General features: G+C 45.9%; 1 protein-coding gene across 1 annotated transcript; it reads left to right on the top strand.

Moving 5' to 3' along the window:
* Window positions 1-27,401: 27,401 nt before the first annotated feature.
* Window positions 27,402-128,228, top strand: SLCO3A1 (solute carrier organic anion transporter family member 3A1). The gene is made up of 10 exons (XM_033167098.1): window positions 27,402-27,724; window positions 56,548-57,013; window positions 102,179-102,277; window positions 107,095-107,361; window positions 113,341-113,505; window positions 117,686-117,884; window positions 119,200-119,338; window positions 123,710-123,885; window positions 125,449-125,513; window positions 126,599-128,228. The coding sequence occupies exons 1-10, from the start codon at window positions 27,509-27,511 to the stop codon at window positions 126,976-126,978; spliced, it is 2,172 nt and encodes a 723-aa protein (XP_033022989.1). The 5' UTR covers window positions 27,402-27,508; the 3' UTR covers window positions 126,979-128,228.
* Window positions 128,229-144,179: the final 15,951 nt, after the last annotated feature.

The following is a 144,179-nucleotide window of genomic DNA, read 5'->3' as shown; positions in this document are numbered from 1 at the left end:
GTATTCCAGCTGAGGCGCACTTTTAGCCACCTAAATTAACCTCCATTTGCAGGGCAGATACGGATTTAATTGGGATGGGTGGGTTGCTTCACACATTGCAATTTTCCCACATAAAGATAATCCCTGGGTGAGGGGGAAATACTTCAGCTGAGCTGAAACGACTTAACCAGCGCTGAGCTTGTTTTGAGGGGAGTGTTCTATTTCTTTGAAACTTGCTGGGATCATATTTGGGGATAGGCCAAACTCCGTAGTAGAGCCCCTGTGTTACATACAGAAAGTCCCAGGTTCAATCCAAGGCACCTCAGGGTCAGGCTGGGCATGCCCCCCACCTGAAACCTTGGAGAACTGCTGCCGGTCAGTGTAGACAACACTGAGCTAGATGGTCCGACTCAGTGCCTTGGATGGGTGATGGGAGTTGGTATCCAAAACATCTGGAGGACAACCAATTGTTTTAAAAAATGTCCCCAGTTAATGTATTTGCAGGCCCAGATGCAATGACGGGGTGTGCAGCTGGCAAATTCAAGGAGATAGGTATTGGTTTCAAAACAGGACACAACTTTATTGATTGCAGCTGAAAACAGGTTTGATATAGGCATTGGGCATGGATGCAGTGATCAACCAGCCTGCCTGGGGATGACCAATATTAGGGTCCGCCGATAGTGTGAACTGCATCTGGTGAACCCTGACCTGTCACTGGCAGGGGGCATTGTGGCCCTGAGCCCCGAAGCTAGGTGTGTGAACAGGAAGTACCACCCTCCAGGGGTGCCAATTTGAATAAAATAGGGGGGGCAGGTAAGCTCCATAATCAATTATGAGGTGCAATACACACACGCCATTTGAATAGCAATGCACATCAGCTTGATGGGTCAGCCCCCTTCAGTATTTTATTGGGGAGGCTGAAGGGACCTTGGCCTCTAGGAGTTGGCTCCTATGCCACCAACCCCCCCCCCCACACACACTTAGGAGGATACCCCTATGACATGTGATGGGGGGCACCTTTCCCCACCCACTCTCACTAAAGATGCAGCCCAAGGCCTCTTCCGCCCTAAAGTTGTGACAATTCCTCTGAAGTGGACAAAATGTCCCAGCTCTGTAGGAAATCAGTCTGCAGGAAACTTCCTCCCTGGTCCTGAAAACAGTGACCAACAGATTTCCACAGCAAGGTATTTGAGTAGAATCGACTCATTTCCCTTGAATAATCCTGAAGCCAAAACAAGATAGGCGGGTGGGAAGGAAAGTCTGAAGAAGACTGGGGTGCCTGAAAGCACCACTCACCTCCTTATGTTCCCTCAGAGCAGACTTGAGTCCCACCCTTCAGAAGCCTGGCTTGGATGCCAATTGGCTCCTGGGTCCTTGTGGGTTTTTCCTGGCTCCACCACAACCATGAGAACTGCCAGGAGTGGAGCCCACCCCCAGGCTGTGAACACAACTCCTGGTAAGTGGGGGTGGGGGTGGGAATTGACAACATCTTCTGACTGCGTATTTTAATGATTGTTAGTCATAGTGACCCTCTCTCCTTTTTACGTCTGTGCTGGAGTCTCAGTGCCACTGAATCATCCCATTTATTTTATTCATCTCTAACTGGTGTACAACATAAAAACAATAAACAAAATATTATTATTATTTTTTAAAAAAGACAGAACATAAAAATCAGTAGAAAGGCAGTGTAAAAACTAAGAAAAATGGGAATCTAGGGGATTCAAATAAAAATATGATCTAATGAGTCACAGAAAGCCTGTGAAACTGATAGTTCTTTACAAGACATCTGAAACCATAGAGAGTTGATGCTTCATGTGTGACAGAAGGAAGAGCATTCCATAGGAGAGGTATGATAGTGGAATGCACCCATTTTGGGGTCACTGCCCTATGATGCTCTGTAGGGTGTGGTACCACAAGCAGAATTTAAATGGATGATCTAAGTCAGGCATCTCCAACAGGTAGATCGTGATCTACCGGTAGATCACTGGACGTCTGCGGTAGATCACTGGTAGATCATTGGCTCCCTCCAAAGAAACTGAACAACTGTGGCTCCCCCCCAAAAAGCTCAACATTTTACCTCCTCCCTGAAAAAAACTCAACAACTTTGACCCAAACCCCAAAAAAGGGGGTAGATCACTGCCAGTTTTTAACACTCTGAGTAGATCGTAGTCTCTTGGGAGTTGGCAACCCCTGATCTAAGTGATCTGACAGCAACCTTTGCCAACCCAGATGTTTTGGACTACAACTCCCATCAGCCTCAGCCAGCAAATCTGGGGCTGATGGGAGTTGTAGCCCAAAACGTTTGGAAGGCAATGGGTTAGAAAAGATTGCCTCCTAGGTCTGTCGAGCGGCAAGAGACCTGTGCAAGGTTCATCCATCGTTCTGTGCTGTGCATCTCACGATGATTTATAGGCCTCTCCTTTTCTTAATCTCTGCTAGAATTCAACCTCAGGTGTTTCCTCCAGCCCTACCAAGGAGAAAGGTAATGACTCTGAAGGGAGCCGTTTATCACCTTCCGCTTGCTTAAAGTTTGGCTCCCAAAATAGCACGGAAGGATAAATATGCTTACCAGTCCTCTGACCAACTTATGTATCCCCCCCACCCCCTGTGAGAGGTAGACAAATTATATCTGTAAGTTTATATGTAAAACACAATTTAACACACTAAGTGCTAATTAGTATGATGTATTGGAACATTCCAGAGTGCAAGCTGTGCCCCATATTTTTTCATTTGCCTCAGGAAACCATGGCTATCTCACAGGAACCTAGAAAACTGCCTTATATTGAGCCAGAGCATTGGTCCATCCAGCTCAGCATTGTCTACAGTTGTCCATGCTCTTATGACCTACTGTCTGGGCTACTGTAATGCACTCCACGTGGGGCTGCCCTTGAAGGTGGCCCAGAGGCTGTACTTTGTGTAGAATGCAACCGCTAGGCTGGTAAGGTGAGCAACCTGAAATTGCTGCACTGGTTGTCAATGAGCTATTGGTCCCGATTCAAGGTGTTAGTACTGGCATATAAAGCCCTAAATGACTTGTGGCCCAGATACGTAGCTGTCAACCTTCCTTTTTTTTTTTTTTTGCATTGGGAAACGGCCATAGCTGTCAACTTTCCCTTTTTTTGCAATGGGAAACGGTGCTGAAATAAGGGAATTTCCCGCAAAAAAGACAGAAAGTTGACAGCTATGCCCAGATACCTAAAAGAGTGCTTTGACCAGCATCAACTATCTACAATTTTCAGGAGAGGCCTAGTTGGTTGAGCCACCACTGGGGGCTGCCTGGTTGGCACAGAATTGTGGCAGGTTCTTTTCAGTGACAGTTCCCCATTTTTGGAAAGCAAACATTTGTAGTGAGGTGAGCCTGTCTCTTGTATAATTAAGGATGAATGTAAAAACTTTCCAGTTTACCAAAGCATTTGGTGGTTGAAAGACACTGTTCCTGGCAACTCTGAGATCTCTCGTTGAGAAAATCATTACACTGTTTATAGAGTGTTTTTAATTATTTTTATAATGTTTCTAATAATAATATTTTTTTAATGTGCTTGCTGCCCTGGGCTCTTTGGAGAGGAATTATTATTATTACTCATTTCATTTCTATACTGCTTTATATTTTTAAGGAGGGGGGATATCAAAGCAGTTTACAACTTACATTAAAACAGCAAATAAAACAATCCAGAATAAAACCTTACTGAAAAAAGTTGAATATAAAGTATACATTTAAATACAATTAACATTTGTTCAAACACAACTAACAGGAAACCAAAATATTATCCTTTACAGAGGAGGTCAACCGCAGAATGCACATTTAGCAGAGCAAAGTTAACAAAAAAATTATTTAGATGTCTGGAATCAGACATCATGGAAACCAATGCTAAACATACACTGTATTCTAATAATTTTCCAGAAGTGTTTTTTACATCATGTAAATATGATGCAGAAATTAACAGTTAGGGAAATGTCAGGGAAATGGAATTAACTGTCGCATGAATGGAGCCTGAGTCAGATTGTGATCCATCTAGCTCAGTATTATCTACACAGACGGGCAGTGACTCTCCAGGATTTGAGTCGGAGGACACTGCTGTGTTTAGGCAGTCACAGTTAAGACTCCTGTAACTGATGAGCATAGAATTGTAGAGTTGGAAGTGACACAAGGGGTCATCTAGTCCAACCCTCTGCGGTGAAGGGTCACAGCATACATGGTGGCAATAATAGCAACAACAACACTTGCTGTTTTAGCATAATGGACATTTGTTCCTTAGTTTCACTCTCTTAAGCTCCATTGAAAGGGGGGGAAACAATTCCTGCTGTTGCTTTCTTTGATGTTGTTGTGCTGTCTGATATGCTTAAGCTGTTTTGCTTGCCTCGTTAGAGTGTTCTAAAGCTTTATGCTTTAAAAGGCAAGAGCCAGAGATATCAGGGAGACGAAACTGTATTTGGGGTGACAGGCCAGCGTTAGTATCTCTCTAGTCTCTTGCTAAGCACCAAAGACAACATTTCTCGTAACCTGTGGCGTCTCAAGGGCATTTTCTTTTTGAAAACCTTGTTGGGAAATAAATTCAGGGAAATATTTCCAAAGATATATTTTACCAGTGGAAACCTTGGTTATTTTCCATGAGGTTTTTCCTTCCCAGGAACAGGAAGAGATAAGAGCATAAGAAGAACGTGATGAATCAGGCCCGTGGCTCATCTGATCCAGCATCCTGTTCTCACAGTGGCCAAGCAGATGCCCATTATAAGAAACCCACATGCAGGATCTGAGCACAATAGCATGTTCCTGCCGTTTCCAGCAATTGGTATTCAGAAGCATTGCTGCTTCAAACTGGGGAGGCAGAGCATATCCACTGTGATTAGTAGATGTGGATACTCTTGTCCTCCATGAATTTGTCTAGACACATCAAAGAAGCATATCAGTTAAATGCGGATGGTCTGCTGTTCTTCCCCAGTTTTATGTGGAGATACTTCCATGGTTCTACCTCTATGGTCAGAGGTATTACATCTCTGAATTCCACTTGCTGGGAACTGCCGGTGGGCAGAGTGCTGTTGCGCTCATGTCCAACTTGCAGGCTTCCCACAGGTCAGCCACTGTGAGAACAGGAAGCTGGTCTCAATGGGCCTCTGGCCTGATCTAGCAGCTTATTCTTGTGTCACATCAGGGATCAAAAACTTGGAGCTTCTGCAAGCAAAGCTCTGTCCTTGAGCTATGACCCTTTCCTCCTAGAACATTTAAAAACATTGCAAGCTGCCTTGGATTGGGTCAGACCAGTCCATCTAGCTCAGTATTGTCCATGCCGACATAAAATATGTGGTTTCAACAGGGACCTTGAATCAACCGAAGTAGGCAGTTTCTGGTCCAAGTAGATGGCAGGCAAGATCAGGACCTTGGCCAGCTCCTTGCTCTTGGCTGCTCTTGGCTGAAGCATTCTCCTGCTCAGGAAGCTAGTGCCAACCAAACATAAGTCTGACCAAACCTGAAGTGTAGAAGGCTCTGCCTACCTGGAGGAACTGCCTGGCTAGTTAGGGCCCTTGACTTATTTTGTAGCCCTTGGTTTCTGAAAGGCTGGGGAGACAGAAGTAATGCAGCGGACACATCCTGAGTCAGAGGATTGTGGCAGGCCTGAGTCCTCTGTTCAGAAGAGTCCAGAGTAAGATACTGGTGGTTCTGTTCTGCAGGAAGCACCCTGAACCTTGTCCTTGTCAGAGTCCTCCATGGGGGAGGCTACAACTGTTTGAGTGTGCATGCAAACCCTTGTGTGTGCACACAGGGGGAGTTCTTTAGGCCTTGGGGAATCAAGGGAGTATTAAGCCTATTTGCAAAGATTGAGTTTGCATATGTAGCTGTATTTGATTAGGTAATAGCAAGGATTAGCAGCACTTATAGCACAGAAGTTAATTGTATGCTAACAAGGTAATTAATTGACTGGTGCTTTTGTACCCAGTTTTTGACTTTCCCCCGAATTAAGAGCCAAACTACAAGAGAGCTCCATGACGAAAGGCCCTGTCTCATTTAATTTAACCCGCTGCCTCCAACCTGATACCCTCGAGATGTTTTGGGCTAGCTGGGACTGGTGGGAGTTTGAGTCCAACTGGATGGCACCAGGTGGGGGAAGGCTGTGTTAAGCAAGCACTCAATTTGGATTTGGCCTCTGAGCCTTAGGAGAGGAGCACCCCCCCCCAAATAAACACAATTCTTTTGCCCAGCATGACTTGCCTAAAGCAAGTTGCCCTGTAAAGTCCATACATGCCCTGTTAAAGCTCGCACATACGGACATTTTAAAGCCAAGAGATCTGTTCACGAGTCTTTGTCATCTTGTCTAGTTAGGCTCTAAATATAGTTGCTGTTCAGGGAGGGTGGGGTCAGCCAAAACTCCATGGCTGTCTGGTGCAATTCAACACAGGCATGGTCTGAAGCCCTCCCAAGAGGAAAATAGAAAGGAAAACTGAAAATATTGCTCTGGCTGGGAGGAAAGGAGGAAGGAAACAGAGAAGGTAGAAGGCAGGAATGGGGTAGATCTCTCTCTTCCAAGGAAATAATCTCAGTGAGTTTGTTGACCTGGAAGAGCAGAGACATTTTTTTTCCTTTTGGGAGATAAAGTTCTGTCAGCAGAGCAAATCAATAATAATAATAATAATAATAATAATAATAATAATAATGGCCAGGACCGGGGTCAGGGCGGCTAACATCAAAGTATATGATACATTAAAAACATAAATCAAACAATCGATTAAAATACAGCTTAAAATCTAATTTGGAGCAGAATAAATCAGATGGCAACCCTATAGGGGTTGGGAGCATTGAGTGCTCACCAGGCCCAACTGTTTGTGCTGGTCTTATATAAGCCGGTGGAAAGGGTTGGGGAGGCCACTTACACACAGGGTCTTATTTTTAAAAGGGGGGGGGGTCAGACTGGGCCCTGACCAAAGGCCTGGCGGAACAGCTCTGTCTTGCAGGCTCTGTCAAATTCCACAGAACCCTGGTCTCTTGCAACAAAGCATTCCACCAGGCAGAGGTCAGGGCCAAATACTCTTTGTTTTTATGTTCTTTGGTATTTTACTGCCACAGATCTCCTGGGGGTACTTATTAGGACTGAAAAGCAGGGTGATTATTAAAATTAATCCATTAAAAAGCACACCTTCACATCAAGGATAACTGTGGATGGGGTCCCAAGCTAGTACTAACAGTGGCCAAAACTCTCTGCAGGATTTGGTCATATAGATCAGTCGAACCCACAACCCTGAGATTAAGAGTCTGGCTGAGCTATTTGGGGGCCCACTCTGCCGCAGCGTTCCTTCTGTAAAATGGACTCGCTATGTTCCCAAGGGCAAAGCCAGGAGAGGTTCAGGCAAATAAACGCTGTACTCATCTCACACTGAGACAAAATACTGAAGAAAGCAAAGGCAGGGGGATAAAACAGTCATGCAGCTTGACTGGCTTGTTTGTGTTCTCTTGGGTGGGAAAAGGAAAGTTGGAGATCAGGTGTCTTATGTAATACAAGAAATCCATTCACACAATTAGAGTTTGCTTGCAGCTGTTGTGCTTTTGTGTACAAGTTTTGTTTTGTTTTGTTGCCCTGGGCTTCTCCCCTGAGTTTTCTGAGTTCTAGGTAGCAGACTAAGACCTTTTTGTTTGTCCCAGCTTACTATATTTAATGGATTTAAGCAGTTGGGTGTTTTTTAAGTTTTATTGCTGATTATTGCTTCTACATACTTTTTTAGCACTACTTTTAATGCTCTTATTTTATTTTTAACCATTTTTAACCAGTGGTAAGGTATATTTACCATTTTAAATCAAATAAATGAAAAATGAAGTTTTCAGTAAACTGGATTTGTTTTTAAAAATAATAATAATAATAATAATAATAATAATAATAATAATAATAATAATAATAATAATAATAATAATAAATCCTCTGGTGGCTGAACTTGACACTCACTGATTCTGAGCTCTTTGGAGAGGGTTTTAAATAACTAGCTAATGAAATAAAACAGCATCTGAGCCAATAATGTTGACTTGGCTTCTGCTCCACCCATAGCTTGTGCAAGCTGGTGAATCAAATTGAATGGGCTGTGTGGCTTCCTTCCATCCCCGAGAGCCAAGAAGCTGCAAAAGCTCATGTCACTCACTGCAAGCAGATGAAGCTTGGAGAGAGAATGAGAGGGCAGGCAGGGAATTGTGCTTGCAATGTAGCTGAATATATCTTTATTTGCATCTTTTGGGCAAAAAAGAAAAAGAAAAGAAGGGACAGTGGATAGAATCTAGCTGACACCTCATTTTATTTTCTCCAAATCCTCAGCAATTCCTCCTTCAGCTTGCAATTGCTCCTTCGGCTTGCAAAATTATATTGGCAGAGTTGTTTTGGAAGACTGTCACGCAGGGCAGGGAGTCTTAGTGTGAACATTTGATGGAGAAGCCCAGAAATTATTCTTAAGATTCTCACACTGCGGTCAAGAGAAGGGTTTTTGTGTGTGTGTGTGTGTGTGTGTGTGTGTGTATGTGCGAGTGGGGCAGGGTCCCAGACTGCAGATCACAAGGTCTAGCTGAAATAATTAAAAGCTGGTCACCTGCCTGACATTGTTTGGTTCTGATAGTGCGTTTACAAACAACTACTATGCTATAAGTAAGGCAGTGATAATAGTCAGCATTTACTCAGAATTACGTTTGACTGAGTCATAGAAGAGAAGACTCCCTAGAAAAAACCCTGATGTTGGGAAAGATGGAGGGCACAAGGAGAAGGGGACGACAGAGGATGAGATGGTTGGACAGTGTTCTCGAAGCGACTAGCATGAGTTTGGCCAAACTGCGGCAGGCAGTGAAAGATAGGCATGCCTGGCGTGCTCTGGTCCATGGGGTCACGAAGAGTCGGACACGACTGAACGACTGAACAACAGAATCATATTCACTCATTGAAATCAATGAGCTTAAATTAGCCCCAATGATTTCAATGCATCTATGCTGAGTATGTTTTTGGATGTGTACACACATCATACATTTAAAGCATAATTAATGCACAGGATTTGTCCCCAAAGAATCCTGGTCATTTTACTTGTTAATTGTTTTGGGAATTGCAGCTCTGTGAAAGGTAAACTACAGTCCCCAAGACTTTTGGGGCTAAGTCATGAAATTTAAATTTACAGTGTGTATGCAGCCGTAGTGTTTTAGAAGGTGTATGATCTCATCAATTCCTACCTGGAAATATGATATGACCATCTCCATATTGGGCTGAGATTGCCTACAGAGCTCTGGGTTAAAGGCCAGATTTGAAGCAAGTTGTCTCTCAGAGAACCAATGTGGTTTCCACATTTATAGTTTAGTTTCATAAGTTCCCCCTTACCTGATAGGAAATTCCACTGAATTCGACAGGTCTTGCTTCTAAGCAGCCTTAACCAGGAAATGACAAAGCTCTCTGACGGATCCACTTAGTTCATCTGGCATGGGAGTGTTCCCAGGTTTGCACATAATAAGAAGGAAAAATCTGACCTTTTATTAAAGAGGGAAACAGTAGGGTGTAGTGGTTAGAGTATTAAGTTGAGACAGGAGACACTCAGGTTCAAATTCCTACTCAGCCATGAATCTCAGTGGTATTTAATGGCCACTAGCTATTAATAAAACCACCATTGCCATTTCAGCAAGGTTCAGCATTTCCATTTAGGATATTGTTGGAGCTATAATAGCCTATGAGTGGGAAACCTTTGGCCCTCCTGTTGATTTTGGGCTCCAGCTCCGATTTGCCCAGCAAGCATGGTTAACAGTCAGGGATGATGGGGGTTGTAGTACAACCTAAGAATGCAAGAAGAGTCTGCTGGATCAGGCCAATGGCCCATCTAGTCCAGCATCCTGTTCTCACAGTGGCCAAGCAGATGCCTGTGGGAAGCCCTCATGCAAGACAGGAGCACAAGAGCACTCTCCCCTCTAGTGACTTCCAGAAAATGATATCTGCTGCCTTTGGTGGTGGAAGCAGAGCATAGCATTGTGGCTGGTGGCCACTAATAGCCATATCTTCCATGAATTTGTCTAGCCTTTTAAAAAGCCATCCAAGTTAGTGGCCATCACTGACTCCTATGGGAGGAAGTTGCATGAAGACGTCCTTTCTTTTATCCTTAATCTTCCAACATTCAGCTTCCTTGGATGTCCCGGAGTTCTGGTGTTATAAAAAGAGGGAGAAACACTTTACTCTCTCCACCTTCTCCCCATAGTTTTATAAACTTCCACCATGTCACGTCTCACTCGTGTTTGTGTGTGGAACAAATCAACAAAAATATTGAAGCAGGAGGGAGGGGACATCTGAAGGGCACCAGGTTGGAGAAGCCTGGCTTAGCCATTTGGCAACCCTTCCACCTGGAAATGGATCTTTTTATTAAGGCATTCGGGCCTAGATTCTTCATCCAAGCCAGATGAGCATCCCTCGTGGACCAGGTGTCTGTAACAGCTTCCTGCTCTTTGTAGTATGGCTTTCTTGCTGATCCAGAATAATGCCTCAGATAAACAGTATGATGTTAATGGCTGGGGAGTAATTACGCAGTGTTTGGTCTACAAACAAACCGTGTTTATCGAGGAGCTTTTGCTTGTTTGCCACCAGCTGCAGGGCCAGCCAGCACTGAAAGCTCTCAGCAAACATCCTGCCATTTGTTTTGGGAGGGCCTCAGGTGTGGTGGGTTGGCTAATATGGTGGATTCAAAACTGTGCATCAGATACAGATGGGTATATCTTCCCATTTCTTTCAGTTTCTCATTTTTCCAATCTTATGTTATACACATCCGTGTGTGTGTGTGTGTGTGTGTGTGTGTTTTAAAGTCCTTGTGAAAGCTCACCAGCAGAATTTCTCCTAATATACACATTTTTGAAAAGCACTTTTCCCTGATATGATGTATTTTAATGTTATTTTCACTAATATATGCATTTTAACACACACTTTACATTAGCATATATGCATTTTTGTAAGCAGTCGGTTGGAGGACTGCACTGCAAAATTCAGAGAAGAACAAATTTTGCGGCGAGGGGAGCTGTGTTTTGGTTTGTGTATTGGTTCAAAAAGTGTGGGTCAAGTAGTGTGTCACTAAAAGGTATACAAAATGGAATTTCTCCCCTACCCCTAGAGGTGGCTAATCTGTAGACCTCCGGGTATTGATGGGTCTCAGCAGTGCTTCCCCCCCCCTAAAAAAATGTTTAAGGGTACTCTCATTCTCCTACTCATATTGAAATACTGCCCCTCAATGAGGCCAAACTTAGATTCACAAAATGTTTAGGGGTATGCGTCCCCCTGCATCCCCTCAGAAAAAAGCACTGGGTCTCAGTCAATCAGACTCCAAGATTCTCCATGATGGCACTTCCCACCTTTAGATGGAGCGTCTCGAAAAGGTAAGCAGTAATGACCCAAACAGATGCAAGTTTTCATGACTCTTGGTCCAGGTTCCAGCTTCATATCTCAATGGAAGGAGGACTGAACTGAGGGTGCAGTGATATATCCTGTTCTTAATTTGATCTGGAGGAAAGTGTTTCGCTGTTTAGTGCTACTGCCAATACCACTGCAAGTAAATTTAAGGTCAAGAGGATGACAGGCCAGATTTGGCCTTCAGGCTGGTAGATGACCACCCCTGCTTAATTTAAATGATTTTTAAAATTCCATTTCAGAATCACTTCACATAAAACATCTCAAAGCAATTCTGCAGTAAAAACAACAATTAAAAATGGTTTCCATACATAAGACCAATTCCATATATGCAGAATTAAAAATAATTCCATGTATTACAACAACTAAAACAATTTCACAAATAAAAACCTCCACCCCAAAGGCTTGTAGAAAACGGTAGGTTTTCAACAGGCGCTGAAAAGATGATGGAGACATCTCCTGTTTGGTAAGTAACAGGCTTTGATGCCAAACCCTCCAATTCATAGCTTCCACTAATATGTTTTGATCAATTTCACATTGCAGCATGGGCTTCAGATTGTTTGTTGCCTAAATGGAACTGCTGGCTACACATTTCTCAAAATCAGTCTGTGACGCGGAGTGCTTCTGTTCCCCCCCCCCCCGCCCCCAATAGGTGCTGGAACTCACCATGAAGTCATTACAGTAAATCACTGGGCAGCCTTGAACAGATGCTGGTTTGGCAACAGCTGTGTTCACTGCCCATGAAAATGCTGAAAACTACTGCAAGCTGTCTCCCTAGCTGGTTTGGTGCAGATCTTGGTTCTGGTGCAGATCAAATAAATGTGCCCCCGTCTCTCTCATTGTCTTAGGTTCAGGCGGAGGGCTAGGGCAGCTCGGAAAGTCCCTCGTGCAAATGCACATGTGTGCAATGGTAGAGGCCTGGCTGGAAAGCTTAAGGCCCACCACTGCTACACAGGAGATGGGTTGAAGTAAAGGAAATACAAATTGGCTTCACCCCATAGCTTTACCAATCATGGCTAGGAGCAGCTAGGATCTAGGTGGAGTTATAGATCTAAAAAAATGTGTAGACTTGCGCACACTGGCCAGTTTCCATTTTGACATGAAAATGGATCATTTTGGGCTTCTCAAAAGTACATAAAGGCAAGAACAGGGCGGGGGGAGCATCGGCTTGCAATGGCACCCACCTGAGTGGTGCCAGAACTGTGCTCCGGCATGCTCTGGCAAAGAAAAAGCACTGGTGACACAGCATTTGGAGCAAGGTACCAGGTAGCTTGGCACGAAGGACATTGTGAAGCAAATCTGGGTACACGGAATGCCAAAGGAGGGTTGTTGAAAAGGGAAGCTATAAAATTGGCCAGAACCCATCAAGTTTTCTCATCTGTTTTGGAAGTGCTGCCCATTTGTCTTTTTCTCACAGCTGCATCGTGATATGGGATTTGTAGGATTTTCAGATGTGAAGTGCAGCTGAGATTAAATAAAAAAAAAAACTCCTTGAAGCCACTGTGATTGACTTGCATAGTAGGGAGAATGAAGACACTGTGGATTCCAGTATACTACTCAGCTGTCAGAACCTTTAGATTTGACCCATCATTTTTGTATTTGTGAATGTAGGTGACTACACTGGGTTAACTTGAAAACCTGCCTTTACTGCTAAGAGATGGAATCAGTCACCTTTTAAAAAGAGGTGTGGAGGAAAGAGCTCTTTTTAGGGGGACTGTTGCCTTTGATATTAACTTCAGAAAGGCAGGCAAAAGCTTATCTCTGGCTCCTTGAAAGATTTTTTTGCTAACTGCTTGACAGCGCTGCTCTGTCTTTTTCTCTGTCCTTGCTTCAGCAAGGATAATAACTGTTGTGAGCAGAAGCTCAGACGCAAAAGTGGTGGAAGCGTCATATCGCATTGAATCAGGGGAATAGGTAGGCAGCACTCGTTTCCCCGAGAGGCAGCAGGAACAATGGTGTTGCTCACCCACGTGGGTCACTCCACTGCAAAAACCTTGGGAGTATTTCTAGTTTCCAGCTTTACTAGTTGGAAAGGGACAGATTAACCATCCAGCCCCAACTTTGCTGCCGCTATGCCCCATCCGAGCACCATCTGGGCAGGAAGAGGCTATTGATGGTTAAGCTCTGTCTCCAAGGTTGCAGTCTGTAATGCTTCTGAACACCAGTTGCTTGGGAACCATAGCACAGAGATTGCTCTTGTCCTCAGGTCCTTCATGTGGGTTTCCCATTAGGGGCAGCTGCTTGGCCACTGTGAGAACAGGATGCTGGACTAGATGGGCCACTGGCCTGATCCAGAAGGGCTCTTCTTACCGTATATCCTTATGTTAGGTAAGCTGCAGTGATGCCGGTGCAGAGATGGATGAATCCGTCCATTTCTGTTTCTCTTGGTCTCTCATTTTTCCAGTCTTCAGTTCTCTGAATTTCCACATATGTTTTCACTTTTTAAAGGCCTCACAAAAATTTGCCATCATTTTAGTGAGAATTTCTCCCACATTCCCCATGCAATTTTGCCTGACACACACATTTTTACAAAGCCACGATTCCTGTGTGTGTGTGAATCTGTGCAAATTTTATGCATGCTTTATCCTAGTATATGTGTTCATGTTCACAACATTTGGCTGGAGAAGTGCACTGAAAAATAGGGGAAAGTGTAAATTAAGGAGGATTGGTTCATCTATCATTTTGGAAAGTGCAAATTAGGGGAGATTTACCTTTAAATGTGAACTGAATCGAATTTCTCCCCCATCCCTAGTTGAGGCTCATCAAAACGCCTTCTTCAAAGCTCAAAGTAGAAGCAGCCACCTGTAGTTGTCTTAGCACATACTCCTGCCCTGTGCCCAAGGCAGCTGATGGAGCATTTCGGGATGACCTTCGGAGCTCACCATTTTTGCAGGGCTGTGCTGGGCAGCCCAGGGAACAAACCCCAGCAGGCCATTAATCATGACCAAGAGTGAGATTTGTGATGGTCCGGCTTAATAGCATCCTGGCAGCCCTTCCAAGATTTAAGTCAGCACTTTCTGCTAGCAGAGCCTCTCTCTGGCTGGACAGCGTTTTACTGCATTTTACATTTCACAGCACCAAGAGGGCAATAAATTTTGGGAGCAATAAATGATTAGCTGCTAAAGGTTCTTTCAAGTTTACATTTGCTTTGCAGTAATCACCATTGGGTAACAAGGTGGTTGCATGTTGCTGGTGGCGCCGAACATAATGCTTTGTGAATTACTCGTTTCCTGCTTTTACCATTTTCTTTTACTTTGTGGTGAGGGGTGGAGGGGGGCATGCTCAGGACGTTTCAGAGTTCCTCTACCAAATAAAGTGGGGGAGTTGAATACCAGTGATGTAAAGAACCAGTCTTCTGGGCTTTAATGCATTCCTAATGGTCATTCAGAAATGCAATGCATTCCTGGGACCATTCGGATGGAACGAATATATTTCAGTGGCCATTCTGAGCCCTGGGAGGTCAGGAAGGATCAGGTGGAGCACAGACTCATGACACAAATTTGCACAAAATGTGCACACACATTTATTGACAGGCAGACATTTTAGACAAATTTTCAGAGAGGGAGGAAAACCCCCCACTAAACTGTAATTGAGATGGAGCCAATGTGGTGCCCCCTCTGGATGATGCTGGTCTAGTTTCCCCATCAGTGCTAGCCAATGGTAGATGATGTGGAAGTTGTAGTCTAACAGTGCCTGGAGGGCACCATGATGGTTATCCAGCTGCCCAGGCTAACTCGGCCATGAAGATTTCATAGAACAATAGAAGTGTAGAATTGGAAGGGACCCCAAGGAGTCATCTAGTCCAACCCCCTGCAATGCAGGAATCTAAACAAAAGCATCCATGGCAGATGGCCATCCATTTGTCTCAGGGAAGTGGAGGGGAGTCCCATCAAGACAGGCAAAGGGGGACAGCACAGCAGCTTCCTCCAGCAAAGAGCGATCCAGGCTGACAGAGTATAGCATATATTGGATCTCAGGTGATGCAGGGCCACCTCTATCATTAGGCAGTGTGAGGCAACCAGCACAGGCAGGGGAAAAAATCCACATGAAAAACCTATTATTTTAGTGCCCATTTCTCCTCCTTTTAAAGACTGCAAGGAGCTCTCAGGCCAGGAGGGCAGGTAGGGGAGCAGAATCAATGGACAGGTAAGCCGAGCTAGCTTTTGTAAGCCTCCAGATGATTGTGCTCCTTTGCTGAAACACCATATTCCATAGCTCAGCCATCAGGACCCACTGGGAGCTGTCCAGGGTGCTGATGTGCCTTTCCTTGAAAAGACTCCAGCAACTGCCACCACTTCCCTGGCAAACAGTAAACTCTAGCAGATGAGACAGAAGAGACAATTGGCCCTGGCTTATACAATCACTAGAACTGTGGTAACATTTAAAAAGTCTCTAAGTTTCGCACATTGGACCTAGTTTCCACATGATTCAGTTTGCATGGGGAGACATAGTGGGATCATGCAGGCTGGCTGTGCCCTAACCATTGCATCCTGCAGTGACCCCATGCTGTCTGTGGGTGGGTGGGATCTGGCTGGGGGTGGAAACTACTGAATACATGTAGGCTGTCTCCCCACACCCCCATGGTCTGGAACCCAGGCCAATCTAGCATCTGCCACATGGTTTAATGAACATTGACTGCTGGTGAATCATTGCAAAGACCCAGTTCCGTAATGCTCATTTCTTTTTGGAAGCTTGGAATGAATTCCTCACATCTTTCCTCACCTGTGCCACACACTCTGCCCCCTGCAAATCAAAGGCTGTAGCAAGTGGAATTGACAAAGGGAAATTCTCTCTGCAGGACAAATGCTCATAGGTTCTGAAGCTATGGCTCTATTCATCTACTCACACTTCCATTGTTAAGAATGACCCTCCTTACCACCACCCACCATGATCCCTCTCTGTGTCCTCCCTGGAACTTAATTACATTGACATTCATGTCTTGAAAATGTACTGAAACAGGGAGAGATAAACTACCTCTTCCCAACAATGGCTGTCTGGATAGCTGACACAAAGAATAAATCCTCTGTGCATCTCTCTTCAATGGAATCCATTATCCAGAGTGGGATACACCTCCTCAGTCTTAGAAACTGTTCCTAGGCTTAAGGGCTCCTTTTTTGGACATTGGAATGGAGTGAAAGCTTATGAGGAGCTGGTTCTGTAGGAACTAACTTCTACTGTGTCTGATGCCACTGTTGGAGTAGCTGGGAATGACAAATAGGAAGAGTTCTGATTCACTCAGGTCTTGTTTGAGTTTCCCAGAAGCATCTGGTTGGCGAGAGCCAGTGTGGTATAATGGCTAGAGCAGGCATAGGCAACCTCGGCCCTCCAGATGTTTTGGGACTACAATTCCCATCATCCCTGACCACTGGTCCTGTTAGCTAGGGATCATGGGAGTTGTAGTCCCAAAACATCTGGAGGGCCGAGGTTGCCTATGCCTGGGCTAGAGTGTCGGGCTAGGACCTGGGAGACCACATTTCAAATTCCCACCTGACCATGATACCTTCATTAGCAAATTCAGGATCTCTGTGTTTGCAGGATGTTGGATATAAATAATGAAATACAGCCTTCACCTTCATGCCCCATTGAGCTCCCAGAAGCACCTGACTGGTGCCAGAATCCTGGACCAGATAGCTAAGGTGATCTAGCAAAGCAATTTGTACATCATTTCCTCTATAAAAATAAAAAAATAAAAAAGACTTCCTGGCACAGAAGCAGCTGCTAAAGGAAAAAAACGCATCTAAAATTATGGAAATCAGTCTATCTATATTCATAAACTGGCAGGGTTCAGAGGCACAGATGACAGCCAAACCTCTTTATGGTGTATCATTTTAAGTGCCTCTACCATCCTTTTCAATAATATCTCCAGCACTAGCAAATGAAACGACAACGACACAGAGGCATTCCTCCCCTGCAGTGAAAGGCAATGAGCACTGAGATTGCTCCTTCAATGACTGGATTAGTTCATTAGTCCATGTTTTAGTGATCTCCTAAGTCAACACAGGGTGGCTGAGGGCTTATGGGAGTTGTAGTTCAATTGCTAGAAATATAAAAGCATGTCATTAAAACACATGGTAATGTATTCATCAAAACATTTTAAAAATCAACAATTAAAATGGACAATAACATAAGTATGTTTTAAAAAGCATAAGTATAAATAGGCAGTAAAACCTAAACAGGTGTGCCTCCAAGAGCCGGCGGAATGCCAATACTGATGGGTAGGAATGCGAGGAAGGGATTGGATTCCGTTCACATTTTGGGGGTGAACTTACACAATTTGCACTTTGCAAAACAATAATGAAGCAAAACACAGCCATCCTTTGGAATTCACACTTCTCCAAATTTTGCAGTGCAGCTCTCCAGCCAAGTAATGTGTGCAAAAATGCATTTACTAGGGGAAAGTGTGCTTGGAAGTGCACATACTGAAACTAACATGCATTATATTAGGGGGATTTGCTTTGCAAAAATGTGTGTATTAGGGGAAAATGCATAGAAAAATGTGTATGTGAGAAGAAATTTACACTGAAATGTTAGTGAGTTTTCATGAGGACTTTCCCACATATCTATATATGTATCCACAAACTGATGTGGAAATGTGAAGAACCAAGCTTAAGAATGGAAGAATGAGAAACTGATTCTCCCACCCTCCCATTGATAGGATATCTCTGGATATGGCCAACAATAGCATTCTCAGTGAACTTTGAAAGGCACCCCACTTTACCAGTGTACTTGTAATAGAGGGTTCTGGCCAACTATGTCCTACTCAAAGTAGAACCATTGAAATTAATGGACCAAAGTTCACCACATCCATTTATTTCAGTGGCTCTACTTGGAGCAGCACCTGGTTTTTTCCTCCCACACTTGTTTCTCTGAGTAGACAAATCTTCCTTATTGAAATGGAAGCCTGATTCTTGGCTATTGTTTGTAATGAAAAGCACATTAATCACCCACACCTGACGAGGAGCAGGTAAGAAAATTAAATCTGGATATTCCTTCCATTCCCCCAGGCAATGAATGTTTGAGCAAGTGACACTTCTCATGTATTTAATAACAACAAAGGAAAGAGAGGGCTGGCTCAAGGCACGGTGGTTTTTAAAACAAGCGGTGGGAAATGTAGCCTCTTGACAAGAAATGAGATGTATTGCTTATTACTGCGCAAGCTGGTTCTTCTCAGAGCTGCATGGAGGAGACAGAGTGTTGCATTGCCAGCCTTGAAAGACCTGCTGCAGGTATTTTGCTCTGACAATTGCATCTTTTCCATAACTGCATCTTTTTCCATCACAAACTCTAGATGGGGGAGGGGGAACCAACTTTTTCAGACCAAGGGCCACATTCCCTTCTGTGTAACATTCCAGGGGCCACATGTCAGTGGTGCACAGGGCCAGAGGTAAATGTGGACAGAGCAACAAATAATAGAATCATAGATCCTGAAGTTGAGGCTCCAGTACTTTGGCCACCTCATGAGAAGAGAAGACTCCCTGGAAAAGACCCTGATGTTGGGAAAGATGAAGGGCACAAGGAGAAGGGGACAACAGAGGATGAGATGGTTGAACAGTGTTCTCGAAGCGACTGGCATGAGTTTGGCCAAACTGTGTGAGGCAGTGGAGGATAGGGGTGCCTGGCGTGCTCTGGTCCATGGGGTCACGAAGAGTCGGACACGACTGAACGACTGAACAACAACAACACAATTGCAGAGTTGGAACGGACCGCTAGGATCATCTAGTCCAACTCCTTGCAGTGCAGAAATCTTAACCCATGACCCTAAGATTAAGAGTCTCATGCTCTTCCAGCCGAGAAATGCCAATTTTACCTTTGTGTATTTGTAGTTTTACAAATACCCCCCTTCCTTCTAGACAAGCAAGAAACATTATCAGAATTCAATGACATATTTCACTCACTCAAGAAGAATGTGAGCAATGCAGACTGAAGAGCATCACGGGGGCCAGACTGGGAGACCCTGAGGGCCACATTTGGCCCCCAACCAGGCCAGAGGATTCACACTGCTGTTTGATATAGAAGGTGAGGACGATTGCCTGAATCAAGGAGAGCCAGTTATAGAGGACAGGCAGTTCTCATAGACAGCTAATCTCATATTGACCTAGTTTCATTCTGCGGCCTTCTAGAGCAAATACAATAGCAGCTTCAGGCCAAGAACCCGCACAATTTCTGCCACCCCTTCTCCAGCATGAGGAGGTGCTGACTTTAGAAACACAGTATGAACCTTTGCCTCGATGTGCAGCTGCCCCTTGTGGCAAAATACTGACATTGTGACTTGGAGCATTTCCCAGCCCCCGGCACTTAGGCTCTGCATTGGCTGTATGCATCCAAGTTGCCATTTGGGTCCTCTCATATGGGAAGAGACATAAAAGGCTTCCTGTTTGGGCTGCACGTCAAAATACTTCCTGGCTCAACTCCTCACTCACCTCTGATGGGTGCTTACCATTTGGCTTGTCCCCAACCTCAAAAATCTAAGAGAAGGAAGGCAGTATTATTTTTTTGAAGTATTTTTATTAAAGATTTCTTGATTTACAAAAGTATGTGCAATGTCTCTCTCTCGTATTTTTTACATGTACTGTATCATTTTTACAAACCAGTTACATTTGTTGAGACATTGGGAAGAAAAGGGGGGAAAGAGGTGGACGGAGGTGGGAGGAAGGCAGTTTTGACCCCCCCAAACCTCTTTTAAGTTGGCCAGAAGTTCAACATTCTGAATTTTCAGTGCAGGCCAGAGCACGAAGGGTAAAATGTTTTATTTATTTGTTTGTTAATCTTATTGGACCAAAATGTATATACAACTTGATTGTAAGAAAACCTCTAATTGGTTGACAAATATATAAATGAAAACATTTAAATTAGTTAAATTGGTTAAAAACATTAAAAACAGTTAAAAATGTGCATTTTAAAATATTCAAAAGATGGTTGAAATCAACTGTAGATAAAAAGAAATAAAAGTCATGTAACTTCTGCATGTCTGCACTGCCTAAACAAAAATGTTTTAAGCTGGTGTCGAAAGAGTACTGCTGCCACACTACAAGATTTATTTATTACAAGTACAGAAGGAGTATTATTATGTGGCATCTGAAGCAGTGCCAATTCCACAGATCAATATGGTTGAGCAGGCATTTATGGAGCAAGGTGTTCCCACAAGTAAACTGGACCCAAGCTGTTTCCCCACACAGTTCCTGTTCTAACCTCATGATGCACCCCCCCCCTCAAAAAAAAAAATATCCTCACCCAGGTACTTAGGAGTTGAAGCAAGCTAATTTCCTCTCTTCTTTCTCCCCTCTTCACTTCCATCCCTCCCATCATCCAAAGACATGCTCACAATTGTGTGGAATCCTAAACATTTAATATCCCCCCTGCAAATGGTAATGTCAACACAAGCTTGTGTCCACAGGCTGAAGCTGGGGACCCTCCTGTGGCTGAGAAAAAGTGCCTTACAGCAGCACACAGCGTGTTTCAGAGCCAGGGCTGCTATAGGTTTGGATTTCCACTCCGAAATTCCCCATACGAAACACCTCTCAGCTCATAGCAACCATCCATCTACATAAATCACCCCTGGAAATTCCCTCTGGGTCAACATCCAGAACACTCAATCATAGGCAGAAGTCATTACTGCATCAGTGGTGGATTTATAGGCATGTGCAAGGTGTGCAGAATTAGGGCCTTGTGTAGCTGAGGAGCCCCCAAGATATCAGTACAGTGGTACCTCGGGTTACAGATACTTCAGGTTGCAGACTCCGCTAACCCAGAAATAGTACCTCGGGTTAAGAACCTTGCTTCAGGATGAGAACAGAAATCACATGGTGGTGGCACAGCAGCAGCGGCAGGTCCCATTAGCTAAAGTGGTACCTCAGGTTAAAAACAGTTTCAGGTTAAGAACGGACCACCAGAACGAATTAAGTTCTTAACCAGAGGTACCATTGTATACATTGTTAACTGAGAAAATACCTTTGAAATGTGGCATAATTGAATTCTGGTATTGTCATTCTGGTATCAGTGGCAGGTATTTTAGTTGGTTGTGTTGTTTCTGCTTTTCATTTCTCCTACTCCTTGAGTGGATTAAAGTCTATAAGGGCAACAAGGGCTAAATCCTACCAAGTTAAGCAACTATTATTACTTTTTAAAGTTTTTGGTTTAAAGAGTAGCACAAGGCTCTTTACAACGTGGCTTTTAAACAGCCCTATGCTGCACTTTGAACTCACAACAACTGAGGGTTCAAATCACAGTGTCACTGGACGTCATAGTGACGACTGACAGGTGAGTGGTCTAGCCTTTGGAGTTCCTGGCTGGCAAGACTTTCTCCCTGTTAATTCTAGAGTGCGCACTCTCACTCTCTCCTGCCAGAATTTGCTGACTTCTTTTTATGAAAAGGTCTTTTAATTAAATTCAACATCTCAAGGATGTTTGCATACATACGCACACAAAGTTCAGCTGTGCCAAGCTTAATGAGCCCACTACCTCAATGAAGCTGAAAATTGTGTTCCATTCTTTTAAGTGATGAAGCAATTGAGCTAATCACTCTTTACTGAGCCAAAAAAATCACCTAGGCCTAGCACACTATTGCCAACTGACAGCTGTCATGTCTTAATACACAAATGCCTTGGATACTGACACAGGAAAAGGAACGGGTGAAAGTTAGCAGTGCAATGTCTCAGTTATTTTGTAAGCTAGCTGCAAGTCAGACCCAAAGGAACAGCGTTCTTCAGGCTAGCAAAAGACAGAACATTTGGTGAACTGGCTGTGCTGTTGAGGCTGTCAGTTCAGTCTGCCAAGCAAAGAACAGAAACCAGCCAGTTCACTTAGCCACCCACCCAGCTCTTTCACTCTCATTTTTTGTGGGGGAGGTTCCATGCATTTTCACCATGGCCAGAAATGAATACTGTTGGATTGAGGAATAGAAATGAGCTGTAAAATTAATAAGAGCTTTAGAAGAGCTCGATTGGATCAGGTCTAGTCCGGCACCCTGCTCCCACGGTGTCCAAACAGATGCCTGTGGGAAGCCTGGAAGCAAAACCTTAGTGCAAAAGTGGTCTCCCCTTCTGTGATGCCCTGGTATTCAGTGCAGTGCTGGATTAAACCCTGTGGAGGCCCCTAGGCAGTCAAAATCTCAGCTCCCTCCCCACATTGAACTAAGAAAGCTTGATTGTAATTTTCTTTCAAGATCAAATCAATATTATTTTGATCCGTTGTTGTGCGGCCTCATAGGTTGGTGCCTACTCTGCCTATTTGGCAATCAAGCACTGATTCAAAGGCATATTGCTTCCAACAATAGGCAGGGTTGGCTCACCCAGGGGGCAAGGTGAGGCGACTGCCTCAGGCGGCAGAATCCACCAGGGCAGCAGGTTCCGATTTTGATCTTTCTTCCCTGCTTGTTCCTGGTGTAGATATTCCCCCACCCCCTTCTTCTCTGATGGGGAGGGGGCACCATTTTGGGGGCTGTCTCAGGTGCCAAGATGCCTTGAGGAAGCCCTGGCAACGGGGGGGGGGGGGATAGAATACAGCCATCATTGCTATCGCTAGCCTCATCCTCCAGAAATTTGCCTAATCGTCTTTTAAAGTCATCCAAGTTGGTGGCAATCACTATCTCTGGTGGGAGCAAATTCCAGTTTTCCATGCACTGTGTGAAGAACTTTCCTTTGTCTATCCTGAATTCTCCAAGGTTCAGTTTCATTGGAGAGCCCCAAATTCTAGTATTATTTAAAAAAAAAAACATCCATCTGGTGACATGGATTTAGGACTACTGCATCTTGCTGGGTTGGGTTTGGTGTGCAAAGATCTGTAAGTGCATAGATACCTATTTCTATGCAAAGGGTGGAGCTGGATGACCTTTGGTGTGTCCTTTCTGCTGATATATCATGTTATGAGTGTATTTATGAGTGCGGAGGGGGGAATGTTGTGCGTGACCGGCATATTTATTTCAGCTCATTACCTTCTCACTGGTTCTGGCCTGATCATTTTGCAAAATGTTTAAATGCTGGAAATGGTTTCCTGCAGTGGTAAAGTGCAGCTGCAGAATGGGATCCTGGCCCCATTTGAAATTAATGGGAGCTTTGCAAACAAGAATTCAAGGTGACCATGGACTTTAATGACTATGCACACCTACAATCTAGGACTGAAGGGGCAGGTAACCGATCAGGCTTCCAGGCAAACGTAGTTTATAACGAGGTTCTTTCAGAATTCCAGTTGGTAGTGCTAAAAAATGTACAGTATAAAGCAACCTTCCCCAATTGTGGGTTGGCTTGATAGGATTGGTAGTCTGAAACAACTGGAAGGCGCCAGGTTGGGGAAAGTTGGTTTAAGGCAGTGCTTTTTTCTGGGGTTATGCATACCCCTAAACATTTTGTGAATCTAAATCTGGCCTCATGTCAACTCTGCTGATCCTTGGACGAATTGTTGCTAACTAGTTTACACCTCAAGGCTTACTGCTTGAGTTCTTTGTACATAACAAATGTCGATTGTGTGAGTGAATGGCTCCATTGAAATACATGGAAAAGGTGATTGTAGTGTTGGAAAATATTCAGAAAAGGGGACCCATCCCAAATGATCAAGGGGGTCAATCCATTCCCCTATGAAGAACAATTGCAGTGTTTGGGATCTTTCAGTTTAGAGAAATGGCAAGTAAGAGGTGGCATGGCAGACATTTATAAAATGACACATGGCATGGAGAAAGTGGATAGAGAATTTTGTCGTCGTCGTCCCCCCTCCTTTCTCTTGCAGCACTAGGACTCACAGACGTCCCTTGAAGCAGAATGTTGGAAGATTCAGGACAATAAAAGGAAGGACTTCTTCATGCCACCAGCTTGGTTGGCTTGAAAAGAGGATTAGACCAATTCATGGGCTTCTAGCCATGATGCCTGTGTTCTTCCTTCCTTGTAGGAGACAGCAATGCTTCTGAATACCAGTTGCTGGAAGCTACAGAAGGGGAGAGTGCTCTTGTGCTCAGGTCCCACAAGCATTTGGTTGGCTGCCATGAGAATGGGATACTGGACTAGACGAGTCAATGGTCTGATCCAGAATAGGCTGTTCTTATGTTCTTATGCTGAATTATGTTTTTTATGTTACTGTTCTATGGTGGTATTTTTGTACGCCACTTGGGGAGTGTGTACAGAGAGTGGTTTAGAAATACTTTGAAATAAATGTAGTTAAATAATAATGCTCATGCTGGCCACAAATTCAGTGGCATTGTGAATGACCCCAATGGACAGATGTAAGGCTTTTGTATTCAGGAAGAATTTTCGGACAGTAAGAGCTGTTCAACAGTGGAACAGTCTCCCTCGGGTGGTTATGGACTCTCCTTTTTTCTTCTTTTTCCAGTTTGGATGTTTTATTGTTTGTTTCCCATGTACATACAACATGTAATCATATTCATTTCCATCAATCCAATAAAGATATCAATGCTCACAAAAGATACATACGATTTCAACTATGTGTTTTCTACACAAATCTATGGCTTCCCATCCTCTCCATATTTTCCCTTATAGTAAAGATATTGCAGAATTTCATCCTTACTGTTTTGTAAAAACCATCTTTTCTATATCAGTGCCATTTTCCTTAATATGTATTATTTACAGAAATCCTTCAAAAGCTACTACCGTGTTCAAATTACAGCTATTTTTAAAATATTTCTTGAAATTATCCCATTCTTGAATCAGCTCCAGTCTGGGTTTGTCTCTAATTCTTTCTGAAAGAGAGGCTAATTCCACATATTCTGTCAATTTCAATAACCATTCAGCCCTGGTGGGGAGTTGGTCAGTTTTCCAATACGTCTGGACTCTCCTTCCTTGGAGGTTTTTAAGCAGAGGTTGGATGCCCATTTGTCCTGGATGCTTTATCTGAGATTCCTGCATTGCAGGGGGTTAGATTAGATGACCGTTGGGGTCCCTTCCAACTCCATAATGCTATGATTCTATGATTTGGTGCCTGTGGTTCTCCCCCCTTTCACTTTTACTCTCAGGAAAACCCTGTGAGGTAGTCCAAACAGCATGGCTATTGGATTTCCAGGCAGCTCATGTCCTAAAAAAATATTTTTAAAAAGTAACTTTTGTGAATAAATAATTCCCAAATGTTTAGATCTTTGCACATGCCTGCGTGGTGTGAAGGTGTGTTTGCTCCAGGGGCGATGCACCTTCCATTGGAATGAATTCCCAGGTTAATCTTCACAAGAGCTTGCACTCTAAAAGCACCATCTGGAGGACTAGAGAGTTGGAACAAAACATCCTGTAGAGATGGCTGGCTAATTACAGTTTCTCCTTGAAAATTTCTCTCCTTGTCAATTGGGGAGAGGCCTGAGGAAATCGGAACCGGGCGATCTGCAGGAGGCTGGGATGGAAAGCTTATGGTATGAATAAGCAAATATGCCCACAAATTAGTTGCTCCATGTTGGACAAGTGGCAATTGGTTAGTCTGAGGTTTCTTGGGTGGTACCAAGGGATGCTAGTCTGCAGAGCAAGCCAGGGGCCATCAGTGGCCCACCACTGCCTAGAAGTGGTGAGCAGAACTTTTAGCCCGGGTGTGTTGATGCAGAGCCCTATTAAGTCACAAGGAAGCAAATTATCAGCACAGCTAGACATTTATCATTGTCAGTCACCCTGCCTCAAAAGTGGGCCAGACCTGGTTTGGACCCTTCCTCTCATTTTCCAGGAACAGCGGAGCCTCATCCTGACCTCTACTGTCCAGCCCAGCACTCTCTTCACTTCCTTCTCCATATCTGGTTCCCAAAGTGGTTCTCCTTTTCCATCCTCAGTAACTTGGTGGGGGCCTCGCAGCCTTGCCCAAACCCACAGCCTCACCCGAGCAATTTTGTTGCATGAGGGCAAAGCAGAAGATGGCATCTCACCCGCCCTGTTCCACGTGCAGAAACTGACTGGACTGTCAGAGGAATTCAGGTTCAACAGGGGAGAGAGGACAATGAAGTACAGGGCAGGCAGCAATGGTCACCTACTTGGATGGCTTCAGAAAAAGGACTGGACAAATTCATGGAGGAGAGGGCTACCAATGATTACTAGCCTGCATGGCTATGCTCGGCCTCCATAGTTAGAGTCAGCAATGCTTCTGAATGCCAGTTGCTGGGAATCACTAAAGGGGAGAGGGGTCTTGAGTTCGGGTCCTGTATGCAGGTTTCCCACAGGCATCTGGTTGGCCACTGTGAGAACAGGATGCTGGACTAGATGGGCCTGATCTGGGTGGGCTCTTCTTAGGTTTGTATATCTGGAGCTGCATCCTCCCTCAGCCTAATGACAGAGCTGGACCTGCTCCACCCTCCTGGAAGACTCCAGTGCTAATCAGGGGCCAAAGAGGAAACTCCTTCCCAGAGTGGCAAAACCTTGCCACATAGGAAGCTGCCTAATACTGAGTCAGATACATTGTTCCATCTAGCTCAGTATCATCTACACTGACTGGCAGCAGCTCTCCCAGGTTTCAGGCAGGGGGTCTCTCCCAGCCCTACCTGGAGATACTGGGGGTTAACCCAGCCAGCTTCTGCATGCCAAGCAGATGTTTTACTATTGAGCTAGGGCCCTTGGATAAGCTGCTTCATACCATGGCCCACCTAGTTCAGTGTTGCTTACACTGACTGGCAGCAGCTCTCCAGCGTTTCAGACAGGGGTCTCTCTCAGCCTCTCCTGGAGATGCTGAGAGTTGAACCTGGGACCTTCTGCATGCAAGGCTGTACCATATCCTCCTCCTCCTCCTCCTCCTCCTCCTCCTCCTCCTCCAGAAACAGCGCAGAACCAATATTTCCCGGGGGTGGGGAGGAGAGAAAATACGACGACCTGCCCCGCTTCCTCTTCGGGGCGCGCCATTCTCCCCTCTTGGCTCCAGCCCAGCAAAGGCGCAGGCGGGTTGGGCCAAGCAAGCAGCAGAAACAGCAGCCGCGCTCTGGAGCCGGCGCTGGAGCGGCGGCCGAGAGAGGGAGCGAGAGGGAAGGAAGGAAAGCAGGAGGGAGGGAGCCGAGCGGGCGGAGGAAGGAAGGAGGGAGCGGGCCGGCCATGGCAGCGGTGCGAGCAGCAGCGGCGGCGGCGGCAGAAGGAGCCCGCAGGAGGCGAGGCAGGCGCGGGCAGCCGTCGTTGCGCGCCTGATTGGCCCCCGGAGCCGCCGCCTCCGCTGCTCCCGGGTGGCCGGTGGGGACGCGGAGAGGGCCAAGGAGGAGGATGCAGGGCAAGAAGCCCCGCGGCTCCTCGGGAGAAGGAGGAAGCGGCGGCGGCGGGAGCAACAGCAGCGGGGACGGCGGGGAGCTGCAAGGGGACGAGTCGCAGCGCGCCAAGAAGAGGAAAAAGAAGAGCTCCCCGTGCGTCTCCAACATCCAGATCTTCCTGGTCTCCGAGTGCGCGCTCATGTTGGCGCAGGGCACGGTGGGCGCCTACCTGGTGAGCCAGCGGGGCCGGGGAGCGGGGGGAGCCGGAGAGGGGGTGCGGAAAGTGCGCAGGAGGAAAGTGGGTGCCGCCTTCTTTTGGAGAGGAAGAGAGAGGAATCGGGCATGCGGGTGGCATCTTTAGCCCCTCTCCGCTGTAGCGTCAGCCAAGGCTGCGGACGATATTGGGGGTCTGGGGGCGAGAGGGATAGGGACCCTCGCTCTATCTCTCTCATTCCGACCTCCCCCCCCCTCATTCCGGGTCCCGTGCCAGATTCAGTAGGATGGAAGGTGATGCGAGGAGGGGCGTGTTTGGTGCAGGTGGCTTGATGGACAGCCAGCAGCCTCGGTTCCCTCCTGGTGTCCAGGCAAGCTGTCCGCGGCGGCTTCCTCCGGGCATCCTGAGCCTTGCCGCTGAGCTTCGGTTGGGATGAGAGGGAGAGGGGGAAGCGTGGCCTCCCCTGCCTGCAATTAATGGGCGATTCACACACACACACACACACAAACACACACACACAGAGAGAGAGAGAGAGAGAGAGAGAGAGAGAGAGAGAGAGCTGCATCGGGAGCGCCTTCAGTAACTGGCCCTGGCCGCGGTAGTTCCTCCGGAGTAATCCTGTGTGGGGTAGAAAGAATCCCATATTTGCATAGGTGGTATGCAATATTCTCTTCCTAGAGATGCTGTGGCTGAGGGGTCCACTGGGGATATACATTCCTAATGCTAATAATTGTAATCATCAACTTGAATTAAGCAGAGGCCATTGTGGGTCAACCCCTCTGTGACCTGATTAACTCTACCCGCTCTGGTCTGACAGACAGAAGCTGAACCAACGGAGGCAGTGATATCTGTGTATCTAGCTGGCATGGTGATTGTCAGCCAGGAAGCCCCTGGGTCAAATGTCCCTTTGGCTAGGAATGCACTCTGCTGCTTTATGATGGCTGTGGCCTCCCCCTTGCCAATTCATAAAGGGGGCAGTTATTATTCTAGCCCGCCTTACAAGGCTGGCAAAAAGGTATCCCAGTTAAGGTACATTCGGACATTTAGCCACAGTTGGGTATGATTAAACCCTACTCCCCCATCCACATGCATGCTGCGAAATGAGGCCTAAGAGCACAAAAACTGCATTTGCTTAAGCCACTTTACCCTTTTCTCCTCTCAGTTGTACATTCTAAGTGTGGGTTACCAGCTGACCAGAAGGGGGGAAAGATCCTTAACTGTGCCTTGTAATCTGCAGTGATCAGCAGCTTGAAGTGCTTCAAGACCATGGAAACGAGCATTTTCACACCAGAGTGCTGTTTAAAGGCACAAGGACTGGTCAAATAAAGACAGTAAAAACTGGCAACCCTAATTGTAAGCTTTGTGGGGCTTGGCTTTTTCCTGATCATCCTGTTGACTGATGTAATTGTAGCTGTGAATAATAATAATAATAATTTAATGTACAGCTATATACTGTAGCCTATCATGTGAATATAATTGTCTCCATCCTGCACCTTTTGCTGGCAATGGGAAAAGGTTATCAGGAGTTGCTAGCAGCAATGGCTATATGCCAAGGACCCTGCAGCATCTGGCCAGAGGCCTTTCTAGTCTAGCATCATGTTCTCATAGCAGCCAACCAAATTCCCAAAAGGGCAGCCCACAAGCAGGACCAAAGCACAGCAGTGCTTTCTCCCCATTTGTGATTCCCAACAACTGGCAATCAGAGGCACACTGCCTCCTACAGTGGAGGCAGAAAATGTGTCAGGGGTGAACCTTGCTAATATGCTGTCCTATGCAAGGCTAACATATGATGCCCTCCCCACAGCCCTCAAGGTGCTGGTTTAAGCCCGGTAACAAGTGCTGGACTTTGGGAAGGAGGTGTGAGGCTCTGGCAGAGTTCTAGAGCCCTCCCACCTCCTCCCCAAAGTCCGCTAAGTGCTTGCCCAGCTTTGGGAAGGAGGGAGGAGAACTCTAGGACCCTGCCAGAGCCCTCATACTTCCTTCCCAGAGCCAGGCAAGTGTTCACTGGGCTTTGAGAAGGTGCCCACCTTGGTTGAGCACTCAGTGGAAGCAAATCAGTGGCACTGTCCTAACGCCACCTCTGGACTGCTGCAGACACTTGAACATTTCTCTGATGAAAATAGGGACATCCTATTTAATAACAACAACAACGTTTGCACCCCAGCCACTCTTGGTGGCTTCCAACATATATAAAAACTTCCCTAGGCAGGGCAGCTTTCAGATATCTTCTAAAGGTTGTATAGCTACTTATCTCCTTGGCTCAGGGGGTCACATAACTCCACACCCTCCAACATTTCTCTGATGACAATATGGACACCCTAAGGAAAAGCAGGACATTCCTGGACGGTTTCTGTAAATCTGGGACTGTCCCTGGAAAATAGGGACACTTGGGGGTGTTGCATTCAGGTCATGCTTGGGGGGTTCCCATTGGGCCATTTGGTTGCCACTGTGAGAACAGGGTGCTGGGCTAGATGGGCCTTTGGCTTGACCCAGCTAGATTCGTCTTACGTTCTTCTCTGATGAGCCAGTGCAGTTCTATTTAGGGCCTGCATTCAGCCATGAGCTTCTCACCTGAGTCCTTGCCCTGAAGGTGAAAGGGAAACAGGGAGTAGCAAAAGTGGAGAAAGGTTTCTGCAGTCACCTGGCTTGCATATCTCCAGTGCAGACCACCTTGCAAGCAGGGGGTGGCTATTAGCAAGCTTGGTTTTCTCATTAAGTGACTCAGCATTTGCTCTGGGGTTGCCTGCTGTCTTTCCCTTTGTATGATGGGGAGAGAACAAGCACAGCTTTTGGATGGCGGGGGGGTGGTGGGGTGGGGTGGGAGATAAAAGGTTGCATTTGGAATCTGAGAGCGCAAGGCAAGTGGGTTTGATCTGGGGACCAGCTGTCCTGCTCTGAGATCAGATGTCAGGGTACCTGAGCCAAGGAAAGCAAATCGGAAGAAGGAAGAATGGGATGCCGTCTCACTGTTCCTCCTCTCACTCTGTTTCACCTTGCTGGATCTGAGTGACAGTGTGTCATTCACAAGCACGGGGTGCGTCTCATGCCTGGGTTGTCCTGTGTTTGCCGTTGGCTAGTTCTGCCCAATGGGTTTTGTGTGGAGAGGCAGCAAACTCCCTCGGTTGGCTCTGGTGAACAGATGGAAACAGAAAGAGCGGAAAGAGTTTGAGATGTGTGCTGTGAAATGCAGGCCTGCGCTGGGTGTTTCAATGTGGCCTTGCATGGAGGCAATATTTTATCTGGACGTGCCAATAGCTGCAGAGAAATGAAATTCAGGTGCAAGCGCATTGAGGGAAATGCGCCATTGTGAGCTGGCTTGACCATTCTGCTCAAAATGCTGTGGGTTGTAAAAATGTTAGTAAATAGTAAAAGGTTCTGGTCCAACTGAGGAACTGTGCTTCGAGCCTTCCCACTCTGCAGTTCTTTCGCTCCCTTAATTGGGCTTTTTACGCACCCCCTAATTCAGATTGCTATTTTGGCAGCTAATGTGGAAATCCAAGTTGTTCCATTGCTTTAGAATAGTGTGGGTGGGATTGCTGTTTCCTTGTTATAAAGTGTGTGTGTGTGTGTGTGTGTGAGAGAGAGAGAGAGAGAGAGAGAGAGACTCTGTTCTCTAATTGAAATTGAGAATATCAATAGCAGGAGTTGTACCTCTTCTTTGATCTTGCCGTCAATGCCGTCGATTGAACCCATGAGTCCCTGGCCCACCCCCAGTCCAGAGCTTCAGAGAAGCTGTGTTTTCGCTTAACACTCAGCTGCGACCACCTTTACCTTGAGTGATTGAAATGCTGTTTGAGCATTCTGTGATATCACAGCAGCACAGACAAGCAACAGCAAAGCCTCAGAGCCTGAGCCTCAGAGCTTGCTTGGAAGGCCTACTTGGACACTGCATGATATAACCCTTCATTTAAAGCATTTGTATTCCGTCATGCCCCACGTTGGCTGAAATATTCCTGCATTGCGGGGGGTTGGACTCGATGACCCTCGTGAGCCTTTCCAGCTCTACAATTCTATGATCCACGCCCAAGGAAGTTTGTTCCAAAAACATTAAAATCTACCCACCCTCCTTGCCCAGGACAATATGTGGAGGCTGGTTGTCGAATTACCACTTATGTAGAGTCTATTTTACTCCGGATGGGCTGTACAGGAAAGTAAAATAGGCAGATGGGGGCCTGTTTTTGCACCTTGCTTTTCAAATATCTGTAGATCCCATGTTCAGTTCTCTGCATCTCTAAGATTAGGCTAGGAATGTCCCCTGCCTGAAACCACTGCTGCCAGTCCGCGTAGGCAAGACTGATGGTGGTTTGACTCAGTATGTGACTGTTTCCTGTGCTCTTGTCTCCCATTTCAGCAATCCCTTTTCAGGTAGCAGGACAGGAGATTACACACACACACACCACCTTAAACCTGTACACTGCAACACAGTGTGGCTGCCCTGGAGAGCAATCTGCCCCACATCTGTTCCACCTCCCCCACCCCACCCCGAACATTGAACAAAGCAAGACAGGCAATGTGCCTCCAGTGCTTTGCTAGTTTCCCCACCCATGAATGCAGCAGCCAATGAAAGTTGTAGGAGGGTGGAGAAATGCACAGTAAAAGGACATTGTGCCTTTTGTTTTATTCACTATTGCAGGGGAGGGAGGAGGTGATGTTTGGAGCTGCTGGCTTTGGTGGGGCTCAGCTATGTTCTTCTGGCACTCTGGCCAAAGGATCTTGGAGAAGTGCTATCAGCCATGGTAGGGACTGCTGGGTTCACCTTTTACAAGGCACCCCTGGCGTGCAAAGTGTGGCACAGAACGGATTCAGGATTGGAGGGTGATACGGGGTGGCATTCAGTGCCAGTCCTCCTCAGAGTAGACCCACTGATGTTAATGGACATTATTAAGTCTACATTCAGACATTGAGGGTTTTCACATTTGGTTTTACTGGTTATAATGCTGACTCTTCCTTGCTGTGTTATGAAGTGGTGACTTCTTGATTGACAACTCCTGGATTGATTTGACAGTCAATCCCTCTTCCTAGGGAACTCTAGGGAATTGTAGCTCTGTGGTGAGAACAGAGGTCCTCCTAACAGTTCTCATCGCCCTTAACAAACTACAGAATTCTTTAGTGGGAGCCATGATAGTAGCTTTCTTATCTAAATGCACTGAAGTTAATGGTGTAATTAATTACATTGGTGGATAGTGGAGATAAATAATGTAGGTTTTAGCAGAACTCAAACTGTGGCAGAATGGAAACAGTGCTGATTGCAATGAAGGCCCCAGCTGAACTAACATTTTAAAGCAGGGTCATACCACTTTAATGGTCATGGCTTGTCCCAAAGAATCCTGGGAACTGTAGTTTGTTTGGGGCGCTGAGAATTTTTAAAGGATATCTTTCTTCTTTTCCCAGCGCTACAATTCCTAGAGTAGTTTAACAATCAATCCCACTTCCCAGGGAACCCTGGGAACTGTAGCTCTGTGAGGGGAATTGGGGTCTCCTAGGAACTCTCAGCATACTAAACAAACTACAGTTCCCAGGATTCTTTGGGGGAAATCGATTAGGAAATTTGGTAGGATGCAGCTTTACATGGATAGTGCAGATGGGTGGGGCCAAGAGTCCCATCGGTTTCTCTATCATCTCTTGCCTCTGGTGCCCCCTGCCACTGCCACGCCACCTTGGAAGGTTGCCCATGCCACCCCCACTTGAAAAATGTTCCTCACCCCAGTTTATAGAAACCCTTTCCTGTTTTCTTGCTGTCAAGAAGCTATAAATAACATTTTATTGCCTCCCTCCAACAAGAACAGAACAGCAACAGGAACCTCCTGGCTGCACCCAGAGAGAAAGCCTACTAGCGACTAAACTATATAATGTGGCCAGATATGCTTATCTCTGCATCTGTTTAAAGCAGGGGTCAGCAAACTTTTCCAGCAAGGGGTTGGTCCACTGTCCCTCAGACCTTGTGGGGGGCCGGACTATATATATATATATTTTGGGGGGAGAACGAATTTCTATGCCCCACAAATAACCCAGAGATGCATTTTCAATAAAAGGACATATTCTACTCAAGTAAAAACATGCTGATTCCCGGACTGCCTGCGGGCCAGATTTAAAAGGTGATTGGGCCAGATCCGGCCCCCAGGCCTTAGTTTGCCTTAGTTTGCCTACCCATGCTTGCAACCTTTTTCCAGTTGTTTTTGTGGACCCCTTGAAAACTGTGAGGGGGGCTTTTCAGACCTAAACATTCCTCCCCTCCCCCCAGCTGTGTCAAAACCACCACCGTATTATGAAAGCCACAAACCCAGAATTAGGCCACTGACAAAAAAGCAGTTGAAACTGGAAGGTTTCTAGAGAAAAATGAGTAGGCTGAATCAGCGCCATATTGTCATTATTACAACTGATTTATTAATCTCCTCCTAAACTGCTGTTTCAGTGTGATTTGCATGTAAGATAATTAACAACAGATAAAACACAAAAGCCGAAAGTACGTGTAAAACAAGACTTAAAATCCTAAAAGCGGACTTCCATGGAAAAGACCCATTTATCTGCTGGGAAAGCTTTTCAGAACAAAAATGTCTTGGACCGTTTCCAGAAAGTGCAACAGTGGGTACCTGTCAAATCTCAACAGGACTGCTTTTCCACAGAACAGAGTCAGCCACACTAAAAGCCCTGTTCTTCTGTGTTATTGTGGAGAGGGCTTCTGAGATCTTTGGAATTTGCAGGAGAAGCTCTCCCACAGACAGCGGCAGACGGTGAATAAGGGATAAGGCTGTTTCTCAAGTTACCTGTTCCTGAGGTGTATGGGTACTTAATATGTTAGTACCAGTACCAACAGTATTATGAAAATTGTTGGTCCCAAGCCAAATTACCTCAATAGCCATTATCAGAAGAAGAAGAAGAAGAACGATTCCAGTGAGGCCCAAGTACATATATTTACGATTGTTCTACGGCAGGCATAGGCAAACTCTGGCCCTCCAGAGGTTTGGGACTACAATTCCCATCATCCCTAGCTAACAGGACTAGTGGTCAGGGGTGATGGGAATTGTAGTCCCAAACATCTGGAGGGCTGGAGTTTTCCTATGCCTGTTCTACAGCCTTTCTTTAGACCACCAGAATGGAGCTCAAGGGCCAGCAGTGATCAATAGACCACACTTTTGTTACTAGGTCAGGGTTTATAGACCTTTTTAATCAACCCAGAAACCAAATGGAGGTTGTTTTTTTGCTTTTCGTTTGGCCCAGGAGGAGAGACAAACTCTAAACTCCTCGTGTTTTATTATTCTTGGATATCCATATAATACATGGTACTTTCATCTTAACACTAGCAATGCAGCGTTGTATGGAAAATGATATAAAATTACCGGTACTTTACCGATCCTGAAACATGTTGCTTGGTCATGTGCAACCACAGGAATTTTTCTTATGTGTATGTGCATGCGCATGCAAAGTAGATACTCCAAACAAACAAACAAACAAACAAACAAACTTAACCGAAAGCTTGGAACGGGCAGGTTTCTCCCCCGCCCCCTTACCACCCCCCAAAGCCAAAAAGTTACAAAGAAATACAAATAAAAAGAAAAATAACTGAATATATAAATCACAAAGAATACAGATAAAAGTGAAGAAATATCAAATAAAAAGAAAAAATCACAGATCACACCAACCTTCCCCCACCCCCTTCCCACCAACCACCTTGCCATATACTTATACGTGTGTCTCTTGGAAACATATCCCATTTCCTTTTCCTCAAAATCTGTTCTATTTGGTTTCTCTTCTTCTTGTCGTTTAAACCACTAATGTTCCAAGAAATGATTTTCAAATCCATCGGAATTTATTTTCCTTTATTTCTTTACAATAATTTAAGTCTAAAAGAAGAAGGAGGGAAAGAAAAAAAGAAAAGAAAAAGAAAAGGGGAAGAAGAATAAAAAAGAAGTAGCAAGAGAGAGAGAGAAAAGGGAGGGGGGTCGATGTTCAGTCTGATTTGTATAGTGCTCTTCCAAAAAAATCTCAAGTTTATAAGGTCGATTCTTCCACCTCTTCCTTCTCCTGGGGAATGGGCAGGTTTCTTGCAAAACAAATGAGGAGAATAGTGCCTGAAATATTGTGCCTCGCATCTGAAGTTCTACAAACACTAGAAACATAACTATTTCTCTATCTCTCTCTTTATTACAGGTAGGTAGCCGTGTTGGTCTGCCATCAAAACAAAATAAAACAAAACATTCCTTTCAGTAGCACCTTAGAGACCAACTAAGTTTGTTCTCGGTATGAGCTTTCATGTGCATGCACACTTCTTCAGATACACTTCTCTTTTTATTGAAAGCTGGGAATCTGGGCATTGGGGTTCATTTGGGGCACGGGGAGTTGTTGCCTTGCTGACCCTGTGGGCAATCATGTGGTTGGTTGGTTGGTTGGTTGGTTGGTCAGACCAGTGAATGGGCCCAGAACGTATCCACAGCTGGGTGTGGACGCCAGGGATGTGGTCCAGCCCAGGTGATGGTGAGTCCAAGGAGCAACCGTTCTCAGAGTTCTCGGGGAAGAAGGGTCGATTCTTCAACTGCTCTGGGAATGGTAGCTCTGCGAGGGAGATAGGGGACCAGCTAAGTATAATCATAATGATGATGATGATGATGAGAATGAGAATGAGAATGCTCATCTGTTGCAGAAGGGGGGGGATCTGTCAAGGATTCTTAAACTGTGATTCCTCCATTGCAGCAGGTTGGACCAGATGATCCTTAGAGGGCCTTTCATCTCTACAATTCTATGTCTCTCAGCACCCTTAACAAACTATGGTTTCCTGATTTTGGGCAGGATGGTGGTGGCAGCCATGACCGTTAAATTGGTACCTGCAGATGCCACCTCTATGAGATCTTACCTGACGTAGAACGAAAAGTAACTAATTATGAAACTGGATGACATAAGGCATAGGTGATGTAATTTCTAGGGATTATTTTAAATGGGTTTACGAAAAGCATAGTGAAAAATGTACCGTAATCCCACTTACTGGGAAAGAAAGTCATTATAAAATGCTGTACTATATAGATGGCATTTGATGCCTACCAGGTTAAAAATAATTTATAATCTTCAGCATGATATATGTGAGGAACCCAGGAACGGACGTAATGAATACATTCTAGAACTGCACCCAAGTAAGGCCTTTTTGACAAGAGATTATAAATATAAGAGGCATGGTTGGATGTAATGTAGTTTTAAATCAGAAACAAATCCTCCTTTGTAGTTTCCAAAGAATTGCTAATAAGGGGGAATTAGAGCTTGCTATGGCATTATTAATAGCTGTGAGTAATTTGAAAATCTCCCAATGGGACAAATGCAATGCAACGATGTACCAAAATCCCAAAATAAAGGTGTAAAATAAAGGCTGACAATAAATATATTGAGCGGTGGAGTTACTTCATAAACTACTGGAACTCAAAAAGTTTCATGTTAGTGTTCAACCATAGGTTTTGTTTCCTTTAGAACCATTGTTGTTCTTGTTCAGTCGTTCCGTCGTGTCCGGCTCTTTGTGACCCCATGGACCAGAGCACGCCAGGCACCCCTATCCTCCACTGCCTCCCGCAGTTTGGCCAAACTCATACCAGTCACTTCGAGAACACTGTCCAACCATCTCATCCTCTGTCGTCCCCTTCTCCTTGTGCCCTCCATCTTTCCCAACATCAGGGTCTTTTCCAGGGAGTCTTCTCTTCTCATGAGGTGGCCAAATTACTGGAGCCTCAACTTCAGGATCTGTCCTTCCAGTGAGCACTCAGGGCTGATTTCTTTAAGGATGGATAAGTTTGATCTTTTTGCAGTCCATGGGACTCTCAAGAGTCTCCTCCAGCACCATAATTCAAAAGCATCAATTCTTCGGCGATTAGCCTTCTTTATGGTCCAGCTCTCACTTCCATACATTACTACTGGGAAAACCATAGCTTTAACTATACGGACCTTTGTCGGCAAGGTGATGTCTCTGCTTTTTAAGATGCTGTCTAGGTTTGTCACTGCTTTCCTCCCAAGAAACAGGCGTCTTTTAATTTTGTGACTGCTGTCACCATCTGCAGTGATCATGGAGCCAAAGAATGTAAAATCTCTCACTGCCTCCATTTCTTCCCCTTCTATTTGCCAGGAGGTGATGGGACCAGTGGCCATGATCTTAGTTTTTTTTGATGTTGAGCTTCAGACCATATTTTACACTCTCCTCTTTCACCCTCATTAAAAGGTTCTTTAATTCCTCCTCACTTTCTGCCATCAAGGTTGTGTCATCAGCATATCTGAGGTTGTTGATATTTCTTCCGGCAATCTTAATTCCAGCTTGGCATTCATCCAGTCCAGCCTTTCGCGTGATGAATTCTGCATGTAAGTTAAATAAGCAGGGAGACAATACACAGCCTTGTCACACTCCTTTCCCAATTTTGAACCAATCAGTTGTTCCATATCCAGTTCTAACTGTAGCTTCTTGTCCCACATAGAGATTTCTCAGGAGACAAATGAGGTGATCTGGGACTCCCATTTCTTTAAGAACTTGACATAGTTTGCTGTGGTCAACACAGTCAAATGCTTTTGCGTAGTCAATGAAGCAGAAGTACCGGTAGATGTTTTTCTGGAACTCTCTAGCTTTCTCCATAATCCAGCGCATGTTTGCAATTTGGTCTCTGGTTCCTCTGCCCCTTCGAAATCCAGCTTGCACTTCTGGGAGTTCTCGGTCCACATACTGCTTAAGCCTGCCTTGTAGAATTTTAAGCATAACCTTGCTAGCGTGTGAAATGAGCGCAGTTGTGCGGTAGTTGGAGCATTGTTTGGCACTGCCCTTCTTTGGGATTGGGATGTAGACTGATCTTCTCCAGTCCTCTGGCCACTGCTGAGTTTTCCAAACTTGCTGGCATATTGAGTGTAGCACCTTAACAGCATCATCCTTTAAAATTTTAAATAACTCAGCTGGAATATCATCACTTCCACTGGCCTTGTTGTTAGCAAGGCTTTCTAAGGCCCATTTGACTTCACTCTCCAGGATGTCTTTCTCAAGGTCAGCAACCATACATTTAAGTTAATTTGAGATGATTTGAAGTTGTTTTCCCCTTTTCTTTTCCTTGCCAAAGGCTAATATTAGTTGCTGATATACAGATGTTTCCTTTGTTATTTAGAATAATATTTAATAATGTGGAAATATAGGGAAATATTGAATCATTGCCATCCATGTATCTAATGGGGATATTTTCTTTCTTTGAAACAACAACACTTCAGTAAACAGGTGCTATGTGCTTTAATCGGGTTTTGGGCTTATTGTTGATTATAATCATTTTTTATTGTTTTTACTGATAATTTAATTGTTTTTCTCTCCCTTTGTAAGCTGCTTAGGGTTTTTTTTTTTTTTTACAATCAAACAGCATATAAATTTTATGAAATAAAATAAATAAATAAATACAGAGGGTGGATTTAACCCCGAATACCCCTATCACGGTGCATATTAGAGCACTGACATGGTGTTCAACTAAGTTTTAATGAGATCAGCAAAACTTACTGGAACAATAAGAAACCAAGAAGAAATGAATTTCATTAAGGAATGGGGGAAATTTGTGGGATATTCGAAAAGTTTTTTTGTATACGTTTAAGTTCATTAGCAGGATTAATGTAACAGGATTAGCAAGTAATTAAGGGTAATGCTAAAGAAAAATCAGGGAGTAACTAATAAATGGAATAATGTAGGAAATGCAGTATTAAAAATTAACATTATAAGGAAACCGCAAAAGGGGTGGAGGGAAGTCATAACATATATGTTTATAGGGGAAGCTATTGGATTTGTATTTCTGTAAAAAATAATAATCCAAAATTGAAAAATAAAATTTCTATATAAACAAGAGCAGACATACTGAACTTAATGGAGTTAACATAGTCAGGTTCATTCATTTCAGTGGCTCAAAGTAAAATTTAGCTTATACCCCCTTGGTCTTTAACTGTTGGGTCCTGATTCAAACATATGGCAAAAAAATAAGTAAAATGTGCCCACAAATGCATGTTAAAGGCAAATCCCAGGTGTGAAAATGTAGATAGTGTTACTATGAAATTAAGAGACCTAAGCTAGCCATGGCCATTGATTTCTATTTCAGTTATTCACCTGAGTAAAACACAGGTCAATGAATGGCTTTCAGTGCATGTCCATTCCTGGATGTAACCAAAAATAGCTAGACAAGATGAGGGTGTGAGAGACGGCTGTAGGCGTGATTTGGTAACAGCGGAGGGAGAGGCAGGATGTGGCTGCAAAGGTTTCCTGAATGAAGGCATTATCATTATCACAGGCCCTCCAGGGACAGCCCTGGATTTACTGAAGTAAATCCCAGTTTCTGATTGGATCCCGGAATGTCCCGCTTTCCCTTAGGACGTTCCTATTTTCATCGGAGAAACGTTGGTGGTTATGGAATTACGCGACCCCTGAGCCAAGGAGATAAGTAACTACAGTCACTTACAGTTACGGACACTTCAGGTTGCGTGTTTTTGGGTTGCGCACCACGCCGAACACAAAAGTACTGAAACGGGTTACTTCCGGGTTTCGGTGCTCGCGCATGCACATAAGCACTAAATTGCACTTTGCGCATGCACAAAAGCCCCGAATCGCGACTCACGTGTGCGCAAATGTGACGCTGCAGGTTGCGAATGCACCTCCCGCACGGATCATGTTCGCAACCTGAGCATCCACTGTATTCAACTTTTAGAAGACATCCCAAAGCAGCCCTGTATAGGTAAGGTTTAATTTTTTTTAAAAAAAATATTTTATATGTTGGAAGCTGCCCAGAGTGGCTGGGGGAACCCAGTCAGATGGGTGGGGTATAATTAATAAAAATGTTGTTGTTTTCATTGTTGTTGAATAGGATGTCCCTATTTTCATTGGAGAAATGTTGGAGGGTAAATTCAATTATGAATCACTTCCCATGGTGCAGCTCAAACTGATTTACAATATAATGACACACGTGTGTGTGTGTGTGTGTGTGTGATTAGAAAAACAACAGCTATAAATGTTGAAACGCTTCAAACAACAACGCATACATAAAGTCAGGTCAGAACCAGGACACACATCAACTGGGATAAATATTTTAGGAAGGCGTGTTGAAAGGGTTTAGCAGGTACCAGAAAGCCTGCAAAGCAGGCGCCTGTCTGATATGCAGTGGGAGGGAGTTCCAAAGGGCAAGTGCTGCCACACTAAATGTAGCTTGCCAAAAGGATGTCCTTTCTTTATGCTGTGTTGGAACATATGGTAACATTCAGTCCATAATGAGCAGCCAGTTGCACGTCTCAACAGGCTGGTCGGGTGATGTAAATGCAGAGTGCTTTAAGAGCTAGCCAGACTTCATCATGCCACTGCTGCCATTTGACACCACCCTCTTCCCTTCTGCAAAACCTATTATTAGGATTATACTGAGCCAGCCAAAACAAGCCCTTGGGTGGGGCTCGGGGCAACCAGCAAGTATACCTAAGGAATTTATCAGTGAGACCAACTTTGCTGACTCCTTTGTGGGATTTCCTTCAAGCTCAAGTTTATGCTACCCACAATGCTGTTACAGAAGAGAAGCACTAAGATGTTTAAAGCCACACGTTTCTCTTTTATCCCAAAGGCCAACTTCAGTTTTGTGCTGCTTAAGTGGCATTTTTTTTAAAATTATTTGCCATTTATAAATCACTTTTAGAAATGTTCTACAATGCCAGCTTCAACCATCCTTGAAACAGGTCAGTTGCAATTTATCACATAACCCACAGAAACATTTTTAGGTTGCCAGGAAGCCAACGGTTACGCCCTTCCCCATTTTTCATTTCTGCAGATTTAGCTTAAACGTTTTAAAAATTGATATCCTGTGGCCGATCATCTGTTGCTGGAGCCTTCTCCCTGAGCCACTGAATGAGTTGCTGGGATGTTATGGAATAGTTGCAGACATTCTAACTGCTTGCTGGAGAAAGTGTCAGCACTGGATTGCACCAGAACAGCCTCTCTAGCTGGCTGGGCATTTCTGACAGTAACACAGACCTGTTTGATTCCAGCCTTCGTATGCTACTAAGGCAATGTGATTCAGCCACGGAGAAACCATTTTCAAGTGGCTATCAATCTGCGTTGGTAATGTGTCATTTGGTCCATCACCAAAGCGACCAGTCTGCAAAGTCCATTATCTAAGCCAGGGATGGGGAACCTGTGGCCTGGCAGATGTTGCTAGATTACAGTCCCCATCATCTGATTGGCCAGCAACATCTGGAGGGCCAGGGGTTCCTCATCCCTCATTGAATGACCAGTAGTTTCTCTTGGTGCATTGTGGTTAGAACAGTGGTTCTCAAATTATAGTCTGGGGAACCCTGACATTGCTTTTTTTGCTCATTAGGATCATAGGAGTGGACTAGTTTTTCAGAAAGGCACCAGCCACCATTCCTTGCAGTATGCAACCAAAAAGGAAAACTCAAACTATGTCCTGGGAGGACAAGACCCCATAGGCCTGCCCTATGTGCAACATGTTCTTTTGTGCACCAGCATCCTCTGCAATGTCCAAAGGATTTCATGGGAGGGGATACATAGAAAGCTATGTTATTCTAGGTCCATTGATTTGCCTGTCTGGTCCAGTATTGTCTCCTCTGACTACTAGTGACTCTCCAGGGTATCAGGCAAAGAGAGGTCCTATCCACCGCCTTCAACCTGATCCTTTATAATAGGAAATGCCAAATAATGAAACTGGATCATTCTGCATTCAGAGCGGTGCTCTGTTAAAATTGAGCGACAGTCTCAGACTTTGTAAGAACATAAGAAGAGCCTGCTGGATCAGGCCCATGACCCATCTAGTCCAGCGTGCTGTTTTCACAGTGGCCACCCAGATGCCTGTTGGAATCCTGCTGGACCCAAGCACAAGAACCCTCCTGTGGTTTCCATTAACTGGTATTCAGAAGAATTAATGCATCTGGCTATGAAATCAGAGCACAGCCATTATGGCAAGCAGCCATTGGAAGCCTTCTCCGTGGTTTTGCCCAACCCTCTATGAAAGCCATTCCATCTGGTGGCCATCACTAAGTCCCATGAGAGTGAGTTCCATAGTTTAATTATGTGTTGCATGAAAAGGTCCTTTCTTTTGTCTGTCCTGAATATCTCAACATTCAGCTGAATACCCATGAGCTCTAGTCTTCTGAGAGAGGGAGAAAACCCTTTTTCTATACCCACTTCCTCCCACATCATACCCTTCAGCATTTCTCTGATGAAAACAGGGACATCCTAAGCAAAAAAAAAGGACATTCTGGGCAGTGGCGCAGCTAGCCGCTCGGGTGCCTGGGGCGGCGCATGTGCCTTGCAGCCGGGGGTGGGACAAGCTGCCCATGGGGGACGGGCGAGCCAAGGCAGGGCGCACTGCGTGGAGTCTCTCTACAGCCACCCCCTCAGCTGTAGGGCGGCTGAGGCGGTGGGCAGACGCAAGCCCTGTGCTGCTCGAAAAAGCAGCGTGGAGCTTGCAGGCAGTCCACCCCCCCCCCTCAGGAGAGACGCGTGGCTCAGGCACACTGCAGGCCCCGCAGTGTGGCACCCAGTGCCCCCTGCCTCACCCAGCTACGCCTCTGGATTAGGCAGATTCATGGAGGAGAGGGCTGTCGAAGGCTACTAGCCATAAAGGCTGTGCTCTGCCTGCAAAGCTGGAGGCGGCAATGCTTCTGGCCCCTCAGTGATGTCACCCGGGGCGGTCCGGACCCACCGGACCCCCCTTCCTACGCCACTGATTCTGGGATCAAATCAGAAGCCGAGACGGCTTCTGTGAAGCCGGGACTGTCCCTGGAAAACAGGGACACTTGGAGGGTCTGCATGCATAGTTTAATAGACTTCGATCATGTCCCCTCTTACTTGCCTTTTCTGTAAACCAGAGTCCCAAATGCTGCCGCCTTTCTTCATAGCTGGGTGGCTCAACCCCTTGGCCCGTCTGGTTGTCCTTTTCTTCCAGGGTTGTCTACACTGACTGGCAGCAGCTGTCTGAAGATTCCAAGTGGAGCCTTTCTCCACTTGCCAGGGACCATGCCTGGCTGCTTTGGCATTCCAAGCACGTTTCCTTAGCAGATATAACCATTAATTTATTCATTAGGATAACTTATAGCCAGCCTTTCCAGAAAACACAATAGTGCTCAGAGCGGATAACAGCTCCAACACCCCCCCTCCAAAAGAACAACCCAGTAGAACAACAATTAAAAAGCAAAAAACGCAAAGCAGAAGCAGGACAGACGATTAAATCATCAGAGCTGGTTCAAAATATAAATGAAAATGCAAGCATGTGGGAAAATGGGCTGAGGGTTTGGAAACAGTTGTGGGTAGAATAATTCTGCCTTGCCTTGCTGGCTTTGGAAGAGGAGAGGTGTGCGGCTGGCAGAGAAGGGACATTCCTCTTGGGACCCCCTGAGATACTCACCAAAACTACCTGCAGCCTGGAACTGGTTGGGTGCAGCACAGCTGATGGAGGTCCGAAAGGGACACAGCAGCAAGAAGCCTGAGAAAGCTCCACACACACAATCCCGGGCACAAGCCTAGAGGGAGAGACTAAGGTGATGTCAATTTGTTTCAGAAACTCTTATATTCATGAGATTTTGGGGGGCATGATCTGTGAGATTGTTTGGCCCCAGGGAGAGAGCCGGGGGTGGGGGTGGGGGTGGCATTGTGGCTGAGAGCCAGGAGGCTGAGCGACATTGAGTAGGGAAGCATGTCAGTCAGAGGAAGGAATTATAATCGTATTCGTTAGCAATTCGTATTACGGTATTACTAATTACCGTAATAACTAATGTGTGCTGTATGCAGGTTAAATTTCTTTCTAGATTATTTATTTGTTTCATGATATGTATATACTGCTTGATTATTTTATTTTTTTAAAAAAACCCACACACTCTCAAAGTGGTTTACAAAAAGAAAACAATGAAGCTATCATATATATGTGTGTGTGTGTGTGTGTGTGTGTACACACACACACACACACACACACACTTTCTCATTTCTCATCTTTTCTCTCATTTCTCTCTTAATTATTTTTTATTAGATATTTTCTTGTGTCACAAAACAAACAACTAAACAAGTAAAAGCACATATAGCCTCTCCTTTTTCTATTCATAGAGTCGTTTTCACAGCTCGTTTATGTTCGGTATGAGACACTATTGTCATAGACATTATGCAGTTGGTGGGAGAGAGGAGGGAGGCAGAGAGACGGGGGGGGGCAATATTCTTTCCTTCTATTGCATAGTGTTTGTGTAGGATTTTGTGTCGGCATCACGTGGGTAGGTCCTTTATTTATATATTTATTTTTATTGGCAATTTGTGGCACCTGCCACAGTGCCGGTGATATATAAACAGCCTTTATTTATTCAAAGCATGCGCCTACATCCCTGTGGGCGCCCCCCCCCCGGCACAACCTCCAAAATAAAATATCCCTGGTAATGTGTTCCAGAACATTCGCCAAGATGGCACAGCAAAGGGGGCTCTTCTGCAGCCTCACAGGGGTTCTCAGCTGCCATTTGACACGTATGGAGTTGGCTGTGCCGCCTGCACTTCCCTATGTCCACATCCAGCTTCCACTTTGCATAGCTTTTATGCAAATGCAAACCCACGCTGCTTGCTCAGAGGCGGCTGCATGCACCCTGCTATTTTCATGTTCTCATAATGCTCTGTTTGTGTTCTTGTTTGGATCCTGTCTAATTATCCCATAAGCACTTAGAAAATAGAAATTAGGGTGGACTGAAATGGCACCGGCAAAGTCCCCACTGAGCTTGGGAGTTTCACCCTGTCGGGTTTAGTCCGAGCTCGATTCCCTTCACCAGTGGTCAACTTCCCAGCAGACTTGTCAATACTGGCTTTCCCTGGTCACCTCTGGCGAGGAAGAAGGCCCTCCAAGTGATCAGGCTGGGAGGCCTGATAAAGCATGGTTCTTTTAGGCTTCGGCTGTCTAAGACTGCACTCCTAACCCTTCTTACCTGGAAGCAACCCCCACAGAATTGTGTTGGGTTTACTTCTGAGTAGGCATGGTTAGGATTGCACTGTAAATCAGTGTATTGAGGGCAGGTAGGTGAGAGACCTGGTGGGTTTGTAACTCTTCTGGAATTTATATATTTATGTAATTTATTATTTATTATTGCTTTTAGGCAATTATATATAATAGAATATATAATTTCTACTCTATTCTATTCTATTCTATTCTATTCTATTCTATTCCTTCTTAGGTTACAGCACAGCGAAACCCAGAGCTGTTTTTAAAATATACGGAAACCATACATGATCAATATGATTTAGGCTGTTTTCCTATTGTGTACTGCTTTGAAAGTAGGGCCTTAAGCAGCATTATGAAAATTAGAAATTACATAAAGAAATGAGATGAATACAGGAAGAACAGTTGAGGGGAATGTCTTTAAAAGTCTGGGTGACTCATCAGAATTCTCCTTCACCCGGTGCTAAAAAGGCAACAGGGACAGCAATAGTTGAACTTCTCTGGGCTGAGTTACAGAGGTGGGGTGCCAAAGCAGAAAAGGCCCCGCCCTGAATTTGCTCTCACTTGAGATGGTGCTAGGACCTGCAAAAAGGCATTAGAAAAAAAGGAGAGGGACAAGTGTTATTGCTTCTAGGCACATCTGGTGTCTTTTTAATATTAAAATAATGGTTACGAGCTATGGGGACATAGGCTGCTTTTTGGTCTCCCTGGACACCTCCTAATTGATGTTGGGGATGCATACATAGAAAATAGCAAATCCATATCCAGGTGCATGGACTTTTCATCCTCAACCTTCTCCCTGCAACTACGGGATGAGAAAACTGGTCTACCTTCCAAGGCTGTTGTAGGATTTCTTGGGCACATGTTGAGCACTTGAACTGCAGGTGCTGAGTATTCTTCTTATGAGTCCTGTCAGACAATTAGTGGCATTTCAGTTGGTTAGTCCCCGTTTAACCATTAATCAATTTATCCTTCAATTTTTTAATTTTTTTTTTTTTTTAACTGGTCAATTTGCAAATAGCCAAATCCTCAGTGATGTTGGCGTCATGAGAGGTTTGGTGGAGCAGACCAAGCCAGAAAGCTTGGTTTTGAAAAGGAGATGAAACTATGCCCTGAAATTGGATTTCTCTTCTCTGCTTGCCCCCCCCACCCCACATTTCAATCTTATAAAGCCCCCATCCTTCTTAGGAGAGTGTTACATACCTCTTTCCTTCTGTCTATCAGAGAATGTTTGTGCTTAATAATAATAATAATAATAATAATAATAATAATAATAATTCCCACCCTGAAGCTGATATTGTGATTTATCTTGAAACAGAATTATTCTTTTTGCAGCAAGAAGCAAAGCTCTCAGGTCTGACGGCTTCCAGGGTTGCTTTTTTCATTTATTTATTTTTTTGCAGAGCAAAGAGCCTGATTTAATTTTCTCTCCTCGGTCTTTAGCCTTCGAGAGTGCCAGAGAGCTCCAGTTCAGGCTGACCTAGTTGCAAGGACCCAACATCTGCCAGAGTCAGGGGGTGCTTCAGATAAAAGACTGTCCATCTGGGGGATGTGTGGCTGAAGAAAGCAGTTCCATGCCTGCTTTGGGCTGGCTGTTTAAACAGAGGCCTTTGGAGAAGTTGATTAATGCTCACCAGTCCTGGCTCTGAATGCGGCTGGCTGGGTGAACATAGGAAATTGCGTGAATCAGACCACTGCCACACTTAGCTCAGTATTGTTCCCACTGACTGTCAGCAGCTGTCCAGAGTTTAAGACAGGGATTCCTTCTTAGCCCTACCTAGAGATGCTGAGGACTGGACCTGGGGTCACCTACATACACAGACATTCCCTTGGGTAAAGAGAGCTCGTGGTGGGAAGGAGACTGGGAAAGGGAAGAGCTGTGGTGGCAAGGAAAAAGCATACTAATTGGGAAAGTGAGAGGGAGCTGGGACAGTTCGGGTTGAAAAACAAGGCCATCTCTGTCCTCAGATTCGCAATCTAGAAGACACAGCATAAAAGGAAGAAGGGAGGAAGAGGGAGGAAGAAAAAAGCAAGCTCATTCCCCAAGTTCTTAAAGTTAGTGTTCTTATAACAACTAGCTGGGATGGAAAAGGCTTAGGTAGCCTGATGAAATTGCTACTTCTCAGAGACAGTTGAAGGAGCAGAAAGGTAAGATCCTGATGGCACAGTCCTGCTTCCCATTTCTCTCTCTCTCTCTCTCTCTCTCTCTCTCTCTCTCTCATCCTGGTGGAATGGTTGCAGCTACTGTAGATGACAGTTGAAGGAAAGCCAAAGGCAGCAGAGCCAATGAAACAGCCTCGCTTGCCTTCTCTCCTGCTGCAGCCTGATGAAATTGCATCTGTCTATTTGTCGATTATATCCAGCTTCACCCCCTTCCCATATTTTGTGTGTGTGTGTGTGTGTGTGTGTTGTCATGCCTGTTTCTCTCAGGTTTAGTTCACACACTGTGTGCCCATCACACAGGATCCATGTCAGGTGTCAGTTGGGCAGATCAAGACTCTGTGCTGTACTGAGAAAACCCAGAAAGAAAGTGCTTTTACACTTTCTGCCTTCCGTACATTTAATTTGTGAGATTTCAGCTTGCCAGCCTTCAGCCACGTAAGGTTGAAATCTCACAAATGGAATGTGTGTAAGATCCGAGTGTACTGCATTTCCATCTCTGACATTCAGCCTTCTCCTCTCAATACAAGCTGCAACATCTTAAAACACCCAGGAGAAATGCTGATGGGGAAGCTGTGCTAGTCAGTTACAGCAAACGCACAATCCCTTGTGATACTCTGAAGCAGTAACAGATTTACTGTGGCAAAAGCTTTTGTGGACCAAAGCCGACTGTGTCATATGCTCAGGGTGTTATTCTCTGTTGGCAGATACTGGGTTTGCTTGCTTGGCTTGGGATTTCATGTAGGTGATCCTCCTGGCTCTCCAGAAAGAACTAAACATGTGTAAAGAATCCTAGGCAGAGCTGGCAATAATCGATCAAGTCGTTGCATTTTATTTTATTTTTAAGATTGCAAGAATTGTATGCCTCTCTGGCCTGTATTAGACTAGTGTCATCTTAGACCCTGCACCTAATTCAAAAGATCCAGTGGAGTTAAAGTATTTCTAGTTCGAATACTATAACTTGAGGACATCCAGTGTCGCTGAATGTTGGATAAAGGAAAGCCCTCCTTCGTTCTGTGCATAGTTAAACTATGGAACTCGCTTCTGCAGGAGTCAGTGATGACCGCCAACCTAGATGGCTTTAAAAGAGGATTAGCCATATTCACAGAGCTGAGGGCTATCAATGGCTGCTAGACATGAGGGTTGTTGTATTCTGCCTCCACTTTTGGAGGCATTATACATCTGAATACCAGTTGCTGGAAGCCACAGGAGGGGAGCATGCTGTTGTGCTTGGTTCCTTTTTTTTTTGCTTCCCATTGGGGTGTCTGGTTGGCCAGTGAGAGAACAGGAGGCTGGATAAGATGGGCCTTGTGCCTTGCCCCATAGTGCCCTTCTTACATTGGTTAGTATATTAAAACCATCTATGTTCCTTAAAGGTAAAGGGACCCCTGACCATTAGGTCCAGTCGTGAACGACTCTGGGGTTGCAGCGCTCATCTCGCTTTACTGGCCGAGGGAGCCGGCGTACAGCTTCCGGGTCATGTGGCCAGCAGGACTAAGCCGCTTCTGGTGAAACCAGAGCAGCACACGGAAACGCCGTTTACCTTCCTGCCGGAGCGGTACCTATTTATCTACTTGCGCTTTGACGTGCTTTCGAACTGCTAGGTTGGCAGGAGCTGGGACCAAGCAACGTCATGGGGATTCAAACCGCCAACCTACTGATCAGCAAGCCCTAGGCTCTGTGGTTTAACCCACAGCGCCACCCGTGTTCCTTACTTAGGCTTTTAAAAACTGTGTCAGGTGGGTTAATGAATTCCAATTCATCTGCTTCTCAATAAGATGAAGCTTTTGTTCTTACCACCTACATCTCTGTGTGCCTGTGAGATGTGTGGGAGGGAGATTACTTGTGTTTTTAACAGCTTGGCAGGTAAGTCTCTCTCTCTCTCTCTCTCTCTCTCTCTCTCTCTCTCTCTCACACACACACACACACACACACACACACAGAGAGAGAGAGAGAGAGAGAGAGAGAGAGAGAGAACTTATATAATGCTTGTAAGTACAAAACTTGGTTCCCAGGAGTTTGAATTCCCAGCATCCTAGGGAGCAAAGGCTCATCTTCAGGAAATATGGAGCAAGTGAGAATGAACTTTTCTTACATCTAGCAATTAAAATGTGTCGGAAGCACTCCGGATGCAAATTGGTGTTGTTTGTTAGTTCCAAAATGGAACCTTAATTTGCCGGGGGATTTATTTTACAAATTATTCGGAATAGAGGAGACTGATCAGGCATCCTGGGGCAGCAACAGCCTCCTTTCCATGTTGCTGCCTCGTTGCAGCTGAGCCCTTCCTTCCTTGCCCGCGTTGTTTATATTTGGTTTTTTTATATATTAAGGGCATTGTTAACCTGCCCTTCATTAATTGATCCCCAGGCTGGGTTACACCATCATTTTAAAACAATTTAAAATGACAATTGAGACGGTAATCTAGACAAAACAAGGGGCACTCCTGATATAAATTGAATACAGAAGACCAAACTCCAGCACAGGAATTGCAGCCACTGCAGGCAAACTTCCCTACAGACCCTCTCGGGTGCTCAGATTGGCAGAGGGGACCCTCAGACGTTCTGAGGTAGCAACGGCCCAGGAGAAGGCATACTCTGTAGCAGGCTCTAAGTTGTTGGATTCCCTCCCAACGGCAGTGGGCCTGGCACCTCAAGGACCACCTCTCCCTATATGAACTGACCCATACTCTGTGATCATCATCTGAGGTCTTTCTTTGGGTGCCTCCCCCACGAGAGGTCTGCAGGGTGGCCACATGGGAACAGGTCTTTTTGGTGGTGGCTCCCCATTTGCGGAATGTTCTGCCCAGGGAGGCTCACCTGGCACCTTCATTACATATATTTAGGTGTCAGGCAAAAACATTTCTCTTCAACCAGGCATTTGGCTGATTAACATTCTATGGCCTTTTAAATGTGTGTGTGTGGGGGGGGGGTTACTGTGTTGCTTTTACTTTATTATGTAATTTGTGTTTTCATTTTGTATTTTTACGTTGTGAACCACCCTGTGATCTTCAGATGAAGGGAAGTACACAAATTTAATTGATGATGATGATGATGATGAGGAGGAGGATATAGCTTTTGCCTTAAGCTGAAGATGTACCTCTTTACCCTGGCGCTGGACATTCGAGAGAGAAAGAGATTTTAGAACGCACTCTGTTTTGTATTTTGGTTTAAACGTTTTCAAATGCTGTATTTCATATTGCCACGACCCACTCCTGGGGAAGGGTGGGTCATAAATCTAATGATAAATCTCATTAATTAATAATAAATTACTAATCACCCAGGTTTTAAATGCCACTGAAACATCAGCCTTATCTGTGCCAGGCATGCTTCCAGGAGCAGGCCACTTCATAGTTGTGGTGCCACCACTGAAAAGGCCCTGTCCCGTGTCCCCATCCAACAAACTGATTGGACCTTTGTGAGGCACCCTAGATCAGCCTTTGCCAACCATGTGGCAAACCCTCCTCATTTAATCCCCCAACAATTCTGTGAGGTAAATTAGGTTAAGAAGGCAATAACTGGCCTAAGGTCATTTAATGAGCTTTGTGGGCAAGTGAGGATTTGAACCCCTCTCTCCTGGGTCCTAGTCCAACACTCTTAACCACTGTACCACACTGGCTCTCTGCAAATCTGTCAGCTAAGAGTCTGGAGTCTTTCATAGCTTCCCACTTTTCCTGTCTCTTACTTGGTAAATCCCATTTTTATGTGACAGGCGGATATTGTGGGTGGATGCTGAGGTCAGCAGCTTTTCACCCATCAGGCTTTTTCTGTGGGGATGATGATGAGCACAGTTATCTTTTGACATTGGAAGTCAGTGTTTGTGACAGTAGCAGGGAATATCTTGTAGTTTCCTTTAACTGGACTAGGGCAAGCTTTGCAAAACAATAAATGAAAATTGTTCCCTACTGTATGTTTTTTCCCCAAAAAAATAGCTGTGATGTTTGGATTCAGAGGTGCCTTCTTTTCCTTTTCTGTAAGGAGTTGCATTACAAAACAAACAGTATTTCTGACGTTAGACCTTCTCTGAGAAATGTTTGTTTTTCCAATTATTTTCAACCCTTTTGCACTGCTTTCTGAACTGTATTGCTGCACATCTGTCCTTGCTTGCATCTCAGGAAATGCTGCCAGCAAAAACTTGACCTGCTGTGCATGGATCTGAGGGCCATTGAACCTCAGGGCTTATTCACACTTCCATTTGCCCCACTGCTTCCCCCCCCCCCAAGAAAACCTGTGATTTGGTGCTGAATCAGAACAAATTGCCATCAGGTTTTCCCATGGATTGCGATCTGTTCCAATTTAGCTCCAAAGAGCAGGTTTCCTGGGGGAAAGCAGAGGGGTAAGGGCAAAACCGCTGGAACTCTTGCCTGCAAAGCGTGGGACAAGTGGGAAACTGCTCAGCCCCTTGCTTTCTAGGCACTGAACAAGCAGACGTGTGGATGAACCCTCGCAGTAGATTCTCCTTGTACGTCCCTCCCTTTGCCCAACGTGCAAGCCATCCCTCCTTCACTCACTCGCAGAAGAAACCGCAAGGCTCTTTGTGTATGAGGTGTTATTATTGATGTTCTCTACTTGCCAAGAAGTGTCTCCAAGGAGATATGGAGCAAAGACAAATTCAGGAGTAGGTTTTGTCATGTAAGACAATCCTAGGTGTGCCAAAGTACTAGGAAGGCATTCTGCAGTGATGCTTTCAAGTATGGCTTCTCTGTATTCTTAAATGTTTCACAGAAGGAAGACATTCAAGGCTATCTCTATCTATCTATCTATCTATCTATCTATCTATCTATCTATCTATCATCTATCTAATACATTTGTGTGTGTGTTGGAGAACTCTGTTAGAAAAATCAGATGATTGAAAATTCTGGAGGATGACTGTGTTTCCATTTAATTCATTTTTACAGGAATTAGGTGCAGCCACATTAAAATGTGAACAAGACAAACGTCTTCTTGTTCCCTACGTCAAATGCACGGCAAGAGTTCTTGCTCACATGCTTCTTATTCTGCACTGCCTGCTGTTTTAAATGGAAACCGTAGTGGCAGAAACACTACTATTACACTAGTGAAAAATGGCTAAGCATTACACCGAACCTCATCATTTTACAGTGAGGGGTGTATTAGGACTGAACTGTATTAGGAAACCACAAACGGGTCAGAATTGGCAGGTCCCTTTTTGTCAAGTTCATCTGAAGGAAGGTTTTAATTGCTGCCAAACTGCTGGAATTGAGAGGTCTCCTCTTTCAGGCCCACTGGGAGAATATCTGCTTTGTATGCAGGAGGTCCCAGTTTACATCCATGGCATCTCCAATTAGGAGATAACCCTGCAAAATCCTGGGGAGCTATTGCCAGTCAGTGTAGACAATACTGAACCAGATAGACCAGTATTCTGACTTGGTCTAAGGTAGTTCTGTATGGTGCTATGAGAGCTTTACAGCTAACATCCCTGAAATCTTCTAAGGACCTTGAGGGGTCCTAATAGCTTTTACCCTGCTTTGCATACAAGAGGTTCCAGGTTAAATCCCTGGCTCATCCAAGTCGACTTACCCTCCAGGAACTTGATGTACACTAGTGGCATGCGGTGAAATTTTTCATAGGGGAACAGATGTGCCGCAAAGAAGTTCCGAAACACAACATTGTGGAAGCAGGCACATTTCACCAAGTTGCGCTGGCCTTGGCACAGTCTTGCGGCCTGGCTGCACATGCACAGATGCATTCTCTAAGCAGGGAAATGTTTCTTTAACTTGAGTCCCTCTCCATACTTTCTAACAAAAGTATAGACACACGGTATGGTCTTTCTGGTCACCTCACACTTGACTTGAATGCTTGAAACTGCACGCTTTTAGTTGCTGCAGGGGAAAAACAAACAAACCTGTGCTGTGTTGTCTTCAGAACAAAAGGAGACACGTTAGACGCAAAGCACCAAACACCACGTGTAGTTACTTTGTCCAACGGACTATTCCTGTTCCTCGGCTCCAGCCGCTCCCGCTGATGACTCATCAGTCGTAAGTGGAAGCCAAAGAAGGGCTGCACAAAATACATTTGCACGCAGGGAATGAACCAAGGAAACATCTCTCGAACAGAGTATTTATCACGTCAGAGCGATAAATATTGTGATGTAAACATGAATGTATATGAATGAGTTGGATACACTTTAATACCCTAATTTACCAGGAACATTTAGGGGACTAGCCTAGTTCCCCCAAGTCCACTGACTGCATGCCGGGAGACTGAGCTAGATGGACCAAGACTCTCACGGTTTCCTATGTTCCTGTGTCTTGCCCGTGGCTCAGTGGTGGTGTTATGTATTGAAGTTCTCACCCTAGGCCACTAGGGGTGTTTGTATATAGTTCATTCTGCTGCAGTTTTCACTCAGGTCTGCACATGCAAATGAGGGATTGAAAGTGACGTTCAGGGATTGGGTAACTACAGAAAGTTGTTACTGTTGCTTTGTAGCTGAGTTCTATATAAGCAGGCTGCTGAGCCCTTCAGCTCACTTCTGTTCCAGCCTGAGAATAAACAAGAGCTGCTTGGAAATCACTGTGTCGTCTGCTGTGTCCACCCACTACTTAACAGGTGGCACCCCTGCTTGGCACGTAGAAGGCCTCAGGTTCCACCCTCAGCACCTCCAGTTAAAAGAAATAAGGAGCTGGTGCTTATAAAGGCCTCTCTTTCCCTATGACCTTGGAGACCCACAGCTGGTCAGAGAAGACAGTGCTGAACAAGATGTAGAAATTATTTACATATACACCTCATTGTTTTAATTTTTTTTATATGCAAAAGCTTTAGCTCTTTATATATGCAAATGTTGTAGCGGCCACCTAGGCTCCTTTGGGAGGGAGGGATATAAACAAACATCTGCTTCTTTGGGTGTATGCTTTCATTGGATTGTAAATCACTCTGGGGCGGCTAGTGGGAAGCGATTCACAAAGAAATATAGAGTTGCTTATTTTAGTTACTTTGAGGCAAGAGTAGCCAGGGTGGCACCCAGGTGATGTTCTGGACTGCTGTTCCTGTTGGACCAAACTAATGTGGCCAATTGTCAGGGATGATGGGAATTGCACACGACAACATCTGTATGTCACTACATTGGCTTTGTCTGGCTTCAGGAATACAAGAAATTGCTTTCCCCCCTTACTTTTTCCATACTAAGTAATACAGACGAGTCCAGTAATACTTATTCTCTCTTCTGCCCAGTGATCTTTTAATGTCCTCTCAGCATTCCAATGTTCACTGAGGGCATATCTAAGAGGACAGAGGCTGCCAGAATCTCTTAGAATCCAGCTACAGAGAACATCATCTGCTTTTTGAGGAGGTTCTGATTGCCTCCGGACCTAACTATTTTTTGCCTTTCTCCTAAGGCTGTCCTTTTTAGTTTTTAAGGTCTTTACTACTTGGGGTGTGTGTGTGTGTGTGTGTTTAAGTCTTTGGTGTGGATGTTTTTAAAGGCTTGCTGCAGAATATACATTTCTCTCCAGAACAGTTTCTGCGTCTGCTCCTTTCAGGAGGAACAATTTTCTGTGTGCCTATTAATCTAATAAAGCTGCTTATCCGCTGTCGGCAAGAGGAGAAAGTTCTGCAACAGAATATGGTGGGTCAGGTGTTAAGTAAGCTGACCCCGAAACAGCATTCCCTCAGCCGTTTACTCCATTTTCCTCATGTTTCCTTGTCGGTTTCTGCATTATATTTGAGCTTCCACATGCCATAAAAGCCACTTCCAGAAAACCAATGGAGTGTTGTGCATTTTTAGCACTCATTTCCATTTTATTTGATTCCAGAAAAAAAAAACCCCTGTTTGCAGCCCCCTTACCCAGGAAAATCACAGAAGTGACAAAATTCAGAGCACTATAACAGCATACAGTTCTTTTCTGCCATTTTCATGGGGAAATCACAGGGGAACGGAAACATGCATGTGCGGAAAGTGTGAGGGAGCTACTACTACTGTTACTGTTGTTGTTGTTGTTGTTGTTGTTGTTATATTATTATTATTATTATATTATAGAGCCAGTGTGGTGTGGTGGTTAAGAGCGGTAGACTCGTAATCAGGTGAACCGGGTTCGCGTCTCCGCTCCTCCACATGCAGCTGCTGGGTGACCTTGGGCTAGTCACGCTTCTTTGAAGTCTCTCAGCCCCACTCACCTCACAGAGTGTTTGTTGTGGGGGAGGAAGGGAAAGGAGAATGTTACCCGCTTTGAGACTCCTTCGGGTAGTGAAAAGCAGGATATGAAATCCAAACTCTTCTTCTTCTTATGCCCCAGCCACTCTGGGTGGTTTCCAACACATATAAAAACATAATAAAATACCAGACATAAAAAGCTTCCTGATACAGCATTGCCTTCAGATGTTTTCTAAAAGTTGTATGGTTATTTATCTCCTTGACATCCGGTGGGAGGGAGTTCCACAGGGTGGGTGCCAGTATTGAGAAGGCCCTCTGCCTGGTTCCCTGCAACCTCACTTCTCGCAGTGATGGAACCACCAGAAGACCATCGGAGCTGGACCTCCAGTGTCCAGGCTGAACGATGGGATGGTTATGCTCCTTCAGGTATACAGGGCCGAGGCCGTTTAGGGCTTTAAAGGTCAGCACCAACACATTGTCCAACATTGTTTGTTGTTTGTTGTTATGTCACACCAGGCCCATTCATGTGAATGAAAATATGAGTAAAAAAACCCAACACCTTTCCATATTTGAACAGGTACTGCAATGCGAAAGGGACGTTAGAAAATAGGACACAAGCACACTAAAACTCATTCTCTTTCCTCACAGGTGAGTGTGTTGACCACCTTGGAGCGGAGATTCAACCTGCAGAGTGCCGACGTGGGTGTGATTGCCAGCAGCTTTGAGATTGGGAACTTGGCTCTCATCCTGTTTGTCAGCTATTTTGGTGCCCGGGGCCACCGGCCTCGCTTGATAGGATGCGGAGGGATCGTCATGGCTCTCGGGGCTCTCCTCTCAGCGCTGCCTGAATTCCTGACCCATCAGTACGAATACGAATCCGGGGAGATTCGGTGGGGCGCAGAAGGGAGGGATGTTTGCGTGGTCAATGGCTCTGCCAGCGATGAGGGACCAGACCCGGAGCTTATCTGCAGGAACAGAACTGCCACCAACATGATGTATTTGCTTCTCATTGGAGCTCAAGTCCTCCTAGGGATTGGGGCCACCCCTGTACAGCCTTTAGGAGTTTCCTACATCGATGACCACGTGAGAAGGAAAGACTCTTCCCTGTATATAGGTAAGTGATGGAGTTTTCCAGAGTATCGTTTTTGGCTGTTTCTTGTCCTCTTACTAACTTTGTTCTGGGTAGATTTGGAATGGTGTCTTCTTGCTTCTGAATTCTTGTTTATTGGGTGGGAATCCCCATCATCATTATATTATTACTAGCTGAATGCAGCCCGTTAAATTAACGGGCACTAGAACATATATTGCCTTTCTCGGGGTGGGTGCCATCGTCGTCCCCCCTGCGCAGCCTCCTCCTCCCTGGCGCTTGAAGTTGCCCGGGTTGGAGAAGTAATCCCACAGCCGGGGGAGCTCCCAGCCGCTCTCCAGCAGCTCCATGTGCAGCTCCAGCGCTGTCAGCACGAACTGGTCGCGCAGCAGCTGAGGCGCCAGGGAGTCCACGGGGACCCGAGGGCAGCTCCTCGGACTGCAGGGAGGAAGGAGGCGGCAAGGGCAGAGGAGGAGTGGCAGCAGTGGCGGCGAAGAGCAGGCCGATGAAGGCAGCGGGAGCAGCATCAGCCCTTGCTGCCTCCCTCCCCCCTGCAGGCCGAGGAGAAGCCGCGGTGTCGAGGTTACCAGGCAGCGGTTGCCGAAGCGCTCTAAGGGGAGCGGCCTGCTGGCCTTCTTCTCTCGCGGCTTCTCGCCCACGGCCTCCTTGGGGGAAAGAAGGCAAAGCCGGGAGATCGGCTGATGCGCCGCGCCAGGAGGAGGCAGAGGCGGCAGAGGATCCTGGGCGGGCCCGTGGTGGCGGGAAAGGCCTCCTGGGGCAGGTAAAGAGCTTCTCGAGCTCCTCCGGGGATGGAGAGGCGGCGGAGCCAAGCGGGGCAGCCGGGCTTCCCTCCCTCCCCTTCCCCATCTCGGAAACACGGAGCAGCCACGGTGTTGAGGCCGGGCAACTTAGCCCAGCGGCTTTTGCCTACAATCTCAGAACTGAGAAGGTGTAAACGCGGCCTATCACGTAACGCGGGATTGTGTCTCTGCGCTCCAATCCCTGTGTCCGTGGGGCACATGCGCAGTAGCGCAAACCCAGAGACACACGGAATGGACGCAGAGACACTTGGGTTTTATATATAGAGAGATTTGATGGACATCCAATGAAGCTTAATGTTGGAGGATTGAGGATCAATAAAAGAATGAACTTCTTCACACTGCGCATAAAATATGGACCTCGCTCCCACCGAAGGCAGTGAAGGCCACCAACTTGGATGGTTTTAAAAGAGGGTTGAACAGATTTGTGGAGGAGGCTATCTATGGGGACTAGCCATGGTGGCCATGCTCTGCCTCCATGGTTGGAGGCAGTAATGCTTCTGGGTTCCAGTTGCTGGAAGCTACAGGAGGAGGAGGTGCTCTTGTGCATGGGCCCTTCTTACAGGTTTCCCACAGGTAACTGGGTGGCCACCATGAGAATGGGGTTCTGGGCCAGGGCCCCCTGATGCAACAGGGCTATTCTTACATTCTTAAGAATAAACCTCTACAGAACCTTCTTCTTTCCTGATGACTAGTTTAGGTCTCCGTTTTCTTTCTTCCTTTTATAAATTTATTTATTTGGTTTTTCAGATTAAAATTTTACAGTCCACATATTCAGCATACAACATAGAAACAAGATTCCAAAGAAACTCCTGGGCTCCCTTTTGGTGGGTCCTATTGTTAATCATTTCCTCCTGCATCTTTTCTAACAATCCAAATCTTTTCTCTCTCCATTGTATCCAAAATTCACCATTAAACTACAAGTGATATATTCCAATCCTACTAACGATTTTAAGTGTTTACAGTGGTCTTTAAGATAAATTATTAATTTCCCCCATTCCTTATTAAAATTTTGGTCTTCCTGGTTTCTGATTCTTCCGGTCATTTTTTAGCCATTTTGGCATAATCCATCAACTTGATCTGCCGGTCTTCTCTGGTAGGGACTTTATCTTCTTTCCATCTCTGGGCCAATAACATCTGCGCAGCCGTGGTCACATACATAAATTGTCTTCTCTTAGGTCTCCATTTTCATTCACCTCCCCCAGGAAATAGTTGCCATTCCTACTGAAGAAACGTGTGTGCTTGTTGCTCAAAAAATTAGTTATTTTGGAACACAACGCCAAAATATTTATGATGGGGAAAATAATGGCATCTTGAAACCACATGGATTTTGTGGATAACCATGGTGGTTGGGTGTAGGGGCAGATTAGGGCCGTGCAATGGGTGTTGAGCCATGAAGCTGCTGTCTCAAAGCCCAGAAAGCGAAGCGCTGGACTTTGAGAAGGAGGCATGAGGTTCTGTCAGGGTCCTAGAGTCCTCCCTTCCATTCCTAAAGTCTAGTTAGTACTTTCCCAGCTTTGGGAAGGAGGTGGGACGGTTCTAGGACCCAGACAGGACTCTCGTATCTCTTTCCCAAAGCTGGGTGCCTCCTTACTTGCCTTTGGAAAGGCATTGAGAGGATGGCAGGGAAAATTTTGGCCTTGCACAGGCTACCCTAGGACCCAAGTCCACCACTGGTGGATAGGGAAGTTAAGGGTGTGGCAGAGAAAAAACGATTATGAATAGCTCCTCTTGCCTTGTCTATTTGATTTTTTTTTTGTAATTAGAATGGCAGAAAAGAGATAACCATTCTATTTATTCATGGTTGTTGGCATTAGAGAAAGCTGATGATCTGTTAATAATCCTTTTGGGCTGACAAGTGTAATGAGAGAGTGGTTAATTAGGAAGATATTCTCCTAATGTTTTCTGCAAGTGAAATCTCTAAAGCACCCTTAACTCTTTATGGATCCTTTTTTATTGACTTCAAAGTTACCAATTATGGCTTTCTTATCTAGGCAGTAAGGTTCCCTCCTCCCACTTTTCATTGCCTTAAGTCAGTTGCTGGAATATTCAGATTTAGTTTCTGCCTAGTGGGAAGTGATATGTTTTCCATATGCCCTTGGGATCACAGGCCAAGACTTGTAAGTTGTTCTTGTGTAAAATAACCGAGGAAGACACCGACACTTTTCACAGACGCTTGTACCGATGTCATTCAAAAGATTCAGAAGACCAACTGGACATCATAAGAGGTCAACAATGATTTACAAGGAGCTAAGATAGGGAAGGTTGCTTTGCCTGGCATCTTTCATCAAACTGAGGAATAGGTGGCTGCCTACCTTTAGCGATGAGAAAATCCATCAATTTCAGTTTCCCTGTTCCTCATGTTTCCAATCTTAACTTTTAGACCACATTTTCACATGTTTGTTTTCAGAAGTCCTCATAAAAAATTGCATTTTAGCATAAATTTATCCAAATATACACATTTTATGCAATAGCCACATATTTTGCAAAGTGATCTCCCCTACTATAACATTTTTTCCCTATGTTATTTTCAATATACACATTTCTTTGGACACTTTACCCCAGCATGTGCATTTTCGTACACATGGCTTGAGAACAGCATTGCAAAATTTGGAGGATTTCAAAAGATGGCCGTGCTTTGGTTTCCGTATGGTTTCAGAAAGTGCAAATTCGGTAGGTTTCATTCTCAATGCAAACTGAGTCTGATTTCTCCCTTATCCCTCCTTACAGTACACCACATTGCTGCCCCAAAGCCACCAGTAATGGACAGCAGAAGGGATAAGCCACCTTCACTAAGGGCTGAGCTGGAAAACAGGTGTATGAAACCCTGAACTGCACTAATGGATGCATACCTGTTAGAAGACACCTGTGGGAAGGTGGTCAGGGCTGGGGGGTCATAGGGTGGAGTGGGCATCTTGAAGGCTGGGCTGCCCTTCCCAGTCACTTTGGAAAACAAAGAAGAAGAATCCTTTATGATGGTGTTCAGCCTTAAACTTTTCCATCAATGGTGGCTGGGGGCCCATTTGGGATTTGTGGGGCAGAAAGCAAGGGAGCCCAGCAGAAGCTGGAGCCAGAGTCGATAGCAGGCACAGTCAGCCAACTTATTCATTCATTCATTCATTCATTCATTCATTCATTTTCTCAGTTAAATCTATATCTAGATCCCACCTTTCCTCCCAAAGGAGCCTAGGGTAGCACATACTTCTGTGATGGAAACAACAACACACAATTAAGAATAAATGTTATCCCCTAGAGCATTGTGGATCCAGGAAAAGGGTTCCCACTGTCATTTTCATTTTGTGGGAAATGCTTCCTTTCTCACCACTGGCCAAAGTTGAACTGGAGCAGTGGATTTTTTTCTTGGGATCTGTCTTCCTTACTCAAAGGCCTCACATAAACCCAGCCTGGCCCTTCATTGTGCAGTCAGCATACACAGCCCTGCCCTTTTCTCCCTTGATCTCCATCATGACTGACTGCCAGGAAGGGAAGCCTCTGTCAACTAGTCCTCCTGGTAGCTATGATACCTCTTGTTCCAAAACACAATTTGCTCAGATGATGACTTGGCAACCCTTGGATTGTTCCCCTATTTCTGCCTTTTAACTTTCTGCACTGCAATCTCACCGTAGGTGAAATATCAGAGACAGAATGCCTCTATTGGCTGGCCTTTGTGGTCCCTCTTATTTGTTTTAATTATTTGACAAAATTTATTATACCACTTGATCATTTACAAAAAAAAAAAAAAAGATCCCAGCACCCTCAAAGCTGTTTACAAGAAGACTGAAGCAATGAAATTATCGGGGAGTGAGGGGAACCATTAAAAACAAGTATTTTAAAGGATTCAAAGCATAATTAGGATCAGCAATAAGCTAAAACCAGATTAAGACACATGTCAGTATCCTGCATGTCTGAATAGGCTTGACTGAAGAAAAAAGTGGAACAGGCTGCTTCAGAAGGTGGTGGATTGTCCTTCATTGGAGGGTTTTAAATATAGACTAGATGACCAGGGATTCTTGAGCTGTGATACCTGCATTGCAGAGGGCTGGACCCATGGGGGCCCATTCCAACTCTGCAATTCACTGGTGCCTATCTGATAGGTAAGGAAAAGGAGTTCCAGCACAGAAAAGTGCCACAACTCCAAAGGCCTAGTTCCTACATTGTGTGGAACAGACCTCCTGATGAGACGGTGTCTTCAGGAGGCCCTCTCCTACAGAGCGCCAGGGATGTGTGCAGTGTATAAGGGTGAGATTATCTTTTTGGTCAGGGCTCAGGAACGGCCTGGCAGACCCTTCCCCACATTCCATGCCCATTTGCCCACACCCCACACCTATTGCCATATGTGATGTCAAGCAGAAACACGGGTGGGTCAGAAAACAGGACTGAGCTCCCTGTGCATCGCCTTCATCAGTTCCATCCTATATGATTCCTGGAGTCTGACTAAGGTCTCCATGGGGAACTCACTGGCACATTGACACCTGCAGGGAACAGGACTTTCACATCACCTTGTTCCTTCTTTCTAATGTATATTTTGTTCCAGGGCTTTCCTGTTTTGCATTGGATGAATCAAGTGGGGGGAGGGGGGCAACATATCCTTGCCTCCTAAACGAAGTTCAGGGCTCCAGCCATTCTCTCCATTGATTTTTGGCATCTGGGACACAGAACATAGATGGAGGTCATGTTTGCTGAATGAAGAGCTTTATTTCAGAATGCTTCCCTTGCTCACAGTTGTGCACAGACTGGAGTTCTTGCTTCCAGAATTCCCAGAGCATTCTGGAATCCTGGTCTGGGTCAAGGGATGGATCTGCTCAGATATTACAGCCCTCCGGGGACAAACAGAAGAAGACACCTTCACCCCCATATGGTCCCCCTTCATCGCACAAACAGCCCAACAAAACAATGACAAAAATCTACCGACAGCATACAAATCAATATGGCTAACCTGATCCAAAACACCCACCCACCCCACTCACACAGGAAACCAAAGACCACCACAGCCAACCACAAATGAACAATCAAACCCTACGCCAATCGCAACCTCTCACCGCCAAAGAAACACAAGCAAACAACAGAGAACCAACACAAGCGACGTTGATACCAAATCCTACATATATTAAGGAAAATAGAAATATCATCTCCCCACCCCACCCTCCCACCCATCCCACCCACTTCCTTCCCCCCCTCTCCCTAATGTCTCAACAACTAAAATTGATCTGTAAAAATGTTTTATGGAAAAATATGAGAGACATTACACACACTTTGTAAACCAAGAAAATCTTCAATAAAAAAAAGATATTACAGCCCTCCAAGCAGGATATACCTGTCCCCCCCCCCCAATTGTCACAATGTTCCAAGGCTACGGTGCATGCTCAATCCTCATTGGACTGTGGAGTTTTGGGGGGGGGCAGGGGTATTTGGCTACCACTTTTTTTAAAAAAATTGTACTTCTGAAAACTTTGGGTTCCCTTGGGCATGCAGATACCTCCCGCTTGTTCCTCCTTGGCCCCATTTTTGTGGCAGTCCTGTCAGCACTCGCCACCTGAGTTTGGTATTAGAAGGATTGATGCCAGGCCCTGTAGAAAGCTCTGTATTACGTGCTGTAAATGTTGTGAGACAGCCACAGGAGAGTGTTGCTGTAGCAACTGTTTATAGGAATAGCAGGAAGGAAGGGTGGGGGAGTGCTTTGGAGTCAAACCAAATCCAAATCCCCCCCCCCGCCCTCTCCGAGCTCAGAAGAGGATGTTCAAACTGCCAGCACATTCAGCTTTTTGCAGGCGCCATCCTTTCCAGCTGGTGATGGGCACTGCATCTTCCTTAGCACCAAACGAAAACAAAAGGCTTGAAACCAAAGATTTGACTGCTTGTTTCAAACCAGTATGTGATTCCTCAGCCCTCTGCAGCTCCCAGCTTCCTGGCACTTCTCGTGGATCATTTTGTCTCTTGTCAAGGTGGCTCATAAGAGCACAAGAATAGCCTGTTGGGTCCAGGCCAATAGACCATCTAGCCCAGCATTCTGTTCTCACCAGTGGCAAAGGAAGGCTCCGCGGTACCCGGGGCGGCAAAGGAAACGCCCCGCCCCCGGGGCATCTCCGGGAGTGCCGCCGCCGCTTCTGCAGCCCCCTTTTAAGCTGAAGAGCCCCCTTTTAAGCTCTGCGGCTCAAAAGGAGGCCGTGAAAGCGGCGGTCCGACGACAGAGTGCGCCTGCACGAAATGTCGCGCAGGCGCACTCTGTTGTCAGGCCGTGCGCTGCCGCTCCCAGGGTGACGGAGGGAGCGGCAGCGCGTGGGAATGGTGGGAGGGGCTGCTGCTTGTCACCCCCGCCCTCCCCTGTCACCCGGGGCGTACCGCCCCCACCGCCCCCCCCTAGCGACGCCCCTGGTTCTCACAGCAGCCAACCAGATGCCCCAAGCAGGACAAAGCACAAGTGCCCTCTCCCCTCCTGTGGTTTCCAGGAACTGGTATTTGGAAGCACTGCTGCCTCCAGCTGTAGAGGCACAGCGCAGCCATTGTGGCTAGTAGCATAGCCCTCAATGCAGGTCATCAAAGCCCTGTGTTTATTTATTTACATTGCACAATTCATATGCAGCTTGATTGTAAAAGAAAAGAAAAGAAAGCCCTCAAAGCAGTTTACAGAAAGAATAAGGCAATAAAATTATCAGTAAGAAGAACAACTAAAACATCGGAAAAATAATAATTAAAATCAACAATAAGGTAAAAAGCAGATTGCCACACATGTCAGCATTCTCTACCTGTCTTGATAGGCTTCTCTAAACCAAAGTATTTTTTAGCAGGTGACGAAATGAGTACAGTGAAGGCACCTGCCTGGTGTCAATGAGCAGGGAGTTCCAAAGTCCGTGCTGCCACACTTAAAAGACCAAGGTCTCCCGAGTGCAGAATGGGTATTGTGTGGCACTTGTGACAGTGACAGTTCCTTAGACTGAAGTGGTCAAGCTGGCGAATATGGGGTGCGGCGATCTTGCAGGTAAACTGGTCCCCAGTTGGTAAGGGCTTTATGTACCAACATTAGCCCAGTAGCCACTGGGCAACCAGTGCTGATCTCCAAGTATGGGTGGTATATGCCGGCAAGACCTTATTCCTGTCAGCAGTCATGCTGCAGCATCCTGCAATAACTGCAGCTTCTGGATCAAGTTCAAGGGGAGCGCCATGCAGAGTGCATTGCAGGAATCCGGTCTTGACATAAGCGATGCATGAATTGTGGCCAAGCTCTTCTTGGTAATGCCAGGTTGATGGTTTGTAGCCCTTCCTTTTAATTTCCTGTGTTGATCTGGGGGGCTGTCGACACAACAGATACCGCAGTGTGAAAGGAACATTAGAAAACAGGACAGAAACATTACACAATATTCCCCACATCTGAACGCCCCCTTGGTTGGTTGCAGCCTTATCTACTTTTCATGGAAAGTACTCAACAACATTTTTTACTAATCCCAGGCAAGAGTCATTTAGTAAAGTCTTATAGCTTCCATTCCCTGCCTACCGCATGCCCCTACAAAGGGATGTAATAGTGAGAAATGAATGAGTTATTTATACTAGCCACCCAGGAACTGTTCCCAGAAGTGCCATATATATTCTTAACAGCAGGCGTTCTGTCCATCTCAGACCGATTCCTCTTAAGATTAAATGGCAAAAAATCTACAAGGATGTTGTGGTATCAGCCGCATCGTCATTAATCCAGGGAAAACCTGAAGCCTTTTAAATCATTGCCCTTCCTCCGGAGTCATTGTTTCCTAATATCCGTTCCCTAGTAGACCAGGCTCAGGTTGCCCACACCCCTGTTTGCGGCAGCATCAACCCAGAAAATTTAATGAAAACATAAATATTGTTGCAGTTCACTTAGAGTCATGGCCGTAATCAATTAATGGAAACACCTTCTATGCTTTGCGGGGGCACTTAAGCGGTTGTATTTATTAAATTACAAAGGTGGGGGGGGAGAGAAAAACGTTCACTGCAGCATCGTCGCTGTAGGTCTCTGGCATATCACGGCAATTGCTCCACTTCGTGTCATTTTGCTAATAGCTATCGGAGGTCTGAATGCAATGGGCAAGTCAGGGAAGCAAATGAGAGCAATATAGTCAGATCAGCTGCCTGGTTTGCATGAGATTGGTTGAAACCAGCTGGTCGTAACAGTTACTGACTAGTCAAATAGACTGCATCACGAGAGGCTGCTGAAAGCTTCGCCCTTTCCAGAATGCAGCACGTCTGTGTGCTTAATTTCGCAGGACCATCAGAAGCAGTCTTATATTTATTTTCAAAGTGGTATAGCTACGATCTAAAGTACTAGGCACGTATTGTCTGCTTGGTGCCAAAGTGCAAAGTGTCTTGTAGGAGGCATGCAAAAGTCCTGCCCTTCTCTGTATCTTCTCCTTTTCTGGGTTCTGTTCATCCCAGGAAGAGAGGAAAGGAGCACTGGATGCGGGGAGCGGGGTTGTTGGTTTGTGGCTCCCACTTCCTATTTTTATTATGCATTTTGTGTTTTTATCTTGTGTTTTTATGTTGTGAACCACCCTGAGATCTACGGATGAAGGAGAGTATATGAATACTGGTCTGTCTAGATCAGCATTGTCTACACTGACTGCCTGTTGCACTCCAGGGTTTTGGAGGGCAGGGGGGGGGGCGATCTCTCTCTCCTATCCCTACCTGGAGATGCCACCAGGGATTGAATCCTGAGACCTGCATGCAAAGCAGATGCTCTACCCCTGAGCTGTGGCCTTCTCCATTTTTGTATGATGTTTGCACACCACTGACAGGTCATTCAGTTGCTTTTGTCCTCTATGACTAAGGGAAGAAAAGGGCTTTTAAAGGTTTCCTTTGGGGGGGGGGAAAGGTTCATTACAGCAGAGGAAAATGTGGAAGACATTTCAGGTGGCATGGAAACAGAATAAGCAGGCATTACAGAATAAATTACAGAGACTGGAACCTCAGAGCTATACAGTAAAGGCTTTTTTCCCCATTGGACGAAAGGGAGGTGTTGCTCCACCTACCTTTGCTTCTGGCCCTGCCCACCAGTTGCATCCGGCCCCCAGAAAGATGCCTGCAAAGGAATCTGGCCCTCTGGCTCCAAATGGTCCCCCACCCCTGAGGTAGATGTACAGGTAGCAGAAGTGGTGGCAGAGTCTGCCCCAAAGTAGGGAAGGGTAGACTTTATGTTTGTAGAATCAGCATTTTCTGTTTGTTTGCTCGAACCCTGAAATCCATTAACCGTTCTCTCAGCTTTTCCTCCAGCCTTTGAAGGCCTCTGCCCTCCCCACACCCCACCCCACTGCCCCAGCAGTAATAATAGCAGGGGAAGAAGTGGGTGTTGCAAGATATTTTCAAGGCCTGTCGGGGAAGATTATTCCGGCTGCCCTCAGCCAAATGAGCAAGACGGAGCTCTGAAGAATTCAGCGATGCCCTTTTCACCTTCCACGGAGAGCTGAGCAATATGCTGAGTGATGCAGGACATAATGTTAGCAGAAAACCACTGCCTTAATCACTAAGTAGCTCGTGCGGCTGGATTATGATTGAATTTGGGGCTCTTCCAGGCTCTAGCTAGTTTCGGGTAGGATTCAATGCCAGCAGATTCAGGGAGCTTGATGCAGTCAGTCCCTCTTCCCAGGGAATTATGGGAATTGTTACTCTGGGGGGGGAATAATGGCCCCCCAGCAACTCTCAGCACCCTTAACAAACTACCACAATTCTTTGAGGGAAGCCATGACTTTAACACAGTATCCTAGTTCCTTAAATGTATGGTGTGGATGTTGCCCAAAAGTGTTATTTGTTCACAGCATAGGGCCATTGGTTGGTCTAGCTCAGTAGTGTCTACACTGACTGGCAGCAGCTCTCTGGGCTGTCCAGCAGGGAGTCCTTCCCAGCCTTAACCGGAGATGCTGGGGATTGAATTTGGGACCTTTTGCACGCAATGCATTTAACTTGGCATTGTCTATAATGACTGTCACTTCAGACAAGAGAAATTGGGGGTTGAACCCAGGAACTTCTGTATGCAACACAGATGCTGTGGCACTGAGCAGCACCCTTTCTCCTTCTTTCCCTTGGAAATTACCTTGCAGCCCAATAATGGGACGCATGAGTTGGCTGTCCTCCCCATTTTCAACAACAACTTCCTGTCCTAAATACAGCCTGTTGCTTCTCCTCTGTTCATGTCCGATGCTGAATAAAGGGCAGGTTCCAGCAGTGGCTATGTTCTTCGCCAGAGCGGTGCATGCTCTGGTTATCTCCCGCTTGGAGTACTGCAATGCGCTGTATGTGGCACTACCTTTGAAGGCGACTGAGAAACTAAAACTAATCCAGAATGCGGCAGCTAGACTGGTGACCGGGAGCGGCCACTGGGACCATATGACACCAGTCCTAAAGGATCTACAGTGGCTCTGAGTACATCTCCGAGCACAATGCAAAGTGTTGGTGTTTACCATGGGTAGGCAAACTAAGGGCCAGGGGCCAGATCCATCCCAATCACCTTCTAAATCCGGCCCATGGATGGTCCGGGAATTTTACATTAGTAAAATGTGTCCTTTTATTTAAAATGCATCTCTGGGTTATTTGTGGGGCATAGGAATTGGTTCTTAAAAAAAAAAAAATAGTCCATCCTCCACAAGGTGTGACGGACAGTGGACCAGTCCCCTACTGAAAAAGTTTGCTGACCCCCTGGTGTTGACTTTTAAGGCCCTAAATGGTTTTCCCAGTAGTAATGTACGGAAGTGAGAGCTGGACCATAAAGAAGGCTGATCCCCGAAGAATTGATGCTTCTGAATTATGGTGCTGGAGGAGACTCTTGAGAGTCCCATGGACTGCAAGAAGATCAAACCTATCCATTCTTAAAGAAATCAGCCCTGAGTGCTCACTAGAAGGACAGATCCTGAAGTTGAGGCTCCAGTACTTTGGCCACCTCATGAGAAGAGAAGACTCCCTAGAAAAGACCCTGATGTTGGGAAAGATGGAGGGCACAAGGAGAAGGGGACAACAGAGGATGAGATGGTTGGACAGTGTTCTCGAAGCGACTGGCATGAGTTCGGCCAAACTGCGAGGGGCAGTGAAGGATAGGTGTGCCTGGCATGCTCTGGTCCATGGGGTAACGAAGAGTCGGACACGACTGAACGACTGAACAACAACAAAAATGGCCTTAGCCCTGTATACCTGAAGGAGTATCTCCACCCCCATTGTTCAGCCCAGACATTGAAATCCAGCTTTGAGGGCCTTCTGGCAGTTCCATCACTGCAAGATGTAAGGTTGCAGGAAACCAGGCAGACAGAGGGCCTTCTCAGTAGTGGCACACACTCCCATCAGATGTCAAGGAGACAAACAACTATCTGACTTTCAGAAGACACCTGAAGGCAGCCCTGTATAGGGAAGTTTTAAATGTTTTATGTTTTATTGTGTTTTTATATTTTGCTGGAAGCCACCCAAGGTGGCTGGGGCAACCCAGTCAGATGGAATAATAATGATAATAATAATAATAATAATAATAATAATAATAATAATAATAATAATAATAATAATAATAATGTTTTTACTTGAAAATGAGCTAAGCTTTCTCCATAACAGAAAGATTTCCAGGCAAAGTTACATTGAATCTCATGGACAAAGAACACATTAATTATATCCTGAGCAGGGGGGGGGGTGCACAAAGTCTTATCAGATTTCCAGATAACACTAACGAGAAATCCGTTAGCTTTCATGGTGCCGCAAGAAATTCTCTCCCTTTCTGTGTGTTTGTTTTATGAAACTCACAGGGCTACCGCCTTTGGATCTGTCAGAGGGATGTTGGGTCTGGCCTGCTTAGATAACCAATATTTTACTACATGTAATCAAGGAGTGCTTTGTAGAAACTTTTGTAGCTCGTTCATAAAGAGCTTGTTGTCACAGCATCTGGTTGCAGACGTAGCAACCCTTTTCACTGTCCTTTGTTCCAGAACAATGGGCTTCTTATCCATTCTCTCTCTCTCTCTCTCTCTCTCTCTCTCTCTCTCTCTCTCACACACACACACACACACACCCTCCCACCTGCAAGATCTTGTGGCCCTGGCGATTAATAGGATTGTGCTAAGCCTCACCCCAACGTATCTGCTTGGCTGCCTTCCATAGGCCTTGTAACACCACTGGACTTCTGTTACGACCTTTCCCCTGTTGGATGCCAGCTTGAAGGGTGCCAAATCGAACAAACATACCCCCTGGTACAGATGCCAAATCCATACTCAAGACTGTGTGCATTTAAAGTACATCGCTTCCCCCAAATCAGAGCCACTGCTTTAAACGTGGGGGAGATGGGATCTTAGAAGCACCATGCTAGCTGTTCCTGGTTGACCCATGATGCCAACCTAGGCATCTTGGATTGGCTGGGTGCAGAGGGGTGGTGGGAGGCACCAGCTGGGGAACCCCCAGGGGAAGAAGGCTCAGAGCCAGGGGATTGGTGGCGGGGCGACCATGAGTGGTTAGAGGGGGAGGCGGTGTCAGAAACAGGATTTAGTGAGCAGGAGGAGTCTGTGACTGAGTGCAGTTCAGACTCCGAGGCTGGAACAGAGGCAGGAAGGGGGCGGGGATCAAGAAGCTGCTGAAGAATCCAGGGAGTCTCCCCCTCCTGCTGCATCCAGCTCCCCTCCCTCCTAGTCTCAGAAAACGCACAGAGAAATGAAAAGAGCAGAACAGAGATTGGTTGTGCACAGATGCAGTTTGAGACTGGGGAGGGGGGCGACCCTGGACAGGAGGAGCCTTAGAGAGCTGAGGGAAGGCAGGCACCTTCAGTCCTCACAACTGAAGACCTCCTAGGAAGGGTTGCTGAGCCCACTAGACCTGAGTTACATTTTTGTTTCCTTAAATAGAGTTGACTTCACTGGCATTAGTGACTTATTCATTTAGTGCTGACTCCACACTAGGTGGACTTTGGTTCTGATCTAATAGGGTTCTTCTAATTTTTTTAAATGATATCTGTATATTTGACACCTTGTGATGCTTGATCTCTGTGTTTTGATGTCCGTCTGACAGGCTATAATTTCTGATGACATTCGAAGGCTGTGGGTCTCCCCCGCCCCTCCACTGGGTTTTCTTTCTTTCTTGATTCATAAGCTTATGACTTCTACTTTTCTCCATTTAAAAACATACCCAGAGCAGTGATAAGCACAGCAGGGACATGAATGATTAATATTAATGTGGATTTTTTGGGGGGGGAAGGGGGAAGTTATTTAACATAGAAAGTTAATGCAAACAAGCCTCATTTTATGCTTGTGACTGCTATTTGTAATTAGTGTGTGTTGCAATTACCCTGCAATCAAGACCACCTGGATCTTATTAGCAGTTGGCTAACTACACGCAGGCTTGTTATTTAATCAGTCTAGGCATCAAAAGAATAAAAACAGTAGGCAGAGGACTCCAAAGAGAGTTATGAGTTTGTGGTTGAGCAATGTGGGAAGTTGATGGACTCTGGGGACCAGGCACTGGTAGAGCACATGCTTGCCCTGCACAAGGTCACAGGTTTGCTCCTTGACATCTCCACTTGCTGGGTGAGATAGCAGGTTCCTCTGCCAGAGATCCTTGAGGGCTCACAAGCAGATGGAGACGTTGGCACTGGGTGAGTGGTTTGGCTCAGTATAGTTTTGGCTGCACCTCTTCGCCCACTGGTGGAGGAAGAGGGGGGTGGGGGAGCGCACCGCCCCCATCACTTTGATCCTGGTGGAGTGCCATCGTGGCTGCCCCCTCACACTGGGCACCACGCCCCCGCAGGTGGTGCTCCACAGCGCTGCGGGTGGCGCACCACACCACTGGGACGCGTGCCAGCCACGCCCCTGCCTGCTCTCCGCCTCCAGTGCCAGAGCATGAAGCTCCGCCACTGTCTGTGCCACGAGCGCAGAAAACCTGCAGAATGAGGTATCGGGGCGAGGCAGGCATATAGGATGACTCTGCAGGAATGTAGAATGTGATTTTTTAAACTTCACATATTGTAGGCTTCTGGTCCTGAATGTACATTGGCAATATCTGGCGGTGACTCCGAAGCCAAAGGGGGGTATGTATGATTTGTGGCAGTGGGGGCCTCACTGCCCTGCTTGTGCCCAGTTTGACAAATTGCAGAATAAATCCTGCAAAATGAGAGGGGTTTTGCTTAGGAATATGCTTAGTTTGCATAATGCAAGGATGTTGAACCTCCAAACCAGCTTCTGGATGTAGCCCTCCGGGGCTCTCTACCTGGCCCTTGGAACTCTCCCCAGGCCGCCGCCACCTCCCCACTGGTCTGCCTTCACACCTCCAAGCTTTTCTTCTTCTTCTTCTTCTTTTTTTGCCTCGGTACAATTCATCCTTGAACTGTGATGGTGCTTCTTCCTTATTGGAGGGATGATGGAGGCAGATCAGTGCAGGTGTGCACAAAGGCAAATGTCACCATTGTCTGTGGCTCCAGCCATCACTGCCATGTGGCCCTTGGATGGTCCCTCACTCCTGGACCAATGTGTATAAGTTGCATAATTCTGATTGTTTTGCTGAGGATTTCATTTAAAAAAAATTAGCATGGCATCCACACAGCTCTGAATATGAAGCAGCTTCATGATGACGACAGTTACATATGCTTCAGGTTACATACGCTTCAGGTTACAAACTCCGCTAACCCAGAAATAATGCTTCAGGTTAAGAACAGCGGGAGGTCCCATTAGCTAAAGTGGTGCTTCAGGTTAAGAACAGTTTCAGGTTAAGAACGGACCTCCGGAATGAATTAAGTACTTAACCAGAGGTACCACTGTATATGATATCATACCCCCAACATTTCTCTGATGAAAATAGCAATGTCCTGACAGGGTTGTGCTTGCCATTCTGTTCAGCTTCCAACACACACACACACACACACACACACACACACACACGGGCTGCCTTCAGATATCTTTTAAAGGTTGTACTTATCTCCTTTGCTTGGAAGTCGCATAACTTCATACCATCCAACATTTCTCTGATGGAAATAGGGACGCCCTAAGGGAAAGCTGTTCCAGATCAAATAAGAAACTGGGACAGCTTCTGTAAATCCAAGACTGTCCTGGAAAATAGAGACACTTAGAGGGTCTGAAAGCAGCTTCATATATGATATGATTCCCCATGTACCCAGAAAACCACCTAACACTGAGTTGGTCCATTGGTCCTCAGTACCAGCTACCCTGGGTGGCAGCAGCAATTCAGGGTTTCAGGCAGGGGGTCTCTCCCAGTCCTTTCTGGAGATGCTCCCTGAAATGACACCTGGGCTCTTCTCCATGCCATGCAGATGCTTTGCCACAGAACTATGACCCTTATCCGCTTATCTATTGGTAGAAGAGGGCGACTGTATGCACAATAACCCCATTCACATCATTCTTCATTGGGAGAGGTGCACAAATGCCTCCCCTCTGTTTCAGTGCAAAACAAGAGACAGGGGCCTTAGATTTTTTTTATTTTTTATTTTTAAATCTCCTACACTGCCTTCTACGGAAAGTCCCGAGCTTGTGCAGAACACTTTTTAAAAGAAAGTGTATATACCCACCGCTTTGCGTGCAAAATTAAATAAACCGATAAACTAGGGCAGAGTTATAATCGCCAGTCGAATTTGAGTGCCGCCCAAAGCCTGGGAGTAAGAGCCTGTACTATTAAAATAATTTAAATTGTAACTGCAGCTCCACGCAGCTTTTAAAATGTTGTATGCTTCAGGAAAGCTCTTGATAAAGGACAGTGAGTGCCTTCGTTCATTTGGAGTAAGTGCTAAATAGAGGAGGCTTGCAAGGGTGCCTCTTGAAAGAGATTTCCCCTTTTTGAAACCCCTCCAGCTGTTTTGGGCTATGACTCCACTCTCCGCCCCTGCCCCCCAGCCAGCAGGACAGTGGTGATGGGAGTTGCAGTGCAATTGTAACTGGAGAACAGGCTGTGAAATGCTGCAGGAATGGAATGCTCTGCAGTCACAGTAGATAGTACTAAACTAGATCCTATTTTCTGACTTGATACAAGGCAGTTTTAGCTCAAGGGCAAAGCTTTCTGCTTTGCATGCATAAGGTCCCAGGTTCAATCCCAGCAGCCTCTTCAGGCAGGGCTGGGAGAGATCCCTCTGCCTGAAACCCTGGAGCAGGCATAGGCAAACTCTGCCCTCCAGATATTTTGGGACTACAACTCCCATCATCCCTGACCACTGGTCCTGTTCGCTAGGGATGATGGGAGTTGTAGTCCCAAAATGTCTGGAGGGCCAAGTTTGCCTATGCCTGTCCTGGAGAGCTGCTGCCAGTCAGTGTAGACTGTGGTGAGCTACATGGACCGATGCTCTGAGGAATGCACAGGATTGGTCCGAAGGTGAAGGGGCAGCATCCTATTGAGCAGACGTTTTGGCCTGTCTACCAAGGCCAGCCAGAATATGAGGAACAACACCCCCCCCCATAGATGCTACAGTGCCCTAAGGGTGATCATGAACCTGGTTCTCCACAAGTTACCTAAAAGCTTGGGACAGACCTGCCTGATGTTTTCAGAGCACAGCTCCAGCCAAACCCAGAGGAGATGGGCCATCTTTTCTCTTCTGCGTCAAGGTGAAAATCCTTCTCAGATTAAAATTTAAGCATTAATACTCCTGCCAGGTAATTAGGGAAAAATCTGAGCCATGCTTATAAAATGGGGACGTATATTAATAGCATTCATGCCATCTCAGAGGAAGAGGGAGTGAAAGCCAGCCTTCCGTTCTCGATGTGCCTTCCTTTCCCAAAGTTTCAGGGCCACCTTGCCTCTTGTGAGACCTTCAGGTGGAGGAGCTCATGTCCATGGTGGGCAGGCTGCAGAAGCAAAAGTGGCCAGAGCAGCAGTTGTGACTGTTACCGGTACCTTTGTACAAAAGTCACACCACACCTCTCTGTTCTCCATCTAGACAAGCAAGGGACATTATCGCGGCTCAAGGAGGCCTGCCAGCCAAACAGTAGAACTCAAAAGGGTCATGGACTCACAATGTCCAGTGAGAGGTGTGGCCTGGGCAGGGGAGAGTCCAGAGGGGCCAGACAGAGATGCCTGGAGGACCAGATTCTCCAGGTTTAGTTACAAGTAGGTAGCTGTGTTGGTCGGCCATAGTCGAAACAAAATTTAAAAAATCCTTCCAGTAGCATCTTAGAGACCAACTAAGTTTGTTATTGGTATGAGCTTGGCATGAGCTTTCATGTGCATGCGCACTTCTTCAGATACGAAGATCTGAAGATCTGAAAAAGTGTCCATGCACACAAAAACTCATACCAATAACAAACTTAGTTGGTCTCTAAGGTGCTACTGGAAGGATTTTTTTTTTGTTCAGATTCTCCAGGGTTTCATCCAGAAGATGTTGGGACCTTCTGCATAGCTCTGCAAAGAACATCTCCAAAAGAACATCAGAAGTTACCGTGCATTGAATGGGAACGTTGGGCACCATCTACCCTGACTGGGAGTGGCTGTCCAGGGAGTGTTCCCAGTCCTACCTGTAAATGCCAGAGATTGAACCTGGGGCCCTCTGTGTGTGCAGCAGGTGCCCTGCCACTGGGCTGAGGACCTTCCCTGAAGGTGAGGACCATGACATACAAACAGGATGGGAGTCATGGAATGTGGCATCCATACTTTGTTTTCTGGTATCTCTTTAATGGCTGCTGCAGCCATTAAAACCTGCAGAAGACCAAAGGAGAGGCTGACTCCTCTCCTGATCTAACCTATTTACAAGTCTGACTACAGTCAATGTGGCTATTTTATTTTAAAATCAATGCACTGTCAAGGCAGCAAAGCCTGTTGAGCATTTCATCTGTGTTTTTTTAATACAGGGTTGGTTTTTGGTTTTTTTAAAGGAATCAATGCTGAGATCCAGCTCAGCAGCGGAAACCTCATGCAATTATTGAGTGCAGAGGTGCTCATTGTCATGTTATTGATTCCTTTTCATTCACTAGCCTGAGCCCGCTTCCTGGGCAGCTGAGTCAGCTTCACAAAGTGTCGAGGAGTGAGGAAGAGAGCCTTTTGCAGAGATTGGGTATGTGGGCAATTTCATCATTGGAACTGAAACCGGGATGATTTAGGCTGCGTTCCAGTGGCAGTTTATTCCCTTTCCTTGATGTTTCTCTAACTGGTGATTTCTGCTTTAGTTTTTAGCTGTCACATGTCATAAAAGCCACTTCCGGATAAGAAACAGAATATAGTTCATGCTCATTTCTGTGTTATTTGATTCCAGAAAATAAAATAAAATTGCAGCCCACTTAACCTGGAAAATGCTGGAAGTGAAGTGATGGGCTCTGGGACAGCATATCGCCAAATAGTTGTTTCCTGCTGGTATCGTGAGAGAACAGAAGCGAGCATGGGCAGAATAATAGTGATTTTGTCCAATGACATTTGTTGTTGTGGCACACTACACCACACATGATAGTATATGGGTGAAAAAGCCACAGGTCCGCAATGCAACAGGTATTGCAGTGTGAAAGGGACAATAGAAAAATGGGACCTAAGTGCTCACATCATAATCAGGGAAACAAATGTGATATTCCCTATGTCCAAAAGCACCCCATTTTTATGATTTTCAGTTAAATACATTTCAATAGTTTTACAATCATTCTAACATTTCAAAACTCAATTTCCTTCCTCCTCTTTCTGTGGTTCCTTAAATTTATTTATTTTTTTGCATTGCCTTCATATTCTAAATTAACTTAACTTATTCTTTTATTGATCTACTTTAAATGCAGGGTGAGTCTTTTAAAAGAGACCTCGTGGAACATGTGTACTCTGTATCCACGGGGCCTCTTTTAAAGGACTCACCCTGTATATGCTCTTATGAAACTGCAGGTTATTACAACAATCCTGCCAATGTCCTTGTCTGTTTACAGTTTGTTTGTAAATATTCAATAAACCATTTCCATTCTTTTATAAAAAGTTTGTTATCTTGGTTTCTTATTTTCCCAGTAAGTTTTGCCATTTCTGCATATTCCATAAGTTTTTGTATCCATTCTTCTTTTGTTGGGACTTCTTTCCATTTTGGGGCAAATGCACCCCAAATCTAAGTACCTTCCTAATTCCAGCCTCTTCGTTACATGTCTACCAATCTTACATATGATTTTATCATGTATGTTTGTTGTTGTTGTTGTTGTTTTAAAAAAAAGTTTGTGGGTTTTATGTATATTTTGATAATTATATAGGACTATTGTTTGGAGGCTTGACCCACTGAAATTGATTGACCCAAATTAGGCACATCCATTGAAAGGTCTCCTCTGAATATGACTAGTGTTGGATATAAGCTATTGCATTTACTGCTGTAAAGTCTGCTTTTAATTGCTGCTTGCTTATTTATTTGATTCCATTTTCTCAATTGCTTCCCATAAAATATCTCAAAGCAATTTCGCCGAAAAAAAAATACCAGCAGTAATATAGAAAACCGTTCCATCCGCGCAATTAAAAAGTAAAAAGTAGCATGTTCCTAGTCCTCATGACTGGGAAAGTATCATTGAACGTGTAGACAATCCCTGCTGTGGGCAAAATGCAGGGCTTGAGTCACCGTAACAGTTCCTTGGAATGTCCATATTTGCAATTCCCAGCAACTAGTATTCAGAAGCATACTTTGACCCCTGGAAGGGTTCTGAGAAGGAAATGTGGTCCTTTAGACTGATAAAGGTTCCCCACCCCCTAGGCTGAATTTAAATGGTAGAGGAACTCCTTTACTTGTAGAAAATCCAAGGGTCAATATCTAGCATCTCCAGGTAGAGCTGGTCAAGACCTCCATTCTGGAACCCTAAAGAGCTGCTGCCAGTCAGTGTGGGCCAGAAGTAAACAGCATGGAGCTCTCTATATGTTCTGGACTCCCACTCCTATCAGCCCTAGACATCATGGCCATGGACCAAGGGTGAGGTGAGAGGTAGTCCACAATATCTGGAGAGCACTAGGTTGGCTACTCCTGGTGCAGGCATGTACTGTACTGAGCTAGACGAACCAATGGCTCTGCTCATCTATAAAGCAGTTTCCCATCTTCCTTTGAATGGTTCTAAAAGAGGATTGGACAAATTCATTGAGGATGAAGGTATCAGTGGTCACTAGCCATGAAGTCAATGTTCCTGCTTTCACAGTTGGAGGCAGTAATGCTTCTTGAATACTAGTTGCTGGAAATCACAGATGGAGAGAGTGCTCTTGCATTCAAGATTTTGCTAGTGGGCTGCTCATTGGTGGATTTGGTTGGCCACAGTGAAAACAGGGCTCTTTTTAGGTTTGGCTGTAATATCTCTCTGTCTCTCTCGGTCTGTGGGTCAAGCTAAGCAATCAATGATAGAAGCATATTCTGGAGCAGCTGAGATCTTCTCAGAGATGTGTGGTCCTGGAGTCCCGTTTGAGAGAATATTTGTTGGAAGCTGTGTGTTTCGAGTACAGGACTTACTGCTCCATGGAAGCCTTTCCGGAGCTGGTTTTTCTCCTCTGTTTTGTTTGGAGCCGCAGAAATAGACTCCTGAAAAATTGAACAATCTTAATTGCATTTTGCACTACACATTATTTCCCGGAGGGGAACATTCCACTTCAGAAGAAGCTCACTTCATTTGCACTCCCAGCCTGCTTCTCAGTCACTCTCCCAGCCAAGACAGGACTGAAGCAGCATTTCAGTTTATCTGCACCTGCCTTTGCCAACCCAACGGCCTTCAGAGATATTGGACTGCAACTCCCATGCAAGATGACAGGAGTTGTAGTCCTAAGCATCTGGAGGGCAGCAGGCTGGCAAAGACTGACCTACATACCAAGCTCTGTGGGCACTCTGCGTTGGAGAAGTTACTCACAGGTCAAGGCTAACAAGCAATCCTTGCAGCCTGTCTTAATTTCAGCTGAACTCTCTCTTCTGCCTGCTTTTCCACCTTTAGCCTGATCAGCTGCTTGGCTGCTGCTAATTCCAGTTCAGTCATGTGTTGGCCTTTGGGAAACAATGTCAGACTTGCCTTACTAGGTCAGGTGAAGGAGGTCCCTCTAGTCCTGCATGGTAGCTCCAGCAATATACCTGGCTCCAGGAGTCAGAACCATCAGGTGCCTGTTTGGGACCTTCAGGGGCCCACTGATGAAGCTGGGAGGTTCCTTCTCCCTGCTGCCATTGGCCCTGCAGACCCTTTCTGAGCATCACACACTCTGGCCTCTGCCATTGGCCACATGACCTCTGGCCACTTGGAGGCTGTCTCATGGAAGAACATCATGGCAAAGGAGAGACCGGCCTGGCTCCATTCATCAGCCAGTGAAGGAGCACCTTCTCCAGTGCTCTCTTTCCTCTGCTCTCCCCAGTCATCTTTCCTTTTGTACTGTGCTTATTAGATTTCAGGTAGGGGTGGTCTTACCTTTCATTGGAAATGCAGCATTCAGAAACTTTTGGCAGTTTGTGAGTGTTAAATGATAACTTTCTGTTTCTCCCGTACAAACACCTGTACACTCAGGAACACAGTGAGGCAAATGGGTCCGTCTGTCTATTTTTTCCCTCTCTCCTAGCCCATTGAAATAAAGAATAAGCCCACTGCAGCCCAATCATTTCTGTGCAGTGTCGTCGTCTGCTGCTGCTATGAGGTTCCAATTAAAATGAGCAGGAGATGGATGGCTAAAACTCAGTGTGAATCACCTTTAGAAAGTGCCATTGATAACTGTTTCCTTTTAAGTGCTTTCAGTATAAAAAAGTAAGCCCCTGGAATATAGAGCATTGCATGTAGTTAGGGGTGTATGAGAGAGAGCAAGAGAGAAAATAAGATAGGGAATATGTTCTGTGCAAGGAAATGGATGTGATTTTCCATCATAGGCCCAGCTTTTTGTGTGACCTTTCAAAGGCATACATTTAGAGCATGTGTGCAAGTGTTTTGCATGAATTCTTCTTGCCATCTTAATAAGAATATTTGCTTTAAAGAGGTAAAGAATTTCACCTCCTGCGTCTCTGCTGAAAGGACTTTCAAGGTGACTTGCAGCTGAAAAACATATGCATGAGACAATCACAGCTGCAAAATAGCAAAAGGATCCTATTATATCTGTCAGGGGTGGTTAGTTTCATAAATGTAGGAACTTGGAAGGTGTTTTGCTTGTATGTGCAGTTTTAATCTTATATAATCCCAGACTTCTAGTTTGGAACAATTATTTGCTAACAAAATATATTTTGGGAGGTAAGGAATCTTCACCTGGGTCAAATCAACCAGCAGTTCATAGAATCATTCAACGTCTCTTTCAATGATGCCTCATGGAATCTTCTGTCCACATTACCCTGCACAGCTTCTGCTAAAAAAGTTCCATGGGAAGTTTTGTCCTAGGGTTGCCATATTTCAAAAAGTGAAAATCTAGACACAAAAGTTTTTGAGCTTTTCTTTTTTTTTTTTTTTTTTTGAAGAATCGCAAAAAAAGAAGAAGACATTTTGGAGCCATTTTTAAGGGAAATCTGCAAAAGTGACACTGCCGACATGGATTGCCATACATCTGGATCTTCCTAGGCACTGCTTCTGACTGCAATATTCTGGGCATGTCAGGGAAATTCCAGATGTGTGGCAACCTTATTTTATCCTCATCCTCCCCCCAGATACTGCCATATGGTTGAAGCCAATCCTTGTTGTTGAGGGTGACTCCAGAACTGGGGCTGAAGATCAGGCTTTATAATCCTTTCATTTGTGTTCCACATCTCTGCTTGTTTGCCTTGACCCCCAAGAACTGAACACGAACCACTGATAACTTGCTCACCTTCAACCCACCTAGAGTTCCATGTCTTGGTTTAAAGCTGGATTGTGATAGAATCTCAGGACATGGAAAATGACAAACCTTTTGGGAGGTTGGTGGGATGGGGACAGGGAAATGGAACAGAGTATCCTGGAAGGGAGCGTGGCTAACTTGACTTCTGAAGAGGATCTTTCCACATTGCAATATTTTGTTGGAGGTTCTTGTAGTTGATTGCCCATGTCGGGCTCTTGAGTGCCTACCAGCTCCCTCACCTGTTTGGAGAGCCAGTGTGGTGTAGTGGTTAAAGTGTTGCACTAGGTCCTGGGAGACCAGGGTTCAAATCCCCACTTACAATGCAATACAAATTTAATAGCAAAAGAGCCTGCTGGATCAGGCCAATGACCCATCTGGTCTAGCATCCTGTTTTCACAGTGGCAGACCAGATGCCTGCGGGACACTGGCAAGCAGGATTTGTGTGCAAGAGCCCTCTTCCATCCTTTGATTACCAGCAAACTAGTTTTCAAAGGCATTGCTGCTTCTATCTGTGGAGGCAGAGCATAGCCACCATGGCTAGAAGCCTTCAATGGTCCCCTCCTCCATTAATTTCAGCTCCCTTGTTGGGTTGGGGCTCCTGTTCCCCTAAGAGAAACTGCAAGATCCGCAGACTTTTGGAATGGTGCCGATAGGAAAGGAAGTGTCCTTGAGATCACGAAGCGTGTTGCATTGGTGCCAGACAGATTTCAGCTTTGCACTTCTCCCAAAAAACAAATGCCAAGCTGCTCGTGCCCTCCTTTGTCCACCGATGAAAGGCTTTCTGTCATCAGCTTAGGAGTTCAACATCGGCTCCTTGTGCACAGCTGAGATGCTCAGTGGGAAGCTTTCCTCTTTTCTGTTGCCAGCCGTTTCCCTGCTGTGATCTGGTTAACGGTATTCAATCTACTTTGCAAGGCTGCCGGCAAGGGATCTGGGGACTTCGAACTTATTTTGGATGCCCAGTTAAAGTTGCCAGATATTGAAAAAAGATTGAGAGACCTCTAGAAATGTCAGCTACATATTTGGGGGGATGTCGGGCTTGGTCAACAGTCCCTCAGTGAGCCCCTACACACACACACACACACACACACACACACTTGAACAAGTCCACCTCTTTACCACTCCTTGCCACTGTCTATCCATAAAATCTTTTTTATGCATTCATATTGATTTGGGCTCTTGATGGTATCAAGTAGGTTGTATGTGATCCTGCATTCAATGCTCTTTGCACCTGCAACATTTCAGGAAGAATATATTACTTTTTCATAATTTTTATCAAATTTTCTGTTTTACATTTTAGAATATCCATTTAAACATCCATAAAATATCAATGGCTTCCCTTCTTCTCTTTCCATGGTTCATTTTGCATAACATAAATCCCTGCATATTTGATATAAACTAACCATTCAGTATTCCATTATTACATCCACCAAAACTTTTTTACACTGTTGAATTTATCTTAATGCTGCCCACGTTTTCAAATATACACAATTTCCCCCCATATATCCAATAAACATTTTCCAGTCTTCTTTAAACATGTGTTTTTCTTTTTCTCTTATTCTATATATTACGTCCACAAGCTGCTCATATTCCATCAGTTTAAGTGGCCATTCTTCTTTAGTTGGGACTTTGCTCATTTTCCAGGAAAAATATATTATTTAGTTTCCAATCAGTACCTGTTCCATAGCTTCCAGCTGAAATTCTTTTCAGTTTTTCTGGAGGCTTGAGAGCCTTTGGCCTTTAGCCACCCCCATTACAGGCCTCATTTTTTTTTTTAGAGCTTAGATACTTCCACATGAGAGGTCTGATTTAGAATTGATCCAGGAAGCTCAGGTGATTTCCTTCTTGGACCAATAAGGAATTGCGCATCCTGAGTCCCAAGTCCGCAGCTCTTCAGTTGCCTGCCAGCTATCAGTATTTTGCAAGAAGGATTCAGTCAAATACAGAAATCTAGGTTTGCACAAATTGACCTTTTGCACTTAGGAAAGCAATGGGGAAATGCAAAGAAACATGTGGCATGAACAAGTGATTAACATGAGGACAGGTATGCAGCCTGAAAGCAAATTAGAATGAATCATCACTGCAAGAATACAGACCTTCCAAGTGTTCCTATTTTCCAGGGACAGTCCCAGAATTACAGAAGCTGTCCCGGTTTCTGATTTGATCCTGGAATGTCCCATTTTTCCTTAGGACATCCCTGTTTTCATTGGAGAAATGTTGGACGGTATGGAGTTATGTGATCCCCAAGCCCAGGAGATAAGTAACTATACAACCTTTAGAATACATCTGAAGGCAGCCCTGCATAGGGAAGTTTTTAAATGTTTAATGCTTTACAGTGGTACCTTGGTTCTCGAACAGCTTAGCTGTCGAACAAATCGGCTCCCAAACACTGAAAACCCGGAAGTAAGTGTTCTGGTTTTTGAACATTTTTCAGAAGCCGAATGTCCGATGCGGCTTCCACTTGAGTGCAGGAAACTCCTGCAGCCAATCAGGAGCTGCGCCTTGCTTTTCAAATGGTTTTCGGACTCAAACGGACTTCCAGAACAGATTAAGTTTGAGAACCAAGGTATCACTGTATTATGTTTTTATATATATTGGAAGCCACCCAGAGTGGCAGAGACAACCCTGTCAGATAGGTGAGTTATAAACATTATTATTATTATTATTATTATTACTATTATTATTATTGACATTCCTATTTTCATCAGAGAAATGTTGGAGGGTTTGAAATAACTGTCCCATAAACAAATCCAAATGAATGCTCAGTAAAAACCAGATGTAATCTAACTCTACACAAGCTTTGCAAATTAGGAAGATCCCACGGTGCAAACATGAAATCTTCTCCAGAGTTGCTTCTGAGCCTCAGGGCCCATTTGCCAGGGTCATGAGCATGAACAGATTGAGTGGCCCACCAAAAGGGCCATTTCAAATGGTGACAGTCCTCCATAGAGATGTGTGTGTGTGTGTGTGTGTGTGTGTGTGTGTGGATGTTTGAAAAAGTCCGATGGCCTTATATTCCAAACTTCAGGGTTGTTGAAGGGAAAGGAACTTTTAATCCTATGTGTAAAATTGCATCCTGAGCAAATGGCAAAATGTCTCTAGAGACGGAGTTCCCAAAAGAACATTTATCTCAGTGGTGCAGCTGGGTTAATTTTAGACCTTGGACTTAATGGCTTCATTTCGGTGGGGGGTGGCAGGGGAGAGGGTGCTGCCATTTGAGACAGTTGTGTGTATTGCTCCAGTGGTGAAGCAGACAACGAATATTTCATCTTCTCACTGCCCTGAAACCCCACTACCGAACTGCTGTTCCATGGCTTGCAATGACTTGCTACATTCCTTATTTGATTGAGAAGTAACCAGGCGAAAAGTACTTTACCAACCCTGATAGGATAGGGTAGGATAGGATAGGATAGGATAGGATAGGATAGGATAGGAAAGGAAAGGAAGTATTCCGAGCATGTGCAGTTTCTCATTTTAAAAACTCAGACAATAATACCATCATGACTACAGGAATCGAATAGTGTTTGCTTTGGCTGTCCTGATGTGAAACGCTTAGGACTGGGGATGAAGGAAAAAAATGATTAAGTTCATATTTAAAGCCAAATTCAAACATGCACATTCTGAGGCAAGATGTGAACCAAAACCGCTATCCCTTGAAATTCTCACTTTTCCGAATTTTGCAATGCAGTTGGTATTAGGAAGGTGCCTTTTGTGTACTGTTCTCAATGCCTGCTAAAAACTTATTCCTTTAGGGAAGCCTATCCAGACCTGTAGTTTTATTGTGTATATTTGTTTCTTGAGCATCTATATCTTGATACTTTTGCTATTATCCGTCTTTAAAGTCTGTTCTTACTGCTTTATAAAATGAGTATTTTATACCACTGAGTGTTTTTGAATGGAGAGGTATATACATTGATGGGGGAGAAGGTTATCAATGGCTTCTAGCCCTGATGGCTTTGTTCCGTCCCCACAGTCAAAGGCAGTAAATTCTCCTGAATAGCAGTTGCTGAAAGTCACAGGAGCAGAGAATGTTCTTGTGCTTGAATCCTGCTTGCAGGTTTTCCACAAGCAATCAGCTTGGCCCCTGTGAGAACAGGATGCTTGATCCTGTCGATCCTGCTCTTGTGTTCTCAAATCTTATGAAATAAATGAAATAGATAAAAATGTAGCATGTATGTGGCCATCCAACCCATATACAGTCATACCTTGGAAGTAGAACGGAATCCGTTCCAGCAGTCCGTTCGACTTCCAAAATGTTTGAAACCAAAGCACGGCTTCTGATTGGCTGCAGGAAGCTCCTGCAGCCAATCAGAAGCCGTGGAAGCCCCATCGGACATTTGAGTTCCAAAAATAGTTCGCAAACCAGAACAGTCACTTCTGGGTTTGCAGCATTCGGGAGCCCAAACATTTGAGAACTAAGCTGTTTGAAAACCAAGGGCTCTCTCTCTCTCTCTGTGTGTGTGTGTGTGTGTGTGTGTGTGTGAGTGAGAGAGAGAGAGAGAGAGAGGATGCTGAGACCATCTTTAGCTCTGGTGGACTCTGGTTTGCATCCCAGGTGCTGATCTGAGACTTGTTTGCCAGCGTCCCCATCATCTTATGTCCTCTAAATGGTCATCTGGGTGCCTCTGGACCATAGCCAGTATTCGAAATTCGCCAGGTGGATTTTGCACCTGGCTATCGGCCACTTGCCATCAAATGAAGATGTCTGGGTATCTGGATGGCACCTGATGTCGTCACCATCCGGAGGTACATGCCTGGGGATCATTGGATCTTGCCTGTTTTACAGTTTTCCTCTACAGTCACAGCGAGATAGGAGACCTTGCTTTGCCACTTATGCAAAGCTCATTTCTTCTCTGGGGCGAAAGAAGAATGCTTAACTTTTCCATGATTGGGGTGAACAATTAGCAGAAGCCAACCAAAGGGAAAACCTTCTCCATGTTTGCTTTATCATGCAGGAAGGTTGAGTGGGGAATGGATCACTGCCTTGAACATCTCCCCTTTCAGGAACTCTGGTTTCTATCCAAACTATGACAAGCAAAGCAGCTGTTCCTTGCTTGTCAAGTTCAAATCTGTAGACTTTATAAATAGAAGCAGGCAGTGTTTCTCTTTGACATCTAACGGTTGGAATCTCAGCCGTGGAAACGTCCCAGTTGCTGGAGTGATGGAGGTCAGCATACCGGTTTGGATGCTTCACTGAGCAGTTCGCATCCTGACATCGAGGCGTGCATCAGTAAACTGCAAATTGGATGATACCTTGGGACCTTGGATGGGTTAGTCCCATGGCAGGTGGCATCGTAAATTTGCTCCCTTCAAGTCCCCAGCTAGAAACTGATATGGGAAATGTGAGAATTGTAAATGCTGTGAGGAGTTGGGTAGTTTGCAGTTCTGAAATGCTTTAAATATGAAGGTTACTGACCCTCTAACTGCTAAGTAGTACTGCTTCAATGCTAAGTAATTTGGCTTTAACTGACTCTCTAACCCTAACAAAATAGAAAATTCTTTCCAGTAGCACCTTAGAGACCAACTGAGTTTGTTCTTGGTATGAGCTTTCGTGTACTGGAAAGAATTTTCTATTTTGTTTCGACTATGGCAGACCAACACGGCTACCCACCTGTATCTCTAACCCTAGTACCTGATTTTAGTATCCTTGTTTATCCCGGTGAAGAATTCTGGAGATCTCCAAAGCTTGTGCTCCGTTTCTGAAATGTTTGGGTTGGTCCTAAGAAAAGGTTCCACCCAACTGTAGATTTATTTGGGGTTTTTTTCCGGAGGGGCTAACTCATCTGCTTCCTTCTTTTTCTTTCTGTGACGTTGCACACATGAACGCCATGCATTTAAAGCACTATGGTATCGCTTTAAACAGTCATGGCTTTCCCCAAAGAATTCTGGGAGCTGTAGTCTGTTAAGGGTGCTGGGAGCTGTCAGAAGACCAACACACACACCACTGCCACCACCGCCACCACCACCGCCACCACCACATCCCCTTCATAGTGCTGCAATTTCAGAGTGGTTTAACACTCAATCTCTCTTCCTGGGGAACCCTGGGAAATGTAGCTCTGGGAAGGGAAGCACCAGAGTTCCCAGAATTCTTTGGGAGAAACCATGACTGTTTAAAGTGGCACCATAGTGCTTTAAATGTGTATTCATCTTCAATAGTCCACTGTCTCCATGATACCCTGGCCAGCTTCACTACTAGGGATGTACAAAACCTCACAGGTAATTCCCCCCTTACTCCTCCTGATCCATATTGCAAAGGAAAAGACGGGAGATAGGGAAGGAAGAGAGATTTATTGCCTTTGCTGGAGATGAGCATGGACTGCTCTTTCCTACCCAGGGAAGAAGTGTTCCTTTCCCTTTTATTAGGTTTTATTTATAGACCCCAAAACAAAAGCAAATTATTGAAGTATTAAAGTGAAAGAGAAGTGATAAATACTACCACTGGCCACATAACACATGGTTCTTGGGCTTAATGCAATACAAAGCTTTCCTGATTCGCCTCTGCAGCCTTAGGGATATTTGGATTCCTCTTAAAAGAATTCCATGCAGCGGGGTGTCTTCAAAAAGTCCCAACTGTACCACGGAGGGCTAGGGAGGTGGGAGGGTGGGGAATATGGGGTGTTGCTTTTCTGCTATTATGCCTTATTTGTTGTTTTCATTTTTAGCTTTGTAAAGTTATATGAAATCCAATAAAGAAAAAAGAAAAAGTCCCTTGGATTATATCTGCCTTGGATCAATGTGTTGTTTTTAATGACTCGTACCATCCCCAGTTTGGCTGTTGTATCCGGCGGGGATAAGAGGATTTCATGTTATCTGCTCACCTGCGAAATTCTTAACACCTTTGACATGGAGAGTAGGGATGATTTCTCATGCATTTAGAAGGGTAAATAAATATGGTTCCATATTGTTAGGCCAGGTGCATATCTAGAAGGGTTCCTGGCAGTAGACGGTGTTGAAATCCACTGATACAGTTCATGAAAGCAAATAAGAGTGAGGGAAGGTTGTTTTTCCGCCCATCTGACTCCCTCTCTCATTCATACCAATTCCAGGCTATTGCAACTTGAAAAGCCATCAGCAAAACAGAACAGGTTCTTGAAATTTGAGGGGAAAGAAGCATATATAAAGCGGGAAGGGTTGTGGCTCAAGGATAATGTGCCTGCTTTGCATTCTGAAAGTCCCAGGTTCAATCCCCAGCATTATTAATATAATGATTATTATTTCTTTACAGCATTTTCAGCCCTCTCTTCAGCCAAAAAGGCTCCCATACAGTCCCTGCCTATAGGCTTAAAAAATCATGACACACAAGGGGAAAGGAATGGGGGGAAGAGGGGGGAAGCATACTTTGGGGGCCAATTCTTAAACGGTGGTTCTTACAATGATCATAGAAACAGCTCAGGGGCACGAGGTGCCCCATGAAGCTGGTCTTTTAGCCCCACTTCTCATCTTCCCCACTGAGGAAGCCTGATAGAATGGTTATCTGCAAACCTGGAGAGCCAATCCAATTTGGTGTAGAGCAGGGTGCATGGGGAGGAAGCCGGTGGCCATTCAGAGGTTTTTGGACTCTGGATCCCATCACCCCTGACTGTTGGCCATGCTGCATGGGGCTGATGGGAGTTGGAGTCCAATAGCATCTGGAAGACCACAGGTTAATCACCCCTGAGCGAGATGGGTCAATGGTCATTCTTCTTAGTATGGCAGCTTCTTATGTTTCCAGTCCTTCCTTGGGAGTTTATTAGGGGGTCCTCGGTGTAGGGACCAGTAACGATGAATGCCCTTTGATAAAAGGCAGTTGGCACAACCATTCCTGAAATGTGAAGTCACACAAGACTACTGGGTGGAAGATTCAGGACAGACAAAGGAAAGTACCTATTCAGTGCACAGTTGAACTGTAGGATTCGGTCCCTCAAGAGACTGTGACAGCCACTGACTTGGATGGCTTCAAAAGAGAATTAGACAAATTCATGGGGGAGAAAGCTATCAGCCGCAGGAGGGGAGACTGATATTTTGCTCAGCTCCTGCTTGCAGGCTTCCCGTTGTGGCAATGTGAGAACAGGATACTCCCCTAGATGGGGCCCCCTTTGGCCTGACCCATTGGGGCTCTTCTTATGGTCTTATGCATATGCTCTAGGCTCGATAATTCTGTTTACATTAGGCAACAATAACTCTGTTGTTGAGGCTCAACATCTCTGGACAGAAAACTCCTACCCAAAACTGAGAACCACTATCAGTTAGTGAGCTGGATGGATCAGTGGTCCAGTTCAGTATAAGGCAGTTTCCTATTTAAAGCAGCCCATGGGGACTAGGATCTTATTTTGATTTTAGGGAAAGTGCCATAGTGCAGGAATAAACCACCAGTTATGCATGAAAATGGTCCCAGGTTCAGTCCCTGGCATCTCTAGGTAGGGCTAGGAAAGACGACCTGTCTGAAACCCCCAAGAGCAGCTGCCAACCCGTGTTGACAATGCTGAGCTAGTTAGACCATTGGTGTAGCTCGGGATAAGGCAGCCACCTCTGTTCCTGCTGTGCCGCCTTATGCTGTTGGAGGATTTTGCTGGTCTTTGTTGTGTAAAAATGATGCTGTGGTATGTTTTGCAGACAGAGCCATCATGAGGGAAAGGGAGGGGAGAAATCAAAGTATATTGTTTCTGACATTATTTGCTTTTCCCCGGCAGTTCTCAGCTTTTGACATTTCTCTGGTCCTCCTTGTTTTCTCATCATCCACTGACCCGGAGTTTCATAGCTGCGCAGCTCAAAGGCTGTCATTAACTTCAAATTTTGTGGTCAGTTGAGTTATCATTCTGGCTGTAGGTCACTTAATCAAGTGTGTTCAGCCTGCCCCACTCCTAAGCCTCCTTCCTCTCTTATAAACCCATTACAGGCAGAGTCTTGTGCAGGTGAAATCATGAATAATATTTGGAGAAACATCAGCAAGACCTTAATTAGGAAAATGACTAGAGTGTGCAAGAGGAAAATGTCACCTTTCTGCAACTTTTATGCCTCCTCTATTATTTTATGTATTTCTTACATATATTTATATCTCAGCTTTCCTCCAAGGAGCTTAAATTCTTCCCCTGCAATTTGTCCTCACAGCAACTGTGTGAAGTAGGTTAGGCTAAGAGACTGTGATTGGCCTGTGAGTTTTATGGCTGTGTGGGGATTTGAACCCTGGACTTACAGCCTGGTCCAACACTCAAACCACTGCATCACTCTTAACTGGCTCGCTGTCTTTGCCCTATCAGGAGTAGAGGGCATTTGAAGTGTGCTTGAATTTGTATTTGTATTTGAATTTGTATTTGAATTTGAATTTGAAGGGAGCTTGGATGAGCCTTTGGCCTGAACCAGAAGCCAGACTCTTCTCAAGGCATAAGAAGGGGGGAGGCCTGGAAAAAACCTGCAGTTCAGTTCAGATGCTAGTTAAGGAAGGAGGCAGAGGTTAGTGACAGAGCCCATACTCTGCAGGCATAAGATTTGCAGCATTTCCAGGTCAAGCTGGGGGTGGGGGTGGGGGAGAGGGAGAGGAAACCTTGGACAGCACTTGCTCTGCATACTCAAGAATGCCCCGAGTTCAAGTCCCAGCACCTCCAGGTAGGCAGAATATATCCCTGCCCTGCACTGAAGATTTGTGTCACTAAATTGAACCTTCAAAGGGAGCCCCTTCTTCTGTTCCAAAAAATGCAAAATTCGTCGCAGCATTTTCTTGAGTAGCCCAAGGGTGCCGCGACCTCCCAAAGGTCACTTGGCCTATTTGAAAGCAAAGCCGGGAGACAGATGGTGGAAAGTAAACATTCCTCCGGCCCCAGTAGGAGGTGGGGAGGAAGGCTGAGCAAATAAGTGGTTGGAGAACCCTTTGGTCTTCTGGGTGCTTGTTGCATCCCTGCGAGACAGTTGCCGCAGCAACTGCAGGGTGTTAAATCGCCAGAGTATCATAGCAATCGTTGACTTCCCCAAGCATGTTTGCAACTATTGTTCCATGACATTTCGGAGCAGCATCCCACCAGCTGCTTTGTCGTTTTAGAAATCAGCAGGCTGTCGGCTCAGCTCAAATGTTCTGCCTTCCAGGAGAGCCCTTGCCACGGAACACACCTGCCCTGGGAACCCAAACGCTGCAGGAAAGGCAACACGGAGAGTTCTATAGCTCCTTCAAGAGCAACAATATTTCTATGGCACATAAAACATCTGTGGACCAGAGTCCGGTTGCATCTGATGAATGAAGTTCTATCCTCCCTTTGGGAATATACAGACACTAGAGTGCAGGGTGGTGGCGAAGTATACCGTGGAGTCAAATTGCAACGAATTGCAAAAATGAAACTATACCCTGTGATAATTCAGATGAAATTTAGATGTAAGGTATTGCAGCACAGTGACCATTCACAAATGTTTTTGTGATCTTGGCATTGTCTACGTGCTACAGAAGATTCTGGGGGTGGGCAGAAGGGAGATCGGTATCTGCAGGTAGATTTCAAGACAATTTTCAGTCGATAGGCAGAGTTTTGGGGTTTTTTTCTAAATTAGTTTGCTGAAATGAAGAAAGCTTGTGCTTTGTGGAACCAGGAATGGATTTGTGTGTGCGAGGGCTCTATGAGATCGGTTCTGAGCCTAAAAACAATTTTCCTGGCTGAGTATCTGCTCAGAGGCACCCTGAGCCTTAATGCTAAGTGTAGCCATTTTGATCTGGCTCTGGTTGGTGGATCCATCAAGCCTGAAATCTGCTGACCTCTGTCCTAAGGCACACTCAATTCATGGCGGTTTCTGGCCAGTGTTGGGCCCCACTGTCACTCGATGTAAACAGAATGTGGGACCTAGAGCATGGCTAGAAGAACTTGAGACTAGGCCTCCTGGATCAGCTCAGCAGCCCATGTAATCCAGCATCCTATTCTCACAGAAGCCAACCAGATGCCTGCAAGCTGGACCTGATAGCCACCTCCAAGAGTTTGTCTCTGCCTCTTTTAAAACCATCCAAATTGGTGGCCGTCACTGCCTTTTGTGGAAGTGAACTCCATAGTTTAACTGCACTGTGTGAAGACAGTAATCCCTTTGGTTGGTCCTGAAACTTCCACTCATGTGACTGCACATTTCGGCAATGGTGTGCCAAAGTGCATTCTGCCGTGCAGAGGAAAAACAGAGATAGAAAGAGAAAGTGTGAAACCCAGGCTCCTTCTGGCCTGACTATTATAGGCAGCATGACCTTGACAGAAGGGATAACAGAACCAGTTTAAACTAGCTGTACTCAGCTTCTCAGAAGGAATAACCCAAACAGTCATGAACATCCTGCCTGCTTCTTTTTCACACAGAAGAAGCTTCCAGAACCCTATTGAATTAATTAAAATAGGAAAGATCTCTGCACATCAGATCATTACTTTCTTTACTAAGAAATGCAAACTGACACATTGATCATTACCAACCTGTACATTCAGGAACCTCTAATAAGCTTCCAAATCCAAACTCTTCTTCCAAGGATGGCAACATAGGAAGATGCCCTAATATCAATGATAAGCATCTAACTCAGGGATGCTTAAGATACTGTTGGACTCCAGCTCCCATCAGCCACAGCCAGCATGCCCAATAGCTAGGGGAGATGGGATACGGAGTCCAACAACATTTGGATGTCCACAGGCATTTCTCCACTAAATAGGTTTGGCTTTCCAGGTTTCAGGCAAGGGGGTCTCTCACAGCCCTACATGGAGATGCCTGAGTTTGAACCTGGGACCTTCTGTATGCAAAGCAGATGCTCTACCAGTGAGCTACAGCCTTTCCTTGAGCAACAGAAAGGAAGCTGCCTTATGGAGGAGGAGAAGGGAGGGGTAAGATGTTTCTAAAGCTTGAGAAAACAGAATACTGCTGGGCTACCCATTCACATGTGGAGCTACACTGTTACAGACTATTTAAGAGATAATTGCTGGAATGCCGAAGGCTGATTATTATTATTATTATTATTATTATTATTATTATTATTATTATTATTATTTTATTTGTATCCTGCCCTCCCCTGCTGAGGCCGGGCTCAGAGCGACTAACATCATAAAAAAAACACAATAAGCATAAAAACAGACATCAATTAATTAAAATACATCTTAAAATTAATTCAGACAAGTTAAAATCCAGGCAGATGGCAATTATCAGGGTGGAATTGAGAGTGGTTAAGGCTACCTATTGAAATTCCAGCGGTGGTGAGATTTGAACTGGCAGCTTCCGACATCACAACCTCATTCTCTTTGATGCTGCATGACACCAGCAGAGCCAATGTGCTCCTCGTGAGTTTCCATAGGAAGGTTCGGGGAGGGAGAGCTCACAAACTGCTTTTGCGTTTGATTACGGTAATCTGAGACAGATGAAAGTGTTGGCCTGAGCTAATTGGCCCTTTCCCCCCATTTAATCCCGGCACATTGCAGGCTCTCGAAGGCAGATGGTTTTGCTCTTTCCCCTCCTGTGCATGTGATGAGCGACTCCTTTGCTTGTGCTTTGTGGAGCCCGCAGCAAATTACTTTTAGAGCTTCAGAATTCCCTCCAGAGAGAAACACGAGAGCATTTGCACAAAGGTCTCCTGAGTTACTTAATGGATTGCATGAAGTGCTATTAAGCACCACAAAAGAGTTGAATCGGAGCTCAAAGTCAGTTTGTGTGGAAGCGAAGGGCTCACACGCTTCCCTGGACACTTCACCCATGCTTCATCCTCCCATCCCTTTTCCTCCGGAGCAGTGAATGCTGCCGGTTTATCCTTCATAGATATTGCAGTGAGAGTTGCAACAGTGATGGTTGGTGCCAATTGGGACTATTGTTTATTGGGACATAAGGCAGGGAGGGCAACAGTAGGTGGCGCCAGAGACAACGGCAAGCAGTTCCATCTAATCCTCGTTTTAGAATCATAGAATCATAGAGTTGGAAGAGACCACAAGGGCCATCCAGTACAACCCCCTGCCAAGCAGGAAACACCATCATCCTCCCTGCTGAGTTTTGCAAGGGCAACACTTGAGATGAAGGAGGAGGCAGCTGACAGCCACCCTCTGGACTGCTTATAAATAAGAACACAAGCAGGTGGGTGCTAGATGTGGACAGACTGAGGTTCATGGGCCAGTGCTGCATTTACCTGAATGGACCAGCCTCTCTACTGATCTTTATTTACAACCAGACAGAGGTGACAGCTCAATGGTAGAGCCTCTGCTTTGCATGCAGAAGGTTCCAGCTTCAGTCCCAGGTAGGGCTAGGAATATCGCCAGTCAGTGAAGCCTAGTAGATGCTTAACTTGTGGCCACCCAGATGTTGTTGGATTCCTGTTCCCATCAGCCCCAGCCAGCATGGCCAATGGTTAGGATGATGGGAGTGTGAGTCCAACAACATAGGAAGGGTGCTATGGGTTCCCCATTCCTGATGGAGGAGGCAATCATGGGAAGAAGAAGTGAAGAACATAGGAGCCTGCCCATCTAGTCCAGCATCCGGTTCTCACGGTGGCCAACCAGATGCCTCGAGGAAACCTGCAAGCAGGACCTGAGCCGCAAGAGTACTGTCCCCTGCTGTAATTTCCAGAAACCGGTATTCCCTCTGACTACAGAAGCAGAGCATAGCCACAATAGCTACTAGGCCATGGATAGCCTTATCTTCCATGAATCCATCCAGCCTTTCCTTACATCTACCCAAGTTGGTGGCCATCATTGTGTCCTGTGGCAGTGAGTTCCGTGGATCTGTGTGAGCTTCCTAGAGGCATCTGCCTGACTGCAGCAGGGCTAGAAAAGAGAGTGCTGGCCTGGATGGACCTTTGGTTTTCCGACCCAGCAAAGTAGTCCTTCTCATTCTCATGAGCTTGGGTTTGGGGCTGGCCCCAAAGATAACACAACCTGTATTGGCACAACACCTGTAGTACCTGAAATCTTCTTTTTATCTTGCGCTTGCTGCAGTTGCAACAAGCTGGTGCGCGATTGCGGGGGGGGGCTTCCTTTCCCCGCCCCTCCAGAGCAGGCCTGGCGCTTTGCCCAAGTAATTAAGTTGACGGGAAGGAGCAACGCGTGCTCTGCTTCTGCCACGCAGCCGCCTATTGTCTGTGTGACAATGGAGCATCTCAGGACCTGTGGGTTAATTATCATCTTTTCCGGGACCTAAATAATGGATAATGGTGCTCAGGGCTTTGGCGTGTTAGCCTGTAATCAGTTTATTAGGAGGCAGATGAAGACGGCACAGCGGGATGGTATTATTCCCGGTGAAGGCCCTGGAAATTAAATTGCACGGCATTTATGCATGATTTGCCAGTACAACAATCTCTTAAAATCCTGCCCTTTTTGCCCATTTGTTTGTCTCTTTTTTTCCCTTTTTTTAAAGATTATTTTAAAGCTGCTTGCTAAGAGAAAAGATAATTGGAAGGCACTGGCAGCTATGTTTTAGCAGCCAGCATGCCTGAAACATGTTGCCATATAAATAGCTGTCAAATTCTCCCTCTATTTATTTGGGTAGCTCGCTTTACTTTTTTATTCCACCTTTGGTTCCCAGTCTGGAGGCCCGAGGGAGCAAATAATGGCAATATTTATATAAATAAAAGAGAGGAGGATAGAAGAGAACACAGTGCCTTTTCTTTTCTTTTCCCATAAGAATTTATTGGATTTTAACAAAAATAACAAATACAAAATACAAACTACAAAATAAACAAGACACTACATCAAAAAACCATAACAAACAAACACTTAATCCCCTATTCTTATCTTATTCATAACATTGTGAACACAGTGCCTTTTCAACTCACACTGGAAATACTGGATTTTATTAAATGCTCACCAACAGCAACATCCTTTCGCAGTAAATGGAACAACAGCGGGAAACCAGCGTGAATTTGTCCCATTATATAGCTGTACCTTTCAAATGTCCAGAAGAACAAGAAAATGTTTGGATGCTTCTTAAAACCTTCCATAGAACTAGGGATGGGGGAGAATTTCGATTCAGTTCACATTTAAAGGTGAATCTGCCTAAAGCATGCCACTTTCTTTATGCTCTCATTGCCTTTTCTCTAAATTGTAAAGTCCCAAACACTACAACCTTTCTTTATGGGGGATTTGCTCCATCCCCTTGATTATTTTGGTTGCCCAAAACCTTTCCTGACTCTACAATTTGAAGCTCGAAAAGGGCTGTTAACCTCCAAGCTTCTCAGGGTGAAACATAGGAATCTACTGTCAAGGACCTTGCTGAGGAGGGTGGCACTGAGGAAGAATGGTGGGAGCCACCCCCTCCCCCTGATCCTGAATCTTCCCAGGAGCAGGAGGACAGTATAGATTTGGAAGAGTGGTTTGCAGAGGGGCATAGTTCAGAAGGCAGAAGCTGGGAAATATCTGATGGGAAACAGCTAGGAGAAGAAACACTGGAAGAGAGAGGGTTAACAGATTCACAGTTGTTGGACAGCATTCTTCCAATCTCCCCAAAGTCCCGAAGAGTTCAGAAAGTCTCAGAACAGAAAGCACAGAGGTTACAAGATCAGATTACAAGAGTAGGAGTGACGCAGATTAATAGGGACAGAAGGGGGTGTGATCCTTAATTGGGAGCACCACCATTTCTAAGAGATGTGTTCTTTGTTCTCTCACTGTGATTATTAAAGTTTCTAACTGCTAAGACGTTCCTTTCTTTGATCTTCTTATCTACTGCCACAGGGGGAGGAAGCCAATTCCCCTAAGCCTGACATCTACTTTGGTTTCCAACCGTCTTGGCCCCATGGGCATATTCGGGGCCTCTCCAGATATCCAATTATTTATCATCATCATCATCATCATGCATTCATGATGATTTGCTATCAGGATGGTCACATGAGTTCCTGCTTTCATTACTGCTTGTTCCTGAGAAAGGTTTGCTTCATTTCACTCAGCAAAGGCTGCCATCAGCTTCCAGCATCATACCATTTGCACTGGGTGGGGCTGATAGACATTGCGATCCAAAACATCTGGAGCACACAGGTTTGGTAAGGGCTGGGCGGCCGCCTTGATCAGTACACCCGATTTTGCATCCAGTTTTTGGTTGTTGTTGCTGTGAAAACATGGCAGAAGCAAAAAAAAAAAAAACCAAGTCCTGCCAAGGCAGAGGCTGCTCTTGATTTATTCGCCTTCTCGACGTAGCCATGAGAGTAAAGGGAATGTTAAAGTAACCCTGACAGATGTTTAAAAAGCCTGCAGCTGTTAATTAATGAGAGGCAATGCCAGGATGACTTGCTTTAATGTTCTCCTTTTATTCTGGTGGGGATCAAAGCAGTTCCAGCCAGGCGCTTGTACCAAGTGGGGTGATGGAGTCTGACAGCGCCAGCATCCTGGCAGGGCGGGGGGGGGGAGCAGAGAGATAAGAGTCAGGGAGTCAGGGAGGAGGAAGGGAAGGTTTTTTATTTAATTTTTTAAATAACAATGTTTTTGTAATCGCCGCAGCAGCGCACCCATGAATAATGGAGAGCAGGTTTCACCTGGCAAGTGAGGTTTTGCAGCAGACGGGAAACGCTTCAGCCAGCCAGGAGGCAGGGGCTGTGTGTACCTTTTCGTATTAGATTTCTCTGTCAGGCTTACTAAAAGCCACCCACCCACATGCCTGGAGCGACTCAGACTTTCCTCCAGACAGTAGGAAAGACTCTCCTCTTGAACCCTGGAGGGCTGCTTCCCAAAATCAGTGTAGACCACAGAGTCTCAAACTGTGGACCGTGTAGTTTTTTCAGAAAGGTTGCGAAGCAATCAAGAAAATGCATCTGTGGCCTTGTCCTTGTACATCATGACTAACAGCTGCCTATGGGAACAAAAGAACATTGAAATTCTGCCTTATCCTGAGTCAGACCACTGGTTCATCCAGAGCAGAATTGCCTACACTGACTGGCAGCAGCTTTCCAGGGCTTCAGACAGGGGTCTCTTTCAGTCCTGCCTTGAGATGCTGAGAATTGAAACCTGGTACCTTCTGCATGCAAAGACTTGCTGGTGCTCTCTTGAGTTGAAATGCAGGGCCAGGTTTACAGCCCTGCTAATATCTGCCCTGTTAGTTACTGCCTCTCTGTTCTCACTAGAGATTTAAAAGGCCTTTGGTTGGCCATGGGTCATTAGCTAACTCCCTGTTGCCTCGGCTAAAGGTTTCTTTTTTAGAAATGAATTATGTATACTGTTGAATTGTCGCTGAGCTCGCATATACGTAATCCATTCAAAGCACACAGCTTCCCTCGAGGAATCCTGAGAACTGTAGTTTGTTAAGGGTGACAGGAACTGTCACTCTGTGGAGGGGAACTACATTTCCCATGGTTATTTGTGCTGGAGCAGACTCTTGAGAGTCCCATGGACTGCAAGAAGATCAAACCTATCCATTCTTAAAGAAATCAGCCCTGAGTGCTCACTAGAAGGACAGATCCTGAAGTTGAGGCTCCAGTACTTTGGCCACCTCATGAGAAGAGAAGACTCCCTGGAAAAGACCCTGATGTTGGGAAAGATGGAGGGCACAAGGAGAAGGGGACGACAGAGGATGAGATGGTTGGACAGTGTTCTCAAAGCTACTAACATGAGTTTGGCCAAACTGCGAGAGGTAGTGAAGGATAGGCGTGCCTGGCGTGCTCTGGTCCATGGGGTCACGAAGAGTCGGACACAACTGAATGACTGAACAACAACAACAACAACAACATGTGCTTTGAAAGGACGGTGTGTGTGCAATCTCAGCAGGAGAGCACACTTTGAAGGCAGAGGGCCCCAGGTCCAACTCCTGGCATCTGTTAAAATGACTTTGGAATGACCCTGGGAGATACCAGCCAATGCAATGGGGTGTGCATGAGATACAGCTGTAGTGGTCTGAGGTTGCAGTGGCTCAAAGACCATTCTCCTCACCCTCAGCCAATCAGAGCAAAAGGAGGTGAGTCAGCCATTGAGGATTGGCTGCTACTCTCACTCTGGAGAAGGTAGTAAGGAAGAACAGTGAGGAGGAATTGTTCTGTATGCTCCAAAGCTAAGCATTAAACCACTTCTCACTGGAGCACCGCAAATAATTTACCTACACCTGTGCACCGAAAATAGTAGCTCTAACTGAAAGGCAACACATGGAGATTGGCACTGATCATTGCCATGCGCGCATAATTATTATTAGTGTATAATTAACAGGTTATTGTGTGATAATTGTTATTTTATTATCTTAAATGTGGGCCTGGCTATGAGGGGTGTGGCTGTGACTACCATGAAGGGATCTTGAATTTGCCACTACGCTATTAGTGTGTGTTCACAGAACAGGCAAATTCATGTGTTCAGGGAGATTTGAGGTTTGTCTTGCTCAGCAGCCAACATCCCTTCCATTGGCCTGTGTGGTGTAGTGGTTAAGAGCGGTAGACTCGTAATCTGGGGAACCGGGTTCGTGTCTCCACTCCTCCAAATGCAGCTGCTGGCTGACCTTGGGCTGGTCACACTTCTTTGAAGTCTCTCAGCCCCACTTACCTGTTTGTTGTGGGGGAGGAAGGGAAAGGAGAATGTTAGCTGCTTTGAGACTCCTTCGGGTAGTGAAAAGCGGGATATCAAATCCAAACTCTTCTTCTTCTGATCGAGTAGCACCCTTTTTACATTCTTAGGGGAGGAAGAAAGCTTGCACTCCACATGCAGAGAACAGGTCTAGGGTGTGACAAAGGAGCGGTGGACTCAGTGATGTAGTGTGGGGGGGGGGGTTGCGGGGGCAGTTGCCCCAGGTACAAAGTTGTTAGGGGTGCAAAATTTCAACACTTGGTGCTGCCTCAGTACAGTTGCACGCTTCCGTTGCATTGAAAACGGCTTTGAAGGTGACCCGGAAACTGCAATTAATCCAGAATGCGGCAGCTAGACTGGTGACTGGGAGTGGCCGCCGGGACCACATAACACCGGTCCTGAGAGATCTACATTGGCTACGTTTCCGAGCACAATTCAAAGTGTTGGTGCTGACCTTTAAAGCTCTAAACGGCCACGGTCCTGTATACCTGAAGGAGCGTCTCCACCCCCATCATTCAGCCTGGACACTGAGATCCAGTGCTGAGGGCCTTCTGGTGGTTCCCTCACTGCGAGAAGCAAAGCTACAGGGAACCAGGCAGAGGGCCTTCTTAGTAGTGGCGCCCGCCCTGTGGAACGCCCTCCCATCGCAGGTCAAGGAGATAAACAACTACCTGACATTCAGAAAATACCTGAAGGCAGCCCTTTTCAGGGAAGTTTTTAATGTGTGATATTTTTGTATCTGGTTTTTGTTGGAAGCCGCCCAGAGTGGCTGGGGAAATCCAGCCAGATGGGCGGGGTACAAATTATTATTATTATTATTATTATTATTATTATTATTATTATTATTATTATTATTATTATTATTATTATTCTCCATGCGAACCAGGAAGTGACCTCTCCAGGCAACTTTTCTTTTCTTATGTCTGCGGCTGTGGTCTCCTGGGTGACACGGATGCCGTTAGGCAGTCGAACGTTCGCACGTGCTCTGTCCATTTTCCTCTCTCCCACCCCACTCCAAGCCGCACATGTAGGCACCTCGGTTAAATATATCCCAGTAATCCCTCCATGGGGGAGACACGCCCCTTTACTATCAGCCAGCCACAGCGGGGAAATGTGGGGCAAGCAGGATTTTGAGATTAACGTGGGCTCTAAAGAGGCAGCCGGTCGTGTTGGCTGGACGAAGGCAATCACATTTTTTTTCTGAGGCTGAAAAAGCAGTCTGCAGGAGGAACAATCTGCAGAAACCAGCTTCTGTTCTGGTTAAACAGGTTTGCATACCCTCCAACATTTCTCCAATGAAAATAGGGACATCCTAAGGGAAAGTGAGACATTCCAGGATCAAATCAGAAACCAGGAGGGCTTGTCCCTGGAAAATAGGGACACTTGGAGGGGCTGGGTTTGTAAGGTTTGGGTATTGTGTCCAAAAACTGCAAAATCTGTTTGCGTCGAGGTAGCAAAGAACCTGCTGCTTCAGAAGAGGCTCTCAAACCACTTTCGACATTCTGCTATCTGTCTTTAACCTTATGGTGCCCCCCAAACAGGGGCAAAATTAGGCTTTTTTCACCCAGGTCAAAGACCCAGTTTGGCGCACACACACATACAGACTCGGAGCTTCAATGGTGCTCCACTGGACACGCGGGGCAAATAACCTGGCAAGCCCCCCACCCCATTAGGTGGTTATTAAGCGATTTATCCTGATTGGTTTGCACGAAGTTTGCAGAGAGGTTCGAGGATGCCGGCTATTTGTTGAGAGTTCGCCTTGACTCATTCTTCAAGGAGTTGCATCGAGAAGTGTTGTCTGCCACTTTTCCTGTGCAGTTTTCTGTCATATGCCTTACACACACACACACACACACAAAATCTCCAATTGAACGGTTGGGGTGGTGGGGTGGCGGGGCAGTGGAGTTGTCGTTCCAGAGCTCCCAATCCGCTGCACAAGCTGGATTTAGCGGTATGGGACTGAACCCTGAAATGGCAACAATTTACAAGTACCCCCAGAGGCCTTGCAGAAAGGACTCTGATGTGCCCATCCTTAGATATGGGCATCCCAGATTGCACCGGGGCTGGTTGATGGTCGCCGTGGCATCTTTTCCAACCCTCTTATTTTGTAAATACTTTTTACAGTCAACTTATGGCTGGCTGGGCATTTGCAAGGTTACAGGTGCTCGTTTTATTATTTTTCTTTCGAAAAGGTATTGTTCTGTTGTACAAAATGGTGCTTATTCCCAAGTAAATGTATTCGGCATCAAGCAGCAGAAACAAATTTTATTCTTGCAATTGTGGTGGTGCTTAGATTTAAGTGAGTTTAAAATGCTAAACGACATGGGCTCAGAGTATTTAACCCGTGCTGGAAAACTGTCTTTTGTTTAGTTAATATCCTTTCTCTTTTTAAAAAAAAAATGAAAAGAAATCCTCTGTCTTCTTTCCATGCTTAGTGCTTTAGCATACAGCATACTCTAGTGGTGAAATCTCAGACTGGAGGAAGCGAGAAATAAAAGAGAAAAAAAGCCCCAGTAATCTCTCAGATGTTTAGACTCCTGGGACTGTCGAGTTTAGGCTGGTCACGTACAAACTTAGCTTTTGGTTCAGTTTCTGGAGGGCAATCTTTGCAGTTCTGTTAGCAGACTTGTCAGAAGGGAAAGTGCCTCGAGGCATTTTTTTATCGGAAGGAGAACAAAGAGAACCTGTCTGACTTCAACCAGAAGTCGGGGATTTAGTCCCGCTAGCCCCATGCTGTGGATGGCACTTCAACAGACATGGAGGATCCTGGGAATTGTAGTTTGCTAAGGGTGCTGTGAATTGTAGCTCTCTCAGCTCAGCACCCCATAGCAAACTGCAGTTCCCAGGATGATTTGAAAGTGGTCACGACTGTGAAAGTGGCATAAGACTGTTTTGCTTAGTTATTATTTATTGCAAATAATTGCATCCCATCTTTTTCTCCAAGGAGCTTCAGGTGGCATGCATGGGTCTCCACCATTCTCATTAAATCCCTACAACAACCCTGTGAGATAGGGCAAGCTGAAAGGCAGTGACTAGTGGAACAGACTCCCCTACCTAAGAAAAACATCAAGTCAGGAGAAGGCTTGGCATAGATCTCTTCTCCCATGACCTGCTAGCTTTCTGTATGAAGGGAATGCTTTGGTTTGGAGGAAACTTCAATCACCAGACAACTTTTCTTCCCTTACTGCTCCCCAGCGGCAACTCAGAGTGCTACAACCCATCCACGTATCGAGCACCTCACTGAGGACTAGATCCTTGTTCCAGTACGCACCTCTCACTGTGTTGTTGTTTTTCTGTGTTCCCTACAGGGATCTTGTTTACAATGCTTGTGTTCGGACCAGCCTGTGGATTTATCTTGGGTTCCTTCTGTACCAAAATCTATGTGGATGCCGTCTTCATCGACACAAGTAAGGAGGCACTTAGTTACAGGTGATGGGTCTGTGCCTGGCAGGGTGGGCGGGGGACCACTTGAATTTCGGAAGGTGTAGCTGGTTTGCATAATTGCAAAAAAAAAAAAAAACTTGCAAGCATTTTAGGCACATTGAGCAAGGATTATAGCTCAGGATGGCTCAAAAGTTTTGCATGCAGAAGGTTCAATCCCCAGCATCTCCAGGTGGGGCTGGAAATCCTGCCTGAAATCCTGGAGAGCTGCTTCCAGTCAGTGTAAGAAATACTGGGTTAGATGAAGCAATGGTTTGACTCCATATGTTGGGGAAGGGCCATTGCTCAGTGGTAGAGCATCTGCTTTGCATGCAGAAGGTCCCGGGTTCAACCAGAGGTGGACCTCTGACAGCATCTCCAGGAAGGGCTAGGAGAGAGCCCTGCCTGAAATGCTGGAGATCCACTGCCACTCAATGTAGGCAACAGCAGGTTGGGCAGACAAGGGTTTGACCTGGCAAAAGTCAGCTTTTTACCTAAAGCATGTACTCAACCACTGAGCTGTGCTTTCCCCCTGAAAATAACTTAAGACCCCAGTCCCCATTCCCCGGCAGAGGGGGAAAAGTGTTGATTTATTTATTTTATAATAATTTTATTAGTTTTCCAATTATAATCCAATGATAGCCTCATTATAACAATGCCAGTTTAAAATACCATTACTAATATCAATCATTCAAATACCAAATTATATAATTTAGATAAGGTGCCCCCCCACGTGCCAGAATTGATGATTTTGCTGATTTTCTTTATTTCTGCGTTCCAAAATCTTACCGACATTCCAGTCATAATAATAATCCCTTATACAACAGCTGCAATATTTATAACTTCTATTCGTGTTGACACATTAAATAATTTATAAGACTACAAGTGAAGATCTCGTACTATATCATTGCTCTTCCTGTGTGTGACATTTATTCTGCCCGTATCGTTTCTTCCTGTCCTTGTAAATTGTTATGTCTATCTTTTGCTACTATCCGTCATATCTTGAGCGGAGCTGATATCCCAATGTGTTCCAAAAATTTATCCCTCACTCAGTCCCGTGCTTCTTTGTTTTCAACTTTTACAATAGCTGCAAAACTCGCAGTGTTGATTTAAGCCAGAGCATAGGAAACTGCACAATAGCATTGGTTCATTTCAGGTCAAGGGAAGTATTGGGCTATTCTGTATTCTGCCTTGGTCAGACCCCACCTGGAGTCCTGTGTCCAGTTTTGGGTGCCACAATTTAAGGAGGGTATTGACAAGCTGGAACATGTGCAGAGGAGGGAGTTGGATATGTTTAGCCTGGATAAGAGGAGACTGAGAGAAAATATGATAGCCATCTTCAACTGTCACATGGAGGATGGAACAAGCTTGTTTTCTCCTGCTCTGGAGGCGAGGAACCGAACCAACTTATTCAAATGAAGAAAAAAGAGATTGCAAGAAACCACCAGGAAGAGCTTTCTGACATTAAGAGCTGTTCCAACAGTGAAACAAAGTCCTGCGAGAGGTTGTGGACTCTCCTTCCTCGGAGGCTTTTAAGCAGAGGTTGGATGGTCACCTGTCATGGATGCTTTAGGTGAGATTCCCGCATCACAAGGGGTTGAACTAGATGGCCCTTGGGGTCCTTTCCAACTCTACAGTTCCATCATTCTTCAGGGTTTCAAGCGGGAGTTTTTCCAAGCCCTACCTGGAGATGTTGAGCATTGACCCTGGGGCCTTCTGCACGCCAAACAGATGCTCTTCCACTGAGTAATAAGATGCTCTCACATGTGGATAGACCACAACTCCCCTCAGACAGAATGGCCGCTGGACAAAGATAATGGATGGTGACAACAAAAACTGGAACGCACTACATTCGCTACCCTCCCAGACTGGGAGTAAGAGGCTAAGGAGGGCTGTCAAGAAGCAGTGGCAAAGGAAGGCTCTCCGGTACCCGGTGCGGGGTGTCAAGGGGCAGGGCAAACCGCCTGGCAGCGCATGCGCGGTGCTGATACGGGTGACACATGCACGGCACCAATACCAACTGCGCTACTTGAGCACCCATATGGACAGCACTCAAGCGGCGCCCATAACGATGGCGCACACATGCCCTCAGCCGCCCTACAGTGAGTGTAGCCCTCGGCCAACCGCCATTTTGTCACCCCCACTCAGGGTGACACCCGGGGCGCACCACCCCTGCCCCCCCTTCCTACACCCCTGTCAAGAAGACCTCCCTCCTCCTCTAAGAGAGGAGTTGGCTGTGGGAATAGGGGCACAGCCTCACTTCTGGCTGCCAGCCGTGAGGACTATGCTCTGTAACGTTTCTGAATCCCAGTTGGTGGGAACCTCAGGAGGGGAGAGGGCTCTTGTGCTGAGGTCCCGCTTTCAGGTTTTCCTTTTGGGGCATCTGGTTGGCCACTGTGAGAACAGGATGCTGGGTTTAGATGGGCTATTCCCTGATCCTGCAGGGCTCTTCTTACATTCTCACAGTGCAGTTCTGGGAGGCTTGCCAAAAATAAAATGAAAAATGAAAAATATCAATTGCTTTTGCTGCTTATTCTGGAGCAGCTGATGCAGCTGCGAACAACTTGCAATTTATTTTTCTTTTTGTAAAGGAGACCGCTGTGGCCAGCAGAGGGAGCTATAAAGTAACTGTTTCTCCATCCCCACCTGGTTCCCTCATCCTTTCATCCTTCCTTGCCTCGCTTTAAATGGCATTTCTGAAGCTTCCATAGATGTCTAGACACACCCCAGCTTGCTGTGACCGTAACAACCATAAACCCCACCCCTTGTGCCTGGAATTTGTTTTCTTTTTTTAAAAACTCCAATGTGATTGCAAATGTATTAGCAATATATATTGCTAATCACATTAATGGAAGGTGTAGTTAGCACTCCACTACTACCACCACGTGTAAGTTTTCTTACTGGTTTAACAGCTGGTGTAGCACAAAGGCTAAGACAAGAGAAGAGGGCCACATTCCTTCATGGGGAACCATCTGGGGGCCACAGGCCAGAGGTGCGCTGGGCCAAAGGCAAAAGTGGGAAAAGCAATGAATAAAGGCTACATTCCAGCCACACAAAAGACAGCGGTTATACACCCTCATGCCCAGAAGCATTGCCACAATTCACAGACACATTCCAGTTGCGTTTCAAATTGTAAGCTCCTTGCAGCAAGGACCTGCCTCCTCGTTTTCCCCTCTGATCTTTGTTTTATCTTGCGCCACCGGGGCACTCGGCACTTTGCCAGTAGGGAAGCCCTCGGCTCGAGTCATTCTTTCCTCTTGGAGTAGCAGAATTATAATACTGGCCTACTTTACAAGGTCATTGTAAAGACTGCAGCATATGCAGCTTAAGACTTCAGGGTGCTACTCAGATGTGGCCATATCATTTCTGTCCTCAAGTTGTGGTGTACAATTCTAGGCTCCTAGAAACATAGGAAGGTGACTTCTCTTGATTCAGACCACTGGTTCATCTAGCTCAGTACTGTCTGCACTGCTTGGCAGTGGCTCTCCAGATTTTCAGACCCAGAGTCTCTTTCAGCCCCACCTGGAGATGCTGGGGATTGAAATTGGGGCCTTCCGCATGCAAAACATGTCATAATAAGATACCAGTCCTCAGGGCTCTGAAGAATCATAGAATCAGGGAATTGTAGAGCTGGAAGGGACCCTGAGGATCATCTAGTCCAACCCCCTGCAATGCAGGAATATGCAGCTGCTCTTTACGAGGACTGAACCTGCAATCTTGGCGTTTTTAGTACCATGCTATAACCGGCTGAGCTATTGGAAGAAAAAACTGATTAACACAGGGGCGTAGGAAGCTGCCTTATACCTAGTCAGACCATTGGTTCATTAGCTCACTGTTTCCCAAACTTGGGTCTCCAGCTGTCTTCGGACTACAATTCCCATCATCCCTGCTCTTGCTAGCTACGGATAATGGGAGTTGTAGTCCAAAACAGCTGGAGACCCAATATTCCTCAATATTGTCTATAGAGATTGGCAGTGTCTGCCCTGGGCTTCAAGCAGGGAATATTCCAAACGCTACCTATAGAATTATAGAACTGTAGAGTTGGAAGGGACCCCAAGGGTCATCTAGTCCAACCGCCTGCAATGCAGGAATCTCATTTTTTTTTTAAAAAAAAAATATTTTATTGGTTTTTACAACAACAAAAAATCAAAATAATAAAGAGAAAAAACTTTTACCATATCCATATTTGAGATCCTCTGAACCTCACGACTTCCCTGTCCCCTGCATGGGTCCTTAAAATAATTTTTCGAAAACTACGTATCATCACGTTCTCCACAGTTTTCATCTCTCTAAACTAGCCATATTTATCGTTTCTTTACAAGTCATTTTTAAAGTCCAGCTAATGTTTTTATTTGTTTACAGTGGTCTCTGAAGTAAATTATAAACTTCCCCCATTCTTTCTTAAAGTCATTATCTTCTTGATTCCTGAGTCTCCTGGTCAGTGTCCAGCAGTTTGGCTTGCCATTCTTCCTGTTCGTTCTTTCCATCTTTGGGCTAGTAGCATCCTTGCAGCTGTTGTCGCATACATAAACAGTTTTTTTGGTCTTTTGGGTGCAGGAATCTCAATTAAAGCATCCATGCCAGGTGGCCATCTGCAGGTGCCAAAGACTTAGCCTGAGACCACCTGCATGCAGAGCAGGTGTTTTTTCCACTGAGTGTGGTCTGGTGCTCCATGAGTGCTGGCTGAGGTTTGGGGTAGCCCCAGGTAGACCACCCCATGACACACCCCTTCAGTCCCTGGTGGGGTTTCCTTATTATCTCCCATCATGATCCTCAACAGCCTTGTCTTTCTGTCCCTTTGCAGGTAAGCTGGACATCACCCCCGATGACCCCAGGTGGATTGGCGCATGGTGGGCGGGCTTCTTGCTCTGCGGTGCCTTACTTTTCTTCTCGTCTCTCCCGATGTTTGGATTCCCACAGTCCCTGACCCGCCGGCCGGAGCTCTTGGCAGAGGTCGAGCAGGCCATGCTGCCAGACAGGGACTACGAGAGGCCAAAGCCCAGCAACGGGGTCCTACCGCGAAACACCTTGGAAGCCCCAGATGACGTCTCCTGCTTCCAGCAGCTGAGAGGTGACACTATCCCCTCGTAGCTCGCTTGGCGTCTGCGGGAGGCGACAGCTCAATGACTGGTTAGACTGGTCAGGGGTCCTGAGGGCCGCATTCCTTCATGGGAGCCACATGGCCATTGTGCGTGGGGCCAAAGGCCAGTGGGTGGAGGCATCAATGCAGATTTTACATTTAAGCAGTAAGCTAGTTTCTGCATGCCCTTCTCTGACCTCTCTATCCAGGAAAGCAAGGGCAGGATCGAGAGGTCAGGAGGGCTGCGTTTGCCCTCCAAGCCGGTGGTTCCCCACTCCTGAATTTGAGCCACTGCCTCCTGTGGGAGTGAGTTCCATAGTTTAACAATGTGCTGCGTGAAGTCCTTTGTTGCATCTTTCTTGAATCAGCAGGCAAACACTGAGCATTTTGGCCGCTGAATCTCCATTCCACATCCTCCAATGCACTAGGGACACGGGTGGTGCTGTGGTCTAAACCACTAAGCCTCTTGGGCTTGCTGATCAGAAGGTCGGCGGTTCCAATCCCTGCGACAGAATGAGCTCCCATTGCTGTGCCCCAGCTCCTGCCAACCTAGCAGTTCAAAAGCACACCAGTGCAAGTAGATAAATAGGTATTGCTGTGGTGGGAAGGTAAACGGCGTTTCCGTGCGCTCTGGTTTCCGTCATGGTGTTCCACTGCGCCAGAAGCGGTTTAGTCATGCTTGCCACATGACCTGGAAAGTTGTCTGTGGACAAATGACTGAAAAGCAAGATGAGTGCTACACCCCATAGTCGCTTTTGACAGGACTTAAGCACCCAGAGGTTCTTTACCTTTCTTACCTTACTGCACTAGAGGGCAGGAGACTAGCTCAGAAGGAAGAGACACAAAGCAGGAGGCAGTGATGCACACCAACTAGGATGGCCTTCAAAGAGGGTTGGACAAATTCGTGGAGGAGAAGGCTGTGTTCAACCTCCACTGTTGGAGACAGCAGTGCTTCTGAATACCAGTGGGGAGATTTGCTGATGCCCCCGGGTCCTACTTGGGGGCTTCCTAGAGGCATCTGGATAGCCACCTTGAGAACAGGATGCTGGAATAGACGGACTCCTGATGTGATGCAGCAGCAAAGCTCTCAGCTCTGCCCAGTTACCACCCCTCAATATCTGCCACCTGAGTCACCTGTCTCACTCTGCTTCATGGTAGAGCCAGCCATGACTGCAGGTTTAAGTGGACTATTGTGTGGTACAGCAGGGCTTTTTTTAAAAAAAAATGGAGCTCGGCTAACCCCTGCTCTGATTGAAGACTGAGATTCCCTAGAGGAATCCAGACTTCCTTTTGCCCTGCTTTTTAGAGGCACAAATCCACACTTTAAAAGTCCATGCCTGTCTGTTGTCATTGTTTTTGTCCTGGCACTTTCCGTGTGACAACCCACATTTCACTGCTGAATTGGAGCAAATGGCAATCCACTGAAAATCCATTTGCTGCAATTCAGTGGTAGGACATGGGTTTCCTTGGGGAAAGTGCTGTGACCAAAAAAAGAGGGGGGGGGGCTGTAAGCTTGCAAACATTATGAGCTTTGCTGAAAGAGACAGTGAGCTGAAGAACCATAAAGAAATACCAGGAATGCATATCAAAGCATTGTGAGGCCAGCTCAAAGCGTGAGGGGGTTCTAGGAGACCCCCTCCTCTGCTGGTGGGACCTGCTGGAGAACCAGAGATGAGCAGTCACTGCAACACCTGCACCCTGAGCAGCCCCAGGGGGCCGAGCCTGCCCTCCAGGTTAATTCCCAGCAATGCCCTGATATAGTGTTGCTTGGGGTGTGGGTGACACTGTGGTCTGAACCACTGTGCCTCTTGGGCTCGCCGATCGAAAGGTCGGCAGTTCAAATCCCCATGATGGGGTGAGCTCCCGTTGCTCAGTCCCAGCTCCTGCCAACCAACCTAGCAGTTCGAAAACATGCCAGTGCAAGTAGGTAAATAGGTACCGCTGCAGTGGGAAGGTAAACAGGGTTTCCGTGCGCTCTAGTTTCTGTCATGGTGTCCCGTTGTGCCAGGAGCAGTTTAGTCATGCTGGCCACATGACCCAGAAAGCTGTCTGTGGACAAACACCGGCTCCCTTGGCCTGAAAGATGAGCACCACAACCCCATAGTTGCCTTTGACTGAACTTAACCGTCCAGGGGTCCTTTACCTTTATTTTTACACCATGTTAATTCCTAGCAATACCCTGATATAGTGTTGCTTGGAGTGTTGTGGGGGCCCTGAATGACAGAGCCAGGCCAGGAAAGAAAAGACATTTTGGGGGAGGGGATGGCATGAATTTTGGGCCCTATCGATGCCTGGGGGTCCCAGCAAGTGCCCTCTGTTGCCAGGTGCCAGTGTTGGCCCTGCCGGGTGTAATGAGATGGGTGGAGGAGAATAGTCGGCTTTGAGCTTCCAAAGTGAAATGTGAGGGTGGATGAGCAGCTGCAGTGAGGTTAGTGTAAGATCTGTGATGGGGCAAAAAAAAAGATTCCTTTGAAGCACAGATGCAGATGGAGAAATCAAAGGAAAAGCCTGCTCCTTGATGTTGGGCTTATCTTGATGACAGAACAGCCAGTGTCTTCCATTCCCCCCCTCCAAAAAAAATGGTTGGCTAGAACTAGACAAGCAAAAGCCCTCTGGTGATGTCTTGCTGGGCTGCACCATTTCTAACGACAGGGAGGGTCAAATTCTGAATGTTTCTCTGCATTAAAATCTAGTGTCTATACATCCTAAACCAGTGTGGTGGTATGGGGCAGGTGAGTCCAAAAACCTTCCTTGCCAGGGGGCTGTTTTGTCCATAGTCACGTCTTGCCACCAGTTCTTGCTCCTGCATTATAAAACTTTGAGCATCTAAAGGAAGAGACGGCAGTCAACCCAGGGGGATATGACAATTGTTTTTCAGACAGAAAGAAGCAGAAAGCAGAGTGAGAGGGGATGGGATTTGCAACACAGAGACAGGCCCTGCTGAGGCTTCAACTGCACTTCAGAGAGATAATTTTTCAAACGTCCTGATTTTTCACATGTAGGACTCACAGAGGAGTTAGTTGCCAGATATCAAGGCAAGGCGTGGTTCTTCGCAGAACCTCGGCACACTCCATCTTGCTCAAGCGGGGTTATCTCTGGAATAATTAAAATACTCACCCAAGCAGAACAGGCTCTGCCTGATTCATTAGCTTAAGAAATGCTTTGCAACCCAAGTCTTTCTCTCCTTCTTAGAAACAAAGAGAAACTCCTGCATGAGCTTTGCTGGGGAAGAGTTGGGGCTTAAAGAAGGTTAATTGAAAATGAAAGTGGAGATTTCACATACGCACATAAGCAGAAAGGAGTAATACCGGATGCAACTCTTGACATATTCAACAAAGGGATGACTGGATCTGTCAAATTCAGTTTCTCTTTTTTTCAGTCTTCGTTTCAGGTCTCTACATTTCCAGATCCAGATATCTATTGAATGAAAATAACTGGGTACTGAACAAAAGGTGCAAAAGAAAAACTTACACCCCAGTTAACAGTGGCCCATTAAAGTACACTTCCAGCAGAGTTAAAGATTAAACGCAACAGAAAAACTGACTTGGCTAAAGCAGGCACCAGGAATAAAGAAAAAAGGCGTTTCTGAACTAGAGTTTAATTTACGTAAACAAAGTAAGAACTCTCTGTTAGTTTCTAGCCTTCTTCCAGAGACTCCGTTAAACTAAATACAAATACACTTTATCAAAAAAACTCTCACTCCCAGTCTCCAACATTCCTCACAACTCCCAAAGCTAGGAGCACTAAACGCTTTGCAACAGAGCCTTATATACACAGAGTAACACCCACCCTTCAGCCAATTAAGAACAAAACACCGGCACCTGTATCTTCTATTTCTTAAACAGACAGTACTGACATCAGACCGGCTCAGGTATAATTTTAAACCCAACAATATCACCCAGCCCTACTGTTTGCCTCTACTTAGTTCCATCCTTATTTCAGTCGTCATAATATATCAGTATATCATGATGCTTAGCTGGTAATGTATTGTGATGTTGAAAATCAGATATTGCCCAGCCCTAATGCCAGCCAGTATTAACTGTGGATTCACCCTTTCTGGGGGAAATCCGGTAAGTCTTAGCCTGCCAGTTTGCCCTGACATAGCTCAGTTGGCAGAGCATGATACTCTTAATCTCAGGTTCATGGGTTCGAGCCCCATGTTGGGCGAAAGATTTCTGCACTGCATGGGATGGGACCAGATGATCTTCATGGTCCCTTCCAACTCTATAATTTTGTGATTTTGCATGGCCACCCCCCCCCCCAACTATGTCCACCTGTCAGTCAGCTGACATAACTGGCAAGAGTTCATTTCGCAGCTGGCTGGGCCTACCAGTTCCACACAGAGAGTTCAGTCCTGCTTCATGGGTGCATTACCTGAGGGGTGTGTGCCGACAGAGGAGACCTCTCCCTGCCACCCCTGTGGTTCAACTCACCTGTCATCATGGCATCAGAAGAGTGACAAGTGAGTTGCCCTGCCCACATGTCAGAGTTGACCCATAGAATGAAGTAAGGAATAAAGATCAGACCCACTGGGCCAGACCTCTGCAGCACACACACACACACACAAAACCTGTTACCAGCAACTCATTGGGGTACCTCACTTAATTTCTTAGAAATAAGCCCCAGTTTTGAAGCATCAAGAGATAACCCTGTTTGCCTCCATTGGATAGATGACCTGTCACTGATTTTTAGAGCAATGTTTCCCAGGCTTGGGTCTCCAGCTGTTTTTGGACTACAACTCCCATCATCCCTGGCTAGCAGGACCAATGGTCAGGGATGATGGGAGTTGTTGTCCAAAAACACCTGGAGACCCAAGCCTGGGAAACATTGCTTTAGAGAAAGGCAAGTACCCCTTATCCAGAAACCCAGTAGTTAGTGCAACATTTGGGGCAGAACCAAAGCGTCAAATCTAAACACCCAGAAGTTTAGTGCTGCTCATACAGTAATCAAAAGTGATTTCCTGTGTAATATGCTCTTTAGCCCCTAGATGGCCCTGTGAACCTCAAAGCAGTCCAGGTATGGCTGGATGGCTTAGGGAACTCATGTCTGCTTGTATATATTTTTCTGTTGAACATCCCCAAAGGGGCTAGACAAGCGAACGCTGCATGAAGCCATTAGGCTAAATCAATACAAAGTCATAAGAATAAAGATGAGAATCTTACAAAGAATCTGATTCAAAGGCGGAATAAAGAATGTACAGAATGGGAAATGCCTCGACTTTAGAAAAGGTGCTCTGTGGCAAGCCAAGCCATTGCCTGATTGTGGAGGGAGGAAGCAGACATCATGGGTTCCTGCTTTGCGGAAGTCTGAGCTACTGGTTCTTGGAGTCATAGTTTTAAAACAAAGGAAACATAGTACACCCCACAAGTCTGAAGACTGTCCAACCCTGGCCTTGAGTGCATTTCCATAAGAGCATAGGAACACCAGAAGACCTCCTTGTCATCTAGTCCAGCATCCTGTTCTCAAACTGGCCACCCAAATGCTAACGGGAAACCTGCAAGGAGGACCCAAGCACAAGAGCATGCTCCCCATCTGCAGTTTCCAGCCACATGTATTCAGAAGCATGACCACCTCTGACCATGGACAGAGGATGTTAACTATAGATAGACCTGCGGCTTGGGAAAGCCAACCTCAAGTGCCGAGGCTCAGTCATGTGGATCTAGCAGCATAAGACCCATGCGACTGAGCCCTGCCAATGTGGTTGGGTCATATGGAGTGTCCTCCCAGCCACATGGGAGCTGCTTACAGGCAACCAGCTGCCACACAGCTGGGGAAATGTCTTTAGGCAGCCTTCCCTAACCTGGCATCCTCTAAACGTTTTGGACCACAACTCCAATTATCTCCGTTCAGCAAGGTCATTGTGAGCCAAGATGCCTAGAAGCTGGGGAAGACCTTCTTGAGGGCATCTGGGGAAGCTCAGAAGGTAGCCCCCTTTCTGAAGACCCCTTTCCTCTCTTTTCTCTTCTTCAGTGATCCCTAAAGTAACCAAGCACTTGCTCTCCAATCCGGTCTTCACCTGCATTGTCCTTGCGGCGTGCATGGAGATCGCGGTGGTTGCTGGCTTTGCGGCTTTCCTGGGGAAATACCTGGAGCAGCAATTCAATCTCACAACATCGTCCGCCAACCAGTTATTGGGTGAGTAGCCAGAGCAGGCCATCGGTTGGGCCATAGTTCTTTTCGGGGTATATTATGGGGTGCCAGATGCTGTGCTGCTTACACCCATGCCCACATAAACCTGTTCCTTGCCTTTGCCATCCCAGGCTTGCAGCAAAAGCTTGGCAGCTCACAAGTCATGCAGAAACAGTCCCATGGCCTTCATAGATGGTTGGTGCTCGCATAACCCTTTTCACTCTGGTATGAATACAGTGGTACCCTGGTTCTCAAATTTACCGTAATCTGTTCCAGAAGTCTGTTCCAAAACCAAAGCATTCCAAAACCAAGGCATGCTTTCCCATAGAAAGTAATGCAAAACAGATTAATCCATTCCAAGCTCTTAAAAACAACCCCTAAAATAGCAATTTAACATGAATTTTACTGACGAGACCTTTGATCCATAAAATGAAAGCAATAATCAATGTACTGTACTATAAAATGAACAAGACAGCATTGTATATGATAAAAATTAAAATTATTTTTTTTCTTACCTGCACTGATGATAGTCATTGTTTGGATGGGGGGCTTTTATCCATTTCCTCAGTCACACAGTCATTCCATCAGTAGCTGAACTGGGTTCCACACAGTCACAAAAACAAATTACGGTAACAGAAAAAGCCTCAGAAACAAAAACTCAAAATAAATAGCAAAAACAAAAGCACCAAACTTAATCCATTCTGGCAGTGGCGTAGGAAGGACGGGGTGTAGGGGGGTGCCCCGGGTTCCAGGGGAGGGGGGTGACACTCCCCGGCCCCTCCTGCCACCCCTCTGCCGCCCAGCACCTGTCCGTGCTTCTTTATGGACGGATGTGGCAGCCCCACAAGCCGCCACTCGCTCACCCGCTCGCCGCAGGAGCAGCAGTGCCGGCACGGATGCACCGAGTCAGCGCTGCTGTTCCCGCAGCGACCAAGCGAGCCGGCAAGCAAGCGGCGGGTCGTGGGGCTGCCCCGTCTGTAAAGCAGCACAGACAGGGCAGCCCCACGACCCGCCGCTCACTCGCCGGCTCACCACGGGAGCTGCAGCACTGGCCGGGATGCACTACGCATACCTGGAAATTCCGGGCATGTGCAGTGCAGACGTGCATCATGATGTCACGACGCACACACATGTCATGACGCCCCGCCCCCAGGGGGGTGGTGAAGAGGCTTCCTCCACCACTGCATTCTGGAAGTCTGTTTGACTTCAGAAATGTTCAAAATGATTGGTGGAGGCACCCCAGAAACAATAGCTGACAGCCACATCGGACGTTCGGCTTCCAAAAAACATTCAAAAACCAGTATACTTACATCCGGGTTTTTCGTCATTTGGGAGCCAAGGCATTTGAGTACCAAGGTGTTTGAAAACCAAGGTACCACTATACTCAAGTTTGGAACGTAGGTGGCTCTCTCTGAGTCAAGAGTTCAACTGCGGCTGCCTGGTTGGTATTGACCCATGACAGGGCCTTTTCAGTGGTGGTTCCCCACTTGTGGAATGCCCTCCCTTGCACGGGCAGAGGGAGTCATGTGCCAGGGGTGCGGTGTGCACCAGGTGTCAGTCATGACAGCAGGTGACATCCTCGCACCACCACCACCCACTCACTGCGTGGGCAGCGGGCTACTAGGGACGATGCTGCTGCATGCGGCTAGAGGCGCCCCCTCCCCAACACTCGTCATGTGGGTGGCTAGCGGCACCCCTCTCAACGTTCACCATGTGGACGGCTAGCCCCGCCCCTGCAGACCAGCTAGCCCCACCCTTGCACCGCTCCGGGTGCCGGGGCAGGTAGCTCCACCCCTGGTGAGGTGCACCTGTCTCCCTCATTGCTGACTTTGAGGAAGAATGGGGAGGGGGGTTCCTGTCATTTGATGGCTAGAAAACACTGACAATTTCTCACCGTTTAAGAATATGTTTTTAACTGTTTTGGAATATTTTTAACAACTTTTTAAAAATGCTCTTAAAAAGAAGTAGTTTTATTATTGATGTGTTTGGCACTCTGGGCTCCTTCAGGAGAAAGAATGGAGTATAAATTGAATGAATAGGTAAATAAACAAAACAGCTGTCCCTTCAAATATACTCCAAACAAACAGCCCTGCGAGGAAGGCTATGCTTAGGGACTGCCCCCATTTCATCCCATCAGCTTTTTGGCTGAGCTGGGATTTGAAGCAGTCCCACCCCATCTTTTCCAAAACATTCTTCCACACCAGCTCTCATAGTAAGCTATGCTTTCTGTGTTCCTTTTTATTCATATGCAAATACATACACAGATTAAATTAATTGACCCAAACTCATGCCATTTATCAACTCGGGTTTCTTTAATCAGGTGCTAGCCTTTCAATTCTGTGCCAAAGGGACCCAAGCTCTGAAACAAGAAATTGTCAAAGCCCGAGACCTGCATAAATTAAGCACATGAGACCAAACGGCGAGGTTGCTCTCACTTTGCTTAATGTACCCTGCAATTTTTAATATATTTGTTTCTCCACAATTCATCCACACTCTTAGCCTTGGAAATGCTGTTCAGCAACCCATCTGACTACAGATGTTTCAGCAAGTCTTGCTGCCAGTTTTTCAAGCATATCTCTGAAAACTGTAAGGTCCGGGATCTTGCTGTTTTTTTTAAAAAAAAAAGACAACCAAGGATCTCACAAAACTGACCTCTGAGTTCTGCATTTTGCAACTTTTCGGCACTTTCATGGAATTGTGCCATTCCCCACAATGTGAAAACCGAGGAAAACCAGTTCCCTGCAACCTTCAATAGTTATGAACACATTCAGTTTGCAGAGAGCCAGTGTGTTGTAGTGGTTAGAGTGTCAGACCAGAACCTGGGAGACCAGGGTTCAAATCCCTATTCAGACTAATCTACCTCACAGGTTTGTTGTGAGCATAAAATTGAAGGAGGGGGAGAACCATGTATGTCACCTTGAGCAACTTGGAGGAAAGCCAGGATAGAAATGTCATAATAATAATAATTGGGGCGGGGGGGGGGGAATTCTCAAGGTTTTGAAAGCTGCGAAGGATCCCACACGAAAGCCATTCCACCCTCTCAGTTGCTGTAATGCCACTCAGCATTGCCCACATAATCTCAGTCCTATCATCCAATCCTTAAGGCAGGGGCCAGCAAACATTTTCTTCAGGGAGCCGGTCCACTGCCCCTCAGACCTTGTGGGGGGCCGGACTATATTTTGAAAAATATAAATACCCTCACAGCTGCCTCCGGACCTGGAAGAGGAACGCACTCTGTTGACGAGCAGCAGCCACTCCATCGGCCCGTCCTTGTGGAGCTCCCAGGTGGTGTGCACCACATGCTGTGGCCTGTCGGCAGGCGCGCCAAGCTCTGGCTGAAGCCCCGCGACGCTCCCGTCACACTGCCCATGGCACCGCCCACCTGCTGGCCTCTCCATCCATGGCCATGCCGGGTTTACCTCAGTCACAGGCGGCATGGCTTTGGATTGGCTGCAGGAACTCCCACCCAGAAGCCATGCCAGCATTGCAGAAGTCAGCCCCCGTGCGGCGAGGTGTCCGCAGCACGCGGGGACTGACCGGGTGGGCGGCAGGGTCCGTGGGCTGGATTTACGAGCCTAGGGGGCCACATCCTGGGCCTTAGTTTGCTGGGCCTTAGTTTGCTGACCCCTGCCTTAAGGTCTAGAAACTTGGGGTTTTTTATTTTCTAAAGAACTTAAAATTATATTTATTTCCCTACATTTCTGACCCACCTTCTTCTCCAAGGAACTCATGGTTTCCACCTTCCCCATTTAACCCCCACAAGTCTGACACTCTAACCACTACACCACATTGTCTCTCTAATAATATAAAGTATATATATATATATATATAAATACAGTGGTACCTTGCTTGTTGAACTTAATCTGTGCCAGGAGTCCATTCGACTCCCGGAATGGTTCGAAAACCAAGGCACGGCAGGAGCTTCCTGCAGCCAGTCGGAAGCCGCATTGGATGTTTGGCTTCCCAAAAAGTTCGCAAACTGGAACACTCACTTCCAGGTTTGCGGCATTCGGGAGCTGATTTGTTCGACAACTAAGCCATTCGACAACCAAGGTAGCACCGTAAGTGCTTTTAAATTTTTTTTAAGGGTTCCTAATGTTTCAGGAAGTGGGTTTTCCACACCTGCGTGCACAAGGACTGAGGCAAATTGAAATGGAAGCTATGAACCCCTTTGCTCTTTGTGCAGGCATGACAGCTATTCCCTGTGCGTGTCTGGGCATCTTCCTGGGAGGCCTCTTAGTCAAGAAGCTGAGCCTGTCTGCTCTCGGAGCCATCCGTATGGCTATGCTGGTCAACCTGGTGTCCACAGGCTGCTACGTCTCATTCCTGTTCCTGGGTTGTGACACAGGACCGGTGGCCGGGGTCACTGTTCCCTATGGAAACAAGTGAGTATGACCCGTGAAACGGACTTTGAGCCAGAAACACTCCTGGGGTTTATTCCTCCATGTCCATTATCATCCTTTGCCAACCCAGTGCCCTTCAGATGTTTTGGGTTACCAGATGGATAAGCTCCTGTGCTTGGTCCAGATGTTAAGAAGAGAAAAGGCCAAAGTCCCAACCTGGAAGGAAGGGCTGCATCCAACAGGTCAGGTTGTGACTGAGCTGCTCCTTGAGGATAAGAGGAAGGGTGGCCTGGCACCTTTAAGAGCAGAATCTCTGCTGGATTTCTTTCATCTGGCCATCCTAACTAGAGAGGTCTAATCTGGGGGGGGGGGTGTTTCCTCCAGCGACCCTGAAGGTATAGTTAGAAAACCTAGATGCAGGTAGGACTGGCTATGGGCTGGCTTCCAACAGAGCCTTTAGCTGCTCCTGGATTTCCCAACATGCACATGTTCCAATTATGAGACAAGATGGCTGCTGATGTTGGAGCAGGCCTTGGTAATATGGCGCCCTGTGCGAGTCCAAAATTTGACACACACAGCCAGCCCTTGCGCCCCAAAGCCAGGCTTTGGGAAGGATGTGTGAGGAATCTAGAGTCTTCCCAAAGCTGGGTTTTGGACCCTGTCAGAGCCCTCACACCTCAGGAAGGCACTCCCTTGGCCCCTGCATGCTGTGTGGGGGAACCGGTCATCCTGCCCTAAATCTGCCTCTTACTGATCAGTATGGCTATCCCTAACCTTTGGGACCCTAAGCTCCTTCTGTTCTCTTTGTTGTCTTCCATGCAATCAGTAGCCAAGGAAGAGTCTGAGACCATAATACCACGGTGTCATACCTTGCACAATGATGCTTCCCCAAAAGAGTCCTGGGAAGTGTAGTGTGTGAAGGGGGCTGAGAGTTGTGAAGAGACCCTTATTTCCCCCCACCCCACCCCACCCCCAGAGCTACAGTTTCTGGAGTGGTTTAACAATCAGTCCCTCTTCATAGGGAATTCTGCAAATTGCAGCTCTGGGAGGGGAATAGGGGTCTTGGCACCCTTAACAGACTACACCTCACAGGATCCTTCAAAGTGAGGCCTTTTTTCCAGCTGAAACTCACCCGAACTCAGTTCTGCCACCTCTCAGGTGGGCACCATGGTGAGTTTCAACATGTCTTTCTCTAGAAAAATAGCACTGCTTAAAATTATGGTGTGAATATGGCCTGGGTGTAACTTTTGGGGAGGAAAGGTTCACTAGGAAAGAAACGCTTCGGAGTCACGCTTCCTTCTGACTAACTGCTGCCCTCCCCTTAACCCCCACCCCACCCCCACCCACTTTCTTCCAGATCAGGACCATCGTCCATCCTGGCACCCTATTCCGCCTGCAATAACAACTGTAAATGCCAAACTGATTCCTTCACTCCGGTCTGTGGGGCAGACGGGATCACGTACTTATCTGCCTGTTTTGCTGGATGCGGTACCATGGTAATCCATATTTCTTTCATTGGTTGATTGGATTTCTTACCTGCCTTTCACCGTAAGGTCCCCGTGTGGATTGCAGCATTCGGTTACAAAAAAACAAAATGCATTTGGGGGCACTGTGCAAGATCACCCCCCCCCAAAAAAAATGCTTTTTTCAGGGTGAGATTGTGTCACCCAAAATGGCCGTCGATAAAAAAAGTGGGATATCCCGGTTTTATCGGGACACTTGAGAAGTACGTATGTCTTTGCACTCTGGCGGTGCCTCTTGCTTCTCCACATGGAGCATACAGAGAAGGGCGTGTGAGTGTGCATAGAAACTCACCAACTGTACAAATGTAAGATTGACATTCGTAGCTCCACCCATTTATACTCTGTCCCCGCCTATCACTTGCACAAAGCCCTGCCCAGAAAGGAATGTGGCCCTCACTCCCCGCTCTTGCCTTAAACAAAATGGACAGAGCCTCATCTAGTGGCCCAACCCTCAAAACAAAGAGAGGGAGAATGGAGCCAACAGAGAGGTGCTGGTGAACATCAGTGGCATGAGCAGGTGGGAAATTCTCCTTTGTCAAACGCGCTGGGCACAGCCCTCAGGATGGAGGGGAGCAGCTGGCCATGGAAGAGCTTGCTAGCCATTGCTGGCAAAGGGAGCCTGTTCTTCTTCCGGAGGCTCATTGTGCCCAGATATAATTGCTTCCTCAGCTGCATCTCCCTCATCCTCCTTCCCACCCCAAACCCCTTTCATATCCTCTCTCAACGTTTCTCTGGAGAGAGGGAGAGAGACAATGACAGGTTGTGAATTCAGCAAATCTCTAAAAGCTTGACAAAGAGAATAATTTCTCTTTGTTCTCCAAAGCCTGATATTTTGTTAGAAAGAAGATGACTGATGTGTGTGGACAAGGCAGAGTTGATATCTAAGGACTAAGAAGTGTGTGTGTGTGTGTGTGTGTGTGTGTGTGTGTGTATATCTAGACCTAGATATTTCAATAACTTAACAGTTCAAGGCGACTCAGTTAGAATAAGTCCTCCTGGCAGGAAATAAAGCAATTCTGCATCTCCCAGGATCCTTAGGAAGCAACAGCCAGATTGCGACACATTCAGAAAATGTTGCTCAGTTCTTCTGGAGAACTTACTAAATGCACACACAAAAAGCGGAAGAAAAGCACAGCAGATTTTCTGTGCAGCTGAAAGCTCACAGATCCAATTATCCCCATTCTCCTCTGCTCCTCCTTTATCACATTATGCCATTGTGTGGCATATTCCTCGTCCACTGATATCATCAAAAGCCTTCCTCACTCTTTCCTTCGGCAAGCATGCATTAGAGAGCCAGAGTCCCTCTTCAGACACACCAGTGGGGAACCACAGCATTGTCACTTTTTGGCAGTGTTTGGATAGACACCTCTTTTGTTGTTGTTGCTGCTGCTGCATGAATAATAGCCGCGGGGAGCTTGCCTCTAGCCACTACACTGCTGTTGGGGCCAGAAGAGTGAAAGCATGGTGGAGGGGGGCCACATGAAAACTTTCTGGAAAAGCAGGAGATTGTAAGCTTCAAGGCACAGCGGAGAAAGGCATATTGGAGCCAGCCTTCTTCCCAGAATAGCTAGAAAGACTTTTAAAAACTAGGAAGCAAAGACTTTGTGTTGTCTTTTATGCCTTTCTGCATAATAGGAGGATGCGGGTGGCGCTGTGGGTTAAACCACAGATCCTAGGGCTTGCCGATCAGAAGGTCGGCGGTTCGAATCCCCGCGGCGGGGTGAGCTCCCGTTACTCAGTCCCTGCTCCTGCCAACCTAGCAGTTCGAAACCACGAAGTGCAAATAGATAAATAGGTACCACTCCGGCGGGAAGGTAAACGACATTTTTATGTGCTGCTCTGGTTCACCAGAAGCAGCTTAGTCATGCTGGCCACATGACCCAGAAGCTGTACGCCGGCTCCCTCGGCCAGTAAAGTGAGATGAGCACCGCAACCCCAGAGTCGTCTGCAACTGGACCTAATGGTCAGGGGTCCCTTTACCTTTACCTTACATAATAGGGGCTTATTAGTTCACTCTGAGGGCAGATGGAAACCTCTCCACTCGGACAGAGGCGTAGCTGGGGGGGCACGCCGGGTGCTACACTGCGGGGGCCACCCCCATGGGCGACTCAGCCTGCCTCCGGATGCCCGAGCTGCTAGCTATGCCCCTGTACTTGGGACCCCCAAAGCTCTGCTGTGTGTACTCCTACAACCTGTCAGACAAGGGTTTTGAATAGCAAAAGATGCACCAGTTACAGGTGGGTAGCCGTGTTGGTCTGCCATAGTCACTGCCAAAGAATGCACCAGTTCTCCTAAGGCAGCCTTCTCTAACCTAGTGCCCTCAATTATTATTTTTATTAGTAGTAGTAGTGGTAGTATTTATATGCCGACCCTCCAGCAAATTAAAACATCGAGCACAGTAAAACATCCAACATTTAAAACTTCCCTAGACAGGGCTCCCTTCAGGTGTCTTCTAAAGGTTATATAGTTACTCATCTCCTTGACCTCTGGTGGGAGGGTGTTTCACAGGACGGGTGCCACAACCGAGAAGGCCCTCGGCCTGGTTCTCTGTAAACTCACTTCTCACAGTGAGGGAACCACCAGAGAGTAGCAACACAAGAACAGGCCTTTTTTGTGGTGGCACCTCATGTGCGGAATGCTCTCCCCAGGGAGGCTGGCTTGGTGCCTTCATTACACATCTTTAGGCACCAGGCAAAAACATTTCTCTTCTCCCAGGCCTTTGGCTAATTATGCCATCTATGGCCTTTTAAACTGGGGGGTGGGGTGGGTTTATTTATTTAATTTTTGTTGCTAGGGTATGAATTTCTCTGTTTTAATACTGTACATTTCCCTGTGATCCTCGGAAATTTAATAAATAATAAGAATGGGGGGGGGCCTGAAGAACATGAGCAGGGGACCAGGAGTGAGATTCGTGATATTTGCAACTGGCTGGGAGATCAAAGGGAATACAGCCACTTTCTTCCCTTTCTGATTGCACGTTGATAAAGCTTATCTTGCCTGTCTCTGGCTTTCAGCCCCTGAACAAATCCCCTGTAAAGCTGAAGCTGTCTGTTCCCCTTCTAAGGTGTGTGTGTGCGTGTGAGAGAGAGAGACAGACAGACAGACAAGCCCCTCTGTTATTATCCCTACTGCTGCTGATTCCTGACTTTCTGCAAGAGACGGAGTTAACATCACAAACCAGTATCTTTTGCCTCTTCATTGTTCTGAGGTTCTGAAATGAGGCTGCAAATTTACTCTTTTTAATGCACTCTGGCATAATTAGGAGCAGTGGGTGAAAAGTGGGGAGGGGGGTAAATCAGAAAGTAATTAGAAGCTTTAATTTGAAAATGGTTTAGCCTAATGCAGGGACACAGTGTCTTCCTTTTATCCCTGTATTCACGAGGGGTCTCAACCCATGGTAATTTTCTTTTCTTTTTTTAATGGTAATTTTCTCACAGTCGTGCTTATTTGAAAGACTTGAAAGAGCCAAAGGGAGAACCACAAAGGCGAAAGGAATGGCACACCACTAGAGCAAAGATGGCCGTATTCTGTCCCTTGGCAGATGCAGGAGGGGTGTGTGTGTGTGTGTGTGTGTACCTCCCATTTTCCTGCCTCTTGTCTGACTTTTACGGCCAATATTGCAGTGGCAGAGTTGACACTCAGGCCCAATGTGATCCTCACAGGAGTGCAGAGCACAATCCTGAGTGCAGAATCTCTTTATGGAGACAGCCGCAGAATTTTGCTTTTTAATAATGATATCGAAACCCAGGTCCGTAGTGCAAAAGGTTGCATAGGCATACTTCAGTTATCCAACCCCCAAGCCATCTGAAGGAATCTCTGTATAGAGAATTTTTTTAATGCTTAATGTAGGGCTGCCATACATCTGAGTTTTCCTGGACATACCAGGGATTTCCAAAAATTGTGATGTATGACAGTGATCTTTTCAGGGAGATTTTTCAAAAGAAAAGAAAAGAAAAGCTCAACAACCCAAAAGACCTCATGGTATGGCAATCCTAGTTTAATGTTCTGTTGTGTTTTTATATATGTTGGAAGCTGCCCAGAGTGGCTGGAGCAACCCAGTCAAATGGACAGGATACAAATAGTAAAGTTGTTGTTGTTGTTAAATATGACATCCCTATTTTCATCGAAGAAATGTTGGAGGGTATGTGATGGTGTGTTGGCAGTGCCTCTCAGAAGCCAGAGCATAGTTCAATACAGTTTGCAAGCAGGCTACAAGCTCCCCATGGCCCTCTTTCCTTTCCATGGTTCCCAAACTAGAATTAGTGGCATGTCCACACCCTGTAGCAGAAAATCCGCTGCTCTGTTTTGCCAGCTGAGCCTCCTTAGCTGGGCTTTGTCTTCCAGAACCTCACGGGTTGCACATGCCTCGGTCTGGTCCCTGCGGAGAATGCCACGGTCGTTCCTGGGAAGTGCCCAACCCCAGGATGCCAAGAAGCCTTTCTGACATTCCTCTGTGTGATATGTTTCTGCAGCATGATCGGAGCCATGGCTCAGACGCCCTCCGTCATCATCCTCATCAGGTGAGAGCCTTCGAGTGTTTGGGAACTGTGGTGGTGACAGAAAAGGTGGCCGCTGGAGCTAAAGCAGACATTGATCTGAAAGTGTGACTAGCTGAAGGCCGCATCCATACCATACATTTAAAGAGCTGTGATGCTTTAAACAGCCATGGCTTCCCCCTAAGAATCATGGGAGCTATAGTTTGCTACGCGTGCTAAGGGCTGTTAGGAGACCCTTATTCCCCCCAGAGAGCTACAATTCCCAGAGTTCACTGTGAAAAGGGATTTGTACTTCTGTGAGGGGAATAGGGGCGTCCTAACAACTCTCAGCAGCCTTGACAGAACCCAGCATCCAGAATTCTTAAGAATTAAGCCATGACTGTCTGAGGTGGTATGATAGCACTTCAAATGCAGGGGGCTCTGGTTATATCTGGATATCCTACTCCCCAGTTTGAAGCTGCATCAAAACTTAGCATCCCTTTCATGGCTCACAGCGGAGACTATTCCGCTGAGGAAACTGGTGCACAGCCCTCCCAAGGAGAATGTCAATATTATTTTTTAAGCCCGCAAATCTCAAAGCCACACACTCTTTCCTGTGTCTGTTCTCAACGCATTTTATACTTCTGTTTGATGTTAGAGAAAGCTCTGCAAACATCTCTGTCAATCTGCCATTCTCTGGCCAATCAGCTGTCTGCACCACTCAGCCAATCCCAATCCAAACATGTAACTATGGGAAAGAGGTCCCTCATCTAAGCGGAAAGCTAGGTGACTGATGAGGCCGCCAGAAACTCAGCTCCTGTAGGAAGGCAATTATTCTTACTCTTGTCATGAGACCTGTCCAGCACAGCCGCTATAGCAGATACGAGAAGAGCCAGGACTGCTTCATAAACAGCCCAGGATGCTGGAAGAGGTGGGCCACTGACCTGATCCATCAAACTCGTCTTAAGCTTTTATGTTCACACTTTTGACCCAAGGCCAATAGATTATTATTTTTTATCGCCTCTCCCTGCACATTCACACTGCCTATCCTCCTTGCAAAGTTCTATCTTTTTTTAAAAAAAAAAAAGTTTTTCTTTCTTCCTTTGAAAAATTCAGTACCTACAGACACTGGGAGCAGGTTGGGGAGGGGGCTGCAGAAAACAGAATGGTCCTTTTTGTGGCCTTTCTGGAGGCTTCCGACTCTGACCACTGTTGGAAGCAAGTCACTGAACTAGAGGGTCCAATCTAAAGGTTTCCTGTCATATCCAGCATATTAAAAAATGTGAATTCCTTACGTGATGGTTCACAAGGGGTTGCGATTTGCAAGCAGTGAATGAGAAAGTCCACAATGCTGCTAGATTTCTTAACTTACCAGGTAGCTGCAACTTTTTTCTAATCTCAAGGTGCACCTGGAAGTGGAGTGGTAGGGAAGGGACCCCATTAATGATTTAATTTCTGAAGATGGGACCATCTTGGTTGACAGCAAAATATAACTGAGGTAGTAGTGTGCATATACATTAATTAAAGCCTGGAGCAAGGAACCATTTTTATACACAGAAACATATTGTATATACATATATCTTGTTTGCTTGAATTTCTCCTGTACAGAACAGTGAGCCCAGAGCTGAAGTCTTACGCTTTGGGAGTTCTCTTCCTTCTCCTCCGATTGTTGGGTAAGTAAAACTTTCTTTTCATCTTTTCTCTTGCTGCTCTGCTGCTTTAGGCAATGACTTCAGCAAGAGCAAAGACTAGACCAGGCCAGCACCATGGAGAGCTCAAGGGGGAGACTCCATAAGAGCAGAGCTCATATGTTGCTTCAGCGAGGATTGGAACATCTTGCAGAGGAGGAGCCAAAAGTTGCTGGTCTTTCAGCAGAACTGATAGAAAGATCTGGACATTCCATTTCTCTCCTGTGTAGCTTGATGGAATCGGCTGCTGTAGATGACAGTTAAGAGAGCTCTTTTAGCGGAGCTGATGAAGATGCTAAGGATGTTCTAGGGACCCCAGCAGATATAATGATATCGCTTCTGAGATGCTGCTTTGTGGTTTTCCATAGGCATTTGGTTGGCCACTGTGAGAACAAGATGATGGAGTGTTGGCCTGATTCAGCATGGCTATTCTTGCTTTCTTCTCTTATATATAAATTTTGTTCATTTAGTTTTCAAATGTTTACATACTTTACCATCAACAGTACGTTTAATTTATCCATTGACTTCCCATCCCCCCCATTATGTTCTATGTTTATCCTTTAATGCTACATATTTTAACTTACTACAGTCCATATATACATCCTAAATTACTAGCCTTGATGTCTTTCTACTGTTGCTCATATTTCAAATCCTCCTCGAGTTTTCAAACAATTATAATAGTTCTTTAGATATTCTACAAAGGGTTTCCAATCCTCATAGAATGTTTCATCATTTTGCTCTCTAATTTTTGCTCTTAGCTTGGCCAGTTCCGCATACTCCATCATTTTAATAAGCCATTCTTCCTTCGTTGGAACTTCATCCTTTTTCCATTTTTGAGCATACAATGTTCATTGCGTACATAAATAAATTAACCAACTTTTTCAGTATATTTGTTTCTGTCATCCCTAAGAGAGAAGTTTCAGGTTTCTTGGGGAACATCATCTTAAACATCTTCTTTATCTCATTATAAATGATTTCCCAATAGTCCTTCACTTTTTTGCAAGTCCACCACACATGGAAAAAATATCCCTTCTGTCGTTTTCTCACGGTCTTATCTTCTGCTTTCACAGGTTTTATCCCACCTCCCCTGATCTTTGGAGCGGGGATTGATTCCACGTGCCTGTTCTGGAGCACGTTCTGTGGCGAGCAAGGAGCATGTGCTCTGTATGACAACGTTGTCTACAGGTACCTGTACGTGAGCATCGCAATAACCCTGAAATCGTTGGCGTTCATCCTGTACACCACCACTTGGCAGTGCTTAAGGAAGAACTATAAGAAATATATCAAAAACCATGAAGGTGGACTAAGCACTACTGAGTTCTTTGCCTCCACTTTGACCCTGGACAACCTGGGCCGGGACCCCATTGGCCAGAATCCATCACATAGGACAAAATTTATCTACAACCTTGAAGACCATGAGTGGTGTGAGAACATGGAGTCTGTTTTATAGTGATTATAAGGGTGGATTGCTAACCCAAAGTTCCTTTTTAAAGTTAAAAAAAAGATAGATAAGATATATGGGGGGAAATGTAATATAATATACAAGGATCTTTTGCAAAATGGCAGCCGCCACTATATCTCAAAATCTACTGTGATGTTCCAGAACACTCTCATACATAGTTAGACTGACAGAGGAGGGAACTCTGTCCTTTTCTGAGAAGCAGGGCTAGACGAGGTTCAAGAGAACAGGAACATTCTTAAAATTTGGCATCAGAAATGGAGGTGTGGAGCTGTATCAAACATGTTGGCTGGTGGTGACATTATGGATGGGCAAAGCTCACAACATTTTGGGATCCAGAGTTTCAGTAGAGAGCTGTCTGCCCTTTGGCATAAAGACAAAGATAAGGAAAGAAGGAAAGAACAGAAGAAAGAAAAGCCTTTTTCCAGAATAAGCGCCATTTGAATCTCAAGTACCGCTGGGGTTAACCTTTGCAATAAGAGCTAAAAGGATGCAAACTTGGCTGCTGTTTAGTCCCAGTATTCTCCTCTTCTCTTTCTGTCTCTGTCTTTGTCATCAAAGAGGGAGCCACATCGAAGTTCCTCAGCTGATCCAACTTCACCATCAAGAACCACAATCCCAAGTGACATATCTAGGCAGCTGTTGAAATGTCCCAAGCCAGCCCGTGTCACATCACCACTCAAAACACACCAGCATCATTCAGTTGACATCTCTCTTTCCACTTTGGTACTTGGGGGTAGGGTTTGAACCTGGCTGTGCCAGAATAAGGTGGGAAGGAGGACGTCGGATGATCCATGCCGAACATGCTGTAAGCCAGCCATTTTCCAACCCGGGATCCCTCCAGATGTGTTGCACTACAACACCCATCCGTCCCAGGAAGCAACAGCTTGGGCTGGTGGGAATTCCAGTGCAATACATCCAGAGGGCACCCAATTGGGCAAGGCTGCTGGAACTTTTTAAAAAGTACATGCAGATGAAAAAGACATTTAAGGGTGAAGAGAGATTTTGCAGTTTAAAAGTGGCGGAGGTAACATGCTTGCCCTTCTTGTATACCACTGTGCATTTTTGTATTCTGTCATAAGCTCATATTTTCAGTGCAATTTGGGTTGAGCCAGGTGAAAATTCGGGACGTGGTTGGACTGGGCTTGGTTGAGGGTAGCGCCTCTCCCCACTGCAAATGTTCGTCCATTTGTACAAGGTTTGTGATTTTTGTTTTTTTGGTAAGGGTATGGTGAATGAATGAATGAATGAATATATATATGTGTGTGTGTATATATATATATATATATATATATATATATATATATATATATATATATACACACACACACACACACACACACACACACACACACACACATACAGTGGTACCTCTGGTTACGAACTTAATTCGTTCCAGAGGTCCGTTCTTAACCTGAAACCATTCTTAACCTGAGATACCACTTTAGCTAATGGGGCCTCCCACTGCCACCATGCCGCCGGCGCACGATTTCTGTTCTCATCCTGAGGTAAAGTTCTTAACCCGAGGTACTATTTCCGGGTTAGTGGAGTCTGTAACCCGAAATGTTTGTAACCAGAGGTACCACTGTATAGTGAGAATATATATATGGGTGGTGGGTATGTTTGTTTGTTTGTTTGTTTTTAAATACAAATCCTGATACCCAAATTACTCACCTCCATATGGGAAGCATTTTGTTTATCCACTTAGGGCCAAGGGGAAATGCCTGCCATTTTGCCCCTCTCTTCATTTGTGAGGACATGGTGTAGGAAGTGAGCAATGAAATCAAAACATTTCAGGGACACCTTCCTTTTGCTACATTTATCTCACCTGTCTCTTAAACCTGTAAAAACCTCTCTTTCTCTGCGGTGACAAGCAAGACAGGGAGGGAGGGAGACTGATGGCTACCAGCTGAGCCACCATGATTTTATCCCTGAATGTCTGCTGCAGCATTGGGTGGGAAATTTTGGCAGACAACTGGCTTTCACCTGTGGGAATGAATTCTCTTGGTTCAGCCCACTCCCTAAGGTGACACTGTTTCGCTGCAGGTGTGCAGCTCAAAGGGCAACCACCCTTTTCTACCTATGGCACCCTTCCCCAAACTAGCTGGCTGGGGCTGATGGGAGTTGCAGTCCAAAAACACCTGCAGGCCACTAGCTTGGGGAAAACTACAGTGCCTCTCTCATCTATGCGGAACAGCCATTCCTTGGTCACTGCTGGTGACCTGTTTTTATTGAGCATTCATCCTGATTTGTTTGTCGGGTGATTAGATTATGTTGGCTATTTAATGAGCATTCATTCTGATTTGCTCGGAGGAAGGTTAGGTGGTCTTGTCTCAAAATAAGTATTAGCACACACACGCACACACACACACTTTTTCCATTGCAAAAAGGCTGATTTGGGGAGAGAGGGAACAGATCGTTGTGCAAAAGTGGCCTGAATTTGCTGGGCTGTAATTAAATCCCACGCACCAATACAGTGACAGCCCAGGAGTGCTCAAAATCACACTACAAGGAAGAGAACCGTTGTGAGTCCCCCAGGATGTGATGTGCATCTCTTTGCTCTATAGAGCTACTTGCACCAAACTTGCTGTTGCACACACATCACACACTTCTATGCATTTTAGGCCTATGTTAAATTTCTTGCTTGTTCCATAAGCAGAAGTGTGTGTATGTGTGTTTTTAAACAACAGCCACCCCAGCTCCTTCTTCTTTTTAACTCCCTATGAATATTTTCCAATACATTTTAGTCTTCCTCACTTCTGGATGCCCCATGACTCACAACTGCAATAGAGAATTTCCCAATATAGAGGAGGCCAGAAAGATTACATATCTGTATCAGTAGTGAAGAAAGGAAGGGTCACAAAAGATTGTTTTGGGACTGGAGTAGTTTAACCCTTGGCCTGAGGAGGGTAATCTCCCCCCACCCTCAAGTGAAGTTATCATGAGTGGGGTCCCATCAACAATTTTGACAGTAGCATATATAGAGAGAAAATTAAAGGAGGCAAATCACCCTCCTCTCTGATGATCAGATCAATCTTTCGATGAGCAGGATGGGGGCCAATAACACCCACAGGTCATCAGAGGACAGGGGGCTGTGCAACTGTGTGAGAGAAAGAATGTGGGCTGGCCACAGCCAGTTTTGACCACACTACCACTGGCATGAGGTCCTTGGAGGGGTGGCCAAACATGAATGTGACCCTTCACAACAGCCACTCCTGGTGTAGAAATACAGCAGAGGCTAAAACTGGTGCAGGGTCTATTATTATTATTATTATTATTATTATTATTATTATTATTAGTCATTGTTTTTCTCTTCTTCAGAACTTGTAAATCCAAATTGATTAAAACTAATATATTTAATACAGTCCCAGCAAGCACAGCCGGAGTCAGGGATGGTGGGAGTTGTAGTTCAGTAACACCTGCAGGGCCAAAGTTTCCCTGCACCTGTCCTCCAACAGCAAACCTGGCCTTGCCATGTATTACAGGTTCAACAAGGAGTCACGGCCAGTCCAGGTTCTCTGATCCGTCTGCATGATACATTCTTTTGGTCTCATTCACACTTCAGACACCTTCCGAAAAGGAGTATAGGAGCCTAACTGTGCCCCTTACGCTTTGCCATTTCATACCCCAGGGTATTCGCAGGGGACCAGTTTTTCCACCCAGCATGCAACACTGCCATTGCATTTCACTTGAGGGTTCCACTAAAAGGGCATTGGCAGTCAGATCCCAATAAAACTGACTTACAGGAGGGTTGGGCATTATTTCAATGATTCAAAACCATTCCCTACCCTGCAGGCTGAAGAGATATAACCTTTCTCCTACTTAAGGTCTCTTCCGCCATGCTTCATCCTTGATCTGTTGAAAATGTAGGTCCAGCGGGGGAGCTTCAGCACTAATTTGAATGTTAGCTTAATTTTGCCTACTGCCATATATGGGGAAACAAGAAACGTGGGTCATCGTCACCTGCAAAAGGTTGGCCCGTTCCAGTGTCATAATATTGCTTGAAATGCAGAATGTGGCTTTCCTTAGCATAGTCTTCATCAACCTGGTGCCCTCCACATGCGTTGGACTACTGCATGGCTGTGCTGGCTTGAAGTTCTAGTCCAAAAAATCGGGGGGGGGGGCAAAAGGTTGGAGAAAGCTGCCTTCGTGAATAGTGCCACCACCCCATCTGGAATTTCCAGGCAGCTGGGTTTTCCTTGTTTGGACCATGGAGAAATCTGGAGAACACAAATGAGTTTGGAAAGTCCCCTTCCCAGAAAAGTGAAACAAGCAGAGCCCTGAAATCTGAGCTGCTGCTTCCCCCAAGAGGGCTACAAACACGATCCTGTGTCTTCCTGAGATATTTGTGAGCAATTCTTCCACTTGGACCTCCTCTTGGCTGGTCCTCTGTTTAAAATGTATTCTTATTCATCCCTTTTGTGTGTTCCTCCAAGTTGCTCAAGGCAACATTCATGAAGTACTCCAATTTTACCCACCCAAATATCACCATGAGCCAAGACAGGGTGAGATCCAGGGACTTGCACTAGAATTTGAACCCAGATCTCCCCACCCCCAGCCCAGCACTATTTACTTAGGACCGCAGCCTAACTTAGGGATAATATTGGCAAGTTCTCTCTCTCTGCATGGTGGCAGTCAGACAGTTTTATTAGTTGAAGATCCAAGGTTATTGCACAGATAATGAATCTGTCTTCTTCACTATACAGCTTTGGGGGAATGCTAAAAACACACCTCTTCAGCCTGGTCTTTGCCACCTGAGATGTGTGTTTTCAGAGCCCACCCTATTTCCAAAACAAGACAGGAGTAAGCGATAAAAGGATTCCCAGAATGAAAATTAGCAACAGTCTGTACATACTTTGTTTTAGCATTTTATGAGCTGCCGGGTAAAGCAGGGATATCCTATACAAAATGATACATCTGTTGGAGTCTCACCACAATAGGAAAGATCTTATCTGCTCTCATTCCTATCCAGCATCTCTTTCTAAATTCTATGGAAAATGTTCAGGCTGCTTTATGGACCGAGATTGTCCATAGCACCATGCAATGTATACCAATTTTTGTTGTTGTTTGTTGTGATGTTGTTTATAATGGAAAGACAAAAAGCATATATACCCATTTCCAGCCATGTCTTGTGCAGGAAAAAGAAAAATCCATGCATCTTGAGTGCCGTTACGAAACGGCCGTAAGCAATAAGAAAAGTATCAGGTATAGCCAGCAAAGCTAGAGCAAATAATTTACTAAGAACAGGTTTGATTGTAACAATTTTTTTCCCCATCTGAAAGAGAGAAAATAATCACTTGCGAAGAGTTTCCTCAAAACTTCTCATCACATTGTTCGGTGCCATGCAGATATTTCATGAGGACTAGCGTGTTGGAAAAAAATGTAGGAGCCAGTCCTGGAGGCAGTCACTGGCTCCTTGGTGCATGCAGCAGAGGAAGCACACAACATGCGGTTATGGGCCCAGAATCCAGCTTTTATCAGAAGAGCAAGTTTCTAGTCCATGTGGGAAATATGTGGGGAATGCTGGCAGCAATCTCTGAAATGGACAAGGTGACTGACCCAAAGTTCCTAGCTTCAGGGATAGTAGGGTAGTTTTGTGTTGTCAGAGGACAATCCTCTGTTTGAAGGTGTCTTCCATTTGAAGGGCTGTCCAGTCTAAGTGTGGTTTAAAGACAAACAAGCATAAGAAAGAGGGAGGGAGGCCTTGACGTTGCCCATCGGTGATTATGAGCACCTAGTCAGCAGACCAAGCAGGTACATATGGGTCACCTATCACAGTTTTGTTCCCCTCCAGGGTGAAATGTATTGTACTTCAAATGATAGTGAATAATTGTAAATTAGCATCTATGCATAAGAATTAGCCCATGCAAAGTTGATGCAATCTGTTTCCTCTTTATTCTTTGCGAGGGGGGTTTGCATAAGTGGCCGCCCAGCTCAAGAGCCAACAGAACTCCTTGCCTTCCCCACTCCCAAGCCAACCCAAATTTTGAAAAATATGGGGAATAGCAGAAGATGACAGAATAAATACTAGGTCTTGTGCAAATTTGCATAATTTATGCAGTTTGCAGAATTGGGGGGGGGGGGTTGGTCAGCACAGAATCTGCATTTCCTTGGTGCACAAGTTCAACTTATGAAAGAATCTGCAGCAGGGTCCATGCAGCCACGATTATACCCCATCTAATTCTTGAGGGGCACTTAAGGGGTGAGCCATTTGGAATCTGAAGCTTCAAGACTCTCAATTCCTGGCACTGGGGCCTCTCTCAAAAAGCAAAGGCAGGCAGAATCCTTGTAAATCCCAGGTTTGGGGTGGGGTGGGGCGGACATGTGTCTGAAAATGACCTGATCCATCCTGAATCAAAGCAGGAAAACAAAGATCATCTTGCTTCCAGAAGCTCAACATGCCAGTTGCAGTTAATACCAAGTTTCAGGAGATCACAAGTGAGGCTGTTGTGTCTGTGGCCTCCTTGTGGCTCCCCCCCCCAAAAAAAAGTTGTGCACTGTGAGAACAGGATGCTGAACTAGATGGGCCATTGGCCTGATCCAGCAAGAGGGGTCTTCTTATGGACTACAAAGACTCCCGGGGGTGGGTGGGAGGCAGATTTAGTACATAGAAAACTGCCTTATACTGAGCCAGACCATTGGTCCATCCAAGCTCAGGACTGGAGTACCATTTTCTGGGAATCACAAGTGTGGAGAGGGCTTCCCATGAGCACCTGGCTATCCACAGTGAGATCAGGATGGTGGACTAGGTGGGCCTTTGACCTGATCCAACGGGGCTCCTCCTTCACAGTCTTAACATGGATAAGGTGATGAGTCAATGCAAGTTGTGAAATCTGCAGTGGCAATTCCTTTGGCAATGGAATGCTGGGTATTGGGTGGCATAGTAGTCCATTTTTATCCAGAATCCACATAGAATTGTGGAGTTGGAAGGGGCCCTCGGGATCATCCAGTCCAACTCCCTGCAATGCAGGAAAATGCAGCCGTCCCGTTCGGGGATCAAACTTGCAACCTTGGCATTTATCAGCACCACACTCCTCTAACCAACTGACCTATAAATCACATGTAAAGGCACTTCCAAATGCAGTGATTCCTCCCAACCACCCAAGACTAGCTAAGCATCAACACCCAGCCACCTTCCTTAGCGTTTCCTTTCTGGGGGCCTTTTGACGCTTAGTTGCCCCTGTCCCCCATTTCAGTTGGACAGCATGCTGATGCTTTTGGATCGATCATGCCCCCAAAGGAGGGTTTGTTCCAAAGATACTAATGATAATCTTTTTGTGAGGTTTCTTTTGTTGTTGCCGCCTTGGCTGGTTTATCATTTGGGTGGGTGGGGGAGTTCTAGCAGGACTTCAGAAATTTAATATGTTGATTCTTTTTTTTGGAGGGGAAAGAGATTTATTTAAAAAAACGAGAAAGATCTCGCTGTACGTCTGATCGAAAGGGAGAAAAACGGGAAAGAGAAGCGTCGTGCTCAGTATATTTTGAGTACCGCATTCTGTATTTTTGCAAGCTTATATTTTCCAGATGAGTTTAGAAATATGTGATGATGTGAAATAACGTACTGTAAGTTTGCTGTAAATGATATTAAAAGCACTATTTTCATTCATCACTGGTGTCCTCGGGTGAGCCATTCTTTATTTGCATGTTTTATTAATTTTCAGCATTAGCATAACAGTTATAATCAAAATAAATAAACAAGGGGAAAGGCAATAGAAATTATGAGTGTGCAAAATCACAAGGATTACTTTTGAGAGCCAGAACAAAATGGAAAGCAAAACCTTCTGGGCAAAAGAAGAAAGTAGTAGGACAGGATTCATGAAGATACAAAAGCTAAATATATATGGTTTTACCAAAAAGAAAGATAGTCATTTGGTGGATGCCTTGTACATTCAGGTTGGGTTTGAAATTTTAGAAAAAGCCCTCAAGATTCCTCAGATTAATCCTTTTTTATTGTTCCTTTGCTGAGCTTTTTTTTTTCATGCGAGGTGGGGTGTCAATTTCTCTTGCACATAGGAGCCAACTCCTAGAGGCTGAGGTGTCTTCAGCCCCCCATAAAATATTTGATGAGCATTGCCATTCAAGTGGGGGGGTGCCGTGTCATGTGATTGATTATGTGGGGCGGGGCTTACCACCACGCCCCCCCCAATATTTTATTCAAGTTGGCACCCCTGCTCTTGCAGATCTGATTTCCAAATTTTACACCACTCACAATGCACAATTTCTATTTTGGCCATTGCTAAAAGAAACAAGACCAAGTTTTTATGGGTGACCTGATTCATGTCTTCAGGAAACATAGAAAGCAACGTGAGGCCATGAAATAAGCTGACAGACAAGAAAGCTGGATGAGCAAGTGGCCATATCTGTACACTGGTCACTTGATGTTTACAACATCAGACGACAACTGCACATGTCAACCCTCACGATCATTTAAATGATTTTTTTTACTCTCGGCGGATTGTATGGCAAAAGTTGGTTTTGTATCTAACATGAAATTTTATTCTGAAGTACAGTCAAGTAACATGGAAGGACATTAACAACGGAACCAGATTGTAGACTAGAGAAAGAGGAATTGATCAAACCAGTCATAGTTGTTGTGTGAAATAGTTGGAGAAAAATTGCCTAAGACAGCCACAGCCAGGCATTGTTGGGCTCCCAACACCCATCACCCCTGAGAGCTGACTGTGTTGGCTGGGGCTGATGGGAATTGTAGTCCAGAATACCTAGAGAGCATCACATGGGCTATCCTTACCCTAAGGAGAGGGTCACTAACTGCTGAAAGGGTTGCAATCCTGTTCCCACTTTCTTGGAAGTAAGTTCCACTGAATTCAAGGGGACTTTTGAGTAGACATGTATAGGTTTGGGCAGGGAAGCACAGCCAACCCCTCCCCCCCAAGAAAAACAGCTTCTGTGTTTCATCCAAATGTCAGTGATTTGAAAGGCTCCCATACTAGAAATATACAGATTATGCATCCCATAGCACCTCTTCTAAAGTTGGAATTCCTGGCATCACTTGCTCATTCACAATAATGGTCACCTAGTGTTTACCACTCCACTTTGTTTTAAAAGGTTGCTTGGGAGATTTCCCGTTAACATGTTCCACATCACTTTGCTGTTTTATGTCTGCGTAAGAGGATTGTCGTGCATGTATCTCTGGAGTTGTTTTGGTTCTAATGTGGAGAAATTCCTGACAGTGACCAGAAACATTATTCCAGAATTTCCATACAGGAATATTCCCACCAAAGGCAAAAGTATAAATCAACCTGTGCCCACCTTTTCCAACAACACTGGCTACCGTGTGGGTGCAACTAGGCAAAAGACTCAAAGAAGGATGTAGAATCCTGAGACTATTATATTGCGCTTCTTTTATATTTATATTTATTTATAACACAGAGCAGGGTTGACCCTACCATTAGACAGAGTGAGGCAGATGCCTTGGGCGGCAGATGTATAATGTATGTATAATATACCACCAAGCTAGTCTGTTGTCTTCAGGTGTGGAGGTTGCTGTCCCTTCGCCAGTGCTGAAATAAGACTCAGTTTACAGTTCCTTTTGTCACTGGTACCTAGAGCTGAGGGGGTGGCAAAGAAAGTTCAGAGGCCACACAACCACCTTCATCCAAAACGTAAAAGGGACATCATCCAGCAGTCAAGGATTCAGGAAGACATGTTGAAGTTTGGTCCCATGGGCCTGTGTAACATGGTGCTCTGTTTCCCACCACCTTGAATTCACCTAAGAGCAAGTAAAACTGGGGAATGGCAGCACAGCACATTCTGTCGCCTCCAAAGGGAGGAAGCAGAACAATCTTATCTAATTATTGTTCTCTCTGCCCTCTGTAAATGAAGACAGGGAAAGGGAAATCGCAACGCAGTTTGCCAGCTTCACTGCTACATTTCCGCTTTGAAGCAAAGGGAACCATCTCCCCAGAGAGTTTTAAACAACTATTTGTTTCCAAAAAGAAAACCACCCCTCCTTTATTTCCCCTAGAGAAAGAAGAGTTTAATCGTTTACAAAAACCTGTATTTAACAAAGCAGCTTATTGTCTACCTTGTTGCAGCCTTCACTGAAAACCAATAGATTCTTACCTATCTATGCTGGATCTCAGGGAACAGACAATATAATGCATTCCCTACAGTTACACACAATTGCAGCCTGCTCTACCCTCCCCCCAAAAAAAACCCACTTGGGTATTGCTTGTATTCCTATTTTGAATGAAAGCAAGTGAATGAAACACTGTATAATCCTTCAAGATAGGATCACATCACCTTCAGGCAAAGTCAATGACTTGACCATCATTTTAATGTATGGTAACCTGGAAGCCAATGTGGGGACCTCCAGATCTAGTTCAGCATTGTCTGTGTCACCAGCAATTGACATGTTGCCCTCCAGATGTCGTTGAACTCCATCTCCCATCAGCCCCACCCATTGTGGCCAGTGGACAGAACTGATTGGAGTAGCTGTCTATCTAGAGAGCATCATGTTGGCTACAACCCTGGTCCACACTGACTGGCACTGGCTATACAGTCGTACCTTGGAAGTCAAACGGAATCCATTCTGGAAGTCCGTTCGACTTCCAAAATGTTCAGAAACCAAAGCACGGCTTCAGATTTGCTGCAGGAGGCTCCTGCAGCCAATCGGAAGCCGCAGAAGCCCCGCCGGACGTTCGGCTTCAGGGTTTTGATCGTTCAGACGCCAATTTGTTTGCGGGGGGGCAAGGCATTCGAGATCCAAGGTACGACTGTATAGGGTTTCAGAAACTCAACCTAGAGATGCTGGGATTCAACCAGGGGCTTTGTTTTTTACATGCAAAACACATGCTCTAGCATTGGGGTATAGTGCCTGCCTTCATCTGTTCATAAAGTCACAGGCTAGCAGGGGGAAACAGAGGGCTAATTAAGGCCGACTTGGTTCCTAGGAAGCTTATGAGAGGTTTTCCAAGAGAAGCTTGGTCATGCAGACAAATGTCTCTTATAAAACCCTCCTTGCTGAGTTCTGCTGAGACTAGAGGAAGCTGGCAGCCAGTGTCACCAAGCCCTGAACTGTAAGTAAAAAAGGCCAGCAAGTGGCTGGCTATGGGCAGACTGACTGAGGCTGGGAGCATGATTGAAATACAATGGGGGGGGGCAGATTTTAAGCCACTAATGTGCAATAGCTTCTCTTCTGAGAATCTATGCTTCTGAGAATATCTATGCGCGGGGGGGGGGGTGCACTTTGCAGATCAGGCTATAGAAGATACAGCACATGACAATTTCATAGCAGACGTTTTCCTCCACGGTTTTCCTTCACTTTGGGAGTGTATTGTTGGACATACAAAATGTTCATGGTGCACAATGGCGACCTCTGGTTAGCATACCATGGAAACTGGCTGTGCACCCTTGAACTTGATGCAAAGAAACCTTTGCAGTGCGCTGGGATTCCTTTTCGGAGAAGTCCGTGCAGAAACAGTCCACCCAAAAAAAGAGAAACATTGAAAGCACTCATCCGAAGAACATAAGAAGAACACAGCTGGATCAAGTCAAAGGCCAGGTGCTTTTGAGAAGCCTGCAAGCAGGACCTCAGTACAACAGCAACTCTCCCCATCTGCAATTCCCAGTATACTGCCTCCGACAGTAGAAATACTTCTGAAATACAAATATATGGGAATCTATGACGGCTCACATCAGCATATTTCATCCAACCATTGCAGCAGGGGAGGGCCATAGCCTTGCCTGCAGAAGGTCCCAAGTTCAATCCCCAGCATCTCCAGTTGGAGCTAGGAGAGATTCTTGCCTGAAACCATGGAGCGCCACTGCCAGTCCGTGTAGACAATACTGAGCAAGATGCACCAATGGTATAAGGCAGTTTCATATACTTCTATAACCATTAAAGAGTTTGAGTACACCCCCTAACCCACCCCCAGATTAAATAGGAAGTTTCTCTCACTTTTCTTTCCCGGTTTAGCTTTTTTGCATCAAAGTCATGCCATGAAAGAGATCAAGAATTGTGCCATTGTGCTAACCACGAGGAAGAATCCAGCTCAGCCCTTATTACAGAGCATATGGCATCACTTCCAGAGTTCACTGCTCGCAGCCAGCAGTGATCATTCTGGGCCGGAAGCCGTGCTGTGTCATTCCAGGGGCTGCCGTCATGAATCATTCTGCTTAATAAGCAATTGGTTGGAGGCTGTGTGTTGATGGAGGCGCCATGCTGATGCGCCCTCCACCCGAGCAGTGACTGACTACCTTGCTGTGGGGCAAATGGAGCTGCTTTGTGAATAGCAACATAGCTGCTACCATTCGTGGTTGAGCATTCAATGAGACCTGAAGAGTGCGGAGGAGCCAACTGCCTCCAATCCCCTCTTGTAATAATAATTATTATATTTATTATTTGTACCCCGCCCATCTGGCTGGATTTCCCCAGCCACTCTGGGTGACTTCCAACAAAAATCAAATACATTAAAATATCACACATTAAAAGCTTCCCTAAACAGGGCTGCCTTCAGATGTCCTCTAAATGTCTGGTAGTTGTCTATCTCTTTGACATCTGAAGGGAGGGAGTTCCACAGGGCAGGCGCCACTACCGAGAAGGCCCTCTGCCTGGTTCCCTGTAGCTTTGCTTCTCGCAGTGAGGGAACCGCCAGAAGGCCCTCGGCGTTGGATCTCAGTGTCAGGGCTGAATGATGGGGGTGGAGACACTCCTTCAGGTATACAGGACCGAGGCCGTTTAGGGCTTTAAAGGTCAGCACCAACACTTTGAATTGTGCTCAGAAACGTACTGGGAGCCAATGTAGATCTCTCAGGACCGGTGTTATGTGGTCCCGGCGGCCACTCCCAGTCACCAGTCTAGCTGCCGCATTCTGGATTAATTGCAGTTTCCAGGTCACCTTCAAAGGTAGCCCCACGTAGAGCGCATTGCAGTAGTCCAAGCAGGAAGAAGAAGAAGAAGAAGAAGAAGAAGAAGAAGAAGAAGAAGAAGAAGAAGAAGAAGAAGAAGAGTTTGGATTTGATATCCCGCTTTATCACTACCCGAAGGAGTCTCAAAGCAGCTCACATTCTCCTTTCCCTTCCTCCCCCACAACAAACACTCTGTGAGGTGAGTGGGGCTGAGAGACTTCAGAGAAGTGTGACTAGCCCAAGGTCACCCAGCAGCTGCATGTGGAGGAGTGCAGACACGAACCCGAGATAACCAGAGCATGCACCACTCTGGTGAGAAAGTCCACGGGCAGGTAGGGTCTCAGCCTGCGTACCAGATGGAGCTGGTAGACAGCTGCCCTGGACACAGAATTAACCTGTGCCTCCATGGACAGCTGTGAGTCCAAAATGACACCCAGGCTGCGCACCTGGTCCTTCGGGGGCACAGTTACCCCATTCAGGACCAGGGAATCCTCCACACCTGCCCTCCTCCTGTCCCCCAAAAACAGTACTTCTGTCTTGTCAGGATTCAACCTCAATCTGTTAGCCGCCATCTATGTACAGGCATGAGATATCTGATGCCCATCCACACTAGCAAAAAGGCTCTTTTGTTGGACGTCACCTGCAGGGATAAATTCTATACACCTGTTAAGTTAGAAATTTTGTCTGAAAATAACAGCCTTTGCTCCAGAAGCCCTTTCTCTGGAGCTGGCTTAGTTAGAAAGGGTTCAGAATAGCAGGAGCAAACTGATCAAGGGGGTGGAGCGAATCCCCGATGAGGAAAGGCTGCAGCATTTGGGGCTTTTTAGATTAGGGAAAAGGCAAATAAGAGGTGGCATGATAGAATTGTATGAAATTATGCACAGTATGGAGAAAATGGACAGAGAAAAAGTTTTCACACCCCTCACATTACACTAGAACTCATGTACACCCAGTGAAGCTGGAAGATTTAGGACAGACAAAAGAATGTATTCATGCAACACCACACCCTCTGCAAATGAAATAAAAGGAAGTCCTTCTTCATGCGGCACATCGTTAAACTATGGAACTCACTGCCACAGAAGAAGAAGAAGAAGAGTTTGGATTTGATATCCCGCTTTTCACTACCCGAAGGAGTCTCAAAGCGGCTAACATTCTCCTTTCCCTTCCTCCCCCACAACAAACACTCTGTGAGGTGAGTGGGGCTGAGAGACTTCAGAGAAGTGTGACTAGCCCAAGGTGACCCAGCAGCTGCATGTGGAGGAGTGGAGACGCGAACCCGGTTCCCCAGATTACGAGTCTACCACTCTTAACCACTACGCCACACTGGCGGTGAGGATGGCCTCAAAAGAGGATTGAACAAGTAAGCATGGTTGCATGATGCTGGGTCTGGTGGGAGTTGCAGTCTGAAGCAGATGGAGGACAGAAACACTGATCTGCCTCTGGTGGAGCAAAATTCCATGTGTTATTTTATTTTATTGTTAATTGTACACCCCATCCTTCCTCTTAAAGGAGCCCGGGGCAGCAATCAACAAGTGATAAAACAAAGAAGCATCTATCGAACAATCCAAATGCAGACTGGGAAAGAGCATTACTTAAAAGGTTTCATTGGAAGGTGAATTCAGCAGGTCCCGAAAAGAGAACCAAGATGGTGGCAGTCTGCTGTGCAATGGGAGGGAGTTCCAAAGGGCACAGGTCATCACACTAAAGGCCCCATTCCTACATTATGCAGAATGGACTACCTGATAAGATAGTATCTGTAGTGAGGTGGGGTGATTTTTCACATATGGACAAAGGGGGGGGGCATTTCCTGAATGGAGGAAAGGAGGCGATGTAGTTCCCTTTGACCGGTTTATCCATCTGCCACACCATCCTAGTTCTTTGAACACAGGAAACAGCCTTTTATTGAATCAGTTTGCGAGTCCATCTAGCTCAGTCTCGTCTATACTGACTAGCAGCATCTCGCCAGGGTTTTGGGCAGCGGACATTCCCATCCCTACCTGGAGATGCTGGGAACAAAACCTGGAATTAAGAGGGTTGAACCTGGCAAGGAACCTATGGATTCAATCCCAGGAAAACCACCAGGGTATGACCCTACCCACATATGCAGGTGAGCCCGCACACTAAAACAGAAGCACACTCTGACATCTATGCAAAACGCAGCCTTTTCCTTCCGACAAATGTCTTCTCTAATTAAGTCATCCAAGGCATTGAGAGGCCTTGCCAGCTCCAGTTGGCCCGTTTTGGAGTGCTCCATTCCAAGGCTTCTCTACAGCAGCTTTGTTCGGTCACATGCTATCCTGGCTTTGCTTCACACTAGACTAGAGAAACAGACAGAAGAGGAGTGTCCGTGCCGCCTTCCTCCCTGTTGTGGGTGCACAAAGGGTTTTGTGCATGACTTCTGATGAGGCCCAGCTCAGGAGAAGATGTGTCCTGAGATGCTCGTGCATCTCCCTTTCGTTTGAAAAAAAAAAAAAAACAAACCCCAAAACCAGAGGATCACAGTGGAAAGATCTGTTCATTGACGGTCCAGACATTTTGCCGCCTGAGGTGCAGTGCTATTTTTCTAGAAAAAGAAGTGCTGGAACTTACCATGAACACCTCCCTCATTCTCTTATAATGGCAACGGTGCCCACCTGAGAGGGGCCGGAACTGAGTTCTGACTGGGAAAAAGGCCCTGCTGAGGTGATATACTGTATAAGATGCCTCTCACCACCATTGCACGTACAAAAGCCACAGACAGTTCTCAGTGACAGGCAGTACCGGATTTACGTATAAGCTAAACAAGCTATAGCTTAGGGCCCCCACTCTCTTGGGGGCCCCAAAAAAATTAAAGAAAAAAAAACTGGGTGTCCATTTCCAAAATATAAGATAAAAAAACAAATAAAATGGCTTTAGATACCTATTAGGTCCATAAATTACCATATAGCATATATTCAACACAAAAAAACAGCGACAATTTGTTGTTGACAAAGGACAGCTGGACATATAAAGGGCCCCGTTACCTTCAGTAGCTTAGGGCAGTGATGGCCAAACTTGGCCCTCCAGCTGTTTTGGGACTGCAATTCCCATCATCCCTGACTACTGGTCCTGTTAGCTAGGGATGATGGGAGTTGTAGTCCCAAAACAGCTGGAGGGCCAAGTTTGGCCATCACTGGCTTAGGGCCTCATCAAACCTAAATCCGGCCCTGGTGATAGGGTTGTCAAAGTTTGAAGAGCAAAAAAAAAGAGGACACATTTGCCGACTTCTGCTTTTAACTATGGATCACTATGACGACGCTACTCATGAAAAAGAGGACGTGTCCTGGAAAAAGAGGACAACTCTAATATTCAATCCCTTTTCCCAGAGGACTCTGAATTGCAGCTCTAGGAGTAGAATGGGAGAACTCCTCACAAGTCCCAGCATCCTTACAGTGGCGTAGGAAGGGCAGTGGCGTAGGGGGCGGTCTGCCCCGGGTTCCAGGGGAGGGGGGTGACACTCCCCGGCCCCTCCCCTGCCACCCAGCACCCCGCCCGTTGCTCCCGTGGTGAGGCGGTGAGCAAGCAGCAGGTCGTGGGGCTGCCCGACCCGCTGCTCACTTGCCGCCTCGCAGCAGTGCCGGCCAGATGCATCCAGCTGGCGCTGCTGCTCCCGCGGCAAGCGAGCGGCAGGTCGTGGGGCTGCCCGACCTGCCGCTCGCTCACCGGCTCAGATCCACTACGCATGCCCGGAATTCCGATGCATCGTGGCGTCACGACACACGCGTCATGATGTCACGACACACGCGCCGTGGTGCCCCGCCCCCATGGGGGTGCCTCCGTGCCGCCGCCCCGGGCAGCGCGGAGACTTGCTCCGCCACTGCATCCTTAACAAGCCACAGCTCCCATTATTGTTTCAGGGGAGCCACGACTGCTTAAAATTCATTAATAGTGCTTTAAATGTATGGTGCAGATGGGACCTGAATAAGGGCTTATTTGCATTTACCTTTTATTCCCATGCTCTCTAGGCACAGTTCCTCCCTTTCCCGGTCCATGACTGAGCGCGCTTTTTATTTCCCCCACTACTTTCCCCATGAAAACCCACTCTTTAACATTGAATCAGAGCAAACAATAATTCTGGTTTTCTGCAGGTTGCCATTTACTCCAATTCAGCAGTAAAGAGCAGGTTTACGTGGGGAAAGTGGGAAGGTGAAAAAATAGGGGTGGGGGTACAAGGTAAAGGGACCTCTGACCATTAGGTCCAGTTGCAGACGACTCTGGGGTTGCGGCACTCATCTCGCGTTACTGGCCGAGGGAGCTGGCGTACAGCTTCCGGGTCATGTGGCCAGCATGACTAAGCAGCTTCT

This window comes from Lacerta agilis, chromosome 13 (genome assembly GCF_009819535.1).
Source record: "Lacerta agilis isolate rLacAgi1 chromosome 13, rLacAgi1.pri, whole genome shotgun sequence".
Taxonomy (NCBI): domain Eukaryota; kingdom Metazoa; phylum Chordata; class Lepidosauria; order Squamata; family Lacertidae; genus Lacerta; species Lacerta agilis.
Note: the sequence above shows the minus strand (reverse complement) of the source record. Positions and strands in the feature narration are given on the sequence as shown.

Coding starts and splice junctions, on each gene's coding strand:
- SLCO3A1 (XM_033167098.1), top strand. CDS start 27,509: ATGCAGGGCAAGAAGCCCCGCGGCTCCTCGGGAGAAGGAGGAAGCGGC. Junction 107,362..113,340: donor CTGCTTCCAGCAGCTGAGAG/GTGACACTATCC, acceptor TCTCTTCTTCAG/TGATCCCTAAAGTAACCAAG. Junction 117,885..119,199: donor ACTGTTCCCTATGGAAACAA/GTGAGTATGACC, acceptor ACTTTCTTCCAG/ATCAGGACCATCGTCCATCC.